General features: G+C 42.9%; 3 protein-coding genes across 3 annotated transcripts; all 3 read left to right on the top strand.

Moving 5' to 3' along the window:
• The first annotated feature begins 4,559 nt into the window (after window positions 1-4,559).
• LOC120053289 (protein-methionine sulfoxide oxidase mical2b-like) lies at window positions 4,560-86,309 on the top strand. The gene is made up of 29 exons (XM_039000425.1): window positions 4,560-4,762; window positions 16,283-16,647; window positions 18,374-18,581; window positions 21,649-21,765; window positions 23,218-23,319; window positions 24,466-24,621; window positions 25,220-25,320; window positions 26,185-26,442; window positions 38,357-38,472; window positions 39,223-39,349; window positions 45,528-45,618; window positions 46,258-46,405; window positions 53,171-53,370; window positions 59,412-59,515; window positions 59,873-59,944; window positions 60,047-60,172; window positions 67,538-67,789; window positions 68,052-68,391; window positions 69,920-69,922; window positions 72,958-73,054; window positions 73,160-73,230; window positions 75,773-75,879; window positions 76,013-76,793; window positions 77,477-77,552; window positions 79,564-79,648; window positions 80,290-80,386; window positions 85,239-85,338; window positions 85,434-85,507; window positions 85,637-86,309. The coding sequence occupies exons 2-29, from the start codon at window positions 16,384-16,386 to the stop codon at window positions 85,819-85,821; spliced, it is 4,458 nt and encodes a 1,485-aa protein (XP_038856353.1). The 5' UTR covers window positions 4,560-4,762; window positions 16,283-16,383; the 3' UTR covers window positions 85,822-86,309.
• On the top strand, window positions 67,794-70,145 carry LOC120054125 (F-actin-monooxygenase MICAL2-like). The gene is made up of 2 exons (XM_039001534.1): window positions 67,794-67,923; window positions 68,052-70,145. The coding sequence occupies exons 1-2, from the start codon at window positions 67,816-67,818 to the stop codon at window positions 68,403-68,405; spliced, it is 462 nt and encodes a 153-aa protein (XP_038857462.1). The 5' UTR covers window positions 67,794-67,815; the 3' UTR covers window positions 68,406-70,145.
• Window positions 86,310-90,045: 3,736 nt separating the features above from the next.
• LOC120054123 (alpha-parvin-like) lies at window positions 90,046-106,371 on the top strand. The gene is made up of 12 exons (XM_039001533.1): window positions 90,046-90,301; window positions 95,378-95,467; window positions 95,572-95,745; window positions 95,929-96,069; window positions 97,138-97,253; window positions 97,577-97,635; window positions 101,286-101,305; window positions 101,483-101,544; window positions 101,628-101,696; window positions 103,384-103,485; window positions 104,494-104,566; window positions 105,243-106,371. The coding sequence occupies exons 1-12, from the start codon at window positions 90,166-90,168 to the stop codon at window positions 105,317-105,319; spliced, it is 1,119 nt and encodes a 372-aa protein (XP_038857461.1). The 5' UTR covers window positions 90,046-90,165; the 3' UTR covers window positions 105,320-106,371.
• Window positions 106,372-109,365: the final 2,994 nt, after the last annotated feature.

Below are 109,365 nucleotides of genomic sequence, written 5' to 3'. Positions count from 1 at the left end.
GAAGTAAACTGACAGGGATCGATACATGGCGCTTCTTTAGTACAAACTTAAATGAATGCACCTGATGTAATAGGTCAATGATGGTCAGATCCAGACTTGATCGGTTTCTCTTTTCTCCCCCACTTTTACAGTATGTACAAGAACTAAGTCATAAACATGCTCCTTTGACTGATCATAAAATTATATTATTGAATTTAGAATGTTCTGGAAAATCCAGTGGCATTCGAAGATAATGGAAACGTAATAATTCACTCCTAAATGAGCCAGTCTTTTAACAAGAGCATAAATAACTTGATCTTAGACTAGTTTAGGTCAAATTATTTAGAACCAAAGCATGGAAGTAACTGGGAAATATTTTAATTCAAAGTAAGATCTATCTACATGGCACACAGTAAGGAACTAAAGAAGCAAACATTTTTGAAAGAAGATGAGCTTCTGAATAAATTGAATGTTTTTTTTTAGAAAAGGGGCCTTTTCTAGATCTAGAGAACAATGGGTTGAGGGTGAGAAAAACAGCACTTTTTTTGCTCTTGAAAAAATAAACTATAAGAGAAAATCTCTTTCTGCCTTAAATATTGACAATACCTTGTGTAAAGACCCTAAGCTCCTCTCTAACTTTGTGTATTCTTTCTATGAAAATCTGTATAAATCAAATTTTCATGGGATTGAATGTGAACATTTTATAAAACAGGGTCATGTTCCAATTATATTGGAGTTTTCTATAGGAGAGATTAGAGATGGTCTTAGATCTATGAAGAAGGGCAAAGTACCTGGAACAGATGGTCTTTTGTCTGCATCATCAAAAAACACATTGTCCGTCAACATCTCAATTTCTCTCAGCGATGAAAGAAAACAAAATCCATCTTTAATAACTGGCTCCAGCGTGACCTCTTTATTATTTGAAGGGTTTTATTGTCCAAAGCAGAGGGTCTGTCACGTTTTGTCTACCGTGCTCTATCCCTATTTGTAGCTGATCAAACCAGTAAGGATATCAACAACACTTTCCTAGACTTTATATGGAAAAATAAACAACGCAAACTTAAGAAGTCTGTAATATCAAACCAAAGAGCTGATGGCGGGCTTGAAGTACTAGATTTCCTTGATATCAACAATATCTGGATAAAAGGATGTATGCTTAGCTCTGAAACTATATGGTACTTCATTCCCTGTCATATTTTTATGAAATTGGGTGGTCTTCAATTTTTGTGGAAGTGCAACTATTCTCCAGCAAAATTACCCATCAAAACACAAATGAGATTACCCAGGCACTTCTGTGGAACAACAAAGATATTGTTGTTAAAAACAAGTCTTTGTTCTTTCCTAAGTTATTTGAAAGAGATATATTTGTGCTTGATTTATTTGACAAAGAAGGAAATATACTCTCTTCAAATCAAATCGAATTGTATTTGTCACATGCGCCGAATACAACATTTACATTTACATTTAAGTCATTTAGCATTTAGCAGACGCTCTTATCCAGAGCGACTTACAAGTACATACATTCATACCTTTTTTTGTACTGGCCCCCCGTGGGAAACGAACCCACAACCCTGGCGTTGCAAGCGCCATGCTCTACCAACTGAGCTACACGGGACTATACTACACAACAGGTGTAGTAGACCTTACAGTGAAAAGCTTACTTACAAGCACTTAACCAACAATGTAGTTTTAAGAAAAATAAGTGTTTGGTAAAAAAATAGAAAAGTAAAAAATAAAAATAACAAATAATTAAAGAGTAGCAGTAAAATAACAGTAGGGAGGCTATATACAGGGGGTACCGGTACAGAGTCAATGTGCGGGGGCACAGGTTAGTCGAGGTAATTGAGGTAATATGTACATGTAGGTAGAGTTAAAGTGACTATGCATAGATAATAACCAGAGACTAGCAGCAGCGTAAAAGAGGGGGCGGGGGGGCATCACTGCCATACCAGGCAGTGATGCAACCAGTCAGGATGCTCTCGATGTTGCAGCTGGAGAACCTTTTGAGGATCTGAGGACCCATGCCAAATCTTTTCAGTCTCCTGAGGGGGAATAGGCTTTGTCGTGCCCTCTTCACGACTGTCTTGGTGTGTTTGGACCATGATAGTTTGTTGGTGATGTGGACACCAAGGAACTTGAAGCTCTCAACCTGCTCCACTACAGCCCCGTCGATGAGAATGGGGGCGTACTCTGTCCTCCTTTTCCTGTAGTCCACAATCATCTCCTTTGTCTTGATCATGTTGAGGGAGAGGTTGTTATCCTGGCACCACACGGCCAGGTCTCTGACCTCCTCCCTATAGGTTGTCTCATCGTTGTCGGTGATCAAGCCAACCACTGTTGTGTCGTCAGCAAACTTAATGATGGTGTTGAAGTCGTGCCTGGGCATAGAGTCAAATCAAATCAAATTTTATTGGTCACATACACGTGTTTAGCAGATGTCATTGCGAGTGTAGCAAAACGCTTATGCTTCTAATTCCCGACAGTGAAGCAATATCTAACAAGCAATATCTAACAATTTCACAACAAATACCTAATACACACAATCTAAGTAAAGGTATGGAATGAGAATATATAAAAATGTGGATGAGTAATGTCAGAGCGGCATAGGCTAAGATGCAATAGATAGTATAGACATAGGTGAACAGGGAGTACAGGAGGGGACTGAGCACGCACCCCTCAGGTGCCCATGTGTTGAGGATCTGCGTGGCAGATGTGTTGTTACCTACCCTTACCACCTGGGGGCAGACCATCAGGAAGTCCAGGATCCAGTTGCAGAGGGAGGTGTTTAGTCCCAGGGTCCTTAGCTTAGTGATGAGCTTTGAGGGCTCTATGGTGTTGAACGCTGAGCTGTAGTCATTGTAGCATTTTCACGTAGGTGTTCCTTTTGTCCAAGTTGGAAAGGGCAGTGTGGAGTGCAATAGAGATAGCATCATCTGTGGATCTGTTCGGGCGGTATAGAAAGTTCTCAGAAACATATAACTTTCCAGTACATTATAAAGAATTGAATTCCATATGCAAAGCAATACTTTCAGGACTTACTCAATTAATGAAATCTCCTTTGTGTTTTGGAGAACATGTCAAGATTGATGCACAGTTTATGTTAGAAGGTTGCCCCCTGCTGGATAAGAAATATAATACATAATAATACATTCATAATGTTATTTTAATGTTATTTTATGTTTCTTCAGAGAAAATACATAAGGTGATGTCCTATGTTTTTTTGTTATTCATTTGTAATTTGACATTTTATAATAATAAAAATAAATTATATATTTTTATAATAATAATATTTGTAGCATATAACGCATAGAGCAGTGGGGGCTGGTGGGAGGAGCTATAGGAGAATGTGCTCATTGTAATGGTTGAAACAGAGTAAATGGAACGGTGTCAAACACATCAAAGATATAGACACCACATGCTTGACTCCGTTCCATTAACTCTGTTCCAGCCATTACAATGAGCCCATCCTCCTATAGTTCCTCCCACCAGCCGCCATTGGCAGAGAGAGAAGTTGACCATGTTGGCTGTGCTGTGCAAGTTGTTATGGATTTGCAATAGCACTTTTTGTCCTGTAGATGGACATGTAATCCTATTTTTCCACACGTACAGTCAAAGGCATATGATCAGTCTCGGATTCAGTTAGAAAATTCAACAACAAAAAAGTTTTTTTTGCTCAATAAAATTATCATAGAAAATATTTTTTTACAATATGTTTCCATAGGGCCTGTTTTCCAAATGTATGGGATAACTCACTCTTAAACACTCACAGAGGCCCCTTAGGCCCTGTCTTGAGATGTTTTATTTTTTATTTTATTTAACTTGGCAAGTCAGTTAATTAAAATAAAATTATTATTTACAAATACGGCCTACACCGGCCAAACCCGGACGACGCTGGGTCAATTGTGCGCCGCCCTACGGGACTCCCAATCACCGCCGGTTGTGATACAGCCTGGAGATGTGCTTATCATAGGATATTGTGGCAGGTTATAAATGTTAGCTCCTTGAACCTCTAGGTTCACTTTACTATGTGGCTGGTTTGTCATTCCGAAGCCCTAATTTGTTATGTCAGTGTGTGGAGGGTTTGCTCGCTCTCTGTAACTGAAGTCGTCCAAAAGCATAGCTTTTCTCAAGGCAATAAAATACCATGCAATGTGGAGAAGGGCGCGCGCGCGCGTGTGTGTGTGTGTGTGAGTGCGTTCTTATTATGTCTATCCTGTCTATTGACAATGACTCCTTGGAGTTAGCTATTTGGGCTGCCTTGGGCATCTATTGTCACATGTGTACCCACTGTGAAGACGGTCATGACAAATTGTGCAACTTCTTTATGTTAGACAACATAATGCATTAACTATTCCTCCATTTATTCTCAAATGCATTAGGTTCCAAAATGTTTTTAGAGGTCTACTTACAGGGAGAAAGTTGCTCACAGTTTATCGGAGGATTCGTTTGGCAGCAAATTTACGCTTCAAGGTTATCGCTCAGCTTCTCATTGGACGTCATTACTCCGTAGCACCTCCTCTAAAGACTTCGTCAGGCTTTATCCGGCTCCGGTTTGTCGGCTACAACTTCATAACATTTTCAATAGTCAACTGACTTAGGTAGAAGTTGGATACCTTGAAGTTTATTGCTCGGTGGAAACGTTGTTTATTCTGGATAAAACAAGGCGTTTTGATTAGGACAGCTGTCATTTTGAAGTTCGTTTCAATTGACACACAGATGTAAGTGAATGACAGTCTGTTTCTCATTTGAGCGTGAGTGTACGACTGACCGACTAACTATTCAGGTGAGCTTTTAACACTTTAAACATACATTGCTTGTGTGTTCTATTCAAGTTTAGCTCGTATTATTTCTGTTCAACGCGTGCAACTGAAATATTTATACATTTATTGGGAGATGCTATCGGATTCTGAATACTGAATAAATAGTGTTTGGTTACACAGTCCCAGTGGTGTAAAGTACTTAAGTAGTAATGCAAAGTCTTTTCACTGAAATAGTTTTTTGCGGTATCTGTACTTTATTTTTTTGACAACTGTTACTTTTACTCCACCGGATTCCTAAAGAAATTGTGTACTTTTTACTCCCATACATTTTTCCTGACACCCAAAAGTACTCGTTACATTTCAAATGTTCAGGCAGGACAGCAATATGGTCCAATTCACGCATTTATCAATATAACACATTGTCATCCCTACTGCCTCTGATCTGGCGGACTCCATAAACACAAATACGGGGGTTTGTAAATTATTTATGAGTGTTGGAGTGTGCCCCTGTCTGTCCGTAAAAAAAGAAATAATAATAAACAAAAGAATCGTGCCGTCTGGTTTGCTTAATATAAGAAGTTTGATGTAAAGCTTTTACTTTTTACTTTTACTCAAGTATGACAATTGAGTACTTTTTCCACCACTGCAGTCCTAGTTTAAAAAGATCATGCTCCATATTTTACAACAGGTGATGTGTGCATACTGGGGCCCTGCACTGTTATTGCAAAATCAAGTGTTTTCTATGGTGTATGTCTGATTATTTGAGACACTAAACTATTGAAATAGCCTACAGTCATCAATTTGCTCTGAGTAACTTCTTCAACATAGATAAGCTGTAACCAAGGCTGTCTTGACAACATGGTCTCAGAGAATTTTGTATTCTGTATATACATTTGAGACACTCCATTTAGCATATTTTATGTTTCATATGGCATGTATTAATTTGTGGATGTCCATCACATTACGAATTACAATTCCTATTATATGTTAAGAATTTGCCAAACATGATATGTTATGAATTCTAGCTAGGTGGCTAACGTTAGCTAGGTGGCTAAGTTTAAGAGTTAAGCCACAACTTGCCGTGGCCGGGAGTCCCATAGGACAGCGCACAATTGGCCCAGCGTTGTCTGGGTTAGGCCATGGGGGCTTTAATTGGCTCATCGGGCCCTAGTGACTCCTTATGGCGTGCCGGGTGCCTGCAGGCTGACCCCAGTCGACAGTTGAATGGTGTTTCCTCCGACATATGCTGAGCGCTTGTTGGCTGCTTTTACTTCACGGTTCGGGATGAGTTGGACCGAAGAATCTCAATTGAGTTGAGGTCGGGTGATTGTGGAGGCCAGGTCATCTGATGCAGCACTCCATCACTCTCTTTGGTCAAATAGTCCTTACACAGCCTGGAGGTGTGTTGGGTCATTGTCCTTTTGAAATACAAATGATAGTCCCACTAAGCGCAAATCAGATGGGATGGCGTATCGCTGCAGAATGCTGTGGTAGCCATGCTGTTTAAGTGTGCCTCGATTTCTAAAAAAATCACCAACAGTGTCACCAGCGAAGCACCCCCACACCATCCTCCATGCTTCACGGTGGGAACTACACATGCAGAGATCATCCGTTCACCTACTCTGCGTCTCACAAAGACACGGCGGTTGGAACCAAACCATCTCAAATTATATGACTGTATTCCAGGTGAAGATTTCCTGGGAGCATAACCATTTATAAAAACCTGGCTCTTACTGAATGTACAGTAGTTCCTGCCAATTTGACTTTAATCCTGAGCCCTCTCAATGGCCAAATGATTTTTTTCTATAAGGGCCTTATTCCCATTGTTAGAGCAGAGATGTTAATCTTCTACCTTTTTTCATGTGAGCTTTCCAGAATAATCTCTCCCTTCTTGCCCATGCAGGGGAGGGAAAAAAAACAGTTACACAAGGTCTCACTACTTCCTGTCACTTATAAGTGTCTTATAAGGGCTGTGCCTGCATATCAGCCCTGAGGCAAGACAAAAATACACCAGGAGCTAGTGGTGTCAGTGTCACTGTTGAACCGGATGGGTTTCTGTCAGAGGCCAATATATATTCTGGGAATGTTGACTGAGACCAAAATATTCATACAGAAAGAAGCATGTGAGCGGGAGACAGACGTTTTCCTTTGACAGTATTATTACTGTGATTGCTTGTGTGTTTTACTAGGTAACTTTTGGACATTGTATGTCGCAAAGCATACAGTGTATTCTGTATTCACATTTTGTCACGTTACAGCCTTATTCTAAAATGGATTCAATTGTTTTATAAATGCTCCTGAGTGGCGCAGCGGTCTAAGGCACTGCATCTCAGTGCAAGAGGCGTCACTTCAGGCCCTGGTTTGAACCCGGGCTGTATCACAACCGGCCGTAATCAGGAGTCCCATGGGGCGGCACACAATTGGACGAGCATCGTCCACGTTAGGGGAGGGTTTGGCTGGGGTAGAATAAAATTTGTTCTTAACTGACTTGCCTAGTTAAATAAAATAATCTACACTCAATACCCCATAATGACAAATCAAACTGTTTTTTAGAAATGTTTACAAATGTGATATTTCAGTTTTTCATAAGTATTCAGACTCTTTACTCAGTACTTTGAAGCACCTTTGGCAGTGATTACAGCCTTGAGTCTTCTTGGTATGATGCTACAAGCTTGGCACACCTGTATTTGGGGAGTTTCTCCCATTCTATGCAGATGCTTTCAAGCTCTGTCAGGTTGGATGGGGAGCATTGCTGCACAGCTATTTTCAGGTCTCTCCAGAGATGTTCAAGTCCGGGCTCTGGCTGAGCCACTCAAGGACATTCAGAAACTTGTCCTGAAGCCACTCCTGTGTTGTCTTGGCTGTGTGTAGTCGTTGTCCTGTTTTGAAGGTGAACTTTTGCCCCAGTCTGAGGTCCTGAGTGCTCTGAAGTAGGTTTTCATCAAGGATCTCTCTGTACTTTGCTCCGTTCATCTTTCCCTCGATCCTGACAAGTCTCCAAGTACCTGCCGCTAAAAAACATCCCCAAAGCATGATGCTGCCGCCACCATGCTTCACCGTAGGGATGGTGTCAGGTTTCCTCCAGACATGACGCTTGGCATTCAGGCCAAAGAATCTTGATTTCATCAGACCAGAGAATCGTGTCTGCCAAAAGGCCCCTAAAGACTCAAACTCCACGTGGGCTGTCATGTGCCTTTTACTGAGGAGTAGCTTCCGTCTGGCCATTACCATAAATGCCTGATTGTTGGAGTGCTGCAGAGATGGTTGTCCTTCTCGAAGGTTCTCAGAGAGGAGTCGGAGAGGTGCGTGGGGCTTTCTTAATCGACATCAACGTCATCAGCACCCAGGGAGCAGTTGTTGGGGGTTAACTGCCTTGCTCAAGGGTAGAACAGCAGACTTTTTTTTTTTTTACCATGCCAACTCGGGGATTCGGACCAGTAACCATTCTGTTACTGGTCCAACCCTATTAATCGCTAGGCTACCTGCCGCCCCTATAGCCAGTCCTCCATGAAAGAAATTCAGTACATCCTTCTGTTGGCTAAATATGTGTCCAGGAAATAGCCCCTCTGTGTGGTTTATTCCCTTAAAAAAAGATCTGGATTAGTTAGACCATTCCTGGTGAACAAGCAAACCATTAGGATACAGCAGTTCTAATGGCTTCAATATCATGGTCTCTAATGGTTTTCAATGGTAAGTCCCAAACACACACAGTATAGTGATTGGCATTGGTATTGGGTTGGGTTTAATGGTAAATGGTAAAGCGTTAGGTTGCTAAAAAGAGGACACACTGAATTGCTTTCATGGAGAACTAGCTTGACTTGTGAGGATGACCACACCATTTATTTTCATCATGAGCAAAAGCTATTGGTTTTCTACCCAAAGTTGCAAATAAAATGTTGTGATCCATTTAAAGCTGCAGTATGTAACTTTTTGGGCGACCTGACCAAACTCACATTACAATGTGAGTTATAGAGCTATCAGTCTCATTGAAAGCAAGTATAAGAAGCGGTAGATCTGTGCTATGTGCGCTTTTCTATGCTTCCCGTTTTTAAGTTTTGTTTTTGCATCTTTTACTTTCAGTTTTGTACACCAGCTGAAAATACAATATCTTTGGTTATTGACAATATATTTCAGTGGTTTAGATGGTACAATGATTCTCTATACTATACTTGCTTGTTTTGTAACATAAACTGAAATGACAAATCAAATCAGATGTTATTTGTCACATGTGCCAAATACAACAGGTGAAGTGCTTACTTACAAGACCTTAACCAACAATGTAGTTTTAAGAAAAAATGTGTTAAAGTATGTACTAAGTAAACAAATACAAAAGAAAAATAATTAGACAGTAACGATGCTATATACAGGGGGTACCGGTACAGAGTCAATGTGCGGGGGCACAGGTTAGTCCAGGTATTTGAGGTAATATGTAGGTAGAGTTAAAGTGACTATGCATAGATAATAAACAGAGTAGCAGCAGTGTAAAAATGTGAGGGGGGGGGTGTCAATGCAAATAGCCTGGGTTGCCATTTTACTAGATGTTCAGGAGTCTTGTGGTTTGGGGGTAGAAGCTAAGAAGCCTTTTGGACCTAGACTTGGCGCTCCAGTACCGTTGCCGTGTGGCAGCGGAGAGAACAGTCTATGACTAGGGCGGCTGGAGCCTTTGGACATTTTTAGGGCTTTGCTCTGTCACCGCTTGCCATAGAGGTCCTGGATGGCAGAAGCTTGGCCCCAGTGATGTACAGGGCCGTACGCACTACCCTCTGTAGTGCCTTGCAGTCGAAGGCCGAGCAGTTGCCATACCAGGCAGTGATGCAACCAGTCAGGATGCTCTCGATGGTGCAGCTGTAGAACTTTTTGAGGATCTGAGAACCAATGCCAAATCTTTTCAGTCTCCTGAGGGGGAAAAAGGCGTTGTCGTGCCCTCTTCACGACTGTCTTGGTGTTTGGACCGTGACAGTTTGTTGGTGATGTGGACACCAAGGAACTTGAAGCTCTCAACCTGCTTCACTACAGCCCCATCGATGAGAATGGGGTTGTGCTCGGCCCTCCTTTTCTTGTAGTCCACAATCATCTCCATTGTCTTGATCACATTGAGGGAGAGGTTGTTATCCTGGCACCACACTGCCAGGTGTCTGACCTCCTCCCTATAGGCTGTCTCGTCATTGTCGGTCATCAGGCCTACCACTGTTGTGTCATCGGCAAACTTAAAGATGGTGTTGGAGTCATGCAGTTGTGGGTGAACAGGGAGTACAGGGGGGACTGAGTACACAATCCTGAGCGGTCCCTGTGTTGAGGATCAGTGTGGCCGATGTTGTTACCTACCCTTACCACCTGGGGGTGGCCCGTCAGGAAGTCCAGGATCCAGTTGCAGAGGTAGGTGGTTAGTCCCAGGGTCCTTAGCTTAGTGATGGGCTTTGAGGGTGCTGTAGTGTTGAACGCTGAGCTGTAGTCAATGAATAGCATTCTCACATAGGTGTTCCTTTTGTCCAGGTGGGAAAGGGCAGTGTGGAGTGCAATGGAGATTGCATCATCTGTGGATCTGTTGGGGCGGTATGCAAATTGAAGTGGGTCTAGGGTTTCTGGGATAATGCTATTGATGTGAGCCATGACCAGCCATTCAAAGCACTTGACTACAAGTGTGAGTGCTACGGGTCTGTAGTCATTTAGACAGGTTACCTTGGTGTTCTTGGGCACAAGGACTATGGTGGTCTGCTTGAAACATGTTGGTATTACAGACTCGTTCAGGGACAGGTTGAAAATGTCAGTGAAGACACTTACCAGTTGGTCTGCTCAGAGAACACGTCCTGGTAATCCTTTCGGCCCTTACTCACACAGTCATCCGGAAACAGCTGGTGCTCTCATGCATGCTTCAGTGTTGCTTGCCTCGAAGCGGACATGGAAGTAATTTAGCTCGTCGTGTCACTGTGTAGCTCACAGCTGTGCTTCCCTTTGTAGTCCATAATAGTTTACAAGCCCTGCCACATCCGACGAGCATCGGAACCGGTGTAGTAGGATTCAATCTTAGTCCTGTATTGATGCTTTGCCTGTTTGATGGATCGTTGGAGGGCATAGCGGGATTTCTTATAATTGTCCGGGTAAGAGTCCTGCTCTTTGAAAGCGGCAGCTCTACCCTTTAGCTCAGTGCTGATATAGCCCAACCAGAAGCCATGGATTACAGGCAATGTACGTACGGTCACTGTGGGGACATCGTCATCGATGCACTTATTGATGAAGCCAGTGACTGATGTAGTGTACTCCTCAATGCCATCGGAAGAATCCCGGAACATATTCCAGTCTGTGCTAGCAAAACAGTCCTACAGCTTAGCATCTGCGTCATCTGACCACTTCCGTATTGAGCGAGTAAGCAGGAATCCGGAGGATAGAGTTATGGTCAGATTTGCCAAATGGAGGGTCAGGGAGAGCTTTGTACGGAGTGTGCTAAGCTGCCAACAAGGCAGAGGGTGGCTACTTTGAAGTATCTAAAATATATTTTGATGTAACACTTTTTTTGTTGTTGTTGGTTACTACATGATTCCATATGTTACTTCATAGTTTTGATGTTTTCACTATTATTCTACAATGTAGAAAATAGTCAAAATAAAGAAAACCCTTGAATGAGTAGGTGTGTCCAAACATGACTGTACATTCCCAGGTCATTTAAGGCTAACGTTTGAAACTGTCCATTGGGCAGACAGACGGGGGGCCATGTCAAGCAGGAAGTTTTCTCTGATAAAGTTAACTGCTTAATCTGGTAAATGCTAATCAATTAAGAGGACTGTGACTGAGTCAGACCATGATCTTCAATGGATTGTTCTGTATTATTTTCATGATGAATCTAAGTTAGAATATTATTAATTCGATTTCATTTCTGACTGCAATGCTATTTTTTTGGTCAAGTTAGGTTATGTCCTTTTCTGATTGGACGAAAGGATCACAACTGGCCTGAATAATAGGATTATATTTCATAATGGGATTATATTTCATAATGGCCTTAGGCCTTCTCTGTTTGTGTTCCTTCTCTTTCACCTCGAACAAACAGTCCCGTCTGTCCTGAATCAGGTCAATATTTCTCTGACATTCCTACAGTGGATGTTTCCTGCCTCAGAGGAAACGGAGCGTGCTGGAGATAATCAGCATCATATTTAAACCTGCATGTCACCAGCCAACCGCTTTAAATTCCCATTCACCACACCACCACTCTGACACGCCTAAAACCTTAACGCTTAGTGTGAGACCATTGGATCTTCCCTCAGAAAAGCAATGTGCTATGCTCCAGACTGTGTCTGATATTATGATATTCTCATTGCCTGTACTCTACAAAGATCTGTTTACACAGGCTGTAGTGGTATGAAGAGAAGTCTTTGTGAATCTCTTTAATTGGTACTCTGAGCCAGTGAGCCACGTTTTTCAAAGGTGTTGCTGGCACACAGTCTGTCTGGCCAGGCACTTGTCGGCTCTCCTTTGATTCATGTCTCACAATGAGAAGGCACAACTTTCTCTGCTTCGTACTGTGCCTGCTGGACAGACAGCACTGTTCTGTTCTTGACATTAACCCTCTGTGGTACTCCCTATGTGGTACTACAGCAAACTCATTTTGCTTTGTCTCCAATTAAACTCAAATTTTTTATTATTTTTAAACGCGTTTGAGGGAATGTCTTACAGTAAAGATTTTTAGGTCATAATATTTGACTTTCGGTAGTCCTGGCTGTTACAGAAATTAAACCCTTCCTGTTGTAACTGATACCCATGTCTTGTCTGTGCATTGTACTCCTTGGTTACCTGGATGTGTATACTCTATCCCCTACCTAAGGCAATGTCCATGTAACCTACACTGAGTGTACAAAACATTAAGAACACCTGCTCTTTCCATGACATTGAGTGACCAGGTGAAGCTACTATCCCTTATTGATGTAACTTATTAAATCCACTTCAATCAGTGTAGATGAAGGGGAGGAGACTGGTTTAAGAGGTCTTAAGCCTTGAGACATTGATTGTGTGAATGAGCAAGACAAAAAATGTAAGTGCCTTTGAACGGTGTGTGGTGGTAAGTGCCAGGTGCACAGGTTTGTGTCAACCACAGCAGCATTGCAGTTCTTTTCACGCTCAACAGTTTGCCGTTTGTATCAAGAATGGTCCACCATTCTTACTCCGTAGACCTGTCGTCAAAGAGCTCCAGTCAAGGCTTGGTGAAATGCTAAGAAATTGTGACCTGTGTCTTTCCAAGGAAACTAGTCCTAGACTTGGCAGCACATATAACCCTGCTGGGTCCTGGAGTCTCTGCTCCATCACACCACTGCCCATGAGTCTCTGTGGAGGCTAGTGGTTTTTCTGCTCCCTGTTGATAGACTAGACCGGGCTTATTTCTGGAATCTGATTCTTTTGATCAACGGTGCTTTCTACTCTTTGTCCACTAAGGTCTCTCAAGATGAATCTCTCTCTGGATAAGCTATGTTCTCTCAAGAGTCAATGGACCTCTGTTAAGTTGTTGTTGTTGTTATGTCGTGGTTGTTTTTGCATTGAACATGAGCTGGACATTGTGCTACATGTTGACATGTTCACACGCCACACAGGACAGTTACTGAAATAGAATAGTGTCTTTGTTCCAGTAATGTGAAATCCTTTGGACAGTGGTTAGACTATATGAATGACAGAGGGAGGCAGCTATTTCCCCTGAGTGCATGTCTAATTAGAAATGCAGGGACTTCAGTGGAAATAGAAAAATGTCTTGTTTTTCCTGTACTCAATTTAAAACTGTTTCTGTAAATAGAGGCAGATTGTGGGTGCGATATCATGCTAGGCACTTTGTGCAAATTCCCACAATGCACAGTGCTACAATCGGTTATATATAGATTAGGCCGCGAACACTTCCATAGCACACTGAGTCCCTGGAAGTGTGTGAGTTACTGTGTGTTTTTCAATATGCTAGAGCAGCTGTCTTTCAATGCTAGAGACTCAGTGTTAGATTAGATGTTGTTGCTATCTGCCGAATGTGATTACGTATGAGAGATGACACCCCTTCTGGTCCACTAAAAGCAGAGGGGAGCTACTGTGGACTGGCAGGCCTCAGCCACTGCAGCCAGACTTCTCACTTGTTCAGGTTGCATTCTGCACATAGCCTTTCCACTATTGAAGGAGCTCCTGTTTCGGGCCTCATGGAAAATGCTTTCTCTCTCCTCTCTGGAGAAGAGTTGCCACTACTATAGTGCTTTGATGGTATTGGGATTTTGTCAAGTTCCTTCGACACATCCAGGTTTACATTCCAATTTCCATGAAGGGTAGAGAAGTCATTGTTGAGAGAATGTATTATACAAGGTCATTGAATAATATATTTGGTTTCCTTAGATACATTCTGACTACATCCTTTACAATATGCTGCTTGAAATTGGTGGTCCTTTAACTATGGAGATGCGCACAGAGGATAAACTACTGAATGATGGCTAGTTGAATGGCTGTCTAGTGAAACTATTATTGACACAGGTAATGGGAGAGGCTGCAGACAGGAAATTGTGTAGGGTACACTGGTGTTGTAATGAGGAAAGATCCCTTGTCTTATCCTTGGGCTTTTTTAATGGTTTCAGAGCTGTCATTATGAGCTGATGAATATCTCCAGCTATGCAAATTAGGTGTATTTTAGAGGATTTATGCAAATTCATCCTGATGCTTGAAACAGGCTGTACTATTTCAAGTTTTCCTGTTTCTCTGTAACTGCTCAGTGGAAATTTTGGTTTACAACTTTATAGTGCATTCGGAAAGTATTCAGACCCCTTCCCTTTTACCACATCTCGTTACGTTACAGCCTTATTCTAGGTTGGATTAAATAGTTTTTTCCCCTTCATCAATCTACACACAATACCCCATACTGACAAAGCAAAAACAGATTTTTAGAATTTTTTGCAAATGTATTGCAAACCGGAAATATCACATTTACATAAGGTGCTTCAACAAAGTACTCAGTACTTTGTTGAAGCACCTTTGGCAGCGATTACAGCCTCGAGTGTTCTTGGGCATGATGCTACAAGCTTAGCACACCTGTATTTCAGGAGTTTCTCCCATTCTTCTCTGCAGATCCTCTCTAGCTTTGTCAGGTTGGATGTGGAGTGTTGCTGCACAGCTATTTTCAGGTCTCTCCAGAAACATTCCATCGGGTTCAAGTCCAGGCTCTGGCTGGGCCACTCAAGGACGTTCAGAGACTTGTCCCGATGCCACTTGTGTTGTCTTGGCTGTGTGCTTAGGGTCATTGAAAGGTGAACCCCAGTCTGAGGTCCTGAGCATTCTGGAGCAGGTTTTCATCAAGGATCTCCCTGTACTTAGCTCTGTTCATCTTTCCCTCGATCCTGACTAGTCTCCCAGTCCCTGCCACTGAAAACATCCCAACAGCATGATGCTGCCACCATCATGCTTTACCGTAGGGATGGTTCCAGGTTTATTCCAGACGTGACGCTTGGCATCCAGGCCAGAGTTCAATCTTGGTTTCATTAGACCAGAGAATCTTGTTTCTCATGGTCAGTCTTTTTGGTGCATTTTGCAAACTCCAAGCGGGCTGTCATGTGACTTACTGAGGAGTGGCTTCCGTCTGGACACTCTACCATAAAGGCCTGATTGGTGGAGTGCTGCAGAGATGGTTGCCCTTCTGGAAGGTTCTCCCATCTCCACAGAGGAGCTCTGGAGCTCTGTCAGTGACCATCGGGTTGTTGGTCATCTCCCTGACCAAGGCCCTTCTCCCCCTATTGCTCAATTTGTCCGGGCGGACAGCTCTAGGAAGAATCTTGGTGGTTCCAAACTTCTTGCATTTAAGAATGATGGAGGCCACTGTGATCTTGGGGACCTTCAATGTTGCAGAAGTTTTTTGGTACCCTTCCCCAGATGTGTGCCTCGACACAATCCTGTCTCGGAGCTCTGCGGACAATTCCTTCGACCTCATGGCTTGGTTTTTGCTCTGACATGCACTGTCAACTATGGGACCTTATATAGACAGGTGTTTGCCTTTCCAAATCATGTCCAATCAATTGAATTTACCACAGGTGGACTCCCAATGAAGTTGTAGAAACATCTCAAGGATGATCAATGGAAACCGAATGCACCCGAGCTCAATTTTGAGTCTCATAGCAAGGGGTCTGAATACTTATGTAAATCAGGTATTTGTGTTGATTGATGAGGAAAAGTAAATTATTGAATCCATTTTATACTAAGGATGTAACGTAAAAAAGGAATGGGTTTGAATACTTTTCGAATGCACTATATATCAAGGAGTGCATGTAGGGTCAATGTTGAGCCTCAGACATTCCGTACAGTTATAATGTGACCTTGTTTTCATTTTAAACATTTGCAGTAACGCATCATGCTACAGTGTGCTAATTAATATTTGTGAACTTGTTAAGCAAAGTAATTTGTCATTTCAGTAATAGTTTTAATGTTTAAGTGCTATTAATTACTGGGAGACCATTTCACAGAGAAAATGTCTTGATGATTTTTGCCCGTAGTACCACAGTCTGAGTACAGAGTGATACTGTAATAAAATCCAATGCCATTTTCTTTTCCAGAACCCGGTGAGATGGCAGTCGGATCCTAGTCTAACTAAGCCTGTGAGCAGCTGGAGACAGAGCGAGGGAGTGACGGACAGATCGAGTCTCCAAAACAGAAGATGGGTGAAAAGGATGATGAGAGGAGCGCCCAGGCAGGGCAGCTCTTTGAGAACTTTGTCCAGGCGTCCACATGTAAGGGCACTCTGCAGGCCTTTAGTATCCTATGCAGGCAGATGGATCTGGACCCGCTGGACTACAGGAACTTCTACAGCAACCTCAAAGCCACGGTCACCAATTGGAAGGCCAAGGCCCTCTGGACCAAACTGGACAAAAGAGCCGGCCACAAGGAGTACAAGAAAGCCAAAGCCTGTGAGGGCACCAGGGTAAGAAGTCAGTCAAGCTATCACAGTAATGCAAATGCACAAGTCAGACTCACATCTATGTGGCAGATAGTACATAGGTTGGAAGTCATTTAGATTTGATACAAGAAATAAAGCATCTAGACATAAGGAACAACCTTTAAATGAACAAACCCTGTATTTGCCATTGGGCAGACCTCCCACATTGGGATTGAATAGATCATGTCCATGTTAATATCCCATATCTGCATAAAGACTGATTCATAGATGGTTGGTTTTGATTTATAACTTTCCTGGGTCACATTTTATTTAGATAGTCCCTTATAGATCTTCAGATGGTCATACTATCAACAAAGTGTCTGTTGATAAGAAAATGCTTGCTAAGGTTACGCTTAGGTTTAGAATAAAGGTTAGGGTTAGTAGATAGTTTGTTTAAATGTTACTGAACATCTACTGAACCAAGGCCGGTTTACCAAACGGGCCCCCCCAGATAGCATATGAATACGAGGGTTGGGTGCCCCGGAGGTAGGTGCCCCAGGGCCCCAAATGCGGTAGTCGAGCCCTGTACTAAACATCTACAAACCATCTACTTGGGACTATCCAAATAAAGTGTTAACATTTCCTGTGTCAGATGTAGGTGATCACCGTCAGATGGAATAGGCTACTTTGTATTAAAGGCCCAGTGCAGTCAAACTTTATTTTTCTGTTTTTTATATATTATTTCATAGCTGGAATAATACTATGAAATTGTGAAAAATATGATGCCCTTTCAACATGCTGTTTGAAAAGACCATCCTGGATGGAGTTTTGGCCTGCCTGGTGAGATATTTATCAACAGGTGGTAAATTGGTTAATATACCAATAAGAAAGGCCTAACTATTCAAATAGCCCACAGGGAAATCTTCCATCCCCCTGTGTAGATTTGTAACAGTCTGTAAAATGGAAGTGTAGATAAATGTGTTATGTCTCTCCATACTACAGTGTATGTCCCTCCGTACAGCGTAGAACAGAAGCACATATAACTGTGTTCTATTTATTTATATGGTTTACAGTATGTTAGAGTACTAGCTGTACAGTAACTTCATAATATGACTTCTCTTTCATGGTAATGTTGTGATGCAGGTGAAACAGAGCGTTTCTTTCTTATCGTGTTTCACTGTCTTGAGATGTGATATCCCTGCACACCCAGCTGGTAGATGCTTGTGAACAATGTGGAGAAATGAAAAGCTACGCTGCACACGTCTATGTGAACATTTTAAACAAAGCATGATTAAACCTCCTCACATATGAAACCTACCAAAATACATTCTGTTGTGAGATTTGCTGATTTTGCAATGTATTGGAACAAAGAAGGCAGACTGTTAAAAAAAATATATATAATTATGCCCATCTTTATATCCACTTTTTTTCTAGCATGTTTAGCATAGGGGCAATTCCATGTTAACAGAATGGTGCTGAGACTCAGATTTTTCACTTTAAAATGATTGCCAGACAAAATACATTGTTTGGAATACTGTTGCATGGTTTGTTTAACTTTACAGAGGTTGCAATACAATATAACTTATATAGAAGAGGTGAACGCCTTCGATGTAGCTGATCACATTTTCTGTAGTCACACTTCATTTCACCTTTGCAACAATTTACCTTGGTTGTGTTTTAATTACAGTTTCTACTGTATACTGATGTCGCCCTTGTTCTCCTCCGCCCCCCCCCCCCCCCCCCCCCCCCCCCCCCCCCCCCCCCCGCCCAGTCTTTGATCATTGGAGGAGGGCCCTGTGGCCTGCGCACAGCCATAGAGCTGGCTCTGCTGGGGGCCAAGGTGGTGGTGATTGAGAAGAGGGACACCTTCTCCAGAAACAACGTGCTCCACCTGTGGCCCTACACCATCCATGACCTCAGGGGCCTCGGGGCCAAGAAGTTCTATGGCAAATTTTGTGCCGGAGCCATAGACCACATCAGTAAGTTTCATACTTTTCGTAATGCCATTCTTATCTCATTGGGAAGTATGTTAAGTAATATTATTCTTCCTTGTTTTGGTGTTCTGTTGGGGAAAACAGACTAAGGTATTTTTCAGATGGTAACATTGTTACATGATCTGTCCATCTGTCACTCCCATGTTGTTTAGTTAGATTTTCAATATACAGTACCAGTCAAAAAAAGGTTTCGACACCTACTCATTCAATTGTTTTTCTTTATTTTTACTATTTTCTACATTGTAGAATAATAGTGAAGACATCAAAACTATGAAATAACACATATAGAATCATGTAGTAACCAATAAAGTGTTAAACAAATCTAAATATATTTTTCAAAGTAGCCACGCTTTGCCTTGATGACAGCTTTGCACACTTGGCATTCTCTCAATCAGCTTCACCTGGAATGCTTTTTCAACAGTATTGAAGGAGTTCACACACATGCTGAGCACTTGTTGGCTGCTTTTCCTTCACTCTGCAGTCCAACTCATCCCAAACCATCCCTAGTGTCGCAGTGGTCTAAGGCACTGCATCTCAATGCTAGAGGCTTCACTACAGACACCCTGGTTTGAATCCAGGCTGTATCACAACCGGCTGTGATTGGGAGTCCTATAGGGCGGCGCACAATTGGCCCAGCATAGTCTGGGTTTGGCCGGTGTAGGCTGTCATCGTTAAGAATAATTTGTTCTTAACTGACTTGTCTAGTTAAATAAAGGTGTGTGTTTAAAATTAAAAATGGAGGTTGGGTGATTGTGGAGGCCAGGTCCTCTGATGCAGCACTCATCACTCCTTCTTGGTCAAATAGCCCTTACACAGTCTAGAGGTGTGTTGGGTCATTGTCCTGTTAAAAAGCAAATGATAGTCCTATAAAGTGTAAACTAGATGGAATGGCGTATCGCAGCAGAATGCTGTGGTAGCCATGCTGGTTAAGTGTGCCTTGAATTCGAAATAAATCACTGACGGTGTCACAAGCAAAGCACCGTCACACCACCTCCTCCATGCTTCACGGTGGGAACCACACATGCGGAGATCATCCGTTCACCTACTCTGCGTCTCACAAAGACGTGCGGTTGGAATCAAAAATCTCACATTTGGATTTCCACCGGTCTAATGTCCATTGCTCGTGTTTCTTGGCTGAAGCAAGTCTTATTGGTGTTCTTTGTAGTGGTTTCTTTGCAGCAATTTGACCATGAAGGCCTGGTTCACGCAGTCTCCTCTGAACAGTTGTTGATGTCTGTTACTTGAACTCTGTGAAGCATTTATTTGGGCTGCAATTTCTGAGGCTGGTAACTCTAAGGAACTTAACAACTGCAGCAGAGTTAACTCGGGGTCTTCCTTTCCTGTGGTGGTGTCATGAGAGCCAGTTTCATTATAGCTCTTGATGGTTTTTGCGACAGTTCTTGAAATTTTCCGCATTGACTGACCTTCATGTCATAAAGTACTGATGGACTGTCATTTCTCTCTGCTTATTTGAGCTGTTCTTGCCATAACATGGACTTGGTCTTTTAACAAATAGAGCAATCTTCTGTATACCACCCCTACCTTGTCACAAGACAACTGATTGGCTCAAACACATTAAGAAGGAAAGAAATTCCTCAAATTAACAAGGCACACGTGTTAATTGAAATGCATTCCAGGTGACTACCTCATGAAGCTGGTTGAGAGAATGCCAGGAGTGTGCAAAGGGTGGCTACTTTGAAGAATCTAAAACATGAAATATATTTTGTTTAACTTTCTTTTTTTTTTTTTTTACTACATGATTTCATAGTTTGGATGTCCCTATTATTCTACAGCATAGTAAATATAGAGAAAAACTGTTGGAGTAGGTGTGTCCAAACTTTTGACTGGTACTGTACATCCAGGTCGCTCTGCCGAGAGATCTGATGATTGTGTGAGAGAGTTATACATCTCCCTGCTACTTCCTTGCCTTAGATAACATGCAAAGTGGAGGAGCCCATAAATGCAAATGCTGTGTGTTTTTCAAACCACTGCTGCCAGATAGTAACCTTCTGGTGTCCTTTATCCTCACATTAACTTATGAAGTTGAAAACAGACTTACCAGCTGCTAGCTAGCTCCACCTATACCTCAGAATGGAATCCGTCATGTGGCATTTCACTAACCATGTCTCTAAGCCTAGCAAGGCCACAGGTTATTGGAGATTGTGTGTTGATGGATATGTGTTGTTAAAGCCCCCATGCAGTTTTTTTTTAATGATCACTATGTCTAACAAGTCACTGTTTATTTCATGGAAATAACACCAAAAATATTTTTTATCATTTATTTCCCTGAGCCTCATTTTGCCATTGAAATGCTCAGTCTGATTGTGCGTGCGTGTCGATACAAATGTAATCCAAATTTACATAAAAGGCCCTGATTGGCGGTGATGGGTACTGACTTCTAAACTTGAAATATCCTTATTCATGTTACTAAGGGAGAGAGGGTAATGCAGAAAGTTTACATTCTGTCAGAACATGTTATTGTTAGATATTAGGTATCCTATGGAGAGAAGGGCCACAGTCTGGTTTCAGTCAACAGATAAGGTAGGACAGCTGTGCAATGGGGAGGAGTGAGGAATTTGGGCTGAGGTCAGGTCAGATGAAGTGAGAAAGAACAGGCTTCCCCTTAAATCCTGTCTAGCAACGGATGTATTGGTTGTCCAGATGTGTAAGGCTTTGTCAGAGGCAGCTGTGATACCCAGTTGGTGAATAAACTTGGTTTGAGCTTTACTATCCGTTCGTGAGCTTATTTCAAATCTAACAGCGGATAGGATCATTTAGACTCTAGAGCCTACCCTTCTTACGCCTTCAAAGTAGGAGGATGCATATGCAAATAAAAGATGATGGTGATGATGATGGTCAGAATGATCAGCTCAGATTGATGTGATATGATCTGGGCCAAAAACTCCCTCCCACCTGAACAGGATGTTTTTTTTCAAACTGCTCTACACAAAAAGGCCTTTTTTCATAATGGGCAAATACTGTATCAGTAAAATCACTTTTTAAATAAAACTGCACTGCCACTTTAAATATACCTGATCTGTTTGTCATGAAGGTATTCGCCAGCTCCAGCTCATGCTGCTGAAGGTCTCCCTCATCGTGGGAGTGGAGGTCCATGTCAACGTGGAGTTTGTTAACCTGCTGGAACCACCGGACAACCAGGAGAATGAAGGTAACTTTCTTCTTTTTTTTTTAATTCAGCTTTCTGTCCCTACACTTTTGAATCCGACCCAGTGGTATCAGGTCCAGCATCAGTCTGTGAAAGGAAGCTTCAGAACATCAAACCTTCATTAGGGCGTGCACAAGTACCGTATAATTGTGTAACCTACGATTATGGATGAAAAACATCATGACCCCACCCCCCCACACACACCACCATTTGAGCTGTTGAGTCTGTTTCAGGGGTAAAATGGTGGAGCAAACAAGTCTTTGGTTGCTTAGGCAATGCCCCCCTCCCTGCAGCAGCAACACATACTTTTTTTGCTTCATTATTTTGCTATTCAAGTGATTATAATGGTGACCGTGGGTCATTTGGCTGAACAACCATCCTTCAAAATTCCATGACCGTCACAACCCTAGCCTCCATGCCATGTTAACATGTCCATGGCAATCATCACTAAACAGCTGTGTTTACAACAAACTATTTATTTCTGTTTATTTTATTGTTACTTCATGCTTGCATATTTGTCATAAATCTGCTTTTTACATTGTTATTCTGTGAATTATCAGCTTGCAATGTTGCTTGCCTAATTTGAGTTGAGGCCAAAAACAAGCCCATTGTATATTTATGAAGCTGTATTTCAAAGTTCTTCAGAGTCCCTAAGCTTCACCAACTGTCCCATTTTTTTATTTATTTTTTATTTTTATTTTGAACATTGGATTTAAACAAGCGTCCTGTTTTTCTCCCGGTTATTTCTTCAGTTGCATGTGGTGGCAGAGTTGACACTAGACTGATAAATATAGAAGAAGACAGAGATGGAAGACTAGCCTAAATTTAGGGTTGAAATGTGTCCTCGTCTGCAGCAGTGGCAGTGTCCTTCAGGGGGTACCTCAGGAGAATGTGGCATGGGCCTGGCGCGTTTCTGTAAGACTGTGTGGCACGAGTGTTGAGCCGATATGGAGAGGGTCACTGTTTTCGCTCTGCATCATTGCCACTTACCACGCTGCATTGTGAAAGATTACAAACCCCCAGCAAGACTCCAGCTATATGGGCTCCCGAGTGGTGCGGCGGTTTAAGGCACTCCATCTCAGTGCAGGAGGTGTCACTACCTTCTCTGGTTCGAATCCAGGATGTATCACATCCGGCCATGATTGGGAGTCCCATAGGGTGGCGCACAATTGACCCAGCGTCGTCCGGGTTTGGCCGGGGTAGGCTGTCATTGTTCTTAACTGACTTGCCTAGTTAAATACAAATAAAATAGAGTTGCAGACAACTTAGCTATGTATTTAACCGTGCCCTCACATTAATCTAAAAGCACCATGTCGTGTCTCGTCATCCAATAAACTCAGATGAAACCTTAACAGTCATGGAAAATAGTAAATGTTTACAATATATTGCTGTATTCATATGACTTGCTGCTGTCTCGGAAAGCTTGTCTAATACTGTATCTTCTCCTTTTCCCAGGGCCTGGATGGAGAGCTGAGATTAGACCATCAAACCACCCCCTCACTGACTATGAATTTGACGTGGTGATCGGTGCGGATGGACGCAGAAACACGCTAGATGGTGAAAACACACGATGGAGTTGTTATTGTTTGACTGTTTTAACATTGACAGGAGGCTGGAAGACCCTTGATGCACAGATAAAAGTTGCACACCTGAACATTTTCAACTGCAGTTTCACTCATAGCCATAAAATACTAGACAGGGAAAGTCCAATAGAAATTCACACAAACAAGGTGTTGCAGTATGTGAGGAAACATGCCTGAGGGAATGCATGCACGTTTACACAGTGGATTGCTTCTAGCATACATTCAGGGAGCCCTTTTAAAGCTATGGTTGAAAGCACAAGTCATTCATTTTATAGGAACCGAGGTTCCGAGGGGCGAGATGGTGCAACGCTCCTTTTTAGCTCCAAATCCTTCCTGTTGACACAGTTTGAGCTGCACTCCAAGGGCATATTGGCTGACTGGTTTTGATTGTAGTGACCAGGAGCGCAACTTTCACTGGGGGGGGGGGACATTCTGAATTTGCATTTTTGTCTCCCCCCCCCCCCCCCCCAGTTATATCATTGGAATGTGATACAAAACGAGGCAATGGTGTGATTTAGGACCATGCAGACGCCTCCGAGTACTTTGGTAGGTTGTTTGGAGTGTTTATCCGACTGGATTGTTTTATTTCTTTTAAATTATGTCCCCCCACTTCTATAACCAAAGTTGCACCCCTGGTAGTGACTACTACTCTTCATCTGCAGTTAACTCTAGTTAGCGCTGGCAACATTTGAACTGCATCAGAGCACTTTATCCAGAGGTCTACCTGGGAGCCTGAGAAGATAAACGGCTTGTATACAGACTGACCCTGGCCATGTGACAGGTGAAAGTCAATTACAGTATTGGCATCAGTCTTGAGCGTAGTCTGACTGCACCTAATAAGGAAAGAACATGGGTAAATCATCACCCAGACAATTATTACTCAAAGTTCAAAGGTAGTATTTTGTAATGTTCTTAATGCAATTCTACCATGTTTTTTTTTTTTTTTTTCATAATCTGAATCTTCATCAGTCTGTTTATTACATGGTGCTATAAGAACAATACAATCAAATTATTACTCTATGTAATAAATCAATCTGACCCAGTTTAATACAAAATAAAATTATTAACTTCCAAAATGTTAAGTGTCCTTAACAGAACAATAACAATACTTTCCCCTCAGGTTTCAAGAGGAAGGAGTTCCGGGGTAAGCTGGCCATCGCCATCACAGCCAACTTTGTCAACAGGAACACCACGGCCGAGGCCAAGGTGGAGGAGATCAGCGGAGTGGCCTTCATCTTCAACCAGAAGTTCTTCCTGGAGCTCAAAGAGGAGACAGGTGGGTCTTCTACCAAACCTGACCCCCAACACACCTGCATTTACCCTTCTCCAGGTCCGGGATCTCTTTGTACAGTCTTGCCAATGACCATAGTTGTTAAGACAGCACAAACAGATCTGCGACCAGGCTAATTTATCTCTAGAATTCTGATTCCCTAGGTGTCATCATCACATCAATCCAATGGGAACCAAAATAAAATGTTTTAATCAATGAAACCAGTGTGGCTCCTACAAAAAAGGGAGCGTTGTGTTTACAATGAAGTACCAGCCTGTCGGGTATATAAGATGTACTTTGCCATGCTAGAACACCATGGAGGATCCTGTGCTGCTGATTTCTCTGTTTGCTTGGCTTTGTGGACAGTTGGCTCAGCAGTGAAGACAGGCTGGAATCCCTTCCCCTCCAATCCCCTCTTAATGAAAGGGCCGTGCCCCATCACTCACATGGATCGTAAGATACACACTGTATGTGAAACATGATCCACTGGGCTAATCCCTACTGTACAGTTGGTCAACTAATACAACCACCCCACTGGTTGTACGGTCAACCTGGTCAACATGATGACGGACATAAAGGTGTTAATTAATCTTTGTTGTTGCAGGGATTGATCTGGAGAACATTGTGTACTACAGAGACAACACACACTACTTTGTGATGACTGCAAAGAAGCAGAGTCTGCTGGACAAGGGGGTCATCATTCATGTGAGTGGTGTTTGTTCTGCTCCTTTGTGTTCACTTTCCCCATATGTCATTCCCCCACTCTTCTAATCCCCAACAGGTCAGATATTTACAGCTGTGCCATTGTGCCCTACCTGCCAGTGGGTGCTAAATCTCAGCCCTTTGGTTGAACTGGGAATAAAAGCACAGAACAAGATACATTGTAGTGGATTGAGAGAGGAAAAAGTGTTGCTGGGTGAGAAGGAATCTGGCACCTGTGTGTGTCTGGTCTCTGAAGGCTCGTTTTCATTTCCCCTTCAGTGAAGATGGACTCCTCATCCTTCCTGCTCTGAATGTGACCTCTGTGTGTAGTCTTTAAACTCTCATAGCACTGCTGCCTTGACTGGTTCGAATTGTCAGCGAGCTCTTGACTTACATTTTAAATTGTACAATGAAAATATGTTTGATAAAAGAATATGATAGTGATTGCATGTGAGGGCGCTGATCCATAACAATAATGTAGTAGACTTGTAATCCCTGTAATTGCTTGCTACCTGAGGTGAAACCTGTCCCTTTGTTTCAGCAGCTGGTTAAAAAAACAGACTTGTACTGCGTAGTTCTTCAAAGTCTGCTTACGTGTTCAGAAATGTTGAACAAAACTGTCTAGGGCAACTGTAAAGTCTTTAGGGCCGGTTGCCATCACCTCAGTCTAATCTACACAGAATGAAGAGGGATCACATGCAATAGGTAGGTAGGGCCCTGATGTTTTCCTGACCATATGCTCTGACCAGGAAAATCTTAAGCCCCAGTTATAGGCTCCAACTAGGACTTGGTAGAGGTGGTGCTCTGATTCTTTCGGAGTAATACCATTCATTTTCCATCAACCCTCCCTGTTTCTTGGTCCTGCAGGATTACATTGAAACAGAGAAGCTGCTGGGCCAAGACAACGTGAACCAGGAGGCTCTTCTCTCCTACGCCCGTGAGGCGGCCGACTTTGGCACCAACTACCAGCTGCCCTCTCTAGACTACGCCATCAACCACTGCAACCAGCCCGATGTGGCCATGTTCGACTTCACCTGCATATACGCCTCAGAGAATGCGGCGCTGTTCAGGGAGAAGTGCGGACACCAGCTACTGGTGGCTCTGGTGGGGGACAGTCTACTGGAGGTGAGGGGGCTTTACTTCATACTAGATGTTGTACTGTTGTGGGTGAAATTAATACACATTATGTCGCACCATAGCAAAATGGAGCAAAACCTTTTGCAGCAGAAACCAAAGACATGCATTTCGCATTTCTTAAAACTTCAGGTTTTTCCCCTCCCTGTTCGGTTCGTTTTCATCCATTTGGTGCGCCGGTATAGATTAGCATGAGAAATTAAATGAACAGTAGTCAATTTGTGTATTAATTTGTCTTTGTCTAAATGCCTCTCAAGTCACAGGAGCCAACAGTACATTTATTTTATTGGGATCCCCAATTAGCCGCTGCCAAGGCAGCAGCAGTTACTCTTCCTGGGGTCCAAACAGCAAAAAATACACACAAAATTAATAATATACTGTGGCAGACCAGGGGGTTGGGTCAAAACGTTTACACAGATCAAACACGGAGTAGAATTAGCTCAGTATCAAAGGTATTTATTAAAATAAAATTCCAAAAGAAAAGAACAGGTCTCCCCCAAGAGACCCTCTCCGGGATACCATCTTCTGGGCTCCGGGTCTTGCTGTATCCTGTGGGGATCAAAAACTGAACTCCAACCTGTTACCTCTGGTACTGTCTCCAACTATACGGGAGTCCTTTCCTCCCCCAGTCTCTCCCCTGTGTGCTGCTCTTCTGGCAGCTTTATGGGACTTGTACAGCTGGGTGAGCAATCAGCCCTTACTAACCAATCCCCAATCAGCCCCAATTAGTCCTGGCCGGAGAGCCCGTCGAGACCTGGCATGTCCAGCAGATGGAGCCATCGCCTCGTGATGTATACTCCGCCTGTCACCAGGCCTCGCCGAGTCTCCCCGTGGTGGCTGACCTGCTGTATGCCCCCCCCCCCCCCCCCCCCCCCCCCCAGCTCTGTTGGGGAGGGGACTGCAATCAGTACGACGTATGTCTCCCTTTTCGATAGGGCATCTGCGTGTCCATGCTTCGCCCCTGACCTGTGCACAACAGAAAAAGAGATGCGTTGAAGGGACAAAAACCACCTGGTGACCCGATCGTTTGTCTCCCTTCCCCTGGCCATCCAGACCAGGGGAGCATGGTCTGTGACCAGGGTGAAGTGGGTATCTAACAGGTAATACTTCAGTGTCTAGCGCCCACTTCACCGCCAGACACTCTTTCTCTCTGGGTATCAGCTTTCGGTTGATGTACACGATGGGGAGGAGCACCACATTATGTATCTGGGACAGAACGGCCCCTAGTCCCATGTCACATGCTTCCGTCTGGACCAACATAGGCAGCTGGAAATCGGGCGTTACGAGAATCGGATGGGAGCACAGCGCTTCCTTCAGGCTGCTGAATGCCCTTTCTGTCTCGTCCGTCCATTTCACTGTTTTCGGGAGGCGGGCCCTGGTTAGCTCGGTGAGGGGGAAGCTATAGCCGCAAAGTTGGGGATAAACCGGCTATAGTATCCTGCCAGTCCCAGGAAGGACTTGACCTGTGTCTTGTCAGGTGCTCTTCCCAACCTTGGCTGTGGATGATGATATCATCCAAATGTGCCACTGCGTACTGCTGGTGTGGTCGAAGTACTTAGTACATCAGTCTCTGGAATGTGGGCGGGGCTCCGTGGAGACCGAACGGGAGCACCCGGTACTGATATAATCCGTCTGGTGTCGAAAACGCCATCTTCTCCCGGGAGGAGGCTGCCAACAGTACCTGTCAATATCCTTTGGTCAGGTCAAGGGTGCTGATGTACCGGGCCTTTCCCAATTGGTCGATGAGCTCGTCCACCCTCAGCATGGGGTAGGCGTCAAACAAACAAACAATGTCGTTCACACCCCGGAATCATTTCAGAAGCGCAGGCTACCGTCGGGCTTGGGCACCAACACGATGGGGCTGCACCATGCACTGTGAGACTCTTCAACGACCTCCATCCTCAACATAGCTTCCACTTCCTGTTTCACGGCCTTCCTTCGTGCCTCTGGAATCCGATATGGCCTCTTTCGTACTGTTTCACCGGGCCGGGTACGGATGTGGTGTTCAATGAGGGTCGTGCGGCCCGGCTTCTCAGAGAACACCGCCGTGTTCCGATCGACAAGCTCCCTGAGCTCTTGCTTCTGGGCCAGGTCGAGGTCCTCATTGCTCGGGACCACCACTGGTACAGTTGGCGTCCTGGGTCCCGACCATAACACGGCCAAGGCTGTCCTCTCGTGCCATTTCTTCAACAGGTTCACGTGGTAAATCTGTGGTTTCCGTGTCCCGGGCTGCCGTACGCGGTAATTGATAGGTCCCAGCAGCTCGATCACCTCGTAGGGACCGTGCCATGTTTCCAGGAATGTACTTTCGGCCGTGGGGATCAAGACCAACACCCTGTCTCCCACCTGGAATTCTCGTGGCTGGGCTCCCCGATTTGTTGGGCGCGTTGGGCCTTCTCCATATGTTCCCTCGTGACTGGCCATATGGCTGTCATCCATTCCCTCATCGTCTCCACGTGCTCTACCACGCTTCGTAAGGGGGTCAGTTGGGCTTCCCACACCTCCTTGGCGAGGCCCAGTAGGGCGCGTGGCCTCCTCCCGTAGAGGAGTTCGAAAGGGGAAAACCCAGTGGAGGACTGGGGTACTTCTCGGATTGAGAACATTAGGTGGGGTAGTAGCTGGTCCCAGTTCTTCCCGTCCTGCTCGATGACCTTCCGCAGCATTTGTTTTAGCGTTTTATTGAACTGCTCAATGAGCCAATCCGTCTGCGGGTGAAAGACTGAGGTCCGGATCTGCAGGAGAGCACACATCTTTCATTAGGCGGGACAAACTCAGTACCTTGGTCTGTCAGGATCTGGTTCAGGATGCCCACTAAATGCCCTGCTAAAGAAGTGGAACAGTTCCCGGGCGTATCCCTTGGACACCGCCGCCCGTAGGGGAATGGCCTCGGGATACCGGGTGGCATAGTCTACGATTACCCGAAAGTACCGGTGTCCTCGTGCTGTTTTTACCAGGGGTCCCGCTATGTCCATGGTGATGCGTTCAAAGGGCACCCCGATGATCGGTAGGGGGACCAGTGGGTTTCGGAAGTGTGCCTTTGGGACAGTCAATTTGACACGTGCAGCTGCGACAGTCTTCCACGGCCCTCCTCATCCCGGGCCAGTGGAACCGGGCGGTGATCTGTTCCCGGGTTTCTCCATTCCCAGGTGCACCCCCAACAGGTGGGTGTGGGCCAGCTGAAGAACAGTTCCCACATACTGTCGGGGCAGCAACAGTACCTCTCGAAGTTCTCCCTGTTGGCGCGACACCTGATGATATAAAAGGTTATTCTTGAAATGGAAATGGGGGTATCGCCAGTCGCTCACCCCCGTAAGTAGCTGTCCATCCACCGCTATCACTTGGGCTGCGGTGGCTTTCAAGGTATGGTCCTCCCACTGGGCCGTTCCGAATTGTCCCCTCAGTTGGCCCCCAGGGGGTGTCTCGACTGGCCCCTCGAAATCGAGGAGGGGGAGGTTGGTCTCTTCCTCCCGTGGTTTGGGTTCCGGCACCCCCTCTGACTCCGGACCCGTAGATACAGGTTGGTCAACTGTTTGCTTCCGGGCCGCACAGGTGATTGGTCGTCCTCGCTCATCTTCGGACGGCTCGTACCTTCTTCCTCAGCTCGTGCCCCCAGAGGGCCGCAAACAGTGGACAATCTCGTCCCACTTAGAGGTACCAGCAACTCTGGTACGGCACCCACCATCATCTGGCAGTTCCCTTGTGGAGTCACGATGTTGGCCCATACGGTTGAATACTGCTTTGTGTCCCTGTGAACACAGGAAATGGACATCTCCCTACCACGTTCGTTCTCCTGGTTTAGCAGGCTCGTGGTTATGAGGGTAACTATACTTCCGGGGTTAATGGAGCTTCCGTGTCGTGTCCGTCAACCTTCACTGGGACCATGGGTGCAGTTGATTTGGGGTGTGCCCAACAGAAGGTGACGTAGTTCACTCCGTGACCCACCTCGCTTCCGGGGCTTGCTGATGGCATCGACTCCTCTCGAGCGGGGCAATTCCAGGCCATGTGCCCCTGGGCGCCACACTCAAAACACCTCCCTTGGTCTCCATCTACCTGGGGTCGTTCGTGGCCCTGCCCCAGCTGTATTGCGGTCCTTTGGCCCTGCCGACTGTCGGTTTGGGGTACCCAGCAGTGGGGCTGTCCTGCCGACTCCTTGAATGGGTCGCCGACTCGGCCTGGCTCCCACTCAGCAGGGCCTGAGTGTTCTGATGCATCTCCACTGCTTCCAGGAGGCCCTCCAAGGTCTGGGGCATGCATAGACTCACTGCCCTCTTCATGTCGTGGGGTAGTGCCCGTAGGAAGCAATCCTGGACCACTTTGTCTAGGATGGAGAGGGTGGGTACGTCGGTTAGGAGCCATCCCCTGGTGACGCGTAGTAGGTCACTCATCGGGACTCGGATGTTACGGACCTCTAGTTGTGGAATAGTTGAGCCCGATGGACCAGGCTGTACCCATAGCGGCTGCGTATCTCCCGTTTTGAGTCCGTCGTAGTTAGCCGCCTGTTCATCGTTCAGGTCCCAATACGCCTTTTGGGCATTCCCAGAGAGGAACGGGGCCAGCAGACTTGGCCCACTTCTGTCTCGGCCATCCTTCCTGTAGTGCTGTCCGTTCAAATGTACAGAGGTAGGTTTCGATGTCATCATCTTCGGTTAGCTGACCTGCTGTACGCCACAATACATATACATAATATCTTGCCTCTCTCTCAAGCTTCATAAACACGAGGTGGCTCCTGCCCTATGAGCTGTTCTGGCCACCCACCTACATAATACAATAGGTAATGCATTGCAATTTTATTTTTGTATTTTTTAAAAATTAATCTTTATTTAACCAGGTAAGCTAGTTGAAAACAAGTTCTCATTTACAACTGCGACCTGGCCTAGATGAAGCAAAGCAGTGCGACACCAACAGTTTCACATGGAATAAACAAGCGTACAGTCAATAACACAATAGGGGGGAAAAGTCTATATACAGTGTGTGCAAATGGTGTGAGGAGGTACGGCAATAAATAGAACATAGTGAAGTAATTACAGTTTAGCAAATTAACACTGGAGTGATAGATGAGCAGATGATGATGTGCAAAAGAGCAGAAAAGTAAATAAAAAAAACACTGAGGTAGGTAGATTGGGTGGGCTATTTACAGATGGGCTATGTACAGCTGCAGCAATCGATTAGCTGCTCGGATAGCTGATGTTTAAAGTTAGTCAGGGAAATATAAGTCTTCAGTGATTTTTTTTGGTCCAGTCATTGGCAGCAGAGAACTGGAAGGAAAGGCGGCCAAAGTAGGTGTTGGCTTTGGGGATGACCAGTGAGATATACCTGCTGGAGCACGTGCTATGGGTGGGTGTTATCATGACCAGTGAGCTAAGATAAGGCGGAGCTTAACCTAACATAGACTTATAGATGACCTGGAGCCAGTGGGTCTGGCGACGAATATGTAGCGAGGGCCAGCCGACTAAGAGCATACAGGTCGCAGTGGTGGGTGGTATATGGGGCTTTGGTGACAAAACGGATGGGACTGGGATAGACTGCATCCAGTTTGCGGAGAAGAGTATTGGAAGCTATTTTGTAAATGACCATCGAAGTCGAGGATTGGTAGGATAGTCAGTTTTACGAGGGTATGTTTGGCGGCGTGAGTGAAGGAGGCTTTGTTGCGAAATAGGATGCTGATTCTAGATTTAATTTTGGATTGGAGATGTTTAATATGAGACTGGAAGGAGTGTTTACAGTCTAGCCAGACACCTAGGTATTTGTAGTTGTCCACATATTCTAAGTCAGAACCGTCCAGAGTAGTGATGCTAGCCGTGCGGGCAGCGAACGGTTGAAAAGCATGCATCTGGTTTTATTAGCGTTTAAGAGCAGTTGGAGGCCACGGAAGGAGTGTTGTATGGCATTGATGCTCGTTTGGAGGTTAGTTAAGTGTCCAACGAAGGGCCAGATGTATACAGAATGGTGTCGTCTGCGTAGAAGTGGATCAGGGAATCACCTGCAGCAAGCGCGACATCGTTGATATATGCAGAGAAAAGATGACCGAGAATTGAACCCTGTGGTACCCCCATAGACTGCCAGAGGTCCAGACAACAGGCCCTCCGATTTGACACACTGGACTCTGTCTGAGAAGTAGTTGGTGAACAAGGCGAGGCAGTCATTTGAGAAACCAAGGCTATCGAGTCTGCCGATGAGGATGTGGTGATTGACAGAGTCGAAAGCCTTGGCCAGGTCGATGAATATGGCTGCACAGTATTGTCTTTTATTGATGGCGGTTATGATATCGTTTAGTACCTTGAGCGTGGCTGAGGTGCACCCGTGACCAGCTCGGAAACCGGATTGCACAGCGGAGAAGGTACGGTGGGATTCGAAATGGTCAGTGATCTGTTAATTAACTTCTTGAGAATACAGGGGGTGCTATTTTCCATTAGCATAATTTGCTCTACAGATTAAACTGCCTCTTATTCAATTATTGCTCTTACTACATGCATATAAATAATACCATTGGAAAGAAAACAATCTCTAGTTTCTAAAACCGTTTCAATTTTGTCTCTGAGTGATACAGAAGTCATTTCACAGCACTTTCCATGACCAAGAACATAAAATCAAGATGTGTTATGCTGGCTTCAAAGCTCTGCCTATATATGGTCGTGCCCCCTATGACCCGAAACACACCTCATTCGCCTTCCTCTGGGTGTCAAGAGGACGTCAGAGGAGAAATTCTTTGTTTATCTGGTACTGACGTGAAATAAGACCTATTTCTTTGGCGTGACCGACAACTTCCGGTTTGCTGATTCGCACGAGTTGGAGCTGCGATTGTGTACTGTTTTGCTGGCGTTATGGATGAAAACTATCTCCGTGTCGAATTTTGTTTGATACATGTGACCATATCAACGTAATGTATGTTTTTTCAATATAGTTTAATCAGATTATTTGAATTTTTTTGGGAGTTTTGCGGTGTTCCGTTGTCACAATTTATTTACATTTGAGAGATCTGTGCCACTCGACCGGTACCTGTGCTAAATGGAGTGGGAAAGGAAGATTTCTGAACGGAACCAACGACTCATCTTGACAAAGGACACTTTGATCAACATTCTGATGAAAGATCAGCCATAGTAAGACCCAATTTACGATGTTATATCATATCTGTTGTGCATGTGAACTGGCCGTGGGCGCCTAGCCGAATCTGCCTGGTATAGCTATGCTAATTTAGCGCTACATTTTGTTTTCGTTATAAAACATTTAATAAATCTGAAATATTGTTTGGATTCACCAGATGTTGGGCTTTCAATATCTGTACGCTGTGTATTTTTCTGAAATGTTTTAAGATGAGTAATTCGTTATATGACGTTGGTCTCTGTAATTGTTCTGGCTGGGTCAGCACTATTTCAGATTGCAGCTGCAATGTAGAACTGTGATTTATACCTGAAAAATGCACATTTTTCCCAAAAAAAACTATGCTATACCATAAATATGTTATCAGACTGTCATATTATGAAGTTGTTTCTTGGTTAGTGGCTATATATATTTTTATTTAGTCAAATTAGTGATAGCTACTGACGCAGGAAAAAGCTGTTGGGAGTAAAAAAATCGTGTCCTTTGCTAACGTGGTTAGCTAATAGATTTACATATTGTGTCTTCCCTGTAAAACATTTTAAAAATCTGAAATGGTGGCTTTATTCACAAGATCTGTATCTTTCATTAGGTGGCTTGGACTTGTGATTTAATGATATTTAGATGCTACTATTTAATTGTGAAGCTATGCTAGCGATGCTAATCAGTGGGGGGGGAGTGGGGGGTGATCCCGGATCCGGGTTGGTGACTCGTTAAAGGTTAACTTGGCTTTCGAAGACTTTAGAAAGGCAGGGCAGGATGGATATAGGTCTATAACAGTTTGGGTCTAGAGTGTCTCCCCCTTTTGAAGAGGGGAATGACAGCGGCAGCTTTCCAATCTTTAGGGATCTCGGACGATACGAAAGAGGTTGAACAGACTGGTGATAGGGGTTGCAACAATGGGGGTGGATATTTTCAGAAAGAGAGGGTCCAGATTGTCTAGCCCAGCTGATTTGTACGGGTCCAGGTTTTGCAGCTCTTTCAGAACATCAGCTATCTGGATTTGGGTGAAGGAGAAGCTGGGGAGGCTTGGGCAAGTAGCTGCGGGGGGTGCGGAGCTGTTGGGGGGTAGCCAGGAGGAAAGCATGGCCAGCCATAGAGAAATGATTATTGAAATTATCGTGGATGTATTGGTGGTGACAGTGTTACCTAGCCTCAGTGCATTGTGCAGCTGGGAGGAGGTGTTCTTATTCTCCATGTACTTTTTGGAGTTTGTGCTACAGGATGCACATTGCTGTTTGAAAAAGCTAGCCTTTGCTTTCCTGACTGACTGCGTGTATTGGTTCATGACTTCCCTGAAAAGTTTCATGTCGCGGGGACTATTCAATGCTAGTGCAGTCCGCCATAGGATGTTTTTGTTCTGGTCGAGGGCAGTCCGGTCTGGCGTGAACCAAGGGCTATATCTGTTCTTTGTTCTACATTTTTTTGAATGGGTCATGCTTATTTAAGATGGTGAGGAAATTACTTTTAAAGAACGACTAGGCATCCTTGACTGACGGGATGAGGTCAATATCCTTCCAGGATACCCGGGCCAGGTCGATTAGAAAGGCCTGCTTGCAGAAGTGTTTTAGGGAGCATTTGACAGTGATGAGGGGTGGTAATTTGACTGCGGATGCAGGCAATGAGGCAGTGATCGCTAAGATCCTGATTGAAAACAATATCAGAGGTGTGTTTGGAGGGCAAGTTGGTCAGGATAATATCGATGAGGGTGCCCATGTTTATGGATTTATGGTTGTGTCTGGTGGGTTCCTTGATGATTTGTGTGAGATTGAGTGGATCTAGCTTAGAATGTAGGACTGCCGGGGTGTTAATCATATCCCAGTTTAGGTCACCTAACAGAACGAACTCTGAAGATAGATGGGGGGGGGGGGGGGGGGGGGGCAAATCAATTCACATATGGTGGCCAGGGCACAGCTGGGAGCTGAGGGGGGTCTATAACAGGTGGCAACAGTGAGAGACTTATTTCTGGAGAGATTCATTTTTAAAATTAGAAGCTCGAACTGTTTGGGCATAGACCTGGAAAGTATGACACAACTTTGCAGGCTATCTCTGCAGTAGATTGCAACTCCTCACCCTTTGGCAGTTCTATCTTGATGGAAAATGTTGTAGTTGCAGATGGAAATCTCTGATTTTTTGGTGGCCTTCCTTAGCCAGGATTCAGACACGGCAAGGACATCCGGGTTGGCGGAGTGTGCTTAAAGCAGTGAGTAAAACAAACTTAGGGAGGAGGCTTCTGATGTTAACATGCATGAAACCAAGGCTTTTTCAGTTACAGAAGTCAACAAATGAGTGCCTGGGGACACGCAGGGCCTGGGTTAACCTCCACATCACCCGAGGAACAGAGGAGGAGTAGGATGAGGGTACGGCTAAAGGCTATCAAAACTAGTCGTCTAGTGCGTTGGGGACAGAGAATAAAAGGAGCAGATTTCTGGGCGTGGTAAAATAGTTTCAGGGCATAATGTACAGCCGGGTATGGTGGGGTGCGGGTATAGTGGAAGTAAACCCAGGCACCGAGTGATAAGAGAGGTTGCATCTCTGGACGGGCTAGTTATGCTGGGTGAGGTCACCACGTGTGGGAGGTGGGACAAAGGAGGTATCTGAGGCATGTTGAGTGGGACTAGGGGCTCCGCAGTAAACTAAGACAATAATAACTATCCTAAACAACGGTGTACAAGGCATATTGACATTAGAGAGAGACATAAAGCAATCACAGGTGTTGATTGGGAGAGCAAGCTAAAGCAACAACGGGTAAGACAACAACAGCTAATCAGCTAAGACAACAACAGGTAAAATGGTGATGAATGGGCAGAGACTTAAATAAATACAAAACATATAAAAAAATGTCAGTCTCTTCAGAGTCCCTGTTGTGCCGCAAGGTGATATCTTAAAAAAAATTCTATTTAATACTGTGCGTTTCCCAGCCTCTGTTCTGGACCTGAGGACTGAAGAGACCTCTGGTTGCATGTCTTGTGTTGTACCGATGAGTGTCTGAACTGTGTGCCAACTGCTTGAACAGACAGGTCGGTGCCTTCAACACATCAATACCTCGCACAAAGACCAATAGCGATGCAGTCAATCTCTCCTCAACTTTGAGCCAGGAGAGACTGACATGCATGTAAATGACATTCCCCCCCATGTACATCTAAATGCATTATGTGCCACTTTGTTCTGGACCAACTGCAATTTACCTATGGCCCTCTTTGCCACACATGATCACACAGCCGGCAGTAGTCCAGATGCAACAAAACTAGCACCTGTCTGGTCGACTGAGATGTCAAGAAAGCAGAGCAACTCCGTAACATTGTCACGAACCGGCTCGAAGTCCGAAACAAAAAGGGAGACAATGTGGTGATAAGGAATAACAAAAATATATTTATTAACTGAGGAAATGTAAATACAATTAACAATGGTGTGTGTAGTCAGTAATCCGCAGTGTAAGTGTGGTTGCGTGCATAAATGTGATAATGAGGGCTGTTGAAAGGAGCCAAAGCAAACAAACAAAAATGCCACAACCAAAAACTAAGTATGTGTCTGCATGGAGAGAGTCTCCTCAATGAATGGGGAAGAGGTGTATTTATCTCGGGACATACCCGGGCCCAGGTGTGTCCCATGTCGCTGACGACCGTTCCAGCTCCGCTCGCCGACATCCTACTAAGGAAAACAAGAGTCAAGACAAAATACGGCAGACAGAGTGGGAGGGTCATCACAACATGGACAGACCTCTTCACATTTTAGCAACCGAGTCTATATGTTTTGACCATGACAGCTTACTATCTTGGGTTACACCCAGCTGTTTGAGCAAGTTGAGGAGACTAATCACCACGTTATTCAATAATACATCCTAAATTAGGCTTAGCGTTGAGTAAGTGATTTGTCCCAAAAACAATGCTTTTAGTTTTTTTTATATATTTAGCACCAGCCTATTGCTAGTTACCCATTCTAAAACTGACTGAAGCTCTTCAGTGTCAGTTATTTATTTTATTGTCGTAGCTGACGTGTTTACTTTTGAGTCGTTAGCGTTCATAGAAACACAAGCTTTATTCAAGGACATTGGAAAGTCATTAGTAATAACAGAAAACAATAATGGCCCAAGCCGGCTGCCCTGCGGTACACCACACTCAACTGAATTTGCATTAGAGAGGCTTCCATTAAAGAAAACCCTCTTCTATTAGATCGGTAACTCTCAATCCATGATAAGGCAGAGGATGCAAATCCATAACACAAGTAATTTTTTTCAGTAATAGTTTATGATCAATGATATCAAAAGCTGCACTGACGTTAAACAAAACAGCTCCCAAAATATTCTTACTATCAATTTCTTTCAGCCAATCATCAGTCGTTTGTGTCAGTGTTGAGTGCCCTTCCCTATAAGCATGCTGAAAGTCCGTTGTAAAATAACTATTTGATCAAACACGATTATTTTCCAAAAGTTTGCTAAGCCCTGGTAACAGGCTGATTGGTCAGCTATTTGAACCATTAAAGGGTGCTCTGCTATTCTTGGGCAGCGGAATGTCCTTTGCCTCCCTCCAGGTCTGAGGGCACACACCGTCTTCTAGGCTTAAATTGAACATGTGGCAAACCGGAGTCACAACGTATTCTGCTACCAACCTCACCAATTTAGCATCCAGGTTGTTGGTACCAGGTGGCTTGCCACCTCTTCTTACAGTAGATCAGATGAGCATTTTTCTTCCCACACATATTCCCTTTAGGCAGTTTGAGAACATTCCTAGCTTGCTTGTTGTCGCTGAACAACAGTGTGTCCTGCTTTCTATGTGCGTAGTGTGTTGACCCATGTTCTCTCTGTCTATAGCCCTTCTGGCCCACGGGGACAGGCTGTGCTAGAGGGTTCCTGGCTGCCTTTGACACGGTGTGGATGGTGAGGGGCTGGGCGCAGGGCAAGACCCATCTGGAGATCCTGGCAGAAAGGTACAGTAGGCTGGAGATGTTTACATATGATATTCTATTGACGGCTTCCTGAGTGGCGCAGCGGTCACTACAGACACGGGTTTGATCCCAGGCTGCGTCACAGCTGGCCGTGACCGGGAGACCCATGAGGCAGTGCACAATTGGCCCAGCGTCGTCCGGGTTAGGGGAGGGTTTGGCTGGCCGTGATTTCCTTGTCCCATCACGCTCTAGCGACTCCTTGTGGCTGACTTCGGCGGGCTGACTTTGGCCGCCTGCGGGCTGCCGCCCGTGGGCGGCTGACTTCGGCGGGCTGCTGACTTCGGCCGTCTGCGGGCTGCTGACTTCGGACGCCTGCTGGACGGTGTTTCCTCCAACATGTTGGTGCGGCTGGCTTCCGGGTTAAGTGAGCAGTGTGTCAGCAAACAGGACCGACCTTAGGGGAGTTGCAGCGATGGGACAAGACTGTAACTACCAATAGGATATAACGAAATTGGGGAGAAAAAGGGGTAAAAGTATTAAAAAAAGAGATTATACTGACATTTTCTTAATCCAGGTTAGTAGAGACCGGTTCCAGTCACTTTGGAAAAAATTGCTGTCAGGTGTCTACAGTCAAATTATGATTAGATCCATGTTGCTACATGTTAGAAATGTTTGGTTATCCTATTAGTGGAAGTTATGGGGATTTTTGTGTTTACCTGTCATACTGTGGGACAATCTGTTGCTCTGGTTTTAACAGAAAATTAATGATTTCATCTCATGACATGTTTGTAGGGAGGGCCTCTACAGGCTATTACCCCAAACAACGACAGAGAACATCTCAAAGAACTTTGATCAGTACACCATAGACCCGGTAACACGGTACCCCAACCTCAACTCCAGCTGTGTCAAGCCACATCAGGTTCGTCTGAGATGGAGAATACCTCTCATTTACATTTTAAACAGAACTTGTTGTCCTATTTACAGTGTATTCAGACCCCCTGACTTTTTCCACATTCTGTTATGTAACAGCCTTATTCTAAAATTGATTAAATTACTTTCCCCCCCCTCATTAATCTACACAGAATACCCCATAATGAAAAAGGTTTTTAGAAATGTTTGCAAATGTATAAAAATGTAAACAGAAACCTTATTTACATAAGTATTAAAACCCCTTGCTATGAGACTCGAAATTTAGCTTCGGTGCATCCTGTTTCCGTTGATCATCCTTGATGTTTTTACAACTTGATTTGTGTCCACCTGAGATAAATTCAATTGATTGGACATGATTTGGAAAAGAAAGGCACTGTCAACTAAGTCAGGAGGTCAAAGGAATTGTCTGTAGAGCTCCGAGACAGGATTATGTCGAGGCACAGATCTGGGGAAGGGTACAAAAAAATGATGCAGCATTGAAGGTCCCCAAGAACAGTGGCCTCATTAATCTTAAATGGAAGAAGTTTGGAACCATCAAGACTACCAAGAGCTGTACGCCCGGCCAAACTGCGCAATCGGGGGAGTAGGGCCTTGGTCAGGGAGGTAACCAGGAACCTGTGGGTCACTCTGACAGAGCTCCAGAGTTCCTCAGTGGAGATGGGAGAACCTTCCAAAAGGACAACCATCTCTGCAGCACACCACCAATCAGGCCTTTATGGTAGAGTGGCCAGATGAAAGCCTCTCCTCAGTAGTTTCCCAAAAGACACCTAAAGAAACAAGATGCTCTGCTCTGATGAAACCAAGATTGAACTCTTTGGCCTGAATGCCAAACATCACGTCTGGCACCATCCCTAAGGTGAAGCATGGTGGTGTTAGCATCATGCTGTAGGGATGTTTTTCAGCGGTACGGACTGGGAGACTAGTCAGGATTGAGGGAAAGATGACCAGAGCAAATTACAGACCGGTCCTTGATGATAACTTGCTCCAGAGGGTTCAGGACCTCAGACTGGGGTGACGGTTTACCTTTGACCAAGACAATGACCCTAAGCACACAGCCAAGCAACGCAGGAGTGGCTTACGGACAAGTCTCAATGTCCTTGAGTGGCCCAGCCAGAGCCCCGACTTAAAACCCGATCGAACATCTCTGGAGAGACCTGAAAATAGCTGTGCAGCGACGCTCCCCATCCAACCTGACAGCTTGAGAGGATCTGCAGAGAAGAATGTGGAGAAACTCCCCAAATACAGGTCTGGAAAGCTTGAATCGTCATACCCAAGAAGACTCGAGGCTGTAATTGCTGCCAAAAGTGCTTCAACAAAGTACCGAGTAAAGGGTCTGAATACTTACGTAAATGTGGTATTTCTGTTATTTATTTTTAATACATTTGCAATAATATCTAAACAGGTTTTGTCATTATGGGGTATATAGATTTCAAAAAAAAAATATTTCAAAGTTCATCAATTTTAGTATAAGGCTGTAAAGTAACAAAATGTGGAAAAAGTCAAGGGGTCTGAATACTTTCCGAATGCACTGTAGAACAGTTGACAATTAACCCATTCATATCCATTGCAGAAATGTTATTTATTTTAGTCTAGTTTATTTTATTCTTGTTCTCTCTGCTTACTGATGGACAATTCTGAAGACATTTTTAAATCGGCCAAAGCATTTGTCTACAATGTGAGTTTTTTATATTGTACTATATTTAGTCTTTGGACACATGGGGTTACTGTTTTTTACACATTTCATGAATCAAGTGGCAGGTTCATTAAATACAGTTGAAGTCGGAAGTTTACATACACCTTAGCCAAATACATTTAAACTCAGTTTTTCACAATTCCTGACATTTTAATCCTAGTAAACATTCCCCGTCTTAGGTCAGTTAGGATCACCACTTTATTTTAAGAATGTGAAATGTCAGAATAATAGTAGAGAGAATGATTTATTTCAGCTTGTATTTCTTTCATCACATTCCCAGTGGGTCAGAAGTTTATATACACTCAATTAGTATTTGGTAGCATTGCCTTTAAATTGTTTAACTTGGGTCAAACATTTCGGGTAGCCTTCCACAAGCTTCCCACAATAAGTTGGGTGAATTTTGGCCCATTCCTCCTGACAAAGATGGTGTAACTGGGTCAGGTTTGTGGGCCTCCTTGCTCGCACACACTTTTTCTATAGGATTGAGGTCAGGGCTTTATGATGGCCACTCCAATACCTTGACTTTGTTGTCCTTAAGCCATTTTTCCACAACTTTGGAAGTATGCTTGGGGTCATTGTCCTTTTGGAGACCCATTTGCGACCAAGCTTTAACTTTTCTGACTAATGTCTTGAGATGTTGCTTCAATATATCCACATAGTTTTCCTTCCTCATGTTGCCATCTATTTTGGGAAGTGCACCAGTCCCTCCTGCAGCAAAGCACCCCCACAACATGACGCTGCCACCCCCGTGCTTCATGGTTGGGATGGTGTTCTTCAGCTTGCAAGCGTCCCCCTTTTTTTTTACTCCAAACATAACGATGGTCATTATGGCCAAACAGTTCTATTTTTGTTTCATCAGACCAGAGGACATTTCTCAAACGTACGATCTTTGTCCCCATGTGCAATAACCGTAATCTGGCTTTTTTATGGCAGTTTTGGAGCAGTGGCTTCTTCCTTGCTGAGCAGCCTTTCAGGTTATGTCGATATAGGACTCGTTTTACTGTGGATATAGATACTTTTGTACCTGTTTCCTCCAGCATCTTCACAAGGTCACAAGGTCAACGTCAACAGTGAAAAGGCGACTCCGGGATGCTGGCGATCTAGGCAGAGTTCCTCTGTCCAGTGACTCTGTTATTTTGCCCACCGTAATCTTTTTTTTATTGGCCAGTCTGAGATATGGCTTTTTCTTTGCAACTCTGCCTAGAAGGCCAGCATCCCAGCGTCGCCTCTTCACTGTTTACATTGAGACTGGGGTTTTGCGGGTACTATTTAATGAAGCTGCCAGTTGAGGACTTGTGAGGCGTCTTTCTCAAACTAGACAGTCTTTTGTACTTGTCCTCTTGCTCAGTTGTGCACCGGGGCCTCCCACTCCTCTTTCTATTCTGGTTAGAGCCAGTTTGCGCTGTTCTGTGAAGGGAGTAGTACACAGCGTTGTACGAGATCTTCAGTTTCTTGGCAATTTCTCGCATGGAATAGCCTTCATTTTTCAGACCAAGAATAGACTGACGATTTTCACAAGTAAGTTCTTTGTTTCTGGCCTTTTTGAGCCTGTAATCGAACCCAGAAATGCTGACGGTCCAGACTCAACTAGTCTAAAGAAGGTCAGTTTTTTTTTTTATTGCTGCTTTAATCAGCACCACAGTTTTCAGCTGTGCTAACATAATTGCAAAAGGGTTTTCTAATGATCAATTAGCCTTTTTAAAATTATAAACTTGGATTAGCTAACACAACGTACCATTGGAACACAGGAGTGATGGTTGCTGATAATGGGCCTCTGTACGCCTATGTAGATATTCCATAAAATAATCTGCTGCTTCCAGCTACAATAGTCATTTACAACATTAACAATGTCCACACTGTATTTCTGATCAATTTGATGCCATTTTAATGGACAAAAAATGTGCTTTTCTTTCCAAAACAAGGACATTTCTAATTGATCCCAAGCTTTTGAACGGTAGTGTGTGTACACACACACATTATCGGTCAAAAGTTTTAGAACACCTACTCATTCAAGGGTTTTTCTTTGTAAAAAAAATTATATTGTAGAATAATAGTGAAGACATCAAAACTATGAAATTACACATGGAAACATATAGTAACCCAAAAAGTGTTAAACAAATCCAAATATTGTTTATATTTTAGATTCTTCAAATAGCCACCCTTTGCCTTGACAGCTTCGCACACTCTTGACATTCTCTCAACCAGCTTCATGAAGTAGTCACTTGGAATGCATTTCAATTAACAGGTGTGCCTTAAGTTAATTTGGGGAATTTCTTTCCTTCCTAATGCGTTTGAGCCAATCAGTTGTCACAAGGTGCGGGGGCGTGTATACAGAAGATATCCCTATTTGGTAAAAGACCAAGTCCATATTATGGCAAGAACGGCTCAAATAAGCAAAGAGAAACGACAGTCCATTACTTGAAGACATGAAGGTCAGTCAATGTGGAAAATTTCAATAACTTCCTTTAAGTGCAGTCTCAAAAACCATGAAGCGCTATGATGAAAGTGGCTTTCAAAAGGACCGCCACAGGAATGGAAGACCATAGTTACCTCTTCTGCAGAGGATAAGTTCATTAGAGTTACAAGCCTCAGACATTGCAGCCCAAATCAATGCTTCAGAGTTCAAATAACAGACACATCTCTACATCAACTGTTCAGAGGAGACTGTGAATCATGCATTCATGTCGATAACCATGTCGAATTTCTGCAAAGAAACCACTAAGGGACGAAGAAGAAGATACGAAGAGATTTGCTTGGGCCAAGAAACACAAGCAATGTACATTTGACCGGTGGAAATTTGTCCTTTCGTCTTGAGTACAAATTAGAGATTTTTTTGTTCCAACCACTGTGCCTTTGTGAGATGTGGTGTGGGTGAACGGATAATCTCTGCATGTGTATTTCTTACCGTAAAGCATGGAGGAGGTGTGGGGGTGCTTTTCTGGTGACACTATCAGTGATTTTTTATTTTTTATTTTTTTTTTATAAATATTTCAAGGCACACTTAACCAGCATGGCTACCACCGCATTCTGTAGCGATACGCCATCCCATCTGGTTTGAGCTTAGTGGGGCTATAATTTTGTTTTTCAACAGGACAATGAGCCAACACACCTCCAGGATGTGTAAGGGCTATTTTACCATGAGTAGAGTGATGGAGTGCTGCATCAGATGACCTGGCCTCCACAGTCCCCCGACCTCAACCAAATTGATATGGTTTGGGATGAGTTGGACCACAGAATGAAGGCAAAGCAGCCAACAAGTGCTCAGCATATGTGGGAACTCCTTCAAGACTGTTGGAAAATATTTCCTCATGAAGCTGTTTGAGAGAATGCCAAGAGTGTGCAAAGCTGTCATCAAGGCAAAGGGTGGCTACTTTGAAAAATATATTTAGATTTGTTTAACCCTTTAATGGTTACTACATGATTCCATATGTGTTATTTCATAGTTCTGATGTCTTCACTATTCTACAATGTAGAAAATAGTAAAAATAAATAACCCTTGAATGAGTAGGTGTTCTAAAACGTTTGACTGGTACTGTATATATGGAAATAAGATTGAATGGATGAAATCCACACTCTCTCTCACTCATATATTCTGACGTTGATTCCAGAGGCAGTTTGGAACTCGGTAGTGCGTGTTGCAATGGAGGACAGCTGGTTTGACGCATTACGCGCTTCAGCACACGGCGGTCCCGTTCTGTGAGCTTGTGTGGCCTACCACTTCGCGGCTGAGCCGTTGTTGCTCCGTGACGTTTCCACTTCACAATAACATTACTTACAGTCCCCTGGGGCAGCTCTAGCAGGGCAGAAATTTGACGAACTGACTTGTTGGAAAGGTGGGATCATATGACGGTGCCACGTTGTAAATCACTGAGCTTTTCCCTAAGGCCATTCTACTGCCAATGTTTGTCTATGGAGATGGCATGGCTGTGTGCTCAATTTTATATACCTGTCAGCAATGAGTGTGGCTGAAATAGCTGAATCTAACATACTAATGACCATCAGCAGCATCAGAGCTTGGAGAAGCCTAATTACCATGACTAAACGGTCAGGTGGAATTTGACTGCCTTCATGACTCGTGACCACCGGTAATACGTTCACTGCAACAGCCCTAGGTATATACACACATCGTCTGGACCATTGGTGTCCAAAGGTTAAATATAGTATGATGCAGAAATGGCTATAGTTCACAAACAACAGTGAGTTTAAGCATACATTTGGCATATTTGGGCTTAGAACAGGTCAAATAACAATACTATATGCTGGTTTCAACTATGTTGACACCACATTGCATGCATTTACACCAAACAGAATTTGTTCTATGGCGCTTTTTGATATTTTACTAAATATAGTACAGGGATGTGAATGGGTTAACTTGCTTAACATGTATTGACATTGGCATGCTAAAGAACCGGTTTCACAGAGCAGGTTACTCAAGTTTTAATATTCTAATATACTTCTCATGCCTCTCTCACAGGTGCGTCACCTGTTCATAGACGGGCAGCAGGACTCCTGTACTCTGGAGCGGGGTGGACCCACACGTAGTTCTGTCAATCTCTCCAGACGAGGTCAGTCTTCACAAACAGACTGACCACAGTCTGAGACTTGTCATTTCTCAGGCCTGTCATCTCAATGACTAACCTGAAGCATCATCCTCTAATTATATCAGACAAGCTCAGACATAGACACCCACGTAGGCCAGGACATAGAAATACAATTACGTCTGCAGGTCCACCCATCATGGATCATTGACTTGAATGGGAATATCTGTTCTAGAAATTGTATTTCTACAGGCCAGGAGCTGACCGAGACGGTTTGGATTAGTCATACGTGCAAGCATTATGGATTAGTGGCTCCTTGTGATGTTCTATTAGTAATCTGATCTGCGTTTGTCCCATAAACTTGCTTCACCTGAGTTAATAAAAGGGCTCATCACAGTTACACCCACTTGAAACAATGACTGCGGTCACATTACATGAAGCAGGGTCAGACATGCCCAACGAAAGTGTGTGCTGGCCTACACTCCCATACCCTCATCTCATACTACTTTTAAAAAGGTAGCCATGAAGACGTATTACACTACAGGGATGTGATGTGTACTCTAGCCAGTATTCTGTAGCCAGGTGTATTTATCTTTCTCTATGTTTGTTATTTGGTGGTGATGGCGTGATTGGATGACTGATTGGTTGGCCCCTCTTCTCCCACAGAGTCGGACATCCGGCCCAGCCGCCTCCTCACCTGGTGTCAGAAGCAGACACAGGGGTACAGGGGTGTGGATGTCACCAACCTCACCTCTTCCTGGAAGAGTGGCCTAGCACTCTGTGCTCTTATACACCGCCTCCGGCCAGACCTCATGTGAGAGAACGCACATGTACAGTGCCTTCAGAAAGTATTAATACCCCTTGACTTGTTCCACATTTTGTTACAGCCTGAATTCAAAATTGATTAAATAGATTTTTCCCTCACCCATCGAAACACAATACGCCATAATGACAAAGTAAAAACATGTTTTTAGAAATCTTAGCAAATTTATTGAAAATTAAATACAGCAATATCTCATTTACATAAGTATTCACATGCCTGAGTCAATACTTTATAGAAGTACCTTTGGCAGTGATTACAGCTGTGGGTCTCTGGGTAAGTCTCTAACAGCTTTCAACACCTGGATTGAGCAACACTTGCCCTTTTTTTATTTATTTTTTATTAAAAAGAATATATATATTTTTTTTTTCTCAAATTCTTCAAACTCTGTCAAATTAGTTGTTGATCATTGCTAGACAACTATTTTCAGGTTTTGCCGTCGATTTAACTCCAAACTGTAACTCGGCCACTCAGGAATATTCATTTATTTGTCTTCTTGGTAAGCAACTCCGATGTATATTTGGCCTTGTGTTTTAGGTTATTGTCCTGGTGAAAGGTGACTTCATCTCCCAGTGTCTGGAAAGCAGAATTAACCAGATTTTCTTATAGGATGTTTGCCTCCATTACGATTTTTATTCATTTTTTTTTCTTGAAAAACTCCCCAGTCCTTAACGATGACAAGCATACCGATAACATGATGCAGCCACCACTATGCTTGAAAATATGGAGCGTGATACTCAGTAATGTATTGGATTTTCCCCAAACATATAACACTTTGTATTTGGGACAAAATTATTTGCTTTGCAGTATTACTTTAGTGCCTATATTGTTGTTCTGTACAGCAAGGGTGTCAAACTCATTCCATGGATTTAATTTGATTTGATAGGATCCCCATTAGCCGACGCCAATGGCGTCAGCTAGTCTTACTGGGGTCCAACACAACGAAAAATACATTGCAGACAAAATACTTTACAATTTACATACATTTTAAAAACATTAACAGTGTGTGTGTGTGTGTGTGCATCTATCAGTTACACATGCATGTCAGTATATACACACAAGTAGGTCACATGGGGTAGAGGCCTTGTGCCGTGAGGTGTTGCTTTATTTGTTTGTTTTTTAAACCTGGTTTGCTGTTCACTTCCGCTATATAAGATGTAAAGGAGTATCATGCACTCATGGCTCTGTATAATACTGTACATTTCCTTGAATTCGTTCTGGACCTGGGAACTGTGAAAAGACCCCTGGTTGTATGTCTGGCGGGGTGGGTGTGCGTCAGTGCTGTGTGTAAGTTGACTATGCAAACAATTTGGAATTTCCAACACATTGTTTCTTATAAAAACAAGAAGTGACGCAGTCAGTCTTCCCTCAACTCTTAGCTAAGAGAGACTGACATGCATAGTATTAATATTAGCCCTCTGATTACAATGAAGAGCAACACGTGCCGCTCTGTTCTGGGCCAGCTGCAGCTTAACTAAGTATTTCTTTGCAGCACTTGACCATATGACTGGACAATAATCAAGATAAGATCAAATTTGAGCCTGCAGAACTTGCTTTGTGGTGTCAAAAAAGCAGAGCATCTCTTTATTACTACCCATCTTTACAACCATTTGAATCTGTTTGGACCATGACAGTTTACAATCGAAGGTAACATCAAGAAATGTTTCCTCAACTTGTTCAACAGCCACACAATTCATCAACAGATTCAGCTAAGGTCTAGAATATAGAAAATGATTTGTACCAAATACAATGCTCTTAGTTTGAGATGTTGAGGACCAGTTTATACCTGGCCACCCATTCCAAAACCGACCAACTCTTTGTTAAGGGTTTCAGTGACTTCATTAGCTGTTGTTGCTGATGCGTATATGGTTGAATCATCAGCATACATGGACACCCATGCATTGTTTAATTCCAGCGGCATGTCATTGGTGAAAAGAGTAGAGGGCCTAGAGAGTTGCCCTGCGGTACACCACACTTTACATGTTTGACATTAGAGAAGCTTCCATTAAAGAAAACCCTTTGCCATATCATAGAACCATAGATATCTAATATAACTCAGAGGTTGAAAATCCATAACACATACGTTTTCTCAACAACCGGTTATGGTCAATAATATCAAAGGCTGCATGGAAATCTAACAGTACAGTGACCACAATCTTCTAATTATTAATTTCTTTCAACCAATCATTAGTCAGTTGTGTCAGTGCAGTACATGTTGAGGGCCCTTCTCTATGAGCATGCTGAAAGTCTGTTAATTTGTTTACAGAGAAATAGCATTGTATTTGACTCACCACCTGGATTCCGCTAGGGTGCCAGCCAGCTAACGTTAGCTAGCTAACAGTGCACTTTAGCTTAAGACATATAGCTCCACTACACTATTTATTTATTTTAAAGCCGCGTTCGATTACCAACACAGACTGACTAGCTCAAATAGACAGAAGCCTCCAATCCGAACTCCTCTCTCGGCATGTCCAGCCCACTCATTATTTCAGCCAATCATGATGGCTAGTGGGAAGGTTGACAACTTTTTCTGTGGCTTAAACAACAAGGCTCGTAATTTAACAATTGTATTCGTATTTACAGATGGCATACAAGTTTGTTATTAATGCACATGAATGTTCACAATGTTGATTTCAAAGTAAAAAAAAAAAAAATGTAAGGTCTCCTGTGAAGTTGTGACTTGCGATATACGCCTAGTTTCCTGAATCGGGTCACATTTGTTCAGACACAATTCTTTCCAACCGTTTGCTAAGAGCTGGCAGCAAGCTGATAAGTCTGCTGTTAAAACCAGTAAAGGCCGCTTTACCACTCCTGGTTTGCAGAATTACTTTGGCTTCCCTCCAGGCCTGAGGACAAAGACTTTCCTCTAGGCTCAGTTTATAGCCACTCCTAAGTGTCATATCTTTAGTCAGTTACCATCCTCAGTATCTTTCCATCTATGTTGTCAATGGAGGTTTGCCATTATTGAAAGATAACAATTTTTCCACCTCTCCCACAATAAATGTACAAAATTCAAACTTACAATGCTTTTTCATTTAGTTTTTTTATGCATGAGTATTATGGCTCACTATTCGTTGTTGGAATTTCCTGCCCAAGTTTGCCCACTTTGCCAATGAAGTAATCATTAAAATAATTGGCAACTTCAAATGGTTTTCTGATGAATAAGCCATCTGATTTGACAAAAAAAAAATATTTCTGCCAATAATTTAATTTACTATACATTTTTCATTATATCATTGATCTTGGCTTCATAATACAGTTTATAATTTTTTACATTTCTTTTGAGTTTAGTCACATTTCTCAATTTTCAGTCAGCCAGTCAAATGTGCAGCCAGATTTATTAGCCACTCCTTTTGCCCCATCTTCAAACCTACAGTTTTTCAATTCCAAATAGAACTTTTAAGGCTCCATGGATTTAACACTGTTTCTTAACAGGTGCCTGTTTATCAATAATTGGAAGAAGCAAATTCATAAAATGCAGCGTCTGAATGCTCCTTATTAATCACATCACATTTTTGCATCGTCCACATAAGTTACAGCTAAATCTTTTGTATGATCTCGTATACTCTATTTTAGGTCAAGATTTTGGAACGTTGGCTTTCCTGGATATAGCCACTATATATTGTGATCACTGCATCCAATGAATACAGATACAGCTTTAGAACAGAGTTCTGCAGTATTAGTAAAAATGTGATCAATACATGTGGATGATCTTGTTCCTGTAGTGTTTGTAAACACCCTGGTAGGTTGATTAATAACCTAAACCAGATGACCGGCGCTGGTTACAGTGAGAAGCTTCCTCTTGAGCGGACATCCTGATGAAAACCAGTCAATATTCAGGTCCCCAAGAAAGTAGACCCCTCTGTTTACTAAACTATCAAACATTTCACACATTTTTAGCGCTGGCCGATAGCAACACCCCGAGGCTTTAGATGTGCCAGGTGAACCTGTAACCAATATCCCTTGACGTAAGATCTTCTCTAAGCATTACAGGGCAGTGGCTCTGAATATATACAGCAACACCTCCCCCATAAGCATTCCTGTCTCTTCTATATATGTTATACACTTGTATTGCTGCTGCTCTATCATCAAACGAATTAGTCTCAGACATGTCTATATAAATGTTATTGATTTCATGAACCTTATTTCTAAGGATAAATATATTGATATGGGATATTTTCATCCTTTTCCTGGGTAGCTTATAAGAGCGACAAATGGAAAAGAATAAACAAGGCAAGAGAAAATATATACACTCAGCAGTCCATTCATCAATTGGTGTGTGTGCTGCGGGGTTGAAGCTACGAACCCATAGGCTTGGCTCTCATCCTTTCACGGCTTTTGGGAGAGAGGGAGGGTGGGCTATGAGCCTGTCATAGCAGATCTAAGTAATGTCCCCACGCGCTCTGGCAGCTTTCATGGCTGGGATAAGTTCTTTCCTCTTCTGGCGCACAGCTTGAGGATAGTCCTCGTTGAGGAAGATGTACGTTCCTCTCAAGTTCTTGGCTCTTTCCAGAACAGCTACCTTGTCCTTGAACCTCAGGAACTTTGACCACTGTGGAGATTCTGCAGTTCCATCCACAACCATGTTGTTCCGCCTTGATTGCACCTCGATAACAATGACAGACAACTATTTTTGTTATTTTAAAAGATCTTTCACCTGTGATAGAAACACCACTGTCCTCAACGGTACTCCTGCCTGCTTTGGTCTTTGTCATGGTAGGTTATGCTGTTACTCCCCGCAGTTCGTCAGGGTAGATCGCCGGGAAGATTGGAAACAAGAACAACAAACAGCAGGGATCTACACTGTCACAAGCCCGGGATAATCCGCAGTCCCAGCCACAATGGCTAATCGCATCCCGGGCTGCGTTCAAGCCCTCAAGAAAACCCAGCTAGCTTGATAGGCAGCTAGTGTAGCTGCTACGCCAAGCAGCTCCTCAGACCCGGCCTTGGTCGTCAGGATCACTATACAGATAGTATTGGTCCCAGCAACTGATGCCAGCCTCTCTCACACCAACTTCTCTCACTCTTCTCTCTCTACCCCCTCCTCCCCCTCTTCTTATTGCATAACTTCAAAGGGCCTAGTGTCTGGTGTTTTTTCTTTTTCTTCTTTCAATTAAGACCTACACAACCAGGTGATGGAAGTTCCTTAGTAATCAGTGACCTTAATTTACCAATTGAATACAAGGGAGAAGCGAAAACCCGTGGCCACTCGGCCCTCTGTACAGCGTGTGTCAAACTCATTCCACAGTCTTCCCTCTTTTCACTCGTCAATTAGGTTAATATTGTGGAGTAACTGCAATGTTGTTTATCCATCCTCAGTTATCTCCTATCACAGCTGTTAAACTGTTTTAAAGTCACCATTGGCCTCATGGTGAAATACCTGAGCGGTAACCGAGTTAGGAAGGACGCCTGTATCTTTGTAGTGAGTGACTGGGTGTATTGATACACCATCCAAAGTTTAATGAATAACTTCACCATGCTCAAAGGGATATTCAATGTCTGCTTCTTTTTAATACCAGTCTACCAATAGGTGTCCTTTGCGAGGCATTGGAAAACCTCCCTGGTCTTTGTGGTTGAATCTGTTTGAAATTCACTGCTTGACTGAGGGACCTTACCATTAATCTGTATGTTTGGGTTACAGAGATGAGGTAGTCATAAACAAAATCATGTTAAACACTATTATTACATATAGTGGATCGACGCAATATATTATGTAACTTGTTAAGCACACGTTTACTCCTTAGTCTGAATTTTAAAATAACACAGAATGTGGCAAAAGTAAAGGGATGTGAATACTTTCTTAAGGCACTGTGTGTGTGTGTGTGTGTATTGTGTGTGTGTGTGTGTGTGTATATATATATATATATATATATATATATATATATATATATATATATACACACACACACACAGTCATGGTCTTATTGGCACCATCAAGGCACACACTGATTATCATCTTGTCTATGGTCATGCACTGCCTTTGGGTCCGTCACATGTTATGCAGTTGAAAATGTGAACAGTGATATTGATTATATTGTAGACAACCCTTCTGTTTAAACTCTAGGTGTGGGATTCATAAATTAGGAACTATGTGTACTGACCTTGGCGGGCAACAGCTAGATTTGTCTAAATAGAGAAATGAGAAATGGCCTAAACCACACAAAAAAAGAAAGCGAGCAATCTGGTTTGGCTTTCATATTGCACGCCCAATTATGTGTATAAAGCATTTGTACTAACAGTATTAGATACTGATGGCACTGTTGAGGAACTCCACGCCCTGAAATGTTTCCATCTTACCTAAATAACAAGTGGGTGTTTTTATCCTTTATGCTCTGTGAATTTGGCTCAAGTCGTCTTTGTGTGAGTCAAAATGAGTGTGGGCTGAGGTGCAGCCGTGATGACCTCATCACTCTGGCTCTTGCTCCCGATTGCTGCCCCCCCCCCCCCCCCATTCTGTGTCACAGGTAGATGTGATTCGACAGTCCGTTCTGAATTAAATCCTTTTCATGGAAAGGAAATGTGTTTACAATCTGTTTATAACATTACTATGGGCTGTTGCTAAGGGCCTTAGACCTCACCTTTCAGTCTGGTGGTGCGGAAAGTGTAATGATTATAAAATGCAGCATTAAACCAACATTTGAATGCTTATCAACAAACTATTTTGGGGCTAACATTCTCACTCCATAGGGGAAACAACTTTATTAAGGTCTTACCGGATGTGAACCTGATGCCTCTTCTCTGTATCTCTCTCCATCCTAGTGAATTTGACTCCCTGAATGAGAAGGACTCGGCCAAGAACAACCAGCTGGCCTTTGACATAGCAGAGCATGAGTTTGGTATCCAGCCTGTGACCACGGGGAAGGAGATGGCTCTGGACCAGGACCCAGACAAGCTGATGATGGTGCTGTACATATCCAAGCTTTACGAGATGTTCCGCAACTCGCCTGCATCCATCACTGGTAGGCTGCTGTTCTGGGTCATTCTCTCACACCTCTGATGCCTCACAGTCTCGAAAACCAGACCCTAGGAAACAGAAATTCGTCTTTTGGCAATTTCGGAAAGGGGGGGGGGATTGTTCCGGGGTGAACTCGCTTCAGTCCGAAAACTCTTACAACAAATCATGAGGCAGACATGCCAGAAGGTCGCTATTCGAAACCAACGTTTGCAGGCAAAACCTTTTGCAGTGGTTTTAGTGGAGGTAGTTGAGGCAAACTAGCCACTTGCGAAATGCAGACATTAACCCTTTGACGCGTACCAACACACGGGTGTGATCATTCTACAGTGGTCTCTACAGCGTACTCTCAAATCAATGTGATTCAGAACGTCCAGTTTCGATTGGCGCAACAGTCAGCGTTTGAGCTGGTAACACTTTTTTTTCACAAACATTTTTGCACAAACACAGTCCTTACAACCTTATGTCCTGAATGTGACCAGTTTATTTTTGGATGCAATGCTCAGACATTCACAGAAGTTGCGACAGCATAACACAATCATTCAAACTGGAAAATGTACAGTAAGCTACAGTAGTCCTAGCGCTGAGAAAAGATTGACCTAACACAAGCGGTCATATTTACAGAACTCTCGGCTGACAGAAACCATAATATGAATTAGCTATAGAAACGACTATTTACAATTCATCGTGCGTCGTCTACCATCATTCACTTCCGGACGTTTACTCATTTTATTATAACATCTTTGGTCTGACAGACTTTTACAAGACACCCAGAATGCCTTTTATAATGTCAACAACCTTGTAACCAAAATAGCTGGCAAATATCTTTGCATTAGCTCATCATAATCAGTACAACCTTCAAAAAGGCATTTTACACACGTGTCCGTTATAGTCAATGCAAGAGTCCGAATGCATAATTTGTCACCAGTGCTTGAAAACGTGAATAAAACAGTAAATACATTATGCTCCATATATACATACAGTAGAAACGCAAACACGATATACTGAAAATAAGGCACTTACTTTGATAGGAACGCACACATGTCCAAAGTTATTATTTGTAAGGAGAACAACAATGAAGGCAATGCGAGAGCCTGCCAGAAAATGTGCCAGGGGGAAAAAGGTTCATGCAAATGTCTGCATACTTGATCTGGGGAAACACTGGGGAAGTGCTTGGGCTCTCATCGAAAGTTCGAAGTTTGTCCGGTTCAGTAAAGCCTCAAACATAAATTGTCCGCAACGGTGAAATGGGCTACTTCTATGCGAATTAATGAGGAGGCGGAACACACTCACTCACACTCAATTCAAACTGTTGTTGGAAGAAACTTGTTAAATTATTTCAAATTGACAAGTTGAATATAGCCTGTAGATAATTAGCAGGCAGCGTGTGTCTTGGTTTGAGGGCAGCGCGGGTTAACTGTCCTGTTGTATAACAATCACATTTTGGAACAGTGAGTGCATTCTCACATCACAAGCATAACAAAAACTCACACAGGCGTGACTTTTAGAGATATTTGGAACTCATGTGTGAAAAGGTTCAAAATAACCTCTGAGCTCCATCCTGCTAGCTACTATTTTTGTATTTTATTCAAGTGGATAAGGTTCTGTAGGCAGTGACACAGTTCCTCTATGCCAAACTGATGTTCTATTAAGTACAGACATGAACGCCGGAACATTTTGAAAATTGTGGGAGGCGACCCAGATGTCTAGGGAGACTACACACACTACAGAACAGTTCCTGCAGTAGCTCAAGAGTCTGTTTCCTGATGTAACGATGTGGGCTGAGAGTCGGGAAGCAAGTTCAGGGAGTGAGTGTTTTTAATAAAATAAACATAATACAAAACAAGAAACACTAGCAGCACACAGACATGAAACACAGAAACAATAATCCCTGGGGATATATATACAGTGGGGCAAAAAAGTATTTAGTCAGCCATCAATTGTGCAAGTTCTCCCACTTAAAAAGATGAGAGGCCTGTAATTTTCATCATAGGTACACTTCAACTATGACAGACAAAATGAGAAAAAAAAATCCAGAAAATCACATTGTAGGATTTTTAATTTATTTATTTGCAAATTATGGTGGAAAATAAGTATTTGGTCACCTACAAACAAGCAAGATATCTGGCTCTCACAGACCTGTAACTTCTTCTTTAAGAGGCTCCTCTGTCCTCCACTCGTTACTATTTCAAGGTCCTGGAGTGGCCTAGCCAGTCTCCAGATCTCAACCCCATAGGAAATCTTTGGAGGGAGTTGAAAGTCCGTGTTGCCCAGCAACAGCCCCAAAACATCACTGCTCTATTGGAGATCTGCATGGTTGAATGGGCCAAAATACCAGCAACAGTGTGTGAAAACTTTGAAGACTTACAGAAAACGTTTGACCTCTGTCATTGCCAACAAAGGGTATATAACAAAGTATTGAGAAACTTTTGTTATTGACCAAATACCTCATGTGGCTGGAGTGTGTCAGCAGTTCCTGCAAGAGGAAGGCGTTGATGCTATGGACCGCCCGTGCCCCAGACCTGAATCCAATTGAGCACATCTGGGACATCATGTCTCGCTCCATCCACCAAAGCCACGTTGCACCACAGACTGTCCAGGAGTTGGCGGATGCTTTAGTCCAGGTCTGGGAGGAGATCCCTCAGGAGACCATCCGCCACCTCATCAGGAGCATGCCCAGGCGTTGTAGGGAGGTCATACAGGCACGTGGAGGCCACACACACTACTGAGCCTCATTTTGACTTGTTTTAAGGACATTACATCAAAGTTGGATCAGCCTGTAGTGTGGTTTTCCACTTTAATTTTGAGTGTGACTCCAAATCCAGACCTCCATGGGTTGATAAATTTGATTTCCATTGATCATTTTTGTGTGATTTTGTGGTCAGCACATTCAACTATGTAAAGAAAAAAGTATTTAACAAGAATATTTCATTCATTCAGATCTAGGATGTGTTATTTTAGTGTTCCCTTTATTTTTTTGAGCAGTGTGTATATATACTACCTATTTTCCATAAACTACTCCATAACTGGAGTTTTACTACTCCTGAGGTATGATTTGTTAGCAGGATTTTGAAGGTTCGATTGAGCTAAAGATTGAACTTAATGAGGATAGTGTGTGACTGAGCGTTTTTTGTTTTTTTTCATCTGTCATGGGATAAGATTAGCATGTTACACAACCGGGTCAGTTATGAGGGTGTGGTATGTAAGAAATGCATTCGGGCCCCAGTTAAGGTCATCTCACAGGGCCATGGTAATAATAATGCCTCTATGATCTATAGGGCTGCCCTTTTATAGAATACAGTAGGAGTTTATGTTAAATGGCTGAGAATTCCTTCACTTAAAATACTATTGTAATGCCCTCATAGTTTCTGATACTTGGTGATTAATCAAAAGGAATCTGTTTTGAATTGTGGATACTACTGTTTTGGGGGTTTATTTTCACATTACTCTATCTCAGGGGTGTCAAACTCAAATAACCAGTGGGCCAAAATGTAAAACCTGAACAAAGTCGCGGGCCAACATTGAACAAATGAACCTTTTAATATGGACCCAAACAAGTTTTGCTTTAACATTGAATATGGAACAAGCATCGCTTATTACCATACAATATATAATTTAATAGTGGAGACATGCAAAATCGAATTTCAAATGAAAAAACACATCAATGGCATTCATTTATTAAATAAATAAAATTTAAATAAAAATCGTATGCCTCTTTTCTATTTGCAGCCTTCTGATTTAAATACCAAAATAAACTTTTTCCACTGGCTAATAATTTTACAAATAAAATGATAATAAATCAATCAACCATTCAAGCCCATGCCTTGTAGCAAGAAAAAGTGCACAAAGAAAACGTTAATTATTGCACACTGATCTGATGTGCCCAAGCCAGATACCTGGCATCTCTTCTTGGATGCTAGTTCATCAATGTCTGGGCTCAGGCTCTGAGCTGAAAAAATCCTCAGTATCGAGCGAAGGTGTTCATCAGTCAGACGTCTCCTGTGAGTTGTTTTGGTCATCTTCATCGAGGAGAAAAGTTGCTCGCATAGATAAGTGCTGCCGAACATGGAGAGCATCTGAGCAGCTTGGGTGCGGAGCTGAGGCATTGTGTCAGGGATGAACCGTGGAAACTGTGCGGCGCCCACAGCATCATACTTTGACTTCAGCGTGTCGTTGCACTGGAGTTCAATCAGCTCCATTTGGATGTTGGTTGGTGCATTTTCCACATCAACTGCGAAGGGATTACTAAGCAGTTCAAACCTACATTTCTGGACATCGAAGTCGGCAAATCGCCGGTTAAACTCAGCGGCGAGAACATTGAGTTTTTCAGCAAACTGTGCGCATGGGAACACGGCGGTAGAGATCTGCGCTTTTATGGTTTGGCAGCAGGGAAAATGGCAAGGGTTTCCTTGCAGCATCTGATTCTCCCACAGGCACAGTTTAGTTTTAAAGGCCCTCACTGCAGCGTACATGTCTGTGATGATGCGCCCCCGCCCCTGAAGCTGCAGGTTCAGCGCATCAAGATGGCTCGAGATGTCACAGAGAAAGGCCAGCTCACACAGAAACTTTTGCTCCCGGAGCTCTGCTGTATCCTTCCCTTTGGTTTCCAGGAATTGACATATTTCCTCACGCAGCTCGAAACATCTGTTCAGTACTTTTCCTCTGCTTAGCCATCTCACCTCTGTGTGATACGGCACGTCTGCGTATTCCGAACCACACTCCTCTAGAAAAAATTTAAACTGGCGGTGATTCAGACCTTTGGCTCTTATAAAGTTAACTACCTGTGTTACTGTGGTCATAACATGTTCCATCTTTAGGGCTTTGGCACACAGTGATTCCTGATGTATGATGCAGTGGTAAACAGTTAGCTCACCTGCACAGTTCTCTTCCCGCATCTTCTCCCGAACCATGCCCACCAGTCCACTCTTTTTACCGCATATCGCTGGCGCACCATCTGTCGTTAATCCAACGAGTTTATCCCACGGCAGCTTTATTTCAGTTACACATTTGGAAACCTCCTCAAAGATTTCCTTTCCTGTGGTTGTGCCATGCATTGATTTGAATCCCAATAGCTCCTCCGTAACACACAGATTTGAGTCCACTCCACGGATGAAGACTGACAGCTGAGCAGTATCAGATGCGTCGCAGCTCTCATCCACAGCGAGGGAGAACGCAACGAAATCTTTTCCCTTTTCCATCAGCTGGTCATACAGATTGGTGGCAAGATCACATGTGCGATCAGCTACTGTGTTCCTGCTCAGTCTCACGTTTGAAAATGCTTGCTTTTTCTCTGGGCATACGAGGTCACAAACTTTCATCATGCACTTTTTCACGAACTCTCCCTCATTAAAGGGCCGGGCTGATTTTGCGATCTCTGCTGCCACTATATAACTAGCCTTTACAGCAGCCTCACTTTGTGATGTGGCTTTTTTGAACATATTCTGTTGTGAAACCAAACTTCTTTTCATCTCCTCTACTTTCTGGCTCCTTTGAGTCATGTCCAGGTCCTTGTATTTGTCATGGTGTTTCGTTTCATAGTGTCGTCTAATGTTGTACTCCTTACTTACAGCCACGTTGACTCCACAAACAAGACAAACAGGTTTGTCTTTTACATATGTAAACAGATATTCTGCCTCCCACTTGTCCAGAAAGCTCCTGTTTTCTGCCTTTCTTTTCGCCATTTTTGGGAAGGGATAGCGCGCTGACAGTTGTAGCGTCTATGTTGCTATGACTACTGTCACAGAGGAGAGGGCGTTTCTGGGTCCTGTCCTGATTGGCGCGCGAAAACAACAGCAGAGCATTATGGGATTCGTAGTATTAGCGGTGAATGCGCTGTATAATACCGGCGGGCCAGCTCTAGTAGTAATTTGGTATTGTCTCGCGGGCCAAATATAATTACCGCGGGCCAGAGTTTGACACCCATGCTCTATCTGGTTACCCTCTTGATTTGGCTTGACCTAGGCTCAGAGGGCTGGTTTATTACAGTGTGCGTATAAGAGTATGTCCTGTATCAAAGCACCCATAACACACTGCTATGCTTTGTTACAGGTACAAGGGAAACGGATGAGAACAACAAAGCGTATTCATCGGAGTCTGCATACTCGGTTTACAACTTAATGAACCGAACACAGCCCAAAAAAAGGATCCCAAAGGTACCTCGAGCTCACCCTCTCCTCACCCATCTACAGGCTTTAAAATGAAAGCATTGCAACAACAAAGGCCTCCATGTAAATGCGATTTAGCCTACGTAAAGTGTGTCAAAATAGGTGCATGTTTACATGACAGATGAAAGGAATTCCTATGTGCCAATAAATGACGACAAGAAGTAATTGAAATGTAGATTAGATAAGGTACTGTATGTGAACAAGGCTGAGAGACCTAGATGATCTACATCTTACAAGGCATACTTTCTTAATGATTACCCTCACACTCGATAACCTTTGACTGTGACGTGAATGACTGTGAAGAAAGTTGTTTTTTAGGTCTGTTTTGTACTACCTTTTCCTCAGGATAACGGTAAGCTGGAGGAGAACGACCCGATGAACAAAAGACGAAGAAAGGGCAGCACCTATTTAGAGGAGGTGTGTTAGTGGCTACAACAAGCATATCTCTATCACCAGTATGGCCTTAGATGCAGCCATTTTAATGTTGATAAAGGGACTGATCATTCATTGTGTTGTCAGTTGTCCTGTCAGAGTGCCCCCCCTGCAGGTGACGGCGGGGAGCAGAATAAAGTGCGCTCAATGGCCACACAGCTACTGGCCAAGTTTGAAGAGAATGCATCGCCCGGTAGTTCCCTGCGCAATAAGGTGAGCAGCTCCAGGTGTACAGTACTCTGACTAGAGGGGTCAAGGTCCCTATACACTGTGTAGAGAAAATGGGGGGGGGGAACACATTGTAAAGTCAAATACAGACAATAAACCGGCAATGCCCTCAGTGCTGATGGTTACTGTAAGACTCTTCTGTTGGTTAATTCTCTGATGGTTGATCATATCTGATTTTAGAAATCTGTACTTTTGTATAGTACTTGCTACCGTGTGGGGCGGGGGTTTAATCATACACAGGTAATGTTTTTGTGTTGAAATTTCAGATAATGAAGGCTCTGTGGAACCTCTCTATGGTACATAACATTCTGAGAGAGTTTGGAAATGGATGAAATTAATTTCATGGACTTGCTTTTATGTCAGGGGAGAGCACTTATGTCCTTGTATCCAATTCTGCAACGTCACTGCCACCATAATCATGTTTGAATATAGCCCATTGTGTTGTAAGACTGTAAAATGGGACAAATCCGCCACAGCCACTACCCTTGGGTACAGTTTGAGTGCAAAGTTTTGACGAGGTATAGTTTATTGGTTATGGTCAAGAAAGCTATGAAGAGATTGAAGATTAATTTACTGTATCGTTTTACTTCCACCAATAACATACTTCTAGTATATCGACCGCTACATTAGTCACAGAAAAATGAGCTACTCCACCAGAAGAGGCTGTCCCTGGATTATAGGATTAAAGAAAGCAGGTTGTGCATTTGGAAGCTTGATGAAGAAGTGAATACAGTATAATCTGCCTGTGAAGCCCCATCAAAGGACTGAGTGGCTCTGTCTGGTTATGGTGTGGAATACCATAGATATGGTATGGTTATGGTACATATACCTAAGCGATAATGCCAGAGAAGCTGATATTTGGAGGTAAATATTGGCACGGCTGTTGTTATGCCCGAGACAAAGTCGAGGGCCGGCAAGCCGTACCAATATATCCTCAACACCGGTTCAAGGGTATTATCACTTTTATACAACGGGTTACCAACATATTCAAATAATGATTTACATATTTTAATTTAAAAAATATATTGTGATGAATTTATTCATACCATTTCATCCTTCCACAAGATATACTGTAGTCCCAACACAAATCTAGGGTTGTTAACCAAGCCGGCTGGTTCTTCGTTCTATCAGTTCGGTTGCCAGAGACGCGACACGGTTGTTCTGTATTTATGGACGCGACCCGGTTGTTCTGTATTTATGGACGCGACCCGGTTGTTCTGTATTTATGGACGCGACCCGGTTGTTCTGTATTTATGGACGCGACCCGGTTGTTCTGTATTTATGGACGCGACCCAGCCGTTCGTTCTAAATGTTCCATTGCCATACTGGCTGGCAACGTTCTTATCCCTTGCTTGCTAGCTAGCCAACATAACTTACAGTCATGTTAAACAGTGCAGCCAGAATAACAGCAAAGTAGCTGCATTTGCATTTGTTTAAGCTGTTTTCTAGTGACATTTTATTTGGCAACATCCATAACATTGAGCTAATAATGCGCGACTTTGCTTGGCGTAGAAAATGTGCTCTCTCGTCAAGACACTGTTATTCAGAGGAGCTAGCCAACAATCACTTCGAACTGAAGCTGGGAAGATAGCAAACTAGCTGCACTTCATTTCGTTTGACCTGTTTTCTATTGATAGCATCATTTTTATTGATATATATATACGAAGAACTGACTCGTGATTTCGACTGGCTGAGAAAAGCAGACAGCAAGGTTTATACAAATCTGTTAAAGTAAATGTGAGTTAAAACATTTAATGCTTTTTATAGTGGAGATCACATTTTTGAAATGACCTGTCTGGGCTGAAGAGACGGTGGATTGCTCAGTCAGATGGAACAGAGTAAATAGGCATTTTAGTGTCATAGATTTAGCCAGTGGTAACTTGTGGAATAGACACCGGCTGGAATGCGGTTTTAACCAATCAGCATTCAGGATCAGACCCATTACACTTTATGCAATGGGTGGATGACGGCAGGGTGTGGTTTTGAATGGAACTACAGAAACAAATCATTCTGGACTACTTTATAATTTTTTCTTCTCCTATTCCTCTTGCTCGTCCTTCCCTTCCTGCCTTATCTCGTGTCTGCTGCTCTGTCAGTCTGATTTGAACTCAGACTCTGATTCAAGCCGTCCTTCATCTCCTTCTCTGGATATGATGGCGAACCGTCGCTTCGCTAAGCCCAAGGAACAGCCCCCTCCTTCGCCTCCACCCCCACGCCCCAAGTGGCAGGTACAGTCACGTCAATCTGGTGTGTGTTGAGACCATGAAGGGTCAGCCGCTGCATCGTAAACTCAATAAATCCCCCCCCCCCCCCCCCCCCCTAACATAGAGCCTATGTTAACATAATATTCAATAGTCTTCTAGACCAAGAGTCATTGAAAAGACACCCCTTTTACGCCACCCTGGAGGTTTGCCCTCTACTGGTTGGAGGTCCGTGCTGCTTTACACATTGCTTTGTGTGTGTATATCTGCTTTCAGCCGTCTATCTATATGCGACTCTTAGAAGAGCCTGCAGCCGTGGCGCAACCGACTCCCCTTCACGTTCCAACAAGGTCCTGGAGTCCTCCTCATGATGATCAAACACAGGCCTCTCCGCGCGCAGACTTGGTGCAGCAGAGAGTGTGGATTCCACACACCGAAACCCCAGATGACGTAGATTACCCAGAACAACCTTCTCCTGACCCCACAAGGATGGGCCAGCGCCTAGAGAAGCTGGAGCAAAAGATGAGCCAGGTGACAATGAGCCTCCATTATATCTGTCTGGACATACCATGTTAGTCCCATTCACAGCTATGCCTTCTGCACTCTCACAGTAAAACATTTTTTTTTGCGTGGAAATAGATTTTTATGCCCATTCAAAATAGTAAATCCACATCTGCCTTATCCACAAAAGTCTAGCAGACAGCACAACTCGGCAACAAAAACAGAATTGTTCAAAAGATACAAAATTGCCATACCCCACATCAGCTTTACTATGGATTATGTTTGCTGTTCAGTATTTATTTGCCTACTTCTTGCCGTTTCTGACTTTCACACTTGCTTTTCTTTCCTTTCCTTGTTGCTGTCCTAAAGAAAAAATTGCAAACCGTAACTACCGGGGAATTTAACAGGAAGAGTATAAAGGAGAGGGCTGTGCTTCTGCGTTCTATGTTTCCTGAGTCCGAGACTCCTCTAGTGAAAGAGTATAAGGTGAAAGTGTAGCACCACCCCTCGCCTGCCTGCCTGCCTGTCTAACCCCATCTAAGGAAATGAGGCACAGTATGTTTGACCCTGTACACAAGTTCTGTTTGACCGTCTCAGACTGTTTAGAAGGATACAATGTCACCAGTCAAACCTACTCACATTTTACTGAGAGTGGAGCATGTTTTTGAAGGCTGGTAACAGCTTGGTAATCCATTTTAAATCCATTTGTTGGCAGAGGTTGTTTTCTTGCAGCATGTCTTGTTTCCATGGTGTTACAGTTCTGAGAATTCCAGGTCAGGTGACTTCTCTCTGCATGATGAAAGTGGTCCGTGATGATACTAATGAGTGAACATTCATATCTTCACTAGAAAAGATATGTCAGTTTGTGCTGTTGAATTTTTCTCTGACCAATTGTTCCTCTCCTACTTATATTCAGCTTGCATCGCCTCAGTATTTTTGGGGTGGGATGTGAAGAGCTAGATATTTTGGAGATTTCATTTCTGATATGAACCCTTTTTCTACAGACGGATCGATCTGCCTTTGTTCCTAAAATCACTTCAATACACCCTGTCCCTGAACCATCTGCCCTTTCTTGCTTCTCTTCTCTTACCCCAACATCTCCTGTGCATCATTACAAGGTAAAAACGACTGCCGCTAGCAGTGCCTTGTTGTGGTCCTGACCAGCCCAAACCTAAAAAATAGCAGCTCACTCTGACAATGTTTTTTATGGTTTTAGTGCAATGGAAGTGCTGCATCAAGTAGACTCATTCAAACGCCAATCGAATGTCCTGTGAGTTGTCAAGCTAAACCCTTCAAGCCTGACATGTCTGCCGAACAGGCACCAGTAATTTGAAATGCATTTGAAGTATAAGAATAGAAGAAAGACTCAACTCGGTCAACTCACTCAGCCATGTTGTTATTGGTTTTAGTGCAACGGGAATGCTTCGTAAAGTAGACTCCTTCAAAAGTCAATTGATCGATTCGAAAGCTGTCATTCTGAACCCTTCAAGCCTGACAAACAGGTTTCAGTAAAAAAAAAAAACTAATTTGTAAGAAAGAGGGGAAAAAAGACTTAAATCATAAAAAATACAGTGAGCTGACTTAAGTGCAATGGGAGGGCTGGATCAAGTATTCAAAAGCCAATCAATCGATTTGAGAGTTACGAAGCTGGCCCTTTAAAGTCCACCGAACAGGTATCAGTAAAAATCTCCCTCTACAGTTGACATGAGAGAACAGAAGACACTGTTGTCAGCTCACTCTGACCATCCTTTTATTTAGCTTTTAGTGCAATGGGAATGCTGAGTGTCTAGTAGAATAATTAGATCGGAGCGTTATCGAGCTGAACCCTTAAAGTCTGCCCAACAGGTATCAGTAAAAATGTGAAATGGAAAAAAAAGAAGCTTCTTAGAGTGTACATATGTTAAATCAGCTCACTCTTACCATGTTTTTGTTGGTTTTAGTGCACTGGGAGTGCTGCACCAAGCGTAATGATTAAAAAAACAATTGATCAATCTGAAAGCTGTCCTGCTGAGCCCTCTAAGCCTGCCAAACAGGTAGGAGTAACAACTTCACTGTCTGCATGATTTCTGCATCTCCTCTCATGTCTGAGTAGAAATATGTCTTTGTTTTCCTTCATCTACACTATTCTGATCCTTACTTTTTCTGTTTCCCTCTTCCTCTCTTTTTCCCCCCCCTTTAATATCTCTGTCTTTGTGCTGCTCCCTCCCTCTACCTCTGTGACTGGGTTCTGTTAGAGGACAGTTGGGAAGGTCTCTTCTCACATAGGTGCTAGGGCTGAAACTCTAGCCGTCCTTTATGAAACTGACCACAGGCCTAATGCCTTGCCGGTAAGCACAGTGTGACTAACGATTATGCTTGTGCCAACACAGCCCAGTGGGAATATACATCACAAGACACACACACAAAAAAGTGGGCTCTATATCTATTACCACCCCAAGCTTCAGGAGTTTTGGTAACCTTCTTAACAACAATCAAGTCATGTCTACTGCTTCAGGATACTACATCTGTTATTAGTAGGAAAGATGATGCTGTTCACTGTAAACTGTAAAACATTCTGACCTGACTCTTACTGAGACTTCTCCAGTCATGAGCTATGGTGTTTTGTGTAAAGGGCCTTCAGGGGCCACAGCAGTAGTAACTCCATGCACTCATATGGGTGCCTGTTCACAGTGTTTGGCCCCACTTCAGGTCTTCAGGTCTAGAGCAGTGAACAGCATTTTGCTTTACCTCACTATACAGGCAAAGCAAAAGCGAAATGCAATCTTGTGTAGAGCTTTGTGAAACCAATCTATTTGACTAGTTAGTTCTCTGCTATTGTCCCGTGAATTGTTGATTCATCATCTCTGTTGTTGATTCATTATCATCTCTCACTGGGCTGGAGAAATGCCCTACTAATATGACACATTAGGAAATAAGTTCCCATTCCATGTTGTATTATTCAGCCACAGTTGCACTAGTTCCATCTCACTGCCTGCCTTAACATCCACGTTATGGTTAGGTGTTGAGACTTGTTAGGTGGTCACACCACCACTTAATATTGTACACTGTTAGAAGAAAGGGTGCTATATAAACTCAGCCAAAAAATAAACGTCCTCTCACTGTCAACTGCGTTTATTTTCAGCAAACTTAACATGTGTAAATATTTGTATGAACATAAGATTCAACAACTGAAACATAAACTGAGCAAGTTCCACAGACATATGACTAACAGAAATGGAATAATGTGTCCCTGAACAAAGGGAGGTCAAAATCAAAAGTAACAGTCAGTATATGGTGTGGCCACCAGCTGCATTAAGTACTGCAGTGCCTCTCCTCCTCATGGACTGCACCAGCTTTGCCAGTTCTTGCTGTGAGATGTTACCCCACTTTTCCACCAAGGCACCTGCAAGTTCCCGGACATTTCTGGGGGGAATGGCCCTAGCCCTCACCCTCTGATCCAACAGGTCTCAGACGTGCTCAATGGGATTGAGATCCGAGCTCTTCGCTGGCCATGGCAGAACACTGACATTCCTGTCTTGCAGGAAGTCACACACAGAACGTGCAGCATGGCTGGTGGCATTGTCATGCTGGAGGATCATGTCAGAATGAGCCTGCAGGAAGGGTACCACATGAGGGAGGAGGATGTCTTCCCTGTAACGCACAGCGGTGAGATTGCCTGCAATGACAACAAGCTTAGAGCCGATGATGTTGTGACACACCACCCCAGACCATGACTGACCCTCCAAATCGATCCCGCTCCAGAGTACAGGCCTCGGTGTAACGCTCATTCTTTCGACGATAAACGCAAATCCGAACGTTGCTCCTGGAGGGGGAAAAAGTGCTCAGTGCAGTCCTGTCTGGTCCAGCGATGGTGGGTTTGTGCCCATAGGCGACATTGTTGCCGGTGATGTCTGTTGAGGACCTGCCTTACAACAGACCTACAAGCCCTCAGTCCAGCCTCTCTCAGCCTATTGCGGACAGTCTGAGCACTGATGGAGGGATTGTGCGTTCCTGGTGTAACTCGGGCAGTTGTTGTTGCCATCCTGTACCTGTCCCGCAGTTTTGATGTTCGGATGTACCAATCCTGTTCAGGTGTTCTGCCACTGTGAGGATGATCAGTTGTCCGTCCTGTCTCCCTGTAGCACTGTCTTAGGCGTCTCACAGTACGGACATTGCAATTTATTGCCCTGGCCACATCTGCAGTCCTCATGCCTCCTTGCAGCATGCCTAAGGCACGTTCACGCAGGGACCATGGGCATCTTTCTTTTGGTGTGTTTCAGAGTTAGTAGAAAGGCCTCTTTAGTGTCCTAAGTTTTCATAAACTGTGACCTTAATTGCCTACCATCTGTAAGCTGTTAACGACCGTTCCACATGTGTTCATGAATTGTTTATGGGTCATTGAACAAGCGTGGGGAAACGGTGTTTAAACCCTTTACAATGAAGATCTGGGAAGTTAATTTGGATTTTTACGAATTATCTTTGAAAGACAGGAACCTGAAAAAGGGACATTTCTTTTTTTTGCTGAGTTTAGAACCAACAATGCTCAATGACTCACTTTATGGCCCTCAACCATCCTCATTGTTAGCAGTAGACGACTACGGTAACAGCTTGCCTATTACAGTGTTCTCACTGTATCACTAACCGGCTGCTGTTGTCTGTCTCCTGACAGTGTATCGTGCGGAAGGAGGTCCCTCAGAACCTGGGAGGCAGTGACACGTGTCACTTCTGCTCCAAGCGTGTGTACGTGATGGAGCGACTCAGCGCTGATGGCCACTTCTTCCACAGGGAGTGTTTCCGCTGTGACGTCTGCAGCTCCACACTACGCCTGGGAGGACACGCCTACGACTCCCAACACGGCATGATGCTGACACACCCAGACACCAGCCACTCTCCCACCTGGGGACAGAAGCTGTTTGTGAATTAATTTGATCTTTAGTGTCAGCCGGCATGTGTTTTTACAGTGTTTTTTGTGTTTCAGGCAAGTTTTACTGCAAGCCTCATTATTCTCAGCGTCGGTCCAGCCTACAAACTTCAAGCAAGTTCTTGAGGAGAACGGTAAATAGCTTTCAGTAATAGCAAAACATAAACACAGCCATTTTTACTTATGAGGTATTCATGTTATTTAAAAAAATGTTTAATGTGTTTTACATGGTCTGATTTCAATTGTATGTTGTGTCTATCAGACGCAGGAGGACCAGGGACGTCTGACGTCTTCGCCAGACCGGAGTGACCCCTACTCGGCCACGGACAGCCTGCAGAGCCAGCCCTCAGGTACCCTGAGTTCCTTCCTTAGGAGAAGCCTGCGTTGGCCGCTGCACGCGGGCCGGGCAGTGTGTGGGACGCCCTGCCAGCTGGCCCGCTGGGTGCATGGGGCGGTTGGCCAGGCAGGGCTCCACCTCATAGACCACTCAGAGGACTACGGCTTCCTGTACGAGCTGCTGAGTCTGGGCATGCCCCTACTGAGCATACTGCACGAGCTCCTGGGCCAGATGTACATGGAGGCTGAGCAGCCTCAGCCTCACGGTCTACTGCACTAAGCTCAGCAGCGCCTAGGTCTCAGGCTCACCTAGAGGGGGCAGAGCCTGGTGCCGCTGGGCCTCTGGGTCTCATGGACTTAATGATGCACTTGTACTGTACTCGCTGCTATAGCACAGGCACTTGCTTCACAGTCTGTACAATGCTCTATGCAGACTGGTTCAATTTCAAAAGTCTTATTTGTTCTTCCATGACTTTGATTTGACGCCGAGAAACACATCTGTTTGTTCATCAAAGTATTATTGCTACACATGGTCCTTAGCATTTGAGGTCATGTATCCTTTCAATTGCTTTAAACCTTTTATTTCAGTGTTCCCATGCTTATGTTTGGGTTCAACTTTTATTTTTAGCTCCTAAGTAATCCAAAAAAGGATCCACTAAAAGCACTTTAGTTGACTTGGAGGTTCTGCTAAGGCCTGTGTGTAGTGCCTGGTGTGCTTGTGATGTGGGAAGTTAGAGAACGAAGTCCTGCTATGCTTCTTGAACTGCACTGCTATATTGCACATGTGCAATGGAAATGCCAAACAGTATTTATTTTCTGACAATAGCTTTTTTTTATGTAATTAAGATGATTCTGGAGACTATTTTGTTGGAATTTTTTTATGTGTACATTTTTTTGTTTTAGAACAGCTTTCACACAGTATTATTTTTGATTTGTCTAGGCCGTTTAATGGAACACACATTTGATTTTAGATGTGTCTGTTTGAAAAACGGATTCTTATTGTTGTAAAATATTAGTTAAGTGGGGTAGAAACAAAGATGTCGGGAAAGACCGAGAGATTTCAAATTTTTACTTCCTACACCAGGTATTGTAGCAAATTCTGCCCAAAATATATTTATATTTAGTTATAGTTTTTCTGCTTTTGTTGCTGGTATCACAAGCCTTGGATTTAATGCACATTTCTGCACATATTCTAAGATGTGAATTATCACAAATGTTTGTGCTGAAGTGTTGTAGATGTTCAATCAATAGCTTGTTCCGGTAGTATTACTTATTTTTCTGCTAATTATCTGTTATGGTACAGTGATGCAACAAAGCTTTTATTTAATTTGTGATTCTAAGTACTTGTGTGTCTTATGTTTTCCCTTCCATATATCCCCATTTTCATTCCTCCATTCTTTCTTTCACTTCATATGTAGCCTGTTTCACGTTTCCAATGCTGCATTCTCTGATTGGCTGAATTGTGGCTGCAGGAAGGTGATGGTCTGCTTGGGTCACGTGATCAATAGTGTTGCTTTGCATTAGCTGCCTTCATAGCTCTTAACCACACATGTACTATTCATGTTGAGAACTAGGCATGGGTCCTGTGTATGACAACGAGTTAATTTAGTTGGCCACACATTGTTTGTTAATTGACGCATGTTTCGAAAGCCTTCCATTCCTCCAAGCTAACCCACATGCTCAAGGTCCGCATGCCTCTACGTTTTTGGCATGCAGTTTTTTCAACCCATCTGATACATGATAACCTCCATGTCTCTACTTCTCTGTATGTCCCCTTGTGATTCTCTGTTGCAGAAGGTGCTTACCTCTCAGAAACCTTCTCAAAGGCTCTCTCATGTTCCTCCTAATACACAAAGCTGAGTTCATTGCGCTTGAGAGGATCCTATTTTTTGGGGGGGGGGGGCAAAATTCTGCATGTCAGCTCCAGAATATTTTGTTGTACATTTTAGTTGTTTAAGAATTTGTCTGCTACCTTGTATTTTTCCATAGTGAATAAACGGGTTGCTTAATTTATGCTATTTAAAGCTGTAAGTATAAATAAATTGATTTGATTACAGAAGTTACTTGCTTCCTCTTTTTTTTTTTTTTTTTTTTGCAAAATTTACCAGCTATTATCCATGGCTTAAGCTGTTAAAAATGTGCTGTTTATGGTTTTCATATAGCATTTCATGGTTGATCCATTACATTTATAACATTCTCACAGCTTTCAAATTAATAGCAGAATTAACTATTTAAATATGAAAGACTTTGGAAAAAAAAGGCATTTAAAAGAAAAAGAAAAAAAGAAGCTTTTTTTGCACCAGCAGCCTCACATTAATAACCCTGTTAAAAGCATAACCTCTGTTCACAAAAAGAACTTGTCATTTGTTGACTGGCACATTCCCATGCACTTAACCACATCTGATATATTTTTTTAATCCAAATAGCACAGTCACTTACTGTCACAACAACAACTGATAGATTAGACCTAATACAAAAGCGTCTCAACTATGAACTGAAATCAAATAATAGTAATAGACCATTGCACGTATCCTTTCACTTTATGGCTTTGTCTTTAGAGTCTTTCATCTTTCCTGCTGGGTCAACTCTGGGTCAAATCTGGTCTGCATTATAAGAATTCTCGCAGAGTTCATTTGCAAGTGGTGCTTTTCTGTTATTCTGCAATGGAATCCTAACATAAATCTGACAATGTTTGGGGAATTACCATATAGGTTAATTAGGCTATCGTTCATGTATGTGTGTTGAAGCTGTGTTGCCTCGATAATCACACACGCACACACACGCACACTTCCACAATATACTACACAACCTAACCAATCCTTTCAGTTGATTCCGATACTGAGCATGCCCCATATATTTACGTATATATCTAGGTCATGTTTGTGTAGGTTTTTTTCTTTTCTTTATGGTTAGCAAATGTAATTAAACTAATTGGAGGAACTTCTCAAAAGAATGTATAAAACAATGTCAACATTGCTTCAGTTTGGTTCTGTAAGTAATCACTAGCTGAATGTTCCCTGTAATGTTTCATGTCACATGGTTGGTGTTAAATGTTTTAACATTATGCTTTTCCAAAGTCTCAGTTTATACCTGTATATACAGGTGACTTCCAAAATAAAGGAAACACCAACATAGTGTCTTAATAGGGCGTTGGGACACGACGAGGCAGAACCGCTTCAATGCACCTTGGCATAGAGTTCCAGACACTTGTAGAATCTATCGGATGGATGTGACATCATTCTTCCTTCATAAAATTCCATTATTTGGTGTTTTGATGTTGGTGGAAAATGCTGTCTCAGAATCTCCAGAATCTCAATTGAGTTGGGATCTGGTGGCAGACGCCCATGACATATGGTTGACATTGTTTTCATGCTCATCAAACCATTCAGTGACCACTCATGCCCTGTGGATCGGGGCATTGTCCTTCCTAGGGGATCATAGCCATGGTAGCCAAAATAATGGTTCTGACTAGGTGGAATACAGCTACGACCGGAAATGACTTTTGTAGCAGGTTAGGAGAACTTACACAATAGGTTAGGAGAATTAACGTAGCATGTTAGGATAATGAGGTTAAAGTTAGCTAAAGTGCTCTCCTAACCTGCTACGAAAAGTAAATTCCGGTCGTAGCTGTACTCCATCTAGTCATAATGCCCAGCATTTTTATACATGACCCTAAGCATGATGGAATGTTACCACACCTGTGTGGAAGCACCTGCTTTTAATATACTTTATCCCTCATTTACTCAAGTGTTTCCATTATTTTGGGAGTTACCTGTATAAAATGTGTAGATGAGACTGTTCACTGCATGCTGACTCATTGCTTAAGTATACTCAGTGTATATTTGCATAAGGCCAGAGGAGGTGTGGTATATGGCCAATATACCACGGCTAAGGGCTGATCTTATGCACGACGCAACACGCAATGAAGTGTTGCGTCGCAATGCAGTGTCTGGACACAGCCCTTAGCCGTGGTATATTGGCCATATACTATAAACGCCCGTGGTGCCTTATTTCTATTATAAACTGGTTGCCAATGTAATTAGAGTAGTAATAATATATGTTTTGCTGTCAGCTAATCAGCATTCAGGGTTCAGACCACCCAGTTTATAATAAACATTAGGAACATCTTCCTAATATTGAGAACAGCCTCAATTCGTCGGGGCATGAACTCTACAAGGTGTCAAGTGTTCCACAGGGATGCTGGCCCATGTTGACTCCAATGCTTCCCACAGTTGTCAAGTTGGTTGGATGTCCTTTGGTTGGTGGACCAGTCTTGATACACACAGAAAACTGTTGAGCGTTAAAAACCCAGCAGCGTTGCAGTTCTTGACACAAACCAGTGTGCCTGGCACTTTCTACCATACCCTGTTCAAAGGCACTTAAATATGTTGTCTTGCTCATTCACCCTCTGAATGGCACACATACACAATCCATGTCTCAAGGCTTAAAAATCCTTCATTAACCTCTCCTCCCATTCGTCTCAATTTATTTGAAGTGGATTTAACAAGTTAAATCAATAAGAGATCATAGACGGACAAGGTGAATCCAGGTGAAAGCTATGTCATGGAAAGAGCAGGTGTCCTTAATGTTTTATATACTCAGTGTATAAAGTAAGGTCAAATGTGTGTTACCATAGCAATAATGCAACCTGGGACTGTGTACTAGGCAGTTGGAAAAGAGCCAGATGTAATTACACGTAGTAAGAGTAGTAGCGTTCCAAAAAAGCTTAGTCACCAAAGCTATCCTTGTTTGTTTATAGTAAACTTAGTGTCATAAATAGCTATACTAAATCTGGCAGAATGTATAACCTAATAAGATGGGTATGTTTTCAGGGTACACAGGCCTGTTGAATGGACTGTACACCCGCATGGTGCCTGAGGTGGCAGAGGAGGAGGCCGTGGACCTGGACATGCCTGACTCCAACAGGACGTGAGTCCACTAGTACAGCACAATGCTCAGAATGTGTCCTTGTTCACAATCCAAATGGATAGTTGCCATTTGCTCGTTGTGTCTGTTGTCTGTGACCATTTGCAGTGCCGACTCGAAGAAACAGGACAACTCGAATACTTCTCTCCAAGCACAAGATTCTGCACAAGAGAAGAAAGGTGTGCAGGTCTCCCTGACATTCACCACCATGAGAAACACATCGGCCTTCTGATTTTTCCCTAGCTACAGCGATCGCTCTTTCCCTATTCTCCCCGTCCACAGCCTTGGCCTTGTAGCAGCGTAACTTCTCTCCCAGGATCATTACAGACATCAGTCTGGATGTCGGGAGCATGTAGGAAATGATTCCATCCGTTTAGTGATATAACCCTGGTCCTGTGGGATATAGACATTGTTTATTATGCTCTGAGTGAGTTAGAAGCAGCACACCATGCTATGTTTCCCCAAGTGTGAGACTCCCACTCCTCCAGTTAAGGCGCTGAAATCTGGGTATAGCAGACAAAGCCATTCTCCCTTATTAATTGAATAGTTGTCTTGGTATGGGGAGCCCTGAGCACTGTGAATGGCCGGAACTTTCTGTTCGGCTGCACGGATAGGGCTGTCTGTTGGCTGTCTATAGACCACATCTGTTCTGTTCTCCATGCTACGTTGGCTGGGCTCAGTTTTAGGTTTGTGACGTCACCCCATGGCTGAATTGGAGGAAGTCTGGAACGAGATCTCCTCATTGGCTTAGTTCACATGTACATTCAGAACTATACTGTAGCATCGTTTATCATTGTTGTGTGACAGACATCCAGTTCAAATGTGTTGGCCCAGATCAGAACTGTATTGTTACTTATTACGTATTCTCTCCCTCTCCTACCCACACCTGTAGAACCTTCCGGTTCCAATTCATCTCTCCTGTCTGGGAACAGCCGATGGAAGAGGAAGATCCGCGCTAGTGAGTAGACTATCTGCTGTTGACAATCTGACATGATCCTTATACATTATCTGGCCTATCCATCACCTCCTGTCCTTATCCTACAGGCATCATTTCACCCCTTCTTATGCCCTACTGTGGCTTTACTAGCTCTGTGATGTTTGTGCTTTGTAGAAGTGTTGTAAAGAGCTGTTGCAGTTAGGGGCCTACGGTGCGTACTTCATGCCTTTTTAAGAATCCCAATGGGTCATTGACCTTCAACTCTCTCGCTGTCAATGCAGTAGTAAGCTATACTTCTAGCGGGCTATCCCTGGAGTTTGTATATACCAACTCATCATCTATTTATGGAGTTAGACCTGAAGGACTGTAAAGCCCCATGGTTAAATAGAGCAAGATAGTGGAGATTAAAATCCAATCGGACCACAAATGACTTTCTACTGATGGATATAAGGTTTATCGTCTTTAAGCTGGTTACATGCAAGAAAAACATTTTTAAAGTTAAAGTGAGAAGGCCTGAGCGTCAGAGCTGTTCTCTCCACACTAGAGGGAGCTGCTGATCTCTGGGCAAAAGAGATGTTCGTTTTTTTATATTTTAATATTAGTTTTTATCTGGAGTTGTCAACAATTGAATAGGATTAGATTAGTGTTTAGAAAAAGGTAATTTTTCGGGATTAACAACATAAATGTGCTCTCTTGCTGATGAAACGCAATAATTCTGGTTTCTTCAACTCTTTTGAACCATAAGGGTTTTGCATACATTATTAGAACATTTCCCACATGATTGGTCATTCATGCGTGATGACCCTAATGTTATGCACAATGACAATACAGGTTTATTTAGCATATGCATGTTAATGTGAATGCATCCGAGTTGTGTGTTAAGTCTGACCTACAGCACTGTGTTGCTGTATGAGCTCTGATGAATGTATGTTATCTATACTGAACAAAAATATAAACACAACATGTAAAGTGTTGGTCTCAGGTTTCATGAGCTGAAATTAAAGATCCCAGAAATGTTCCATGCGCACAAAAAGCTTATTTCTCTCAAGTTCTGTTTACATCCCTGTTAGTGAGCATTTCTCCTTTGCCAAGATAATCCATCCACCTGACAGGTGTGGCATATCAAGAAGTTGATTAAACAGCATGATCATTACACAGGTGCACCTTGTGCTGGGGACAATAAAATGCCACTCTAAAATGTGCAGTTTTGTCACACAACACAATGCCACAGATGTCTCAAGTTTTGAGGGAGGGTACAATTGGCATGCTGACTGCAGGAATTGGCAACAGCTCTAGTGGACGAGGTTTGAATGTTAATTTCTCTACCATAAGCCGCCTCCAACGTTGTTTTAGAGAATTTGGCAGCACTTCCAACTGGCCTCACAAACCGCAAACGACGTGTAACCACGCCAGCCCAGGGCCTCCACATCCGGCTTCTTCATCTGCGGGATCGTCTGAGACCAGCCAGTCAGACAGCTGATGAAGCTGAGGAGTATTTCTGTCTGTAATAAAGCCCTTTTGTGGAGAAAAGATCATTCTGATTGGCTGTGCCTGGCTCCCCAGTGGGTGGGCCTGACTCCCAAGTGGCTGGGTCTATGCCCTCCCAGGCCCACCCATTGCTGCGCCCCTTCCCAGTCATGTGAAATCCATAGATTAGGGCCGAATGAATTTATTTCAATTGACTGATTTCCTTAAAATGAACTGTAACTCAGTAAAATCGTTGAAATTGTTACATGCTGCGTTTTATATTTTTGTTCAGTATATGTTGTACTCTACTCCGTTAGCTCTCCCTCTCATCCTGGTGAGGCACTTCTCGCATGAAAACGCTACAGAAAAAGAGGAGCCCATCATTGAAGAGGCCAACTTTGATTTCAACGTGATTGAACCACCAGTAAAACACAAAATTCATACAGATACTCAACAATTTCCTATGTTATAGAAACATTTCACATATAAACCTTATTGCAATTGAGCAATAAAACAATACCTTGGTACTGAGCAATAAAACAATACTTTTTCAGCAGGTCTCCCATGATGGTCCTAAACTACCTCCAGATTCTCCGAATCAGAATCCATCGATGGGTAAAGAAGCGCCTCCTGTCACCAAAGTGCCACAGCTGGAGGAAGCAGTCGGCCCAAAGAAGAGGCTGACCCTGTCCCTGTCTGAGAAACAGAAGCTCCTAGACTGGAACCTGGTTACTCCAGAAGAGGCCCGAAGCCCTGGAGGAGGAGACCCATCCAAACACTCCAAACCTGGGGACCAGATCCTCCAGAAGGACCCATTGCCTCAGGTAGACCCAGAGGCAGAGCCAGTCCCAGCTCAGCCCCAGCCGACAACGTCCATGTTCCAGATTTGGGCAAATGTCTTCAGAAGATCTTTTGGAGTACCAGGGACAACCACAGACTCCAACACAGTTGTCACCAGGAGGAACAACAACGGGCCCACCAAGCCCAGGCCTCTGTCTGACGGCGCCTTCAGCTTTTACTCCCTGTTTGGGGCTACTGCCCAAAGCCAGGAGACCGAGCCAGTGGGAGTGGGTCAGAAGAGCCAGCCGACCCCACACCCATGCAAGGCCTCCATGGGTGATAGACCCGCAGACCTGCCCACGCTACTGGACCAGGTGTCCCTAGGCAGCAACAAGTCCGTGGGATCCTTCACCACAGACGACATGGCCTCACTGCCGCCCAGGAAGCTCAACTTCTTCTCCTACCTTAGGCTGAAGAAGAGAGAGGGGCCGGAGAGCGTGGGAGCGGGGGTTCTGGAGAAGGACATCACGACCATCCTGTCCAACATCAGGAACAAAGGTCAGGGGTCAGGAGGATGTGATGAGCATTATGATATGCTTCTACTCCTTTGCCGTCCGTGGCTACTAAATGCTACAATGCTATAATGAAATGCTATAAATTAGATTACAATAGTAGCCTATACTTGGTGTTTTAATGTCGATGGGTTTGGATTTCTGAGCTTTAACTATTATTAATCATTAGTTATAATAGAGACATGAGGGGTGCCATAGCCGAGGGTTTACACTAGGAGTTATCTGTAGGAGGAAGGGTTATGGTGGGTGCAGTTAAGCTTGGGAGGAGCTGAGTGCAGGGAAAACGGTCACATGTGGCAGTACTGATAAGGGGAGAGCGCCATGGATAAGGGGGTCGAGGTCACGTTAAGGGAAATGGAACCGTTCATTGCCCATATCACTTAGTTTCCTGCCTAGCAATAAAGATGCAATGTTTTAGCAAGAAGGAGGAGACTCCACCCAAAGTGAGGTACATATACCACCGCTATTATAACCATGTCTTTTTCGATTCAGCTGTTCGATCCTTTGGGAAGAATAAACTTGGTTTAAGCTTTCATAGTGTCCGTCGAGTTCTTACTCTGATAATTAGAACCTAACAATGTAAATCACATAGTTGAAGTGAGTATACAACTACAGTTTGAAGACCACTGCTCCAGTTTAATGTCTTTGTGTCGTCTCATCTATACACAGCCTCCAGCGAACAGCAGAAGGATGAGTCCAACTCCTCAAGTGACGATGAGCTTGTCCCAGCCAAACCTTTGTCCCAGCCGAAGGTAAGGGCCCTCTTCCAATACTCTTACATGCATCATTCCTTCCTGCCTTTCTTGGAAGTAATCACTGATCATGATGTTAAATAATGGGTGAAAGCACCAATCCATGTCACGTCAGATCCGGTGGCGGTCAGTGCCGTTTAATAAGATGAGGGAGGACGTTTTTTTTATGAGCATGGCCTTGTTTCTATTACAGAATATTGGATGTCTGTCGTTCATATTCCATTCACCCAGTTCAATGTAACATCGATAGGTTTAGGCTACTACATGATAATGTTCCCTATACCCATCATGAGATTGCTATAACTTAGCCTATGAATGGACGTTTACAACGTAGGTGCACACAGGTCGAGAGAAAAGGTGACAGACAGTGACACATGGACAGACAGTGACAAATTCAATACCACCTTGCACACTCTTGCCTGCATCTAGCTTATCTAGGGTCATTAGTCCAACCGTTGCAAACGAGAGTTTCTATTGGACAAATTCCAAGAATTGGCGGAATGAATACAACCCTGATCACACGTAAACACAGTTCACATTCATAGCAGCTACGTTGTATTCCTTCTCGCATCTATGCACTCTCCTCCTCTCACATTTTCCCTTCGCTTGTGGACTTCAATGTACAACACATCAGCTGTATGTGACCAGGCGAAAAAACCTTTCCAAGCCAAACCATATCAAAACCGCTGCACACAGCCTACATCGTTGTCCCCATATTAGCTATAGTAACGTCCTAGTCAACGTAGCTAATAGAACTAATGCGTTAGTAAACCAGCTACAATCATGAGGTAACGTTAGTGTATAGTCAGTAAGCAATTTAGCAGTTACACCGGCAGGCCCGGTGGCAATTAATACAACCAAAAGCTTACCTTGACTTGGAAGAGTTTCAGTGTTGTGTTGGATAGTCATAGCCAGCTAGCTAACATGGCATCCCTCTGTTTGAGCTGGGTGTTTGAGTAGGATAAACTAGATAGCTGCATTTGCTAAGTAAGTAAGTGAAACTGAAAGTGAGAAAGAAATGACTCTCTCTTGCTTCTCCTTCATTTTTTAAGAAATTAATTTGTTGAAAACTGTTCAACTATTGTCTTTTTACCTCTGAGTCAACTACTCAACACATTTTTTTGCACTGCAGTGCTAGCTAGCTGTAGCTTATGCTTTCAGTACTAGATTCATTCTCTGATCCTTTGAGTGGACAACATGTTAGTTCATGCTCCAAGAGCTCTGATAGGTTGCAGGATGTCCTCCCAAAGTTGTCATAATTACTGTGTAAGTCTATGGAAGGGGGTGAGGACCAAGAGCCTCCTAGGTTTTGTGTTGAAGTTAATGTACCAGGAGGAGGACACACGTTAGCTGTCCTCCATCTACACCATGGTGCTACCCTACAGAGTGCTGTTGAGGCTACTGTAGACCTTCATTGCAAAACAATGTGTTTAATCAATGATTTGGTGATGTGAATATATTTAGTATAGTTTTATCTAAAAAGGATAACTTTTTAAATGTTTTACAATTTTTATTTTTATGAATTTCACTGAGGATGGTACTCTCCTCCCTCCTCCGAGGAGCCTCCACTGGTCAGATCAGTGATTAGATGCAGCTCTCCTCAAGGCAGAGGATACAGAGGAGGCAGAAAGAGGCCGGTGGGGAACAGATAATCCATCCTCCATTAGAGAGTGATTATTGGGAAGGCTGAAGGAGCACATCATGACCTGCTCTTATCACATTACATACAGGGAGGAAATCCCACTCTGGTGTTGTAGTAGGTCTGGGCCATGGCTTCACCGCACACACTCCACCCTCTCATTTTGAGCACTGTTTTTTGCACTTCTCTGTTAGGAACAATCTCTCCTACTTCCGCCAGGTCAGGATAAGTGCATGACTGATAAGATATCAGACTGTTGTGCACAGAACACTAATAGTTGTGACTAAGAAAATATGGTTCAACTCTGCTGTAAGGTAAGTGGTATGTGACACTGTCTTGCTGGTCTGTGTTTAGATCCATGGGAGCTCAGAGAGACAGAGGAGGAGGCAGGAGAAGACTGTGATTCAACAGGACAAGAGAGAGCAGCTGAAGAGACTCCACAGAGCCCAGGTACAGTAGAGCACATAAACAACAGAACAGCACTACCACACAAGGGGCTTCTGTGATCATTTGCCATTCATTTACATGTTTTATAGACGGGTTGGTTGTTTAGCAACAAAACTGAGGCATGCGCAACTATGGGGCGAAACATATGGGTTGGCTTAGATTGTTGGCAACATGTAAGCTATTTTTCGGCCCTGATGTTTATTGAAAACACAATGAGCACTTGTCTCTCAAAATCATTATTACAGTTATTGGTTAGCTAGCTATCGAATTTGAGCATATTAGCATTGACATGAAATCAGTCAAAACACCTTAAAACAAGACATGGTATCAATAACAAGATGAAACGAGCCCCTTACGATTCCCCACATGGTAGTTTCTTGTCATTCTTGCTAACAATCTGGCCATCCAGTATGACAACAACACGCTGACTTCTGCCCCATGGAAGTGCGCACATCGTTTTCGTGACGTTGTCAACGAACCCATCTATATAGATATTTTTTTTATGATACATTTGAATCACTCATGAAGTCTTCCACAAACGTACTTGATTTGTTGGGGAGATTAATGGAATATAAATATTATGTGTCAAGCTACATTGTGAGCCTGTCTTGGTTGATTCTGACATGGTTGTTTATTGTGTGAAGGTCATACAGAGGCAGCTGGAGGAAGTGGGGGAGAAGCAGAAGGACCTGGAGGAGAGAGGGGTGACCATTGAGAAGGTCCTTCGAGGCGAATCCCCAGGTGAGCCACGCTGAGTCCCAACTGCATGTACTGTACCTTTGGCGAGTACTGTACATTTGTCATCCCATGCTGTGCGGATTCCAACAGCTGCACTGTGTACAGTATGAGTGAAGTACATAAAAGTGTATCCGTTCAGTTGACGTATCTCTGACTCGTGGCCAGAGAATTTTATGAGTTTAGGAGAATGGATTGGAAGGGTCAAAATCAGAATGTTCAGTAAGTTGGCGTCCTTGTCCTTGCATCAGAGATGCCTTATTCTCTGAAGGTAACACACAAAGACATGGCACGTGAAGACTGAGCTATAAACAGAGAGCGGAGAAAGGTATGGCTGATAATGGAACTCTCTTAATCTTTGTTTGACCTCAGCCGAGAACATATAGTCGAGACACGTGAATACTGTATTCAGAAAGACCTATGCTCGTTCTAGTTGACCTGTTTCTGTGAGGTTTGAAAGTGGCAATGCTTCTCTAATCATTATTTCAATTTCCTTATCTAGAGTAGTCTACAGTCAGATCTACTCTGATGCATTTGCTAGGAAAATATATAATACAAATGGCACCAAATTATAGTCATTTGCTTTCTAAATAACCTTAACCAAAATAACCTCAAGTTAAAATTGTTTTGAAATCACTACAGTGGCAATTGGCCTTGTGAAGAGAGGAAGGCGGTGGGAAAGCTACCCATGTTTCATTACCCCTGCACATCGTGATATACAAGTTAGCCATTAAAGACAGCCATTTTAGAATGAAAAACAGTCATTCCTTTTAACAAGTAATGTTTTTATACTGATAATCATAGTCCTCAAAGGTAAATTGTGTTTTGCCGGAATTGTAAATGGGATTTTCATACGTTTCTCAGAAATGGGTTTGTTCCTTCTGCACCCATCAGATTTTTAAAATAAAATAAATATATATTTCACCTTTATTTAACCAGGTAGGCAAGTTGAGAACAAGTTCTCATTTACAACTGCGACCTGGCCAAGATAAAGCAAAGCAGTTCGACACATATAACAACACAGAGTTACACATGGAGTAAAACAAACATACAGTCAATAATACAGTAGAAAAATAAGTCTATACAATGTGAGAAAATGAGGTGAGATAAGGGAGGTAAAGGCAATAAATAGGCCATGGTGGCGAAGTAAATACAATATACCAATTAAAACACTGGAATGGTAGATTTGACAGTAGATGAGTGTGCAAAGTAGAAATACTGAGGTGCAAAGGAGTAAAATAAATAAATACAGTAGGGGAAGAGGTAGTTGTTTGGGCTAATTATAGATGGGCTATGTACAGGTGCAGTGATCTGTGAGCTGCTCTGACAGCTGGTGCTTAACCCTGTTGCACCCCCATAGACTGCCAGAGGCCCGGAAAACAGGCCCTCAGATTTGACACACTGAACTCTGTCGGAGAAGTAGTTGGTGAACCAGGCGAGGCAATCATTTGAGAAACCAAGGCTGTTAAGTCTGCCGATGAGGATGTGGTGATTGACAGAGTCGAAAGCCTTGGCCAGGTCAATGAATACGGCTGCACAGTATTGTTTCTTATCGATGGCGGTTAAGATATCGTTTAGGACCTTTAGCGTGGCTGAGGTACACCCAGATAAAGAATTATAGGGAGTTTAAGCATAGTTAGCTGTTACTTTTATTACAATTATATTAAATTAGATTACAGTGCTGTTAGGAATTTTGTTAATAAATAGTTAAAACAAATTCTAGCTTTAGATAAAACTATAACTAATTGAACTCTGCATGCCTGGTGAAAAGAGATTTGTGTTGTGGGTCATAAAATAAGCAGAAAGGGTCGTTAAACTATGGTTGAACTGACCCAACTTAGCCCTGAGATGTTTTGATAAGGCTGGGGGTAACTTTTTAGGTCTTCCATTATCTTGAGTTGTCTGCTAAAGTGGTAATAAATTATAGTGAGCCTTCAGGATAATTGATTATATTATGTGTCATGTGTGTGTCCAGTGAAGTTAGAATGAACTTTTGAACCTGTTTTCTATTTGTCAGGACAATGAGACTCATTCTGTAACCTATGACGTCATATCTTGTATATAAACCTGTGTTTATGATCAAATGGCAGCGTGCTCCGAGAATAAACACTATTATCTAATTTTGATAAGACTGTATCCTGTCTATTTTATGTTAATAAGTATCTTACAAATTCTTATAAATAGACAGATTGAATTTAATTAATGAGTACATTAGAGGAATTATTTAATTCCACTAACAAGTGCATAAAAGCACACAGAACTGAGTAATGCAATTGTTTCATCCAAGTTTTTTTCCTTCTATTCTCAAATGGAAAGCACATCTCCTTTGTAAAGTCATTTTTGTGTAAACTCAGGTTTTGTTCAATAGTCAGGCTCAATGTTAAAAGCCTCCACTGAATGACTTAGTGTATCTTGTCTAAATACCATTGAGACAGATACATTACAGGCAGGCTCCTCTCAGTACAGTGAATGACCTTGCAAATTCTGATTCTAAAACTACACAGAGATATTCTCTTGTGATGCAGTGGCAGCCATTGTGTGGCTGTTTTTGCCTTGTTTGGATAATTGCATTATAGCGAAGGGCTCTTGGCGCAATAGAATCTTTGTTCATTTACATTATTAACATACTCCAAATGGATAGAAAGAGGGCAGGGGTAGGTGTCAGACAATGACAAGTGTATGTGCATGGCAAGATTCTGAGTTTGAAAAAGGAACACAAGGCTTTTTCTCAGAGTTTAGACTTTGCATCTGACTCTCCTCAATCAAAATAGATGTATTGTCTAGGTAAAAAAATAAAATATGAATCAATGGATGTTTGCCGGGGTATTTGGAGGCAAGGGTCACAGTGCTGTACAGTATGTGGCAATGGTAGAGAAGGAGTTTCCTCTTAATTGTCTGACAACAAAGACGGCATAATGTTTCAGAAGATTTAGAAAAGGCACGAGGAGCGGTCGTTCAATCAAACACACTCTTCTAATGGGTCTAATATGTCATATCTGTAGTTAATTTAAATCTCCGTGTTAGTAGCTTTGACATAAAAATCTATTTCTCCAGATCCAGTCACCCACTAACTTGTTTAAATGACACACTAGTATGGAGAATGTGCTTATGCAGTTTAAATAAATACCTTTAGCTTGTTGTCTGCGCGTTACACTTTCATGCTATTACATTTTCAAAAGTTAACTCTTTAAGCTTCTCTGATAGTTACGAAGTTCCATTATAAAGTGCTTTATGAAGTCGCTAGCGTTAGTATTAGGCCGTTCCACGAAGTGATTACCTTTTGCGTCCCTTTGATATTTTAAGTAGAAATTGTGGACCAATATTGAATTTTAAAAGTCGGTTATATTAAGTCCCCTTTACTATAGACCCCATGGAGAAATCAATCAATCAGATTTTTCATATGAAAAAAGACAGAACCCACTGGGCACAGATGTCAATTCAACGTCTATTCCACGTTGGTTCAATGTAATTTCACTGAAATGACGTGGAAACAATGTTGATTCAACCAGTGCTGAAGTGCCAAAAAAGCTGAGGTGCCAAAATTCAGCATTTTGACATGTCCCTCCATGTGACTTCTAGGAAGGTTTTAACTCACTTAACCCCAACATTTCTCCAAGTTCACCTTCACTGTAAAGCCTTAGTTATTTTGTTGCTTTGGCAAAGTCAATTTTGAATATTATTATTTATTTCATGTGATTCATTTATGGCTGTCCCTCATTTTAAGGTCAACTCTGTTACATGAACTGAACTCCTGTTCTAATATGGTGAAACTATTCCTTTTTAAAGGTGTTTTTTCAAAATAAACATTGAACATCTAATAGTCAAATCATAGGGTAAAAGTAGGTGAGCTGGTTCTACTCTTTTTGGCCATTTGCTGGTGTTTTGTGGTGGAAAACTGAGCAGGTCGAGCATAACACGCCAACTCTGTTACCCATAAATAGACAGGCTAGAAATGTTTGAACAATAAATACAAATTGTGAAGCTTGCGTTCAATTGTCACTCCCTGTTCCACACAATAAGCTTCCAATCCCCTTGTGACAGAGGGATTTACGTCAACCCTGTTATGGTCAACCCTGTTATGGTCAACCCTGTTACTTTATTTGGCACCTAATAGGCACTTTATTTATTTATTTTATTTTTTACCCCTTTTTCTCCCCAATTTTCGTGGTATCCAATCGCTAGTAATTATTATCTTGTCTCATCAACCCGGAAGCCAGCCTCCCCAATGTGTCAGAGGAAACACCGTGCACCCGCCCCCCTTGGTTAGCGCGCACTGCGCCCGGCCCGCCACAGGAGTCGCTGGAGCGCGATGAGACAAAGATATCCCTACCGGCCAAACCCTCCCTAACCCGGACGACGCTAGGCCAATTGTGCGTCGCCCCACGGACCCCCCGGTCGCGGCCGGCTGCGACAGAGCCTGGGCGCGAACCCAGAGACTCTGGTGGCACAGCTAGCGCTGCGATGCAGTGCCCTAGACCACTGCGCCACCCGGGAGGCCCTAATAGGCACTTTCTATATTCATTTTATTTTTTTATTTATTGAGATGGGGGAACACTTTTTATGAAGTTGAACGTGTGCTCTTTATTACAGAATGTTAAAATCAGGTGAAAATCTAGCGTTTTTTCCCCCACCAAGTTATACTTCTCAAAAGGCACCGAATTGATGGAATGACCCATTTACGTTATAGGCTCATGTACAGTTGGACGATTACTATGTCCATCTACTGTATAACCTTGTGACAGGGATCTTATTAGTCAACCTTGGACGTAATGAGGAATGAAGAAACAGGATGATCAAACTTCTATATGGGGTTGGGGTAACTGATTGTGACCTTGCTCTCTCCCACTATCAGACAAAGGTGATGGTCTCTCTGATGAGCACGAGCTCCTTCAAATGTGGTTCAAGCTGGTCCTGGAGAAGAACAGACTGGCACGCTACGAGGAGGAGCTGGTCATATTGTAAGTAGGAAAAGATGAGAGGCACAGTGCATTCTCAGATGGTGACCGCATTATGGAGTGAAGTGTTCGAAATGAGTTGTCTTGTCTGTTGTTAGTGCTCAGGAACTCGAGCTGGAGGACAGACAAAGTCAACTACAGATGGATCTACGATGCAGGATGTCCATAGACGGTATGGGTCACACACTGTGTAATTGTAGCGTAGTACTGTGCAATTGTAGTACACAGCTGTTACACATTCTGTACTTACCACTGTTATACGTTTGCGCCGCTGCCCTTTATCCGCTGTGGCCCTTTGCAGATTCCAGGAAGAGCTCCGGTGAGCTGGCGGAGGAACAGGAGATGCTGACAGAGATCATGAAGGTGGTGGAGAGGAGAGACACTCTGGTCAGCCTGCTGGAGGAGCAGCGGCTGCAGGAGAGGGCTGAGGACAGAGACCCGGAGAGCCTGGTACTGTCTAGAGGCTACCAGTTCCACTGGACCTGAAGAGAATCAGCCCTCTGGGGCAGGGAAAAGGCTACAGCACCATGCAGCTCCACAGGCAGAAGAGACAAGTGACTTCACTACTAGTGACTACCCTACTGGATTTGGCCGCACGTGGCATGATGACCCTTTTGAATATGTATATCAATTTGACTTGTCAATTCCTACTTGAGGACCACACCTCTTATGGACCTGAGGGTTGTATGTCAAGTGTCTGTATAGGCTAGTCTCTCGAGACAGCCTTCAGAGATTACTGTATGCCTTACCAAGAAAACCTCTGAATGTATGCAGCCTTATAAATAGAATAATATAAAACACTTTGTCAGTTGCACTGGAAAGCACTTATAAACACTACAGAAACCCAAAGATTCAGCCTATCAAATGTGTTTTCCCTCTCAAAGAAAGATATTGCTTATGTACAGTACCAGTCAAAAGTTTGGACACACCTACTCATTCCAGGGTTTTTCTTTATTTTTACTATTTTCTACATTTTAGGGAAGACATAAACTATGAAATAACACATATAGAATTTTATATTTGAGATTCTTCAAAGTAGCCACTATTTGCCTTGATGACAGCTTTGCACAATCTTGGCATTCTCTCAACCAACTTCACCTGGAATGCTTTTCCAACAGTCTTGAAGGAGTTCCCAGGTCGGGTGACTGTGGAGGCCAGGTAATCTGATGCAGCACTCCATCACTCTCCTTCGTGGTCAAATAGCCCTTACACAGCCTGGAGGTGTGTTGGGTCATTGTCCTGTTGAAAAACAAATGATGGCCCCACTAAGCTCAAACCAGATGGGATGGCGTATCGCTGCAGAATGCTGTGTAGCCATGCTGGTTAAGTGTGCCTTGAATTCTAAATAAATCACTGACAGTGTCACCAGCAATGCACCCCCACACCATCACACCTCCATGCTTCACGGTGGGAACCACACATGCAGAGATCATCCATCTCACAAAGACACAGTGGTTGGAACCAAAAATCGCAAATTTGGACTAATCAGACCAAAGGACAGATTTCCACCGGTCTAATGTCCTCATGAGAGCCAGTTTCATCACAGTACTTGATGGTTTGACTGCACTTTAAGAAACTTTCAAAGTTCTTGACATTTTCTGAATTGACTGACCTTCATGTCTTAAAGTAATGATGGACTGTCATTTCTCTTTGCTTATTTGAGCTGTTCTTGCCATAATATGTACTTGGTCTTTTACCAAATAGGGCTATCATCTGTATACCACCCCTACCTTGTCACAACACAACTGATAGGCTCAAACGCATTAAGAAGGAAATAAATTCAACAAATTAAATTTTAACAAGGCACGCCTGTTAATTGAAATGCATTCCAGGTCACTACATCATGAAGCTGGTTGAGAGAATGCCAAGAGTGTGCAAAGCTGTCATCAAAGCAAAGGGTGGCTACTTTGAAGAATCTCAAATATGATTTTTTTTTTTTAATCTGTTTAACATGTTTTTGGTTACTACATGATTCCATATGTGTTATTTCATAGTTTGATGTCTTCAGTTTTATTCTACAAATTGTAAAAATAAAGAATAACCCTTAAATGAGTAGGTGTGTCCAAACTTTTGACTGGTACTGTATATATATTCATTGATTCTTGAAGAATATAACTTATAAATGCCTCATGAGCTTAGTTCAACTGTCACACTCCATGAGAACCCAAAATATAAGCTTGTTTTTCTCCAATGTTTGTAAACAATGTAAATGTAAACTAACACTGTATAACCTCATAACATGGCTAAAACAATCATGTTGATATCATGGATGGTCAGTCCTTGCATCCATAGCTCTGTCTGTTATTCTGAGAGTGGTTACATTTCTCCAGGCCCATCCCTCAGCTTTTTACCAAAACAGAGGCGGGATGGCCGTTTATTTGTTTTATCTGTGGATTTGCCCTTTAAACAGCTGCATATTATCAAGATATCAAAGTATGCCAACAAAAAGTTTAACAATATGCCTATTGCAAATGTGGCATTCATATTTATATAATATAAATATGGAATTCATTTTTCACATGTAAATAGCACTTTTCAGTAGTGCTCAAACCATGCAATTCCATGAAAGCAGCATTTATTTTTCAACTTGAATCAATGAGCCCAATCAGTCCTCCATGACAACAAAATCATAAACAACAGAATAGGGGTGGCTAATAAGTCCTTAGTTTTGGGGTCATGCTCAGGTTAAACAATTTGGCTAATCTATACTTCCATATTTCCAAGTCCCATTCTTGAAGATCAAGGTGTATAACATTTATTGGAATGACTGGAATTCTGATAGACTTTGGTTTTTAATGTAAAGATATAATTTAATCGTATTATTATGTGTAGTAGAAAGTGATGGGTTAGAAGAAGCCTTCATAACCAACCCATAAAGTAAAATGTAACATCCATATATGAACAGCTATGTAAACTTTAACATTGATTTATCCTGCAATAGATGTGGTTCAATTGGTAACCTACATTTTTGTTTTCTTCTAATGCCTCTTAAGGGGAAAGTCATCCAAAAGTATCCGAATGTAATCAGATTACGTTACTGAGTTTGGGTAATCCAAAAGTTACGTTACTGATTGCAATTTTGGACAGGTAACTGTAACGGATTACATTTAGAAAGTAACCTACCCAACCCTACCCTGAGTGCCGCAGCGGTCTAAGGCACTGCATCTCAGTCCTAGAGGCGTCACTACAGACCCTGGTTCGATCCTGGGCTGTATCACAACCGGCCGTGATCGGGAGTGCCATAGGGTGGCGCACAATTGTCTCAGCGTCGTTAGGGGAGGGTTTGGCCGGTGTAGGCCGTCATTGTAAATAAGAATTTGTTCTTAACTGGCTTCCGGAGATAAATAAAAATGTATTAAAAAAAAAAACCTGGGTGGCTACTTTGAAGAATCTCAAATATAAAATATATTTTGATTTGTTTAACACTTTGTTTTTTATTACTACATGATTCCATGTGTTATTTCATAGTTTTGATGTCTTCACTATTATTCTACAATGTAGAAAATAGCAAAATAAAGAAAAACCCTTGAATGAGTAGGTGTGTCCAAACTCTTGACTGGTACTGTAGGTAGGGGTAAAGTGACTAGGCAACAGGATAGATAATAAACAGTAGAAGCCGCGTATCTGATGAGTCAAAAGAGTTAGTGCAAAAAAGGTAATTGCAAATTGTCCTGGTAGCTATTTGGTAACTATTTAGCAGTCTCATGGCTTGGGGGTAGAGCTGTTTAGGGTACTGTTGGCTCCAGACTTGGTGCATCGGTACTGCTTGCTGTGCGGTAGCAGAGAGAACAGTCTATGACTTGGGTGGCTGGAGTCTTTGACAATTTTTAGGGCCTTCCTTTGACATTACCTGGAATAGAGTAAGAGGTCCTGGATGGCAGGGAGCTAGGCCCCAGTAATGTACTGGGCCGTATGCGCTACCCTCTGTAGCGCCTTGCGGTCGAATGCCAAGCAGTTCCCAGCAAACATAACCCCATTGGCCTCATGTGGGCAAGGTGGACAGGGGCTAGCCCACAAAAAGCCATAACAAGTCCACACCTACCAAATACGGGCTATCCCAGCATGGGCCAGCCCACATCAGCCCAACACAGTTAATCCCAACACTGGCTAGTCTACACTAAGTCCAAAACAGGCGAGCCCACACCAAGCCCAGCACGGGCTAGCCCACACCAAACCTAGCACGGGCTAGCCCACACCAAACCCAGCACGGGCCCTTGGGCTCAACGGGCCCTTGCCCTCACCAGATATGGCCTGCCCACACTGGGCAACACTGGGCAAATCCCTTGGGGACCAATCTGGAGCTGATGAGCAAAGGCACAGCGGCCCAATGTGGGCAGCCTACAGGGAGCCAATATTTTAGCCCGCATTGGACCCACAGCGTACCAATATGGACATGTTTGCTGGGTTGCCATACCATGCGGTGATGCAGCCAATCAAGATGCTTTCAATGGTGCATCTGTAGAACTTTTTGAGGATCAAAGCCTATGTTGGTGGTATTAGAATAACGCCTATAACAATGTCTATGCATCCTTACTGATACCACTAGAAAAAATATGATAATGAAGAAATGTGTTTGTGATAAATCAGAAGTTACATAGCACACTGGTCAAAGCAACAGGGGCCAGTTGCTACAATGTATTCAGCCAGTAGGGTTTTATTTACACTAGAAATAGGGGAGGAAACAAGGAAGGGATTTAAGGCTGGATGAAATTCCGTTTCCGCTTTAGGGAGTGAAAATTGATTTGAGCAGAACTTGACTTGAAAATCTATTTATTTCAGAGACCTACTCAACTTTTACAACATTGATTGTACTTTTGGATAAATTGTATCATGGCTACTTCGCCGCAAAAGTCGCCATCCTCTCCGTCGCCGACGACTCCGAAATCACCCTCTTCCAGAAAGAAAGATGACTCGTTCCTGGGAAAACTTGGAGGAACTTTAGTAAGAAGAAAGAAGGCAAAAGAAGGTACATTTCTGATCAAAACAATACTGTCACGACTATGTGTAAACTTTACTTGCGTGAAGTACCATGTGTATAAAAAATTGTTTTAAACATCAGCAAAGCACAAGCAGAAAATAAGTATTTTAAGGAACGACCGTGTAGCTCATTTTAATTAGCTAGTCGCTACAACATTGTTTCAGTCTGAGTAGAAAATACGTTGTGTAATGAAGTCACGCCTCGACCATTGTCTACTCTTCAGTCTGATTCTGTCAATTCGTTATTGGTAAAGGAATATCGCCATTGCCTGCTTTCCGAACTGCAAATTAATTGAAGAGATCAGAATGGAGTAGGGTACTACATACGCTTAAATATCAGTAAACTAGCTTACACACTCTTATAGGATGTCTTGTAATTCAACGTTCTTGTATTGACCCGAGTTGGCCTGCAGGGCAGCCTGGGAGCGCATGCAGTGCCTAGTAGAGTTACTTACTGTAGCTGCAGGCTATGGTTGCCATGTAGAGTATGCTACTACTTCAGATGCAATTACTCAGGAATGAGGCAAGAGCAAACACAACTCCAGGAGCAGCTGTACTGCTAGTATATGTCCTTGATTTCACTGCTACAGGATTAACACACCTATAAAATGAACAAGTTTCCCATTGTTTTTCCTCAAGTTCATCATCAAATGAATTAAAGTTGCACATTAAGTGGAAATGTTCCCTCTTCGTTTGTCCTGTTCAGAGTGCCCCTGATCTCCAGGGGGCCCCCAAAATGTGGTTGTCCGGCCCTGCACTTGTGTTATGATTGGTTTGTATCAATCAGAGTTCACAGGGCTGAGTGGTTGACACACTACAGCTGAGCCCTATCCCGTCTCTCCCTCACACACATCCACAGCGGAGCACACTGGCCAGGATGTCCGCAGTGTGTTCCTGGTGATTTGATGGAAAGCTTCTCTGGTCCCGCGTTGCGGCAGTATATTTAATTTGAAGCTCTCTGACATTTTACGATGGGGAGGAAGAGAGGGGGCACGGCCTTGAACAAGCCTGTTGATTGGACCGCGGCGAGAGAGGGAGGAAAGGGTGAGACAGAAAGTGTTAGAGACAGGACAGTGGATGTTAAGCAGGCTGGAGGAGAGGATGAGTCGGTGAAGGGAAGATGCTGGAAACTCAGAGAATGGAGAGATGGGCTGTCGAGCACTCTGCCCACCAGGTAAGACAGCCTGTTAGTATTCACCCACCCACTGCTGGAGCATGAGGAGAGGGAGGAGAGGAGAAACACTGTGGCTGCATTTCAACAATCTAAAGTGGCGTCCTTTGCTGCTTTCCCTTCCTTCATTTACACATAGATGATGTTGCAGGATGGGTGTAAGCAATGTGTGGTGGATACCTACCAGGTATTTGCTTTCACCAATCCAGTTCCTTCACATCAGTTCATATGAAGGAAAGGAGACGAGGAATGGAGACCCAGTGTCTGTAGCAGGTCTGGGATAGGATTAGCACCCTAACTCATAGCATCACATGCTCTGTCTGTGAATCTCTGCTGGTCAAGAGGACATTGTTTATGGAGATTATTTAAATGTGTGATTGGGAGGGCAGTGATAATACCTGTATTTTCTTGTAGACACGCTGATGCATGCAATTTTCAGTCATACAATTATTTCTGAGAGAAGGCATACAGTGCCCTCAAAGTATTCATACCCCTTTACTTATTCCACATTTCAAATTTTATTTGTCACATATGCCGAATACTTTTAACCAACAATACAGTTCAAGAAATAGTTCAGAAAATATTTACTTAAAAGTAAAACTTAAAATTGACAATGAGGCTATATACAGAGGGTACCGGTTCCGAGTCAATGTGTGGGGGTCGGGGCTATAGGTTAGTCGAGGTAATTTGTACATGTAGGTAGGGATAAAGTGACTGCTCGGTTACAGCCTGAGTTAAAAATGGATTAAGTAGTTTTTTCTCACTCATCTACACACAATACCCCATAATGACAAAGTGAAAACATGTTTTGAGAAATGTTTGCTAATTCATTGAAAATGAAATGCATAAATATCTCATTTACAAAAGTACTCACACCCCTGAGGCAATACTTTGTAGAAGCAGCTGTGAGTCTTTCTGGGTAAGTCTCGAAGAGCTTTCCACACCTGGATTGTGCAACATTTGCACAATCCCATTACTCTTTTCAAAATTCTTCAAGCTCTGTCAAATTGGTTGTTGATTATTCCTTGACAACCATTTTCAGGTCTTGCTGTAGATTTTCAAGTAGCAACTCCAGTGTAGATTTGGCTTTGTGTGTTAGGTTATTGTCTTGTTGAAAGGTGAATTCATCTCCCAGTGTCTGGTGAAAAAGACTGAACTAGAATTTTGCCTCTGCTTAGCTCCGTTTCTTTTTTTTATCCTGAAACTCCCCAGTCCTTGGCTATTTTAAAATCATACCCATAACACTATGCAGTGATGGAAAAAGTACTCAATTGTCATACTTGAGTAAAAGTAAAGATACCCTTAATTAAAAAAAAAAGACTCACGTAAAAGTGAAAGTCACCCAGTAAAATACTACTTGAGTAAAAGTCTAAACGTATTTGGGTTTTAAATATACTTAACATTTACATTTTAGTCATTTAGCAGACGCTCTTATCCAGAGCGACTTACAGTAGAGTGCATACATTTTATTACATTTTACATTTTTACATATTACATATTACATTTTACATACTGAGACAAGGATATCCCTACCGGCCAAACCCTCCCTAACCCGGACGACGCTATGCCAATTGTGCGTCGCCCCACGGACCTCCCGGTTGCGGCCGGCTGCGACAGAGCCTGGGCGCGAACCCAGCCCAGCCTGGGCGCGAACCCAGAGACTCTGGTGGCGCAGCTAGCACTGCGATGCAGTGCCCTAGACCACTGCGCCACCCGGGAGGCGCAGTGGTCTACTTAAGTATCATAAGTAAATGGAATTGCTAGAATCTATTTAAGTAACAAAAGTTAAATTATAAACCAATTCAAATTCCCTATATTAAGCAAACCAGACAGCACAATTTTATTTAAATTAATTGGTGGTTAGCCGGGGGCACACTCCAACACTCAGACATAATTTACAAACGAAGCATTTGTGTTTAGAGAGTCCGCCAGATCAGAGGCAGTACGGATGGCCAGGGATGTTCTCTTGATAAGTGTGTGAAATGGACCATTTTTCTGTCAAAATGTAACGAGTACTTTTGGGTGTCAGGAAAAATGTATGGAGTAAAAAGTACATTATTTTCTTAAGGAATGTACTAAAGCAAAAGTTGGCAAAAATATAAATAGTAAAGTACTTATGTAAAAATACTTTGAACTACTACTTAAGTACTTTACACCACTGCCACTATGTTTGAAAATATGGAGAGTGGTACTCAGTAATGTTATGTTTGGGGCAAATCCAATATAACACTTTGTATTCAGGACAAAAAGCGAATTGCTTTGCCACATTTTTTGCAGTATTACTTTAGTGCCTTGTTGCAGACAGGATAACTGTTTTGGAATATTTGTATTCTGTACAGGCTTCCTTCTTTTCACTCTGTCAATTAGGTTAGTATTGCAGAGTAACTACAATGTTGATCCATCCTCAATTTTCTCCCTTCACGGCCATTAAACTTTGTGAAATCCCTGAGCGGCTTCCTTCCTCTCCGGCAACTGAATTGGGAAGGACGTCTGTATCATTGTAGTGACTGGGTGAATTGATATTCTATCCAAAGTGTAATTAATAACTTCACCATGCTCAAAGGGATATTCAATGTCTGCTTTCCCCCCCCCACCCATCTACCAAAAGGTGCCCTTTGCGAGGCATTGGAAAACCTCCCTGGTCTTTGTGGTTGAATCTGTTTTTGAAATTCAAGCCTCGACTGACGGACCTTACAGATAATTGCATGTCCATTAATCAATTTTAAATTCAGGCTGTAACACAACAAAATCTGGAAAAGGTGAATACGTTTGTCGTGCTGTCAAGGCACAGGATATTCTCCTCCGTCTTGATATGACGCTACACAGGCGGTCAGAATTAGGGCTGCTGATGGTGTTGATTAAGAGGATGTCATCCTCGCTGGGAAGGAAGGCTGAGAAATCCAGCACAGGATGTTCACACCACTACAGGTGTCACTGAAACTGACACGAAGCAGTATAGTGAAACGCATGCTTGGGCAGGGCAGGGGTTGATGGGAAACCAGGATGTTCTGTGTGATAAATAGGCTACTAAACAGCGGGGGAAAGTATATTGTCTTGGTTAACTGAGAACAGTGTCAGATCAGATAAAGCTGATTTAGGATCGGTGACACAGAAAGCTGAGGTGGTGCAGTGATCTAAGGAGAAAACGTGATATTGATTTAAGAATCAATTGTAGCTGCTGCTATTGATTTAAGAATACATAAGAATCATCCCCTTTAGAACACGTCTCCTCTGTTGTGAGATATAGCCTAGGGAGGAGGAGTGTACGGATAAGGGCCAATAAGTAGTAGACTATGAGGAAATGCCTGTCTGGAGGACAGAAGGGCATTACCTGGACTTGAGATAAAATTGCCGTGTTTTTCCAATGAGCAGCAGCTTCTAAGAAAATATTCCTTGACTAGTGAAACCACTTCCAGAAATAACCGCTACACCTCAATTAGACATGATAAAGAAGGCAACGCCTGGTCCTGTGTTAGCGCTAGGCTATTTTGACCAAATAGCTGTGGTAGTAGTTAGCTAGTGTGTTAGTGGTGTGGGAACACTATTACAGTGCTATCATGTGCTGGTCACTATCCTAGTAGTTGTCCCCCGCCTTAACAACAACCTCTCATTTCCCCTGACCCTCCGTGCTTATGTCTGCTGGATTGGCCATACTGGCAAAGCTTAGCTAATGCTAAGAGCAGCAAAGTACTGAGCAACATGAAACGTGTAGTAGCCTAAATTGTGGAAAGCACTTTTTCTTTTGTCGAATTATCACAGTTAAAAAGGAGCCACAAACAGTAAGCCACTTACAACCTACGTGAATTTATAGTTGTGGCACTGAAAGATAGCGGTTTGAGAGGATGCCTTGTGAGTGACGTGATGTGCTCTCTTTTGCGTCTTCCCTCCCTACAGTGTCTGAGCTCCAGGAAGAGGGGATGAATGCCATCAACCTGCCCTTGAGCCCCACCCAATACGAACTGGACCCAGAAGACACCATGCTAGGTAAGTGCAGTACAGTACAGTCCCCATCTGAGATCCCTGGCCATAGAAGATGAGACGCCTTGACACTGGCTATACCTACCTAATCTTGCTTTCCGTTCCTACAGAGGAGAATGAGGTCCGCACCATGGTCGACCCAAACTCCAAGAACGACCAGAAACTACAGGAACTCCAGAAGGTGTTGATCGACTGGATCAATGATGTGTTGGTGGGGGAGAGGATCATCGTGAAGGACCTGGCTGAGGATCTATACGACGGGCAGGTTCTGCAGAAACTCTTTGGTGAGGAACGAGTCCATTTAATGGTTTTCCATCAAACTTAAAGGATCACTACTACCGATCGCCTTCTCCCTCTGACCATTTTCTCTCAGGCCTTTCTCTCATTGTGCAAATGCCTGTATTTATGCTAAAGAAGACCCCTGACCAAATGTAATACGTGCTGTTTTCTTTGTATATGTGTTTCAGAGAAGCTGGAGGGGGAGAAGCTGAACGTGGCTGAGGTGACCCAGTCGGAGATCGCCCAGAAACAGAAACTGCAGACGGTGCTGGAGAGGATCAACGACTCCATCAAGGTCTCTGCCAGGAGCATCAAATGGAACGTGGACTGTAAGTAGAGGCTGAGAACTAGGTCGTATTAATTAGGGCACACCGTAGCAAGACATTACGCAACGGAAAATGATAACAAGCGTTCTTATTGGACAGTCCCTCCGTGTTTCAGTCCATTTTCCTCTCTTTGGTGAGAGAGACTCGGCATACAGTAGTTGTTGAGTGAGCCCAAGTGGTCAGACCGGTGGAATACATGGGGGCTTCAGCTTGTTACGAGTCCATACAGTGGTCGTCGAGTTTTCTCTGCTTCCCATTGAGCCGTCTCTAATGGAGAAGGAATGTCTGTCCATACAGTACATTTCAGTAAAGCACTTTAGGTTTGCCTTGATGTCTCCATTTTTATGAGGCTTTTAACAAGAATATGATAACACTGGTAATAGCATTCTAGCTTGTGTTTTATCATTAGCCTACATGTATGAGAAAAGGAAAGAGAGTTGTAGGGATGAACTGATTTGAGGGAGGTAGTCCAGAAATATACATATTCATTAAAGTTGGAACCCGTAGCGGTGAAACTGCCACGTCTTTTTGCAATATTCCAAACAACAAAGACGTGACTTAAAACGACAAACACTGTTTTAATCATGGCACTTGATAGAAGAGCAGACTATGTGCAGTGTTTTATTTTTTGTATTACTTTGCTTTTCAAAAACCATAACAAATACGCCAGGGGCAGCCAGTGGCGCTAATGTGGATCTCGGCTTACGGTAAGAGGTAAATGCATGACTACATCACGAAAGAGGAACACTTGTATGATATGATGGCGTTTTTGATCGAATTTACAGCAGAATTCTGTCAGCCAAGCGCTAACCAAATCAATGCGTCGGTCCCTGCTTTCAGCCTTTTTCTTTTAAGCTGAAGAAAACACTTAAGGGAGATATAACACACACTTCTGTTCTGATCCTCTTAGGCTCAGAGGATCAGGGTGATATCAGAGGGCTTTTAGATACCGCTCCTTTAATTTAGCTTCTTTTTATTAGGCAGGAATCAAAACATTGTTTCCTTCATTGATTGTTCTTCCAACCAATGAAAACTAAAGCAAATCCCCATTTCTGTCGGTCTCTTGCCCAGCGGTCCATGCTAAGAGTATAGTGGCCATTCTTCACCTGTTGGTGGCGCTATCTCAGCACTTCAGAGCACCAATCAGACTTCCTGATCACGTGTCCATCCAAGTAGTGGTGGTTCAGGTACTGTAAATCCTCTTATTTTGCTTGGTGCATAGTACACATGAATGAAACTTGATATAAGTCTCTGAGGTCATATACATGTTTTGTAACATGTTATAATAACTTCGCTATACATGCTTATAAATGCTGTTTTACGATAAATGGCAGTACTACAATACTTTATGTCAAATTATACAACGGGTGGGTGTAATCCTGAATGCTGATTGGTTAAAACCGCATTCCAGCCGGTGTCTATTTCACAAGTTACCACCGGCTAAATCTATGACTGTTAAAATGCTTATTTACTCTGTTTCTTTTCCTGTTTTTTCTTTATTTTCTCTCAGAAAAGGGAGGGGATTCTGCAATCTCGCCAGATCCAGGAGGAGATCACGGGCAATACAGAGTAGGTCACTTTTTTCTGATGGGATGAACCAGTCATTGAGAGAACACCCTCCTTCTCACTCGGTGTGAGAGCTCTGTTATGTTAGAAATAGGGATGGGTTCACCACAGCAGTAAACCACATACCACTGTCTTCCCCGAAACACAATGCAATCTCCTATTTACAATATGAAGTACTTTAATATAGATTTGTATCTCTCAAATGCAATCCCCTCTGTAGCCTTTATGAAATAACTGCATCCTATTAATAGGTTTTCAAGCACAATTATTTCACCAGTGTGTATGAACACAGTCGACCATTGTGTAAACAGGGATGGGATGGTTCCTTGCCAGTGTAGCGTTGCCCCAGCTGAGGTTGGAGCGGACCAGCAGGTCCAGAGCAGCTGGGGAGATTAGTGGGCGATCAAAGCGCTCATATCATGGTCACAGGGCTGTTATAATATGACCAGGACCGTTGCCCTGCCACTGCCATCAGGGATTACACCATGAAGAGAAAGGGTGCCGTTTCTTGTTGGCCGCTAAGCCATTCCTTGTTGGCCCTCTTTTGTGTGATAGCTGTTGGGATGTTGCAGCAGCCCCTTGACTCAACATGTGACAATGCATAGTGGCCCATTTTGTTACTGTTCAGTAAGGTTAATCGCTTGTGTACTCCAACAACATTACTGTATTCACCACCAACATTCCTCTGTATCAGGTTGATATGAATGTATCAATGGTATTTTTTTAAATTTTATTTAACTAGGCAAGTCAGTTAAGTACAAATTCTTATTTACAATGACGGCCTACCAAAAGGCCTCCTACGGGGGCCTGGGATTAATAATAAGTACATATAAATATAGGACAAGAGAGACAACACTATGTAAAGAGAGACCTAAGACAACAACATGGTAAGGAAACACAACAACATGGTAGCAGCACAAAACATGGTACAAACATTATTGGGCACAGACAACAGCACAAAGGGCAAGAAGGTAGAGACAACAATACATTACACAAAGCAGCCACAACTGTCAGTAAGAGTGTCCATGATTGAGTCTTTGAATGAAGAGTTTGAGATAAAACTGTCCAGTTTGAGTGTTTGTTGCAGCTCGTTCCAGTCGCTAGCTGTGGCGAACTGAAAAGACAAGCGACCCAGGGATGTGTGTGCTTTGGGGACCTTTAACATAATGTGACTGGCAGAATGGGTGTTGTATGTGGAGGATGAGGGCTGCAGTAGATTTCTCAGATAGGGGGGAGTGAAGCCTAAGAGGGTTTTATAAATAAGCATCAACCAGTGGGTCTTCCGACAGGTATACAGAGATGACCATTTTACAGAGGAGTATAGAGTGCAGTGATGTGTCCTATAAGGAGCATTGGTGGCAAATCTGATGGCTGAATGGTAAAGAACATCTAGCTGCTCGAGAGCACCCTTACCTGCCGATCTATAAATTACGTCTCCGTAATCTAGCATGGGTAGGATGGTCATCTGAATCAAGGTTATTTTGGACGCTGGGGTGAAGAGGAGTGATTACGATAGAGGAAACCAAGTCTAGATTTAACTTTAGCCTGCAGCTTTGATATGTGCTGAGAAAAGGACAGTGTACTGCCTAGCCATACTCCCAAGTACTTGTATGAGGTGACGACCTCAAGCTCTAAACACTCAGAGGTATTAATCACACTTGTGGGGAGAGGGGCATTCTTCTTACCAAACCACATGACCTTTGTTTTGGAGGTGTTCAGAACAAGGTTAAAGGTAGTGAAAGCTTGTTGGACACTAAGAAAGCTTTGTTTTAGAGCATTTAACACAATATCCGGGGATGGGCCAGCTGAGTAGAAGACTACCATCTGCATATAAATGGATGAGAGCACTTCCTACTGCCTGAGCTATGTTGTTGATGTAAATTGAGAAGTGCGGGGGGCCTAGGATCGAGCCTTGGGGTACTCTCTTAGTGACAGGCAGTGGCTGAGACAGCAGATTTTGACTTTATGCACTGCAGATTTTGACTTTATGCACTGCAGATTTTGACTTTATGCACTGCACTCTTTGAGAGGTAGTAAGCAAACCAGGCCAAAGACCCATCAGAGACACCAATATTCCTTAGCCGTCCCACAAGAATGGAATGGTCTACCGTATTAAAAGCTTTGGCCAAGTCAATAAAAATAGCAGTACAACATTGCTTAGAATCAAGGGCAATGGTGACATCATTGAGGACCTTTTTAAGGTTGCAGTTACACATCCATAACCTGAGCGGAAACCAGATTGCATACCCGAAAGAATACTATAGACATCAAGAAAGCCAGTCAGTTGATTATTGACAAGTTTTTCCAACACTTGATAAATGGGGTAAAATAAAAATAGGCCTATAACAGTTAGGATCAGCTTGATCTCCCCCTTTTAAATAAAGGACGAACTGTGGCTGCCATCCAAGCAATGGGAACATCCCCAGAAAGGAGCGACAGGCTTGGCGATGATAGGGGCAGCAACGTTAAAGAAGAAAGGGGCTAAACCATCTGACCCAGATGTTTTTTGGAGGTCAAGTTTAAGGCGCTCCTTTAGCACCTCGGACTCAGTGACTGCCTGCAGGGAGAAACGTTGTAGCGGGGCAGGGGGGAAAGAGGGAGAAGCATCGGGGATAGTCGCATTAGAAGGGGTGGGAGATGAGGAAATGTTGAACGGGCAAGGAGGCATGGCTGAGTCAAATAGGAATCCTGACTTAATGAAGTGGTGATTTAAAGAGCTCAGCCTTGTGCTTCATGTCAGTAACAACCACATCAACATTAAGGGACATGGGCAACTGTGAGGAGGAGGGTTTATTCTCCAGGTCTTTAACTGTTTTCCAGAACTTCTTGGGGTTAGACCCACAGAGAGAGAACTGCTCCTTAAAGTAACTAACTTTGGCCTTCCGGATAACCTAAGTGCACTTATTTCTCATTTGCCTGAACGAGAAACAGTCAGCCGGAGTATGTGTGTGCCGAGCCTGTCACCAAATGCAATTCTTGAGGTGGAGTAACTCTACAAGATCCCAGTCGAACCAGGGGCTAGACCCAGTTGTTAATTCTCATTTTCTTTATGGGGGCATGTTTGTTAACAATACCACTGAAAATATCAAGAAAAGAAGGTCCAAGCGTCTTCGACAGAGGGGATCAAGCTGATTCTATACCATTTTAGAGGCCAGTTCATGAAGGAAGGCTTGCTCATTTAAAGTTTTTTAGTAAGTGTCTATGACAATCAAGACAGGTTGTTTCACTGAGCAGCCATTACAAACACAGGCTGTAAAACAGTGATCACTAAGGTCATTACAGAAAATTCCAGACTGATGCCTATCAGGAATATTTGTGAGCATTACATTGAGGAGAGTTGCCTTTTCTAGATGTTTGGAGTCATACCTTGTAGAATTGGTAATAATTTGAGAAAGATTTAGTAGTTGTAGAATAGTCCCTTTGTGGTTCACTTGGTAGAGCAAGGCGCTTGCAATGCCAGGGTTGTGGGTTCGATTCCCATGGGGGACCAGTATGAAAATGTACTCACTCACTACTGTAATTCGCTCTGGATAAGAGCGTCCGTCTGCTAAATTACTCAAATGTAAAGTAGGCTAATATGGACATTTTAATGAAGTTCTTCGTGAGCTGTCCTTGAAGACCAAATCTTGTTTTGTCTTTCTCTTTTCCCTCAGGGCTTTATCTGGCAGACATGGTATGTCTTCTACTGGGTTTATTCTCTCCTAATGCATCTTTTAATCAGTCGCAGTAAATTTGACACTTGTTATTTTTTTTATATATATTTTAAATCGCTGTTTTCAGTATATGACAACCTTGAAGCTTTTTACCTCGTTTCTGTGAGTAACGGTATGACTTCTCTCCGTCCATTAAGAGCGAGATGCTTTCGACACCCTGTTTGATCACGCTCCAGACAAGCTCAATGTGGTAAAAAAGGTAGTGTGTGTTAATACTAGTAGTAGTAGAGTTTTCTGTTGTACTGTTGGCGTGCCTCACAGAACTGACTGCTGTTTCCACAGACTCTCATCACCTTTGTGAACAAACACTTGAACAAGCTCAATCTGGAGGTGGCTGAACTGGACACACAGGTACAGTATAAACTGGAATTACAGTTGAAGTCGGAAGTTTACATACACCTTAGCCAAATACATTTAAACTCAGTTTTTCACAATTCCTGACATTTAATCCTAGTAAACATTCCCTCTCTTAGGTCAGTTAGGATCACCACTTTATTTTAAAAATGTGAAATGTCAGAATAATAGTAGAGAGAATTATTTATTTTAGCTTTTATTTCTTTCATCACATTCCCAGTGGGTCAGAAGTTTACATACACTCAATTAGTATTTGGTAGCATTGCCTTTAAATTGTTTAACTTGGGTCAAACGTTTCGGGTAGCCTTCCACAAGCTTCCCACAATAGGTTGGGTGAATTTTGGCCCACTTCATCCTGACAAAGCTAGTGTAATCGAGTCAGGTTTGTGGGCCTCCTTGCTCGCACACTCTTTTTCAGTTCTACCCACAAATATTCTAAAGGATTGAGGTCAGGGCTTTGTGATGGCCACTCTAATACCTTGACTTTGTTGTCCTTAAGCCATTTTTCCACAACTTTGGAAGTATGCTTGGGGTCTTTGTCCATTTGGAAGACACATTTGCGACCAAGCTTTAACTTCCTGACTAATGTCTTGAGATGTTGCTTCAATATATCCACATCATTTCCCCTCATGATGCCATCTATTTTGTGAAGTGCACCAGTCCCTCCTGCAGCAAAACACCCCCACAACATGATGCTGCCACCCCCGTGCTTCACGGTTGAGATGGTGTTCTTCGGCTTGGATGCCTCCCCCTTTTTCCTCCAAACATAACGATGGTCATTATGGCCAAACAGTTCTATTTTTGTTTCATCAGACCAGAGGACATTTCTCCAAAAAGTACAATCTTTGTCCCCATGTGCAGTTGCAAACCATAGTCTGGCTTTTTTATGCCGGTTTTGGAGTAGTGGCTTCTTCCTTGCTGAGCGGCTTCTCAGGTTATGTTGATATAGGACTCGTTTTACTGTGGATATAGATACTTTTGTACCTGTTTCCTCCAGCATCTTCACAAGGTCCTTTGCTGTTGTTCTGGGATTGATTTGCACTTTTCGCACCAAAGTACGTTAATCTCTAGGAGACAGAACGCGTCTCCTTCCTGAGCGGCATGACGGCTGCGTGGTCCCATGGTGTTTATACTTACGTACTATTGTTTGTACAGATGAACGTGGTACCTTCAGGCGTTTGTAAATTGCTCCCAAGGATGAATCAGACTTGTGGAGGTCTACAATTGATTTATTTGGATTTTCCCATGATGTCAAGCAAAGAGGCACTGAGTTTGAAGGTAGGCCTTGAAATACATCCACAGGTACACCTCCAATTGACTCAAATGATGTCAATTAGCCTAACAGAAGCTTCCAAAGCCATTACATAATTTTCTGGAATTTCCAAGCTGTTTAAAGGCACAGTCAATTTAGTGTATGTAAACTTCTGACCCACTGGAATTGAGATTAAGTGAAATAATCTGTCTGTAAACAATTGTTGGAAAATGACTTGTCATGCACAAAGTAGATGTCCTAACCGACTTGCCAAAACTAGAGTTTGTTAACAAGAAATTTGTGGAGTGGTTGAAAAACGAGTTTTAATGACTCCAACCTAAGTGTATGGAAACTTCCGACTTCAACTGTATCTAATTAGAATCATACCTCTTGTATATTGATATGAATAAGCATGTTTTTTTTATTCTTTAGTTTGCTGACGGTGTGTACCTTGTTCTGCTGATGGGATTGCTGGAGGGCTACTTTGTTCCACTCTATAATTTCTTCCTGACTCCTGAGAACTTTGAACAACAGGTATGTTGACATTTACTCTCCATTTTTCCAAATTCTATCTTTGCTCTGTGTGGTACACTTTAATGACAGTGAACACACTAGTCTTTGTTTTGTTCCGTTTCATACATTTCCAGCAAATTATTGTATTTTCAGGCCCTAATTGTTTAATTCAAACATTTGCATCATTTTTAAATTCAAGATTGCTAATCCCTCAGTGATTAATTATATTTGCTGATATTGGTATTTATCATGAAGATTATTCCATATTGTCAGACAGACAATGTGCAACCCAAATCCTCTTGACGGCTATTCTTAGCAGGCTTTCTAAAGGGATGCCCTGTCAGGCCTGAGACTGGGTCCTCTCCAGCAGGCTGTGCCAGGCAGTGGGCACCCGGCAGGCAGCATCTGTAATCTGCTCCTGCACAGAAAATCAATAAGTGGCCAGGAGATTAGCGCTAATGCAGGGAGAGGGGGGGGGGGGACAAGGGGTCTTTTCAGGGACAGCTGCTATATAGGAGTCCCTGGTACTCGCCTGAAGGAATCCTCCAATGGTCAGTCTCGGTATTGCTTGATTTTTAACTCTTGTTCTTCCTTTTCTTTCGCTCTCTCACTCTTTCTTCTGTCTCAAGCACTCTCTTTCTCTTAAGCTTTGGCTACTAATTATCCACTCCATATTTCTTAAATTGCCTTCACCTCCTAGCTGATCTGTTCTAAGGCTTCCCACATTCTGTACTGACACTCAGTACCACACTTTTACATGAACCAAACAACAACCAAATTCTGATAGAACCCCCCCCCCCCCTCCTTTTTGCCTGGTGCCGAGTGACTGTTTGTCCAGCTGTAAAGAGCTTATGGGTTTATTGAGCTGATGTTTACACACCTAGGAACCTGTGGTAGGGGAACTGTAATGACTTGTGTGAATTGTATAGGTGTGTTATGGTTTGGGAGCTGTTTCCTCATACTCTAGGCCTACTTGTGTGACTTGCTCTTCTGTTGTGTAATGTTGCTGTCATTGTCCTTCTCATGCAGGTGCACAATGTGTCCTTCTCTTTTGAGCTGATGCAAGACGGAGGTTTGGAGAGACCCAAACCTAGACCTGAAGGTAGGTGTTCTCCTTTAGGATGCTGTTTATATAGTTCCCATGGACAATTATGGTTTGTTTTACTTTTACATTTTTTTTGTCCTTTTTCTTATTTTTAAGAAGACTGATTCTGGAAATTTGGTGCAAAACCATGATGATGGCGCAATACATTTGCCTCCTAATTTAAAGTCCAGTATTTTTTGGTGAGAATTCTGTCAGGCAGTAAGCCCTGAAAGCAAAACTTATGTGAGAATATTGCTGTATCTTCCATTCGAACTGTTCCGAGAGAATTGGCTATATGCTCTTCTACGGTACAAATCCATTCAGTGAATCTTAAATGCCACACTTTGCTAAAATAAAATAAAAGCACTACACGCCAAGCCCCTTTGTGGATATGTTTACTTGTTGGGGTTTGTGTGTGTTTACGTGACGTCTTTGTTAGTTTGTCCTTAGTATTATGTAGTAGTGTGTCTGTGAATGTGTGTTGAAACACATTCATGGTCGGTGTGTCTTTTTCATTGGCAGTGTTGCACCTGAATCATTTCTCATGGTCAAAACATTTCCTTTATACTGCATATCCTGATAGAGTCAATACCAGTCAAATATTTATTTTTTTGAATTCTATCAAAACATTTCTTTTTTCAGAGAGATTGCTGTTTGTGTTTATTCAAATGTTATTAATTCCCTTATTTCCCAGATATTGTGAACTGTGACCTCAAGTCAACCCTGAGGGTGCTTTACAACCTCTTCACCAGGTACAGAAACGTGGAGTGAATATGCTGTGTTGGGGGTGACTCATTTTATGGGGTATCACATTCAGGTTTCAAGCATTTTTCCCCAATTACATGCTTCAAAGGAAGCTGTCCCTTGCAAAGAACACTACGAACCAATTCAGGACATTCAGCATTGGTATTATCAATATTTTTTTTTATAGATTCCATTATTCCAAATATTTTATGTGCTATAATAATAACTTCTACTATTGTATGTGCTGTTTGCCATTTTAAAATACACTACATACTGTATCTATTTTTGTTTCTTACATGAATGCATATTAGTCTAAGTAAAAACAGTCATTGTATGATTGGTATTTTAATGATATTTTTTTTATTGATAAATTCCATTTTTTTTTCTTGTCATATTTCAAAAGGTTGATATAGTGATGACATTTCTTCATGTTTCGATCGCTAAAGCTTGTTTCATTTATTTACTACACAAATGTTTGTTAACCTATATTTATTGTTCTTTTGTGTGCACCTGACCTTCTCATTCACTTAGCTGTTTTCTACTTTCACTAGTAGATAAGTGCCTTTTTTAAATAAGAAATACTGTACTGCATGCCATTATTAGGAAGACACCACTTAGTGCTGACTGTGATTGAATATGCTCTTTTACTTTATTCTCAAAACTGCTTTGCATGTATCATATATGTTAAATGTTTTAATAACCGCAAACTGAAATTCCAAAAAATGTGGAACTTTAAAACATTCTTGTGAAGAAACACTTTGTTTGGATAGTCCATCTGTAGATGTTCTACAGCAGTGGTCACCAACCTTTTTGGAGTCCATCAGTTTCTGAGTCAAAATGCAAGCCGAGATCTACTGTAAAAAAAAAATAAAAAAAAAAAAAATAAAAAAACTTAAACGTAAGCCCATGCAACATCACCCTATTAAAAACAACACCGTATTAATGAGGTTTGTACAGTAGGCTATTGGCCCAGAACATTATCACTGCATATTGGCTTTGCTTGAATTTGCCATGCCAATGCATTCTTATTCTCAGACCATTAATAAAATATATATATATTTGATGTAGGCAATAGGATCACACCAATAATAGATCAGTTGTTGTATTACTTGTGAAGCACAGCTGAGTGAGCATACATTTAAATAATTCACTTTTTACTGGTCTCACGGTGCCTGCATCTGATGGTCAGTCTCAGTGGAGGGAGAGAGCAGCAGACTGAGGGTCCGTCTCTCAACATCACTCCGCTCTCCCTTTCCTCCGCTGACACTGACCAAAAAGGGACACCGTCTTCCAGCTGATGGCGAAACTCGAGTCGCACCCCATTATTTCTGCGTCATGCACAAATTCATGTTACTCCTATGAACAGAGAAAGTGAAATATTCCTTGATATTAAAAAAGACAGAAGCCGCTAATAATAACGCAGGCCTATCGATACACTTTCCTACTCATGCTTTGCTGTATTTGTTGAGTCCCTCGCTGATCATAGTTTTAAACGTTTAGAAATCTTACAGCATAAACTTTTCCGTAGCGTTCTTTTACGCCTGCTACTTTACTGCAGACATGTCATTCTGAGCCATTCGATTGGCCAGTGGTAGACCTACACTTCACTTGATTTGCTCCCACCGGGAATGCATAGTTTGTACCTTCAGACAAATGAAATGGGAACACATCGCCAGACGGCATACAGGGCAGCTGAATCGAGTGCGTCTACCACTGACAGCGCGAGATGAATTAATAAAATAGGAACGCAAGGCTTACCGCTGTTTTTTTGTTTGTTTACAGAAACGTTTGGCGATAGACTAGGAATGCCTTGGAGATCACTGCTCTATAGACTATCAGTAACATTTCCACTACAGTGCATTCGGAAAGTATTCAGACCCTTTGACGTTTTCCACATTTTGTTACATTACAACCTTATTCTAAAATGGATTAAATAGTTTCCCCCCCTCATCAATCTATACACAATACCCCATAATGACAAAGCAAAAACAGGTTTATCACATTTACATAAGTATTCAGAACCGCTTTGTCATTAAGGAGTATTGTGTGTAGATTGAGGGAACAAATAATCTATTTTAGAAAAAGGATAACGTGAAAAAAGGGAAGGGGTCTGAATCCTTCCTGAATGCACTGTACCTACTAATCATATCCTTAACCCTGACCTTTATTCTTAACCCTAACCGTAACCTTATCAACAAATAGTCATACTATCCGTAGAGCATCTACAGATGGATAATCCGGACTATCCAAATAAAGTGTGACCTCGCTCACTAATGTCTTAAAGATTTGTAAAATGTGTGAGAATTGGGGTTTTTGCAAACCCTTTCAAATGATATACACTACAAGCTTTTGCATTTTGAGTTAATTCATCCATAGTTTGTATTACTCATCTGTTAATTCTGAAATAAAACATTGTCTGTGGATATTATGGTGATTGAATGTTATTCCATTACTGTGATGTTACCAGCGGCCTCACTTCCCTCTACAGAATAGGATATTTTGGAAAGCTGAGGTTTGATCAGAGCAGTATTTGTAGCGGGTCTCAGCCTTTCCTGTCATATATTTCTACAATAGAGCTGAGTGACCTCTACAATACTATTAAAGATTGTCAGCTCTGCAATACTATTAAAGATTGGGAGCAGGTGGTCACTGTTGGGAAAACGGCAGAAAAACAAGGTTCTTTCTGTATTTGATCATTTAAAGGTTAAAGTAAACCAGTGCATCAATGTACCAGGTCGTGTATGTTAGTGTAAACTATATGATATTTGGTTGTCCCTGTAAGAATAGGGTAGAGCTGTGCTTTATTTCTCAGTTGAAGCTAGATGGCAGTCCGGCTAGTATGAAGCCACTACGACCATAATAACGTTAGTTTCCAATTGCTCTGCCTCTGACACATTCACTACTGAGCTATTATCACTAAAGCTAAGGGAGAGAGCTTTCAGTACATTTGAGTACACTTCCACCCTATAGAGAGAAAATAACAGAAAACGACAGCAGAGTAATTGACTGGTTGTGTAAGGTGCCCTGACTGCTGAATACTAGTGTTATCCCCATTAGAGGGTAATTACCCCTATCTCTCTCCCTCTACATCCCTCTCCCCTTTATTCCTTTCATTACTTTTCCTCACAGCAGAGCTAGTGTTTGTGCATCTGCCGAGTCTCTGCCTCTCGTGCCTCACCTTTTAGCAGGCGTAAGAGTATAGAGCGTACAGCAGAGGAAGAGAAGGGACCATTGGCAGAGATGTGATGAAGAAAATTTGATACCTTTGGCCTCCTAGATTTAATTGTGAGGATTGATCATTCATTTTTGGAAAAAGCTGAACACATGTAGGCTAAACACCATAACTCCATAGAAACGCACACAATGTCTGCTCTGTTAGGCCGTTTCGCTAGGGGTCATGTAACATGGCTGCCCTCTCTCCTTCAAGTGTTGGGATTTTCACATGCTGCTAAGAAATCAGGGCCACATCAAAGGCTGAGGCATTCACCCGTAACATCACAAGCAGCCCTGTGGACTATGAATCAGAGAGACGATTGGTGCACAAACATTCATGTATTTACTGTGCATTTGGAAAGTATCCAGACCCCTTGACTTTTTCCACATTTTGATATGTTACAGCCTTTTTCTAAAATGGATAAAAACATTTTCCTCGTCAATCTACACACAATAACCCATAATGACAAAGCGAAAACGGTTAATTTATAAAAAATTAAAAGTACCTTATTTACATAAATATTCAGACCCATTGCTATGAGACTTGAAATTGAACTCCGGTGCATCCTGTTTCCATTGACCATCCTTGATGTTTCTACAACTTGATTGGAGCCCACCTGTGGTAAATTTAATTGATTGGACATGATTTGGAAAGGCCCACACCTGTCTATATAAGAACCACCACTTGACAGTGCATGTCAGAGCAAAAACCAAGCCATGAGGTTGAAGGAATTGTCTGTAGAGCTCTGAGACAGGATTGTGTTGAGGCACAGATTGGGGGAAGGGTACCAGAAAATTTCAGCAGCATTGAAGGTCCCCAAGAACACAGTAGCCTCCATCGTTCTTAAATGGAAGTCGTT

The sequence above is a fragment of the Salvelinus namaycush genome, chromosome 9 (genome assembly GCF_016432855.1).
Source record: "Salvelinus namaycush isolate Seneca chromosome 9, SaNama_1.0, whole genome shotgun sequence".
In the NCBI taxonomy this organism is placed as follows: Eukaryota; Metazoa; Chordata; class Actinopteri; order Salmoniformes; family Salmonidae; genus Salvelinus; species Salvelinus namaycush.
This window is presented reverse-complemented; position numbering and strand designations above follow the sequence as displayed.

Bases quoted from the DNA above. Each gene is read 5' to 3' on its own strand.
- LOC120054123 (XM_039001533.1), top strand. From the start codon at position 90,166: ATGGCTACTTCGCCGCAAAAGTCGCCATCCTCTCCGTCGCCGACGACT. The intron at 95,468-95,571 runs GTAAGTGCAGTA...CCGTTCCTACAG, and splicing joins CCCAGAAGACACCATGCTAG to AGGAGAATGAGGTCCGCACC. The intron at 101,545-101,627 runs GTAGTGTGTGTT...CTGTTTCCACAG, and splicing joins AGCTCAATGTGGTAAAAAAG to ACTCTCATCACCTTTGTGAA.
- LOC120053289 (XM_039000425.1), top strand. From the start codon at position 16,384: ATGGGTGAAAAGGATGATGAGAGGAGCGCCCAGGCAGGGCAGCTCTTT. The intron at 77,553-79,563 runs GCCGAAGGTAAG...GATCCATGGGAG, and splicing joins CCAGCCAAACCTTTGTCCCA to CTCAGAGAGACAGAGGAGGA. The intron at 80,387-85,238 runs GTGAGCCACGCT...TATCAGACAAAG, and splicing joins CCTTCGAGGCGAATCCCCAG to GTGATGGTCTCTCTGATGAG.
- LOC120054125 (XM_039001534.1), top strand. From the start codon at position 67,816: ATGTGTTTTTACAGTGTTTTTTGTGTTTCAGGCAAGTTTTACTGCAAG. The intron at 67,924-68,051 runs GTAAATAGCTTT...TGTGTCTATCAG, and splicing joins GCAAGTTCTTGAGGAGAACG to ACGCAGGAGGACCAGGGACG.